The 121,896-nt window shown below is 40.6% G+C and overlaps 1 protein-coding gene across 1 annotated transcript; it reads left to right on the top strand.

Moving 5' to 3' along the window:
* The first annotated feature begins 17,283 nt into the window (after window positions 1-17,283).
* Window positions 17,284-87,525, top strand: LOC149450202 (zona pellucida-like domain-containing protein 1). The gene is made up of 11 exons (XM_089692250.1): window positions 17,284-17,343; window positions 23,536-23,650; window positions 26,920-27,140; window positions 48,291-48,475; window positions 52,895-52,967; window positions 59,910-60,007; window positions 62,028-62,108; window positions 64,116-64,287; window positions 69,419-69,533; window positions 71,466-71,489; window positions 86,526-87,525. The coding sequence occupies exons 1-11, from the start codon at window positions 17,341-17,343 to the stop codon at window positions 86,687-86,689; spliced, it is 1,251 nt and encodes a 416-aa protein (XP_089548376.1). The 5' UTR covers window positions 17,284-17,340; the 3' UTR covers window positions 86,690-87,525.
* The last annotated feature ends 34,371 nt before the right edge of the window (window positions 87,526-121,896 follow it).

Genomic DNA, 121,896 nt, shown 5'->3' with positions numbered 1-121,896 from the left:
CTAGAGATGCATGTACACAAACCAACAATAAGATTCTACAGGAGAAAACTGCAGAATCGATTATGAGTTCTCACTGGACTATTTATAGCTAAGACAATGTACTGTATTCTCCTCCTTTTCATTGTTCATCTCTGAGAATAGATCCAACACTATGCGTCCTTCAATAGGCCATTCTGGTATAAAATTTTGGATAAAATTGTGTAATTTGAATAGCGGAACAAAGAGTGGCAAAAATTAACATTATCTAAGTCATTATGTTCAATAAATACAGCCCAGAGTAGCAGCATGGAGCATGACAAGACCTAACCTGAAACCAACCATTGGAACTTACGGAAAAAAAAGGTGTAGACTTGTTAATAATAATTACAACCTCAAATGGATAACTTTGAGTTTCATGGGTATTTGTATACTGATATGTGCCAAATTAAATATTTAGTTTTTTTAAAGTATTAAAAATAGGCACTCAATAGTTTCTTACTGCATGCAAAACCACCTAAAATAATAATTTGTATAATTAATAATAATTTTCATAAGGTGCATATACATAGCAATAATAAATTGACGACTGTGTGCAATTCTTTTAAAACCTCTTTTTTTATTTTGAGTACTTTTAACAGAAATATACAGTAATTTGATAAGTTTATGCCGGCATATATGAATAGCAATGGACTGTAACTATACAAATATCTATGCATATTTCAACCATCCCTAAAAGAACAATCCAGTAAAAAATGAAAATGCACAAAGGGAATTTCACTGAAAATTCACATAAGCCTTAGAATTCGCACAGGGAATACAGATATTTTTTTCATTTAGGCATTACTGTAATACACTAGTGCATTCTCTTCCATATTAGTAGTGATCTACTGATGACCCAAGAACCTATTTTTTATGTGCTTGTAATGCAGGTTTGGAGAGCAATTTGCAATGTACACCCTTTGTAAAACTCTTTGTTGTCATTCATACACAGGATGTACAATGTAACGAATGGGGGATTTACTAAAACTAGAGGACACAGAATGGAAGCTCTGCATGGAAACCAATCAGCTTCTGGGTTTTATTGCAAAGCTTAGTCAAACTAGCTGGAGTTAGAAGCTGATTGGTTACTATGCACATCTACAGTAGATTCTGTGCGCTCCAGTTTTAGTAAATCCCCCAATTTGTCAATATCAAAAAGATTCTCTTAGTCTAGTCTGAATCTGACACTTGTGGAGTCATGTTAGTGGTCAGTTAAATGATAAGTATACCACAGTATAGTACAGTTATCCTAACCAGCCTTTTGTGGATTACTGGGTTGTGCTGCAAGAGTAGAATATGCATTGAGATAAGATTGTGAAAGAGGAGAAAGGCAGGAGAAAGTGAAACTGGATTGTGAGAGAGATTTTCCAACACCAGATTGTGAAGGGGTTCACAATTATACTTTATTTTAGAGGTCAACAAAACTGAATTGTGCAAGAGGGGACAATCAGCAACTGTTGAGACCACACTATGGAGGAGGAGAGAGAGAAGGCAGAAAAAACAGGCTGCAGAGGAGGAGAAAGAGGAAGCAGCAAGAACAGACTGTAGTTGAGGTGGCGTGAAGAAGTAGAGTAGGAAGGAGATAAAAGAGGCAATGAGACAAGTTTGTGGAGAATGAGAAGAAGAGAGACAGCATGACAAGAACATGGAGATGGGAGAGAGAAGAGATAGAGATACTAGGTTGCAGAGGAGAGAAAAAGAAGAGGCAATAAAACCAAATTGTAGAGGAGTGGGAGAGGGAGCAATTAGATTGGATTGTGGAGGAGAAAGAAAAAGATAGGAAAAAGTGAGGCTGGATTAGGAAGGAAGTATAAAAAGTAGCCAGTGAGATCAGATTATGGAGGAGGTGGAGAGAGGAGGCAGCAAGACCAGATAGTGAAATAATCAGAGTGAGAGAAGAGCATGACCACATTATGATTGTGTTCTGAAGAAAAAGAGGCAGTAAAAATAGATTGTGGGGAATGTGGTGAATAGAGTCTGGGGAGCATCTGCCACAGGTTAGGTGGACATTTTGCCTCAGGCAGCATCCTGTTAGTGAGGTCCCTTGGCATGGGCAAGTTTTACAGGCTGACTGGAAAGTGTGGTGTAAAATCCTTTTGTTTGTTTATGATGTGCATTGCTCTTCCATGTGTACCTTGCTGCAAAGGCCAGTTAGGTTGGGGTGGTTGCCACTTTTTTTTCTAGCATCCTGTTGGTGCGCAGGATGCGGTGCACCAGCAGCTGAGTAACAACCATCTGGATTTTTTGCTTATGGTTCATAAAAACAACCCACACTTTTTCCCATCTGTAATTATCTGGCAGAATAATCTCCTGCCTGAGCAGTAAAGTATAATTCCAGCTCAGTCAGAGAGGCAGCAGAACAAGCACAGTTGTAAAGGATAGTAAAGAGGGGGTTTATTGCTGCACCCACTAAATACCAATGTTGGTGGTTTATTGCTGCCACTACTGAGACCAGTGCTGAGGGGTTATTGCTCCACCACTGAGCACCAATGCTGTAGGGGTATTACTTTATATACTGAGCACCAGTGCTGACGGTTTATTGCTGTACCCACTAAACATCAATTCTGGAGGCTTATTGCTGCATTCCAAGGAAACCAGTGTTGCTGGTTTATTGCTGCACCCATTGAACACCTGTATTGTGGTTATATTGCTGTACCCACTGAAGAGCAATACTGGGGGTTTAATGTCACACCCACTGAATACCAGTGCTGGGGGGTTTATTGCTGCATCCTCTGAACACCAATGCAGGGAATTTATTGCCACACCCACTGCAAATTAGTTCTGGGGGTTTATTGCTGCACCCACTGTACATCAATGCTGAGAATTTATTATTCCACCCAATGAACACCAATGCCAGGTTTTAAGGTCACACCCACTGAACACCAATGCACAAGCTTTATTGCTGAATCCACTGAACACCAATGCTGGGTTTATTGTTGCACCCATATTTTAGCCACTTGTTGAAAGTGGAGGTGCAGCTCTTTGCATCAGCTGTAACATATTGTAGAAAAGAGGGTGGTGCTTAGCCAAAATGGGCAGGAATTTCTATCAGCAGGACTCCTGGCAAACAGGCAGGAGGTGCTATAGTTAGGCACCTCTTACTTTCATGTGTCTTTGACAGGAGCATCCAAAAGATTTTTCTCTATGTTAGAAGACCCAACACCTTCACATAAGAGACTGATTATCTTCAAAGGATAACATCACCTTTGGATCATGTTACCTGTTCCACCTGTTTTTTAGGATGGACCATGTAACTTGTTCCAGCTTCTGCAGCTTCTCATCCTAATCCCCCCACCCATGACATCAGACAGGGGGGGTCCTCTCCCTGTACCCACTGTCACTATTTGAAAACAGTGTAGCAGTGTAAGGCTCCACCCACATGGCTGTGTCATTTATTGACAATTTCCTGTAATGAATAGGCTACAAGTAGTGTCAGCCAATGTGGTTGATGGATTTTAGTTCTCAGTGAACTACGAGGGCATTGGTTAGTGCTCTGGTAGTTCATCAATCTTCCTTCTCTCAGGTAACTGCTTGCCAGTGTGAGATATGGGTAGACAGCTATCTTTAGAGCCTTCAAGAGCCTGAGATTGCACTCTTGATCTGCTGATCATGGGTGCAATGTTTTGCAGGCTTCTTAGACAATAATAATAAACACACATTTTTTACCTAAAAATAAATGTGCATTTATTTTTTTTTAAGGTGAATTTAGTCTTTAATATTTTGACTTTATTAAACATCATAGCACATTTCAGGAGCCATGCATGAAAACAATCTCAAAATTTGCTAACAGTTAACCTTCTCACATCTATATGTGGCTTCTGACTAAACACCATGTCATTTTCTAATATCAGTGTTGCTGCAGCCTGATGATCAAAGTTGGGAACTCTCTAGATTTGGCTCAGAGATTGTGGTTAGGTTGAACAATTGGAGAATTGACACCTGCATTATTATCCAGGCATCCAGCAGCCAAGAAGTGAGCTGAATGGGGCTGAGAAGAGGTGTGGGGTATGTTCTCTTCTTTTGTCTTCTGTTTCTGGCTACTGGAACGATGTTTGCAGCCAGAAGAAGAAGTTAAATGCAGGTGGAGGCAGCTGGAGGTTCTTTCAGATATGCGTTACGCTTACCTCCCTCTGAAAAGGTATTTACAGCATGTGTACAAGAAAACACAAAGCAGCGCCAATCTAAGTGCAGTATGTATGAAAACGTTATTTGTAATATAGTCAAATAGCTACTCACAAGAGAAATAAGGTATACAGGGTTGGAACATGTCCCCGAGAGGGCCAGTACAGGGGCAGGTAGTGTCAGGTAATGTCCAGGTCCCAGGATGAGATGTGGAGTGAGCTGTCAGCAAGGGATGCCGTGACAAGCACTGTAACCAGCGCGGAACACATGGAAGTCCAGAACCAGAGAGCAACCAATGGGGATGAGAGGACAGATCAGGTGATGAGTCAGGTGACGCGTTTCAAAGCTTCCACATTTTCTTCAGACCTCTGAAGAAAAGTGTGAGAAGAGTAGGGTTATCAGTAAAGCAGTGCCTTGGCCTCCTGGCCACCCATGTGACAAAGCCCTAAAAGATAAGTGGAGGTTTGAGACAGACTGTGTTTCACCACCTGCCTGTCACTGCTTGTCTTTTGCTCTTTTTATTGTAAAGATTTTTGGCTTGTTGCATAGGTAATGTAGTGACTGCTGTTTGTTGCACATGTAATATAATGATTGTATGTTTGCTGCTTACATGTTCTAATGTGGTCCCAGCATATTGTAATGATTGTCTATTTATTGCTCTTGGAATTGCAACACAACAATCACTCTTAGGTCTACAATAAATTCCTAAAAGGTTCAAAAACTAAACCTAAAAATAGCAGCTGGCACAACATTACAGAATACAATATACACCTTGTAAATTCAGAAAAGGTGCAGCGCTAAATAATATAAACCCATATTTTAGTATAAAAAAATGGTCTCATCCTTAGATCAAATGGTGCATTTGTTACTTATGTTAATTGTTCCTTTGCAATCTATGTTTAATTGCAGTTTAGTGGCCTGGTGGTATGCGTGTGAGTATTTGTGCACTCTTTGTTTGGTGGAATATATTACTTTTATTAATTTGTGGGCCTGCCACTATTATTTTATGCCAATAAAAACTTAGATATATTGACCCTGCCCCAAGTTTACCTCTGATACATTATTAATAAATCCCACAATTTGCTGTTGCTCACTTTGCACTCTACTAGAGTCACCCCCTTATAGAATCTCATTCTCATGGAGTTCCAAATGTACCCTTGAATAATGGTAATACTAAACTCGTATTATAATCATCTCTTAATCTGGGACCTTTTGATGTAATTTATACTCCCTCTGTCAGATGAAAGGAGATTTACTGTATTATCAATCAATAGCTAGTGATTTCTTGTTGCTATTTTATGTATGTGAATACCTTCTGCCTGTGCTTTTTGTTATGATCCTTTAATGTAAAAAAAATATTATTAAATATGCAGCAAAGCTTGGATATTAAAAGAAAAACAAAAATACTTGAAAATGTTGACCAAAAATATTTTTTAAGCAAACTGCTAAAGTGTTTCATAAAGACATTTATGAGTTTTTTTTAACTTTCCTTTTCTGGAAACAGTTTTTAATAATAATGAGATTTACACTGCTAGTTTCCTAAAAAGCAAATGAAGACTGCAAGGTCTGTAAACAAAAAAAAGCTTCATTTGCTAGCATGATGTCTGTTTTAATGTACTGAATAAACTTTAGAGCAAATATTATTTTTTCTTGGTTGTTCCTACTTACAAACTTTTAATTTCATAGTAGTCGAGAGATACAAATTGAAATTCCAAGTGAAAACATTCTGTGCCCCAGTAATACTATCCACAAAGCACAACAATTGTGCCAAATATAGAAATATCACTCTTAATGGCAGTTATGGGTAATCCTCAGCAGAAAGCACCCATAGCCCCAGAGGGTCACACCTAGACAATACCTAGAGAGGTTAAATTTGATTGGTATCTGTAAGTAGAATATTTAATACTACAGGTGAAACTCAAAAAATTAGAATATCGTGCAAAAGTTCATTTATTTCAGTAATGCAACTTAAAAGGTGAAACTAATATATGAGATAGACTCATTACATGCAAAGCAAGATAGTTCAAGCCGTGATTTGTCATAATTGTGATGATTATGGCTTAAAGCTCATGAAAACCCCAAATCCACAATCTCAGAAAATTAGAATATTACATGCAATCAATAAAACAAGGATTGTACATAGAACAATATCGGACCTCTGAAAAGTATAAGCATGCATATGTACTCAGTACTTGGTTTGGGCCCCTTTTGTAGCAATTACTGCCTCAATGGGGCGTGGCATAGAAGCTATCAGCCTGTGGCACTGCTGAGGTGTTATGGAAGACCAGGATGCTTCAAATAGTGGCCTTCAGCTCTTCTGCATTGCTCGGTCTCATGTCTCTCATCTTTCACTTGGCAATGCCCCATAAATTCTCATCAGAAAAGAGGACTTTGGACCACTGAGCAACATACTAGGTCTGTTTTCCTTTAGCCCAGGTAAGACGCTTCTGATGTTGTTTGTTATTCAGGAGCGGCTTGACAAGAGGAATACGACTCTTGAAGCCAATGTCCAGGATCCGTCTGTGTGTGGTGGCTCTTGATGCACTGACTCCAGCCTCAGTCCACTCCTTGTGAAAGTCCCCAACACTTTTGAATGGCCTTTTCCTGACAATCCTTACCAGGCTGCGGTCATCCCTGCTGCTTGTGCACATTTTTCTTCCACATATTTCCCTCCCACATAACTTTCTATTAATTTGCTTTGATGCAACACTTTGGGAACATTCAACTTCTTTTGCAATTACCTTTTAAGGCTTTCCCTCCTTATGGAGGGTGTCAATGATGGTTTTCTGCACAACTGTCAGGTCAGCAGTCTTTCCCATGGTTGTGATTCCTACTGAACCAGACCGAGAGACCATTTAAAGGCTCAGGAACCCTTTGCAGGTGTTATGGCTTAATTAGCTGATTAGAGTGGGACACTTTGAACCTAGAATATTGCACCTTTTCACAATATTCTAATTTTCTAAATTGTGGATTTGGGGTTTTCATGAGCTGTAAGCCATAATCATCACAATTATGACAAATAACGGCTTGAACTATCTTGCTTTGCATGTAATGAGTCTATCTCATATATTAGTTTCACCTTTTAAGTTGCATTACTGAAATAAATGAACTTTTGCATGATATTCTAATTTTTCGAGTTTCACCCGTAGGCTATTGCTTGTGAGAGGCAGCAATAAGCACTATATTGCCAAAAGTATTAGGACGCCTGCCTTTACAAACACATGAACTTTAATGGCATCACAGTCTTAGTCTGTAGGGTTCAATATTGAGTTGGCCTACCCTTTGCACCTATAATAGTTTCAACTCTTCTGGGAAGGTTGAAAGTCCGTGTTGCCCAGCAACAGCCCCAAAACATCACTGCTCTAGAGGAGATCTGCATGGAGGAATGGGCTCCTGAGAGCGACCCATCTTTTACAAATGTTTGTAGAAGCAGTCTGCTAACCCCTCGCATCACCCCCTCAGTCTCCGCCTGAATCACAAACCTACTAAACGACATATCAGATTGGATGTCGCTCTACTTCCTTAAATTGAACCTCTCCAAAACCGAGCTCCTAGTCTTTCCCCAGCCCGCACACAACCCCCCATTGACTTCTCCATCATGTCCAACAATGCCACTATCAGGCCCGCCCCGCAGGCCAGAGTACTTGGTGTCATTCTGGACCCCAACCTATCCTTCCAGCCCCAAGTCCAATCACTAACAAACGCATGCAGACTCCACCTCCGCAACATCGCCAAAATCCGCAGGTTCCTAACCCCAGAAACCACTAAACAGCTCATCCACTCCCTCATCATATCACGACTGGACTACTGCAACTCCCTCCTCACTGGCCTGCCTCGCCATAGGCTATCCCCGCTTCAGTCGATCCTGAATACGGAAGCCAGACTTATTCACCTTACCAACTGCTCCGTTTCCGCCACCCCCCTCTGCCAATCCCTCCACTGGCTTCTGATTGCACAACGGATCAAATTCAAAATCCTAACACTGACGTACAAAGCTGTCCATCATACTGCCCCAAATTACATCACCGACCTAATATCCAAGTACCACTTAACACGCACACTCCGCTCCTCACAAGACCTCCTTCTCTCTAGTTCCCTGGTCTTCTCCTCCCATGCACGCCTCCAGGATTTCTCCAGGGCATCACCCATCCTCTGGAACTCCCTACCCCAATCCATAAGACTATCACCTACTCTCCTCTCCTTTAGGAACACCCTGAAAACCCACCCTTTCAGGAAAGCCTACCCCACCCCCTGCTAATTGCTGACCTCCTCCACTCCTCCTACCACCCCATCCCCCACAGCTATCGCCTCCTGTACCACTATCCCCTCCCTCCTAGATTGTAAGCTCGAAGGAGCAGGGCCCTCGAACCCCTCGTGTATCACATTGTATTGTTATTGTACTGTTGCATGTTCTGTCTCCCTTTGTAATGTACAGTGCTGAGCGAACTGTTGGCGCTTTATAAATACTGTATAATAATAATAATACCTAGGTGCTTGATTTTATACACCCGTGCACCATGAAGGTGGTTGGAACCCCTGAATCCAATGATTTTCAGGGGTGTCCCAATATTTGTGGCAATATAGTGTATGTGCCCCAACATTTGCAGCAGGTGTTTTAGGAAAATAGACAATAGGAAATTCATGGGAGGAGCAATGGGTCAAGGTTCAGGGCACAAGGCAAGGTTGTCATAAGAGATAGGGCAAGGAGCTGTCTGGCATCTCATGTGGCTCAGCAAGAAGAGAAATTACAGGACACAGCAGAGGTCACAAGTTCAGACACAGAAATACATTAAAAAATGGTGTGGGGTTCACCTTGTTATTGACATTTCGCTATCCATAGACTTAGTAGTCACTAATTAGCTGCAGGATTGCTTTTGCAAGCAGCGGGAGAAGATGCCCCCTTCCTCCCACTGCCTTCCATGGCCTTCTAGGGCAGTCCCGTGCCATTGGAGGAACCTGAGAATGCAATCAGTGTTTCTGCCAGTTGACCAAAAAGCTGATTGGAGTCCGAAATGACACCAATCATCTCTATAGTCTAAGAAATCGGAAGCTATGAGCATTTCGTCATTTCAGTTTCGCAGGATATAAACAGTGTCTGATCACACTGATCTTGGTGCCAGGGCAGAGGAGATATCTAGAGTCTAATAGATCCCAGATTTCTCAAAAAAAGAATACCTGTCAATGCCCATTGCAGTCACAGGGGATATTTACATTCCCTGTGATAGCAATAAAAGTGATGAATAAAATGAAAGAGACAGTGCAAAAATAATTAAAGAAATAATTAAAAAAAACACCCTTGCCCCTCGCGCGCGCACCTGCAGGCGTGAATGTTGATCCCGTACTGGTATGTAAACAGCGGTTGCACCATACATGTGAGGTATCGCAGTGAATGTCAGATCAAGGGAAGCAATTCTAGCACTAGACCTCCTAAATCTAAAATGGTAGCTTGTAAAGGCTTTTAAAGCGTCACATATATATAATAAAAATGTATGCAGTTTGTCGCCATTGCACGAGGCGTGCACAGTTTTATAGCATGTCATGCTTGGTATCTTTTTACTCGGCATACCATCATCTTTTATACGTTACCAAATAATTGGCCAATATATTGTGCTTTTGTGCATTAAAAGTAAAAAGGTGTATTTTTTTCACAACATTTGTGACATGAAAAAATTGCAGCACCCACCATTTTATTCACTATGGTGTCTGCTTTAAAAAAATATATAATGTTTAGGGATTCAAAGAAATTTCCTAGCAATTTCACTTTTCATGTGACTAAAAAGTGTCAGAAAAGGCTTGGTCTTCAGGTGGTTAGAAGACTGAGTGATGTGTGGCATAAACCTCTAATGCTGTGCATAAAATGCCCCCACCCCCCAAAATGACCCCTTTTTGTAAAGTAGACACTCCAAACTTAATATATAAAAAATAGTGAGCGCTCTCATAAATATCAGCAGCTAGAACACTTTAGGCAACCACAATGCCTCAAACATTAACAATATAATCCAAAAACAACAGAGTGCAGCGCTTAGTAAGATGAAGAGTCAATAGGTAATAATCAAGTATCCACAATGATTCATGATCACACATGCGCATAACCCATGCATTTCCGGTGAGTGTGCATTTCTGTTATTTTGACAGAGTGGAGGCCGTGGGAATTCGTATTTCTACAGTGAATCATTGTGGATACTTGATTATTACCTTATTGACTCTTCATCTTACTAAGCGCTGCACTCTGTTGTTTTTAGACACTCCAAACTATTTGTTGAGAGGCACGTTGAATCAACAGAAGAATTTATTATTTTACCACAAGTTTTTAGAAAATTACAAAAAAATTTTTTATTCCACACAAAATTGTCACTTAAATTAATTTTTGCTCACACATGCCATTGGTATATGTGGACTTACACCCCAAAATACATTCTGCTACTTCTCTCGAGTATGAGGATACTACATGTGAGAAACTTTTTGGCAGTCTAGCCAAGTACAGGACCCCAAAATCCAATAAGCACCTCAGGCTTTTAAAGGCCTTTATATCCTCATTACACTTCCTGACCAGGGGCGGACTGACCATTTTGGAAACTCAGGCACTGTTCGAGGGCCTGGGGTCAGTAGGGGGCCCCATGAGATGCCCCTGGTACCTTTTTCATAGACTTTTCTGAGTTTGGGCAAGGACACAGGGGCCCCATGATCCCCTATTGCCCGGGGGCCCCATGAGTTGTCAGTCCGCCCCTGTTCCTGACTACCTATCACAGTTTCAGAGGCCCTGAAATGCCAGGATAGCACCCCCCCCCCAAATGACCCCTTTTTGAAAAGTAGCAAAAGTGTTTCTACTGTCCTGGTATTTTAGCACCTCAAGAAATGTGGTAGGCAGTCAGAAAGTAACAGCTATGTAAATTCCATTATCTATACCATAGTTTGTAGATGCTATAGCTTTCACAAAAACCAATTAATATCCAGTTATTGGTATTTTTTTTACCAAAGACATGTAGCAAAATACATTTTGGCCTACATTTATGACGAAATTTGAGTTTTTGGATATTTTTTAATGATAGAAATGAGAAAATATCGTTTTGGTCTTTTTTTGTTTATAGCTCAATTTGTGTGAAGAAAAGGACATTCATTTCATTTATTTACAGTATTGCATGACCGCGCAATTGTCAGTTAAACTAGCGCAGCGCTGTATAGCAAAAAATGGTGTAAATTGCAGTATCTATACCATAGTTTGTAGATGCTATAAATTTCACACGAAGCAATCAATATACACTTATTGGGATTTTTTTTTACCAAAGACATGTAGCAAAATACAGGTGAAACCTGAAAAATTTGAATATCATGCAAAAGTTCATTTATTTCAGTAATGCAACTTAAAAGGTGAAACTAATATATGAGATAGACCAGGGGTGGGCAAACTTTTTGACTTGAGGGCCGCAATGGGTTCATATAATGGACCCGGGGGCCGGACCAAGAGTAGATGAATGATGTGTATGTGTCATCCATAGTAAGTATAGTAATATTCCCCCATAGTAAGCATAGTAATTAATCCCCCATATAGTAATTCATCCCCCATATAGTAATTCATCCCCCATAGTAATTCATCCCCCATATAGTAATTCATCCTCCATAGTAATTCATCCCCCATAGTAATTCATCCCCCATATAGTAATTCATCCCCCATAGTAATTCATCCCCCATATAGTAATTCATCCCCCATAGTAATTCATCCCCCCTATAGTAATTCATCCCCCATAGTAATTCATCCCCCATAGTAATTCATCCCCCATATAGTAATTCATCCCCCATAGTAATTCATCCCCCATAGTAATTCATCCCCCATATAGTAATTCATCCCCCATAGTAATTCATCCCCCATAGTAATTCATCCCCCATATAGTAATTCATCCCCCATAGTAATGCATCCCCCATAGTAATTCATCCCCCATATAGTAATTCATCCCCCATAGTAATTCATCCCCCATATAGTAATTCATCCCCCCTATAGTAATTCATCCCCCCTATAGTAATTCATCCCCCCTATAGTAATTCATCCCCCATAGTAATTCATCCCCCATATAGTAATTCATCCCCCATAGTAATTAATCCCCCATATAGTAATTCATCCCCCATAGTAATTCACCCCCCATATAGTAATTCATCCCCCATATAGTAATTCATCCCCCATATAGTAATTCACCCCCCCTATAGTAATTCATCCCCCATAGTAATTCATCCCCCATATAGTAATTCATCCCCCCTATAGTAATTCATCCCCCATATTAATTCATCCCCCATATTAAGTCCCCAAGTCCCCCCTGTGTCAATTCACTTACCTTTGCTCCGCGCGTTCCTCTCGCCGTGTTCCCGCGCCGTTCCGGTGTAGCATGAAAATCTGTCTCCTATGAGGATCTGTCCCCCTCGACGTATCTGCGCATGTGCCAGTTTCAGGCATTAGCAGCCGATCAGCGATCTCCGGCACATGCGCAGATACGTCGAGGGGAACAGATCCTCATAGGAGACAGATTTTCATGCTACACCGGTCTTCAGGGCGGACTGTGAGAGGAGCTTACGGGAGCCTAGCTCCGCGGGCCGGATTAAAAGGTCCGCCGGGCCGTATACGGCCCGCGGGCCGTAGTTTGCCCATTGCTGAGATAGACTCATTACATGCAAAGCAAGATAGTTCAAGCCGTGATTTGTCATAATGGTGATGATTATGGCTTACAGCTCATGAAAACCCCAAATCCACAATCTCAGAAAATGAGAATATTGTGAAAATGTGCAATATTCTAGGCTCAAAGTGTCCCATTCTAATCAGCTAATTAAGCCATTACACCTGCAAAGGGTTCCTGAGCCTTTAAATGGTCTTTCAGTCTGGTTTAGTAGGAATCACAATCATGGGAAAGATTGCTGACCTGACAGTTGAGCAGAAAACCATCATTGACACCCTCCATAAGGAGGGAAAGCCTCAAAAGGTAATTGCAAAAAAAGTTGGATGTTCCCAAAGTGCTGTATCAAAGCACAATAATAGAAAGTTATGTGGCAGGAAAAAGTGTGGAAGAAAAATGTGCATAAGCAGCAGGGATGACCGCAGCCTGGAAAGGATTGTCAGGAAAAGGCCATTCAAAAGTGTTGGGGACTTTCACAAGGAGTGGACTGAGGCTGGAGTCAGTGCATCAAGAGCCACCACACACAGACGGATCCTGGACATGGGCTTCAAATGTCGTATTCCTCTTGTCAAACCGCTCCTGAACAACAAACAACGTCAGAAGCGTCTTACCTGAGCTAAAGAAAAACAGACCTAGGATGTTGCTCAGTGGTCCAAAATCCTCTTTTCTGATGAGAGAAACTTTTGCATCTCATTTGGAAACAAAGGACCCAGAGTATGGAGGAAGAATGGAGAGGCACACACTGCAAGATGCTTGAAGTCCAGTGTGAAGTTTCCACAGTCTGTGTTGATTTGGGGAGCCATGTCATCTGCCGGTGTTGGTTCACTGTGCTTCATTAAGTCTAGGGTCAACGCAGCCGTCTACCAGGAGATTTTGGAGCACTTCATGCTTCCTTCTGCAGACGAGCTATATGGGGATGCTGACTTCATTTTCCAGCAGGACTTGGCACCTGCCCACACTGCCAAAAGCACCAAAACCTGGTTCAATGACCATAGGATTACTGTGCTTGATTGGCCAGCAAACTCACCTGACCTGAACCCCATATTGCCAAGAGAAAGATGAGAGACATGAGACCGAACAATGCAGAAGAGCTGAAGGCCGCTATTAAAGCATCCTGGTCTTCCATAACACCTCAGCAGTGCCACAGGCTGATAGCTTCCATGCCACGCCGCATTGAGGCAGTAATTGCTGCAAAAGGGGCCCAAACCAAGTACTGAGTACATATACATGCTTATATTTTCCGAGATCCGATATTGTTCTATGTACAATCCTTGTTTTATTGATTGCATGTAATATTCTAATTTTCTGAGATTGTGGATTTGGGGTTTTCATGAGCTGTAAGCCATAATCATCACAATTATCACAAATCACGGCTTGAACTCTCTTTCTTTGTATGTAATGAGTCTATCTCATATATTAGTTTCACCTTTTAAGTTGCATTACTGAAATAAATGAACTTTTGCACGATATTCTAATTTTTCGAGTTTCACCTGTACATTTTGGCCTAAATTTACGACTAACTTTGAGTTTACCATATATTTTTTATAGTCGAAAGTAACAAATATTGTATATTTTTCAAAATTGTTGGTCTTTTTTGTTTATAGTGCAAAAAAAACCCCCAAAGGTGATAAAATACTACCAAAAAAAGCTCTATTTGTGGACATAAAGGACATAAATTTTATTTGGGTACAGCATTGCAATTACCAGTTGCCTAATAGCCAAAAAAGGCCTGGTCAGGAAGGGGGGCAAATCCTCTGGCGGGCAAGTGGTTAATGAGGGTGAGAAAAATAAGAATGGTCTTGGGTGATAGGATGCATTTCATGCCAGGTGTCTAAGAAGCTGTATTTGTTCAATAGGGAGTGGAACTGTTTTGATGTTGGGCTTTGGGATACTGTAGAAATAGCAAAGGAGACCCTTTTATTATCAAAGTTAGGAATCAAGGTTAGATTACAGTCTCCACAGAGACCAGGGGTATCCTGCCAATAATTAAACACATTGTGCACACTCTTGTACTGGTTCCTCATTTTTTTTTCTCCTAATAGTTTGGTCAAACCTTTTGCACTTCGCACATAAAAAAATCACAGTTATTTCACAATTGTTGAAGATGTTGTGCACAATTACCCCATGGGCAGGGGCGGACTGACAACTCATGGGGCCCCCAGGCAATAGGGGATCATGGGGGCCCTGTGTCCTTGCCCAAACTCAAAGCACACCCAAAAAAGCCTATAAAAAAGGTACCAGGGGCATTTCGTGGGGCCCCCTACTGACCCTGGGCCCTCAGGCAGTGCTCAAGTGCTCAGTCCGCCCTTGCCCATGGTTTTAATTTACATTTTTAACAGTGGCTTGTTTTGCAAAGATACAAACTTCAAATGAATTTTTAGCTTAAGAGATACTGTCAGGAAAGCTCTGCTTATAGTACAAATAAAGTTCTAAGGTGTACACAGATGATCAGGTGGGCATGCACATGCGTCGCTGATACTGGCACCAAATGGACCATTTAGGATTTGCAGCTGCCCTAATCAGTTGCGTTCTGATCTACAGTGTTTCCTGTGTTCTTGTGCCAGTTCCTTGACTTCTGTGATTGAGCCAGCTTATCTTGACTATGCTTGAATTCTTCTAGCCCTGGCCTTGGCGTCTCTAGATCCTGCTCTGCCTCCTGCTCATCTGCCTGCTCTATGACGCTGACACTGTCCTGTACTTTGACCAGGGGCGGGCTGACAACTCATGGGGCCCCCGGGCAATAGGGGATCATGGAGCCCCTGTGTCCTCACCCACATTCAAACCACACCCAATAAAGCCTCTGAAAGGTACCAAGGGCATCTCATGGGGCCCCCTACTGACTCTGGGCCCTCGGGCAGTGCCCGAGTGCTTGAATGGTCAGTCCGCCCCTGACTTTGACCATTCTCCTGCCTGCTGCCCATGCTCAATCTGATTGCCTGTTACTGACCCAGCTTGCCTGACCTCGCATCCTGTCTTGTCCTGTCTGCCCAGCATCTCCTGACCAGCACGTTATTTCCCTGTCCCATGCCGGTCATCCACCAGCTGTGAGTCATCTGCCAGCCAAGCTAATGCAAGTCTGCAGTTAGTCAGCTTGGAGTCTGCTGCACTTGTGCCATCTGCTGTCATTGCCATCCGATTTGTTCCTGGCAAACTTACCTGCAGAGTTGACTGGACACCTTACAGGCACTCGACCCTCAACACGCTCTTTTGGCCACTGTCTCACTACCAGTGGTCCCTTAAATGAAGCTGTAAGAGAGGACTCCTTCTTCAGGCTCTACAACCATGTACTTAACAGATACTCAGGTATCTCTGTAGTAGGCATACAGTTTTAATAAGAATACAGCAATGAAGGTAAATTACTAGTTGTTATTAAGTATAAGCTGTGGTAGTACCTGCAAACCTAAATTGTAACTCCAATTTTATTTCGAAAACAAAATTCACCTCTGGGTGATCATGTACTTTGCAAGGATTTTAACAAACTTTGTTGCAAATTCCTACTTTTTGTTATTTTGAAGAAATAGCTGTTTGCTTGTTTGTATCCATGTGCAAAATGAATGTGAATAGAAGTTACTTTATAATAAACTATCAGCTGCTGACCTTGCAGGTCCTAATGAGGAACGTGTGAGAGCCTGAATCACTTCAGATGTGATTTCCTTTTGGGAGTATTTCCCCAGTTGCAAAACATGCCCAAAATCTGTCTTGTATCTTAGTGCAGACATCTGGGAAAATCAGTGGGCCAAGCACATTTCTGGGGGTGTTGTTCCATACCCCATCTGTGTACAGAATGCCTCCAGGTTGCCATATTGCATAGCATTTTACAGAAAATGACAGCCCTGCAGATTGAAAAGGAAAGGTAATCTTTGATAGTATCCAAGTAAATATGACTTTTAACTGCAGAAGGAGATAGAAAAGAAGGCTTATTATAGATAGACCCATACATTTATAGAACATTGTTATTTTTGTTTTCAGGCTGTGCATTCAGAAACAAAAATGCTGACCTTTTTAAGACTTTTTAATACGTGATACAATACAAATTAAAACAACATATTTCCATGAAATACTATCTATAAAGGTGGGAATGAACTCCACCTGCTTTACGTACTATATTTTTTGTCTAATTGTTTTCGGAAATACCTTAGTGAGAACTTCGTAAAGGAAATATGATATTTGTTGCATCCTGTCTGTTTCATCTCTGAATACAGAGAAACCTTAGGTTTGATGACTCCTTTTTTTTATCAAATTACAGGGTCAGGAAGTGTATTTACACTTTGCAATTATTTAAGCAATTGACATGACTGTCATTTTTGACACATATATTGTTACTCTACACAATTGCTTTGTTCTTGCATATCTATGACTGAAATTCATTAATTTCGATAACAAAAGAACTGTTAAATACAGTAGGTATTGATGTCAAGAATGAAATATGACGTGTATTTGATGCTTATATATACAGTATATATAAATATAAAAGGAGTTTCAGCACACAGATGATTCTTATTTTGATACACATCCACAGACAAGAATTTTCTCTTTTACAGCTATGGTAAGTGTATTCTTCGCTGTTTTGAAAATAAAATGCTGGCATGAAGAATGCATAAAGCTTAATTGATATATTGCATATAGGGGTCTTTTCAACAATGTTTTCATCAAAGATTCATTCACTTTGACATGAGATACAATAAGAAAAATATGCGAGCCTTGGGTTTCTGTGAATCTTTGGTGAAAACATTGATAAATAGACCCCATAATGCTGGTAGTTTATGATTTAAGATATATCTACAGTACATGATTATGTTAATGAGCTTACTTTATTTGTTTAGGTAGTGTTTAGAGCAATTATACAGTACAAAGTAAAATAATTCACAGCAGTCAACAAAATTTCAGCTTTTGACTATGTAGAACGATGAAATACAGTTGCTGTGTTGAATGGTCCTTATTGGTTGATATTATTACTTATAAAATGAGTATAGTTCAGCCCATTTGCCTTTTTAAAAACCATAAAGATCTATCTATCTATCTATCTATCTATCTATCTATCTATCTATCTATTTTCATAGTTTTTTATTTCAGTCAAGCAATAGTCAAAAGGTGCAAAGCACAATGGATATAAAAATGCAATACCATGTAGCAACCAATTACATTTCAACCAATATGATTACTGTAAAGGATTGTCTTATCGTCTAAGTCTTATAGCTTTTTTGTATATTACGTGTATTTGCTCTATATCCTGCACAGTGTGTGTGTGTGTATATATATATATATATATATATATATATATATATACACACACACACACTGTATTGCCAAAAGTATTGGGACACCTGCTTTTACACGTACATGAACTTTAATGGCATCCCAAACTTAGTCCATAGGGTTCAATATTGAGTTGGCCCACCATTTGCAGCTATGACAGCTTCAACTCTTCTGGGAAGGCTGTCCTCAAGGTTTAGGAATGTGTCTATGGGAACGTTTGACCATTCTTCTAGAAGGACATTTGTGATGTCAGGTACTGATGTCGGACAAGAAGGCCTGGCTCACAGTCTGCGCGCTAATTCATCCCAAAGGTATTCTATCGGGTTGAGGTCTAGACTCCACCCCAAACTCCTCATCTATGTCTTTATGGACCTTGCTTTGTGCACTGGTGCGCAGTCATGTTGGAATTATTATTATTATTAATTATTATACAGTATTTATAAAGCACCAATAGTTCGCTCAGCGCTGTACATTACAGAGGGGGACAGAACATGTGACAGAACAATACCAATACAATGCAAAACATGAGGGGATTGAGGGCCCTGCTCTTTGGAGCTTACAATCTAGGAGGGAGGGGATGGTGGCACAGGAGGAGATAGCTGTGGGGATGGAGTGGTAGGAAGAGTGGAGGAGGTCGGCAAGTTAGCAGGGGGTGGGGTAGGCTTCCCTGAAGAGATGGGTTTTCAGGGTGTGCCTAAAGGAGAGGAGAGTAGGTGATAATCTGATGGGTTGGGGCAGGGAGTTCCAGAGGATGGGTGACACCCTGGAGAAGTCCTGGAGGCGGGCATGGGAGGAGGAGACCAGGGAACTAGAGAGAAGGAGGTCTTGTGAGGAGCGGAGTGTGCGTGCTGGGCGGTACTTGGATATTAGGTCAGTGATGTAGTTCGGGGCAGTATGGTGGACGGCTTTGTACGTCAGCGTTAGGATTTTGAATTTGATCCGTTGCGCAATCGAAAGCCAGTGGAGGGATTGGCAGAGGGGGGTGGCGGAGACAGAGCGGTTGGAAAGGTGAATGAGTCTGGCAGCCGTATTCAGGATGGACTGAAGCGGGGATAGCCAGCGGTGAGGCAGGCCAGTGAGGAGGGAGTTGCAGTAGTCGAGTCGTGATATGATGAGGGAGTGGATGAGCTATTTAGTGGTTTCTGGAGTTAGGAACGTGCGTATTTTGGCGATGTTGCAGAGGTTGAGTCTGCACGAGTTTGTTAAAGATTGGACTTGAGGCTGGAAGGATAGGTTGGAGTCCAGAATGACACCAAGTACTCTGGCCTGCGGGGCGGGTTTGATGGTAGCGTTATTGGATGTGATAGAGAAGTCAATGGGGGGTGGTGTCCGGAATAGGAAGGGGACCATCCCCAAACTGATTCCACAAAGTTGGGAGTATGAAATTGTCCAAAATGTCTTGGTATGCTAACGCCTTAAGAGTTGCCTTCACTGGAACTAAGGGGCCAAGCCCAATCCCTGAAAAACAACCCCACAGCATAATTCCCCCTCCACCAAACTTTACAGTTGGCACAATGCAGACAGACAAGTACCATTTTCCTGGCAACCGCCGAACCCAGACACGTTCATTGGATTGCCAGGCAGAGAAGCGTCATTGGTCACTCCAGAGAACACATCTTCAATGCTCTAGAGTCCAGTGGCAATGTGCTTTATACCACTGCATCCGATGCTTTGCATTGCACTTGGTGATATAAAGCTTGGATGCAGCTGCTCACACATGGAAACCCATTCCATGAAGCTCTCTGCATACTGTTGTGCTAATCTGAAGGCAACACGAAGTTTGGAGGTCTTTAGCTATAGACTCTGCAGACAGTTGGCAACTTCTGCGCACTGTGCGCTTCAGAATGTGCTGACCCCATGCTGTCATTTTATATGGCCTTCCACTTTGTGGCTGAGTTGCTGTAGTTCCAAGTTGCTTCCACTTTGTTATAATACCACTAACAGTTGACCGTGGAATATTTAGTAGCAAGAAAATTTCATGGATGGACTTATTGCACAGGTGACAACCTATGACGGTACCACCCATTCTTTCACAAATGTTTGTAGAAGCAGTCTGCATGCCTAGGTGCTTGATTTTATACACCAGTGGCCATGGAGGTGATTGGAACACCTGAATCCAATGATTTGGAGGGGTGTCCCAATACATTTGGCAATGAAGTGTATACAGTGATATTGCTGGAGGGTCGTTCAGATGTAGCTCTTTTCAGAAGCACTAAGAGTTCAGAACAGCCAGGAAATACAATTTAGGGCTTGATGGCCCACATGTATATTAAATGAAAGTAAAAGTTAAATTCCAACACAACAAAAATGTTACCCTTGCAGGGGGGCTCAGCATTCTCCTCTTAATGCTATACAGCAACAGAAGGCCTTCCTTCAGCTTCCTTGCTCTCTCTGGTAATGCTGCTGCTGTGGCCTCATATTGTCGCCCTCCTTCTGGTCCTCCATATTGTCTCATCAAACTTTAGGCTCTGTCTCTCTCTCAGCTCTCCCACACCTCGCTGCTGTACTGACCCACACACTGGCCTCTGGGTAGGGGACCTCCTCCTGTCTCCCAGGTGGAATCCTGAACTACAGAGAGTCCCTTGAATATAAAGGTTGTGCATACCTGCACACTCAGCAAGCCAGTCTCTTGCAAGACATGGGCGAAGGGTTGAAAGCTCCACTCTCCCGATCTTGCCCAATCTGAGAGTTACCAATCCCAGAGAAAACTGAAGATATTATTTTCTCTGCTCAGAATAGACATTCTGGAGTCCTTCAACCTGCATCCATTAGAACCTGTATATATAGATGCCATTATAGAAGTGTTAAGTATACAAGTCATATTCATAAGGCATAATATTAATTAAGGACGAATATATTTTACTTGTCTAAAATCTGGTATAGTGTGTCTATCATGGAATAATACAAATAAGCAAATCTGAGAGTATGAATCTGGCATTGTAAGTAATAATATTATATCAATTTACAGATATGATCACAAGACCAATAGGTTATCATGCCAGCTATCTATGCAATCATAAATAATTTAATGTCATTTTTCACATAATCTTCAACATGCTTCAAAGAATCACTATCCAATATTTTGTGCTATATAATTAAAATGTCTTTTCTTTCTACTTACTTTGACAAACTAGCTTTGCTTCTTGGAAGCACAATATCATGCCACCTTTTTCAAAATCTATGTAATGATTACATTTTGATTTGATGCTATGGGTCTCATTAATGTAAAAAAAAATATGTCTGTTCAAAGGACCATTCAAATTCCTTGTTTCATTTTTTCTTAAAACAATAGTTGAAACATGATTGGTCACTATGGAATGTTTGTCCAATTAATTGTAAAAGAACAAGTGCAAACTATCTTCATTAAAAGTTAGAAAAGATTAATAGTTTCCATGGAAAATCATTTTTACATTATGTGACTCATAAGCATGACAGCATTCATGGAAAGCCTGTTAATGATAACTATTTACTCACTTAGAGCAAATGGCAGGATATAACATTTTCATTACTTTCATGTCACTGGGAAGCATTACTGTATGATATGATAAAATATATTGCAGGTTGCTGGATTCACACCTTTTTTTAACAAATTACTTTAACGCTATAAATAGTAGAACGCAGCAAGCACAGTTTTTTTGGCACTGGCAATATAAATGCTGCTGGACACTGATGAATATGATTAAACATTTAATGTGGAAGTATTAAAATTACTGGAAAAGTAAACTAGCCAAAAATAACTAAGGAACTAAATTGAAGGTAATTTCAATACAAAGCTAGGAACACATAAATAAAAGGTTCTCAGTTTCAGGCCATGCACATTGATTGATTAGATTTTCTGGAAAAGAATGTCCGATCAGAAAATGTTAAGCTGGTTAATCTTTTACAGCTGAAGGTTATGCTTTTTACATCCATAGTGACTGAACATTTGTTTTTTACAGTGTTCTGAGATCTGCTACAAACCAAAATTCTCTAATACTTTGCCAGTGTGCTTTTAGAGGGTCTCCAGATAAGAGGTTCCTTCCCACAGCAACAATGCTCTGTGGTGGTGGGTACAACCTACTTTTCCCCTTTCCTTAGTAAACTGGTAATAAAGTTCTTGGGCCACATAACATAAACTACATAATTTACTAAAACTGGTGCATGCAGGGTCTGGAGCAGCTGTACATAGTAACCAATCAGCTTCTTACCCCAGCTTGTTCAGTTAAGCTTTGGCAATGAAACCTAAAACCTAAAAGCTGATTGGTTATTGTGTACAGCTGCTCTAGATTCTGAGTGTACCTGTTTTAGTAAATCACCACCATTAACTGTCACTGTTGTATCAACACTGATTTAATAAGGCAGTTGAGAATCTTCACTCAAAAATTGAAAACTAACTTCAACTATCCAGTCATGTGAAATGCATCTGAAGATGACTAGGTATTCAGATCAGAATTTTTTTTTCTAATAGTGATCTAACAGCCAAACAACAGCAATAAAATCCTTTTTTTTAGTAGAGTGGGGGGAAATCCAAAATCCACAAACAGCAAAGAAATGCAACAGGTTTTTTTTTTCTCCCCAGTGGGAGATATTGGCAACAGTAAACATGAACTGATGTTCTAGCCTCTCCCCCCTCAATTTAGCAAGTAATAAAACACTACAAAGAGCATGGAATAGTTTTTTTTACAGATCATTTTGATATTTTTCAAAGGTATGTCAACTGCAATTCAAATACTGTAAAGCAAATGTATATATTTCTTATGTTAATGAAGTGAGATAGATCAAGTTTAAAATGGAGGTTTATTTGATAAAGGAATATAATTCTTACCGAGCAAAGTAGAATTGGAAAGTGTATGATATTTCAGAGAATAAAGTGAAGCTGTGATGATTGCAGTTTTCTGATTATGTACAATCCTTTTTCTAAATTCACACAAGTGACTTTATGCAGTAAAGAAGTTAAATTGCAGCTGGACTGGCAGGGAATACGTGAGGGAGTGAGTCTTTGGCCAGTAGAACTGTGACACAATATGGCGGCGTATCCCCAAACAGTAGATAGGTGACTGTCCCATTCAAGAAGAAGCAGCATAGGTCCAGTTTCAACATGGTGTGAACCGCCAACCAATAAGAGGGACCATTATAAATCTATTGAATAAAGATTCTCAGTTCCTTTAGTAAATCAGCTCAACATTCTTTATAAATAAATCAGCAGTAGACAGAGCTGTAGGGGTACCACAAAGTTTTGCAGTATGCACCTTTTTCTCATTGCTTGCATGTTGGGAGAAATGACAATGCAGTTTATTTATTACCAGGTTTGCTTATTTATTTAGAAATATTGAACTGGCAATATTCATTCTCATCAGGATGATTTTTCAAAAACACGTTATTTTTTGAAAATGAAACATGAAGATCAAAGTTTTCTGTGACAAAGTACAGTAAAAAAAGCAAATAAATGTTCTGCACATATTACAATTATTGATTTGTTTTTATATTTATTATTTCATTTAAGGCTTTTCCATCAAAGGGACTGAAACAGACACTCTTTCATATTGTGCTACTTTATCTTACTCATGAATATCAATGTCTTGACCTAATCAGTTGCGGTGATACCTTTAGAGCACCAGGTATGGTTAATAGTATATTTGTGTATTAAAATGTGAAATGTTTGTCAATTCCTATCCTACTACATGGTGAATTCAGTCTTAGGTGGTACTGGCAGTTTAGAGTTAATGCACCTTTATATTTACCGCTATAGAGATATTATTTGGATCAGCTGCTATTCAAGCTCTGTAAATATAAATTTCATTGTCCCTGTTCACTCAGCTGAGTTCAGTAGACTAATTCACTGCTTCAGTAGAGTAGCTAGGCTGTAGGAATTAACTCCAACTGACTAGAACAGCAGACTTTTTTTAAGGAAAAAAAAAATTGTTGTAAAAAATGACCAGGTTTGAGAAACTTATATGTTCTACTGTTAGCAATAGATTTGTGTCCTTGACTCTCATAAAGCACAGATAACTGTGCCACTGAGGGTGTCCGCCTATTATATGCAACATTTAAGCTTGTTTAACCACTTAAGCCTGCAAACAATCTGTTCCCTTACTTTTTGTTATAAACGTATCCAATGAAATGCTAGGTCACTACATACATCCATAAAAGGAAATCATTCTGGAATAAAACTAAAATAGAGTTTAAACCTTGTGCTAATTAAGTATAAGTATAAATACATTTCAGACTGCTGCACCCACACAAATCCTCAATACTGGATCCACAAATATTATATTACGAAAAAGATGCTCTGTCTGATCTCTCTGTCTCATAGAAGCCCTAGTGATTATAAAGCAATCAAAAAATGTTTAAATATGCTAATCACATGTTATGTACACTAACAAAATAATTACACTTACAGTCATCAGGAAATTATTAGCAGTAACACAAAGCCACAGCATGACTGTGGGACTCTCCAGCCAGCCTGGGTGTGATGATGTCACAGCTATAGCTCTGTCTGATGTGGATCCCCATCCCAGAGCATGGGGAAATACGACAGGCACAGCCAGAACTGTGACGTCATCACGCCCAGGCTGGCCGAAGAGTCCTGGGGCCATGTTGTAGCTTTGATTTACCATTGAAAATTTCTTGATGACTGTAAGGGCAGTGATTTTAGAATAAACTTATGGTTTTACATTATTGCACTACAAGCCTTCTTCTCTTTTATAAATAACAATGTACCATTGCCAGAGAGTGTTTGGTGAACTATAATTGACACTGTGGTAGAGTGATTACTTTGGGTTGGGAACATGGCTTAATCTTACAGATGGTGTCAATGATAACTCTGGCTATCCAGTGGAGAAGAGCATCTGCTTAGAGATCTGCAAAGTATCTAGTGCTTTTGACATCTTTTCATTTTGAGAACATTTTTGTCTGGTAAGTGGCTGTGTCACTTGAAAAGCACTTTAGAGCACTGGAGCACTTTCTGTGATAAGAGCACTTGGCACTTTAAGAAGAGCACCATAAATCATGTCTTCTTTAATTTATGAATTCATTCTTCATGAATTTTATTTGATGAACTTCATGCCCATTTTTTTTACTTTCTTGATTTGCACGTTTACATATGATGAAAGTTTTGCACATTGATTAATGAACTTTTTCGTTAAAGCTTTATAATCACTAGGGCTTCTATGAGACAGCACATCTTTTTTGTATTATAATAATTATAACAATGTAGATACCTAAAAGGTGATCTTATTTTTTGCCACAATCTTTTGAAAATGAACAAACTTGCTAGGATTGAGGTCAGTAAACAGTCACTCTAATCTAGACAAAATTTCAATTACAGGTGAAACTCGAAAAATTAGAATATCATGCAAAAGAGCATTTATTTCAGTAATGCAACTTAAAAGGTGAAACTAATATATGAGATAGACTCATTACATGCAAAGGAAGATAGTTTAAGCCGTGATTTGTCATAATTGTGATGATTATGGCTTACAGCTCATGAAAACCCCAAATCCACAATCTCAGAAAATTAGAATATTGTGAAAAGATGCAATATTCTAGGCTCAAAGTGTCCCACTCTAATCAGCTAATTAAGCCATAACACCTGCAAAGGGTTCCTGAGCCTTTAAATGGTCTCTCGGTCTGGTTCAGTAGGAATCACAATCATGGGAAAGATTGCTGACCTGACAATTGTGCAGGTGGGGTGCAAGTACTTGGAAAGACAGGACATGGAAGTAAAGAGGTATTAATGTTTAGCAGAAGACTGGTAAGGGTTCAAAAATAAGATGAAACACGGTGGTAAAATGATATAGACGAAGAAGATGCACAGGTCAGCTAAATGGAAAGAATCGGCCAGGACATGTGCAGCAGTCAAACTAGAAGCACAACACTGGAGGGAAAAGAGATCACACACAGAAATAACCTCATATACCAGGACCAGCTTCCTGATAATGTCAATGATAGATCATGTCTGGGCAATGTGCGTCAGCATGGCTGGCTGTAGCATCAACCAGAGGCACAGTATAGTGTTAGAACATAGCAAACTTAGGAGACAGCTGTCACCTTCAAACAGGAAGTGCCAGAACAAGGGTTATCAGTTATTATTTTAACAAAAGCTACATATTTGAAAAGATTGAAAGCATGTTAAAGCTTATATGAGATTTTAGTCACAGGATTTAAATCTACTTCAAGTGTAGCCCTTTAGTTGGGTATTTCCTCTGTGGGAAAAGATGGACTTCCTGATTGACTGTCACAGATCAGAGACTGGGAGCTGTGTATGATGCTCTCAGCACAGGAATCTTGAACACGTCATTGTTTGCCTTTTTTACAAAGTGTTGGGTTCCCATAAAAATGACTAAGAGATCCTTAGCCAGCAAGCTTGCACCCCTCCTTCCCCTGGAACCATGCCAGGCCACATGCCTTCAACATTGGAAAGCTACCTTGCAATTGGGGTGGCCAATCACCCACTTCCCCCTTGTAAGGCACCTTGTCCTCATATTATTGGGGACAAAAGTCTAATTCCTACAGCCTATGGTGGGAGGCTGTGAAGGGGGGGGCTTATCAGAATTTAGAAGGCTACTTTGGTTTATGGGGCCCTCAAGATATCTGAACCCCTCCCACGTAGTACAGTGATGTTGATCCTTGTTAACCACAATGAGCAATGTCTGACAGTATTGACCTACCGACCCACCACTCTGACAGTACTGCCCATCTGCTATTCCCTATGCAAATGACATCTTACAGCTTTTGAGATCAAGCTAGATGGATTTCAACCAGACTAACTATGTAACTACCTATTTTTTTTTTTTTTGCATGCATTAACTACAGCAAATGCATGTTTTGCATAACCTTTTTATGAAGTAGCACTTGATTTACCATTTGATGTAAATTTTTCTTGCAGATTTTAATGACATCTTTGTGACATGCGGGCCACAGGATATTGAACTGTCTATTTACGTGTGCCCTGTTTATTTCTCTGGTTATAATGAAACTCAGCTTTATATGAATGATATTTTTTCTAACACGGCTTGTCAAGGAAGAGTCGATACATCCGGCACAGTTCCTTTACTGAAATTTGTTTTTTCAATCAATGACAGTTCAACCTGTGGCAGTTCATTTCAGGTAAGCCTCAAATTTAACTTCAGAACATTTCATAGCAATATTAGCATCACTGCATGTTTTAAAGTTTTATTTACAAGAACATTGGAAGTGGAATTTGAAGAAAAACATTCTTTGTACTCTTTCAGTTGTTAAGCTATTTATTTTAAAAAGAAATGAGCTCTAAGATTCATAGTAATAAGGTCAACACAGAATAAGCTGGTTTGCCTAAAGAGAACCTCCTTTCCCCTTTGCTGCCTTTTTTTCTTGTGGTTCTCTCTTCAGGTAGCCTCTGTACAGCTGGTGTCCCTGCTCTCATGCCACCATTTTGAAAATGTATGTCCTCCAATATGTTCGCTAAATGGAGCGCATAGTGCTATGCGCTTCTTCTTGCACATGTGTTGTACAACATTACATCAATCTGTTTTAAAAATAAAAACATCTCAAGTTCTCGGGAGAACGTTTTTTTTCAACAACAAATGAGTTTAATACAGCACTGCACATGCACAAGATGATGCACAAGAAAACATACATTTCATTTCATGAATGCATAGTATATGAATACTGGATCTAGCAAGATCTTATAGCTTAAGCAAAGGATCTCCCTCAAGGCACTAGTGATGTTGCTTTCCCAGGGAACATCTCTGTGGTTGGGGCTAATGCTAGTCAAGGAAGTCGATGAAAATAGGTAAGTAAAGTGATCGTTTTAAATCAGTGTTAGATGATTTCACATCAGCATGCAGATTAGCTTATAACTGTTTGCCATTAATGCATGCAATGGCAAACAGTTAGAAGTTTGTTTCTAAAGGTTTGCAACATTTTCAGCCCCTAAAATACTGACACATTCTCCCAGGCTGCCTTGCATATGCACCCATTTTGAGGTGAGCTCAATATGTTCATGGTCCCAGCAACCTAATGCAAGATTTAATTTGCATAATTTATTTGTAACAATGATTCACTGCAAGGGCCTATCATTCTAGGTCACCTCGCTTAACAAAACCACTATTGTGGGCCTTTCTATGTGCCAACTTCCTCACTATAAAACAGATGGAGGGGGCACAGAGCAGCCATATTTTCAGTGTATTGGAAGTTGTTGCAAGGGAAGGATATGGAAAGCAGCTAGACTGTACTTTAATTCTGATTGCTAGCTTTTTTTTTTAGCAATCAACCCCATTGCTGCATTTTTGTTCCTGTTATGGGGGGGGGGTGATTATTTATATATTTATTTGTTTTTGTGAATAATGTGAGACCTCCGGTCACTAAAAACATGTCCTATCCTTAACAACCCTTTTTTTTAAAATTTGATCCAATGTTTAAAAAAATGGTCTTTTGTTTCAGTGGTGGTATTTTGTGGTTTCTTTTGGTCTTTCTGGATGTACATTTTATGTTGATAGGTCTTTTTTAAGTTTAAGCATCATTTGAAATAAAAATAAGAGGGAGAACATTGTGTACCTATATCACTTCCCATTTTACCAGTCAAATTGATTACAACCCCATCCCCAGGGATAAACCCATGTTTGGCCGAACCTGGAAGTAGCTTGCCGGTGGCTAGCCGATTGGCCACAGGCAAGGCATTCTCAACCCCACAACTGCACATAAACAATGGGGCAGGGATGCTCATGATATCAGTGAACTAATATTGCCACATGGCCATATTAGACAAAGACATTGACTGAATAGGTGTATGTGGCCATATTAGGTCAAGTATGTCACAAGCATTCTTGTCCTGTCCTGGAGTGATAGTGTTGAACATTGACCTATTTGCCCTGTAGGCAAACTGCAGGGAAACAATCAGCAGGCCTGTGATGTCCTTTAGATGGGTCAACACAAATCTCTCAGAGGACCTCATGACTACAGGCATCAGGGTAACAGGCCTATATGAATTTCATCCCGTAATGATGGGTTTCTTAGGAAAAAGAATCATTAGGGCATGTTTAAAGCATAAGGGGACTTTGCACTGCTCCAGTGATTTGTTAAAGGTCTGTGTGACAAGAGCACAATACCTAGGCAGCCATCTGTCCTGTCTGCTTGAATGCACCACATGTCTGGTGGCGGTACCTTGCATGTACATTAAGGCTCTTCCCCCTTGCAAAGTACCCTTGTCCTAATGTTGAAGGACAAAGGAATTGGCACTTGCTCTTCCCTTTCCTGGTCACCCCTGCTGCATGCCTAGATATAGGGCATATCTTGAATTTTAGGAGAATCCCCACACAGCATTTTCCCTTTTTAAAAAAAAAAAAACTACACTCAAAGGTCCAATGCATTAGATTCGATTGCTGCTGTATATACAGCAAACTTAAAAAAAAAAAATCAGATCCACAGCCAAATAGGTCTCGCCAGGGTATGTCGTCACTGAGACAGGGTTTGGGGATTTTTAAGGATGCACATAAAAAGACCCTCTCCCAGCACTTTTGTTTATATTGGTACATGTCCTCTATGGTAGTGCTCAGCTCCCCAAGCACTTTCTTTATCTTGCATGGTAAACTTTAAGCATAACTGCATTTGCTTCAAATAACCAATCATATGTAGGGACATTCCAATTTCCTAAAAATTCTGTGTTACCATATTTGGATTTTTGTAGTAAATGTAGTGGAAAAAAGAGCATGCTGGGACTTTCCAGGTGCTACATAGATGTATTCCTATACACATTATATAGAACTTTTACTAGTGAGCCTTTTATGGCTATAGTATATTCAAAAAGCTTGATGTAGCTCTCACCCCCAAGTGGGCTGCTGGAAAAAGACAGGTCTCCCTTACCTGTTCAGAGGCTGCCAGCCCAGGTACCAACTCCAGAGCCCACTGAAAAACATAGGCTCAATCTATCTGTTGCCTTTTTAAAGATTTATTGCAGTACTTGAACAGGAGCGAGGGATGAGAGTGTAAGATACTCCAAAACACATGCAGGCATTAGAGGAGAGATTCTTAAGCAAAGTCCTTCAGAAGTAGCCGAAAAAAGGTGCTTCAGTCAGCGGCTACAAATACTGTGGAGTTTATTTACTAAAACAGGTTCACTCAGAATCTGGTGCACTTCTGCACTGAAACCAATCAGCTTGCATGTTTTATTTCTAAAGCTTAAGTGAACAAGCTGAGGTTAGATTAGTGATTGGCTACCATGCACAGGTGCACGAGATTCTGAGTGAACCTGCTCTAGTAAATAAACCTCACAATCTACTTATTTTTAATAAAAAGATACTTACTAGCCCAGGGATCCAGTGTTGTCTTCACCCAAGCCAGTTCTGTGCCAGTCTTCAGATCCCCAGTGCCCCCATGTTGATCTGGTAAGCTGGTTGTGGCTTCCTGTGACTTCACAGTCGGTTCCTCACTATGCATGCATGAGCCGTGCTGCAATACCTGAATGGTCCCAAAGCCTTGTGGGCCAGGAAGTGAGGAGGCCTGAACTTCCATTCCAATCTTCTAGGAGATGTGGGTGAAAGTGAAAGTGTGAACAAGTACCTGTCAATACTAGGTACCCCCCCCTCAAAAAAAGTTTACAATATGGAGGGCAAAAGGAGGAGGAAAAGGGGAAATTTTCCATACATTTTAGGTGAAGTTCTGCTTTAATATTGCTAGAGGCAGAGGGACAGTCAACTAATCTGAGACTCTGTAAGAGCAACCACAGTCCATGTAGCAAAGGTTGGCATCAAACCCTCAAAGCACAGGCACCTTTGGAACTCTAGGCAAGGTCCAACTCACAATGCCCAGGGACAGCTCCGAACCAGCTTCCTGCCACACTCTTCAGTGAAAGGTTCTCAGCCAAGCACATGCTGAAAACCAAAAAGAACAATTGTGTGCTAAAACAAACTAGATAGAAAATTAAAAAGACTGTTGCAACCTTTTTGAATCAGCTTACCTGTTTCATCAGCAGCTGTGAAAAAGGCAACCGGAGAAGTCAAAAGAATACTTGGGTTGTACAATTCCACTATGCATCCCAGGAGAAAAAGCACCAGGGGATAAAAACATGGGAATCTTTGATCAGTAATTGGATCCTCAAGTGTAGCATGTCGGATTTTGCCTCTAGGTGAATACTGGTCATTAACCACTTGCTACTGGGCACTTATACCCCCTTCCTGCCCAGGCCAATTTTCAGCTTTCAGCGCTGTCACACTTTGAATGACAATTGCGTGGTCATGCAACACTGTACCCATATGAAATTTTTATCATTATTTTTAGAAAGATATAGCTTTCTTTTGGTGGTATTTAATGACCTCTGGGATTTTTAATTTTTTGCTAAACAAACCAAAAACAACTGAAAATTATGAAAAAAAAAGTTTTTTCTTAGTTTTTGTTATACAATTTTGTATATAAGTGATTTTTTTCCTCACTGATGTGCGCTAATGAGGTTGCAGTGATGGGCACTGATAGGCTGCACTGATGGGCACTGACAGGTGGCACTGATGGGCACTGATGAGGAGGCACTGGTAGGTGGCACTGAAAGGCAGCACTCATATATGGCACTGATAGGTAGCACTGACTGGCACTGATAGGCAGCACTGACTGGCACTGATAGGCAACACTGACTGGAACTGTTAGGTGGCACTGACTGGCACTGTTAGGCGACACTGATAGGCAGCACTGACGGGCACTGATAGGCTGCACTGATGCGCGCTGATAGGCGGCACTGACTGACACTGATAGGTGGCACTGATTGGCAGCGCAGATAGGTGGCACTGATTGGCATTGATAGGTGGCACTGACTGGCATTAATAGGTGACACTGAAAGGCAGCTCAGAAGGGCACTGATATGTGGCATTGATGTGCACTGGTAGGCACTGATGTGTGGCATTGATGTGGCACTGATGGGCTCTGGCAGGTGGCATTGATGAGCACTGACAGCTGGCATTGATGGACACTGACAGGTGGCACTGCTGGGGCTACACTGATCATCAGTGCCCTGATGATCAGTGTACATGTCCCCTCTGAGGAATGCTGATTACCGGTTCTCCCCTCCTCACGAGCTGTCAGCGTGACAGCTTGTGAGGAAAGAAATACAGATAATCGGCATTTCCCTATTTGTCTGCTCTGGGGGACACAGAGCACCACAGATCACCACACTGCGTGCCCCCGGAGCCGTGCATGCTAGGTTAGAGTGGGAGGAGGTCATATGATGTCTTTCCAGAACGAGAGAACCGTCTTGCGTCTGTCATTTCCTTATGTGGCGGGTGGGAGGCGTTTAAAATATCCTCCATTGTTTTACTTATAGTATATAATCCTGTTCATATTTCTTGTATTGGATCCCCCCTATTCAGTGCACTGATGTACTTGTGCCACACAGCTCAAATCTGTCTGAAGTGCTGCACAGAGAATTGCTAACCTTTAGATGCCTCTGTATTCAGCTCTGTCAACATCTTTTGAATTAAGATCTTCTTCTTCACCAAGCAGGAAGTTCACCCACCCAAACTCCCCAAAAAAGTGGAAGAGGAACCTTAAAACTAAGCATGTTACCAAGTTATTACACAATGTCAACTAGTGATGCATTGACCCAGTAGGCCAGCTTAAATGTTCATTTATTATAGTAGATGTAAGTTATCTCCCCTTAGCAACTAGCGTGAGACTTATAAGGGTTTATTTACTAAAGCTGGTTCAATCAGAATTTCATGCAGCTCTGCATAGAAACCAATCAGCTACCAGGTTTAATTGATAAAGCTTAATCAGGGGTGGACTGACAACTCATAGGGCCCCGGGGCAATAGGGGATCATGAGGCCCCTGTGTTCTTGCCCACACTCAAAGCACACCCAAAAAAGCCTATAAAAAGGTACCTGGGGCACTTCATGGGGCCCCCTACTGACCCTGGGCCCTCGGGCAGTGCCCGAGTGCTTGAATGGTCAGTCCGTCCCTGAGCTTAATTGAACAAGCTGAGGTTAGAAGCTGATTGGCTACCATGCACAGCTGCACCAGATTCTGAGTGAACCAGGTTTAGTAAATAAACCCCATAGTGTTTATAGTAGGACTTCTGTTTAGATAGCTGATCAACAAAACACATTGGGGTTTATTTACTAAAGCTGGAGAGTGCATAATTAGTGCACTTTAGCATAGAAACCAATCAGCTTCCAGGTTGTATTGCCAAAGCCTAATTGAACAAGCTGAGGTTAGAAGCTGATTGGCTACCATGCACAGCTGCACCAGATTCTGAGTGAACCAGTTTTTGTAAATATACCCCACTATATCACAGAAGATTGTCTATTATCTGTAGACATAAAGTTTATAAATGTTGATTTATAGTACCCAAATTTTGTTTTTATATATGGAATAAGTATGATGGAATTAAATGCATTTGTATATACAAATCATTAGGATTCAGCCGTCATCAAAATCAAAATGATTTTTTATAGCTGGATCAATTAATTTTTGAGGCGTAAAGTATACAAAGCAGCATTTCTAAATACATATTTTCCTTAAGGCAATGCTTTGCAAGGAGATCTTTGAGGGGTGTCTTACCAGGTCACAGTTTAATGGTATTCTGCTTGTATGACTGAGCTTCTGATTGATTTGTAAATGTTGAAGAAAAGTGACATACAAAGATCTGGGCTTTCAACAAAAGAGTTTCAATATATTTTTTTTTCCACTAATGCGAGTTATTTCTTTACTTAAAACCAGGGGCGGACTGACCATTTGTAAACTCCGGCACTGCCCGAGGGCCCGGGGTCAGTAGGGGGCCCCATGAGATGCCCCTGGTACCTTTTTCATAGGCTTTTTTGAGTTTGGGCAAGGACACAGGGGCCCCATGATCCCCTATTGCCCGGGGGCCCCATGAGTTGTCAGTCCGCCCCTGCTTAAAAAGATACCTATACTGAAAGAAACATGCAGGTTGCTTTTACTGGCCTCCTGAAAATGCTGGTTGCCCCTTGCCCTTGTCTTCAGTACTCTCTAAGTCACAGACACAGAACAAGCAACAAGAAAAGGCAGAGTGAAGTTAGAATTCCTTAACTGCATGCTTGTTTCTAGTCGCTATTTAAGTCATTAGATAATTATGACAGCAGGGCAAACAAGGAAAGTTCAGCAATGATAGCCTACATATTTCACTTAGTACATGTTTCCTTTAATGTCAGTATAAATATATTATACATCAATCTCAATTTAATCATTTAAAGAAATGGATTTTACTTTGTATGTTCTATTGTCCTTCCTCATGGCCACATTTGTAAACACTGGGACTTGCTATATATGCACAATACAATGTGTATATGCAATGTCTATATAAATACACACACACACACACACACACACATATATATATATATATATATATATATATATATATATATATATAATATACACATATATCACATATGTTATACTGAAGGACAAAGGAATTATTGTATTCTGACAGTCACCCCCCCCCCAGTTGTCTGAATACCTAAGCAGCCACTGTTCTGCCAAACATTTTCCATCCCACTGCTTCAAATTTTTATTTGAAGGATGTGGTCAGGGAGGTGGGCAACTGGGACACCCACTGAAAGAATTTCGTCCAATTCCTAGTGAAATTCACATTAATGGTTATCTTAAAGAAATAAAGGCAGTTCACTTAGCAAAGTGAATGTTCACTTTGCAAGCAACATTCTAGGAAATAAGGTGATGCTGTGTTCACCTTGATCCATATTCATATTATGTAAGAAAATCTTGTTTCTTCATTATTCCTGCAAATAGCTGGATATTCAGTATAGACACAGCTTTGATATGTCTTACATAGTTACATAGTAACTAAAAAAAGACAAAATTCCATCCAGTTCAACCATTAACCACTTGCTGCCCAGCCACCGCATATAAACGGCGGCAGGGCGGCGCTCGTAGGCAAAAGCACGTTTTAAAACGGCTGCCTTCAAAACAGGTAGGGTGCGCGTGCGAGGCGCGCGCCCGCCCTACCTGTCCCGCGGGTGTCAGCAGTGGGTCTCCACCACCGGGTAACGGCCGGTTTTTACCGGCCGTTTTCCCGCGATGAGCGGTAATCACTGACACAGAGCAGGGCTGCATTGTTTACACACAGCCCTGCTCTGTGACAGTTCGCCGACAAGCTGCAGAGGGAGAGAAGAGTTTCTCTCCCTCGATCAGCTCCCCCCTCCCTCCCCCCATCCAGTACACACCCCCGGCCCCTAGTAAAACACTCCCCTTACACAGCAAATTCTAAAAATGTTAACCCCTTCCTCCCCAGTGACATTAGTACAGTTTCAGTGTTTTTTTTTCACTGATCACTGTATTGGTGTCACTGGGGATGTCAGTGACCCCAAGTCAGTTCCCCCCCAGTGTAAAAATGTCCGCCGCAGTCCCGCAGTCCCGCCATAAGTCGCTGGTCGCCGCCATATGTTGCTGATTGCCGCCATATGTCGCTGATCAGTGCCATTATTAGTATAAATAAAAATTACAAATCCCAGTATCTTTCCCGCCATTTGTAAATGCTATAACTTTCACATAAACCAATTAATTTACACGTATTGGTTTTTTTTTTAGCAAAGACATGTTGCAGAATGCATTTTGGCAGAAATTTATGACTAAATTTGATATTTGCATTTTTTTTTTACTGGACATGTTTTATAGCAAAACGTCCAAAATATTGTTTTTTTTTCCTCAAAATTGTCAGCCTTTTTTTTTATAGCGCAAAAAATAAAAACCGCACAGGCGATCAAATACCACCGAAAGAAAGCTCAATTTGTGGGGAAAAAAAGGATGTAAATTTCATCTATATATCGTATTGCATAACCGCGCAATTGTCCGTTAAACTAGCGCAGTGCTGTATAGCAGAAAAATGGCGTAAATTGCAGTATTTATACCATAGATTGTAGACGCTATAACTTCCACAAAAAGCAATCAATATACACTTATTGGGATTTAATTTACCAAAAACATGTAGCAGAATACATTTTGGCCTAAATTTATAACCAACTTTGAGTTTACTATATATTTTTTATAGCTGAAAGTAAAAAATATTGTTTTTCTTCAAAATTTTTGGCCTTTTTTTATTTATAGCGTGAAAAATAAAAAGCGCACAGGTGATCAAATTACACCAAAAGAAAGCTCTATTTGTGTGAAAAAAAGGACGTAAATTTCGTTTGGGTGCAGCATTGCATGACCGCGCAATTATCAGTTGAATTAGTGCCACGCCGAGTAGCAAAAAGAGACCTGGTCATTAAGGGGGTAAATCCTCAGGAGCTCAAGTGGTTAAAAAAAAAGTAAGTTATAATCCTATACCTACAGTTGATCCAGAGGAAGGCCAAAAAAAGTCCAGCAAAGCATGATGCAATTTGCTCCTGCAGGGAAAAAAATTCCTTCCTGATCCCCCGAGAGGCATATGGATATTCCCTGGATCAACTTTACCTATAAATGTTAGTAACTAAGAAAGAATCCAGGCCTTTTTTAAAGCAATCCACTGAGCTGGCCAGAACCAACTCTTGATGGAGTCTATTCCACATTTTCACAGCTCTCACTGTGAAGAAACCTTTCCGTGTTTGGAGAATAAATGTATTTTCCTCCAGACGTAAAGAGTGCCCCCTTGTCCTCTGTGATGACCTCAGGGTGAATAACTCTACACCGAGTTCACTATATGAACCACTGATGTATTTATACATGTTGATCATATCCCCCCTTAATCTCCTGTTCTCAAGAGAGACTAAATTCACTTCCTCTAATCTTTCCTCATAGCTGAGCTTATCCTTGCCTCTTATCAGTTTGGTTGCCCTTCTCTGTACTGTCTCCAGTTTCTTTATCTCTCTCTCTGAAGTATATACCTCTTTTAATACAAGAGAGGATTTTGCTCACTTTAGAAACCGCAGCTTGGCATTGCATGCCATTATTAAGCTTGTGATCTACCAGAACTCCCAGATCCTACTCCACCATTGACCTCCCCCTAGTATGTATGATGCAGGGGCGGACTGACAACTCATGGGGCCCCCAGGCAATAGGGGATCATGGGGCTCCTGTGTCCAAACTCAAAAAAGCCTAGGAAAAGGTACCAGGGGCATCTCAGGGGCCCCCTACTGACCCCGGGCCCTAGGGCAGTGCCCGAGTTTCCAAATGGTCAGTCAGCCCCTGGTATGATGCATGCATATTCTTAGCCCCCAAGTGCATAACCTTACATTTATCAACATTAAACCTCATTTGCCTCATAGTTGCCCAATTAAACAGTGCATTGAGGTCGGCTTGTAAATTGAAGACATCCTGTAAGGACGTTATTCCACTGCACAACTTGGTGTCATCTGCAAAGACTGAAATGGGATTTTTAATCCCAGACCCTATATCATTTATAAATATATTAAAAAGAAAGGGTCCCAACACTGAACCTTGGGTTACTCCACTGACAACCCCAGACCATTCAGAGTATGATTAGTTAACCACTACTCTTCGAATACGATCTTTTAGCCAGTTTTCTATCCATTTACATACGGATTTTTCCAAGCCCATAGACTTTACCTTACATATTAGCCATGTGTGGGGAACTGTGTCAAACGTTTTTGCAAAATCCAAGTATACCACGTCCACTGCCACCCCTCTCTCCAAGGTTTTGCTCATCTCCTCATAAAAAGAAATCAGATTTGTTTGACAACTACTGTATTTCATGAATCCATGCTGTCTGTTGCTTAAAATATTTTTTTCCAGCAAGAACTCATCTATGTGGTCTTTTATTAAACTCTCCAGTATCTTCCCAACTATTGAAGATAACTAACAGGTCTATATTTACTTGGTAAAGATTTTGACTCCTTTTTAAATATTGGCACCACATTGGCCTTACTCCAATCCAGTGGTACTATGCCAGTCATTAAAGAGTCCCTAAAAATTAGAAACAATGGCTTTGAAATGACAGAGCTCAATTCTTTAAGGACCCGTGGGTGTATGCCATCCGGTCCAGGTGCTTTATTCACCCTTACTGTATTCTGTCTAAATATTTTTGGATCATATCAATTGTGAGCCAATGTGGATCATCTGGAACTGTGTTAATACCATGCCCATTATGGACAAGAGCTCCCCCATGCTTTTTTGTATACACAGAGCTGCCTTCTCTTTGTCCCCAGTCACCCACTCTAGATTATTTTGTAAAGGGCCTACATGCTCGGACCGGACTTTTTACTATTAACATATTTGAAGAATTTTTGGGGGTTGGTCTTGCTATCTTTTGCAATCTGCCATTCATTTTATTCCTTTTTGAATATTCTGTTATATTCTTTGTAATGAATAAATGATGACAGCGTTCCTTCATTTTTATATTTAATAAAAGCTCTTTTCTTACTATCTATAGTTGTTTTTTAACTTTGACCGTAAGCCACATAGGTTTGATTTTTAGCCTTTTAAACTTGTTGCCCATGGGAATATATTTTTCAGTGTGTTCACATACAGTCTTTTTGAAGAACTCCCATTTCTGTGTTATGTTCATCGATGCCAATATTTCCTCCTAGTCTAAGTCTTGGAGAGTAGCTCTCAATCTTGGAAAATTAGCTCTCAAAATTGAGCGTTTTTATTTTTCCCATATGTGCTTGCTGTTTACAGCTAACAATAAATAAAATCATGTTATGTACCCATAATGCTTCAGCCTCATCACACTCTCCATCAACTAGGTCCTCTTTCACACTCGTTCTGAGATCACTTCTCACATAGAGACAGAAACCACCACCTTTTCTATTTACCCTGCCTCTCCAAAAGAGAACATAGCCAGGAATATTATTGTCCCAGTCATGTGAAGAATGAAGCCAAGATTCAGCAACACAAATTAAATCATAGTTCTCTTCCTGCACCAAAGCTTCCACCTCAGACCCCTATACACTTCTCCCCCAGCGCAGCAGACCCCCTTCCATTTAGTTGCAAACCACCTCTAGCATATAGGTTGCACCGCAATGAAAAGTCAGCCCAGTGCTCTAGAAACCCAAATACTTCTTACACCGGGTCTCCAGCCATGCAGTTCTCTAATCTCCCCCTGTCTTTCCTGAGTTGCGCTTGGCACAGGTAATATTTCACAGAATATCACCTTGGAGGTCCTGCCCTTCAACTTGCAGCCTAGTTCTTTAAATTGATTCTTAACCTCCCTGGCGGTTTTCCCGAGTGTAGCTCGGGGTAAAATTTCTATACCACAAGCGGTAACCCCGAGCTTCACTCGGGCTTACCATGCGGCGCTACTCTGGGGGTCCCTGCAGCACTTACCTTGTCCTTCGTTCCCACGATGTGTCCCCTGCAGCGTCCCCGGCCATCTCCTCCGGCCGATGCCGGCATCCGGCTTCTGTGTTCCGGTCCCCGTGACGTCGGGACGTACCGGCGCCGCCGGAAGCGGGAAATTTAAAAAATTTAAAAAATTTCATTTTTTTTTTTTCAATTTTAAATAGTAAAACATTGCTGTTTCATCCCATTTCACATACATATTGTCCCTAGTGCTTTGTCCTGTGCCCTGCCTGCATTTTGTCTGTTCTTTCTGCCTGGAAACTTAGAAAAGTCCATGGCGTCCAAAAAGCGTCCCTTTACGTCAAAAGCGGTTTTAGACCAGCTAGAGAACAGTGATAATAAATCAGAACCACTTGCAGAATTGAGTGATAATGATTTGTGGGGAAATTTTCCTAAAAATTACAGCCTACAATAAAAAACTATTTCCATGCGAAAAAATGGTACCGCTTTCAGCACAAAAAATCAGAAGGAATCATACCGCCAAGGAGGTTAAGCCTCCACCTTTTATGTATTCTGTCATTGGTTCCAACATGGACCAAGACAGCTGGGTCATGCCCAGCACCCTCCTAGTAATTTATCAACCCAGTCCACCACTTGTCAAACCCCGGCACCAGGGAGGCAGCAAACCATTTGGTTGAGGCAATCCTGGTGACAAATTATTCTAGCAGTTCTTCTGATTATAGAATCCCCTACTACCACCAGCTGCCTAGGCCTTCCTGCACTACTCTCACCACCCCTTCCTGATGGTCTGCCCTCCTGGTTGTTAGGGATAGCAGTGACATCCAGGGCTGCCACCTCTGAGCTTGCCACCCCCACATCTTCAGCTAACTTGCAAATCTGTTTGGGTGCACAAACCCAGGGCTGGCCTTCCTTTTCTGTGAGCCCCTACCACTCCCTCTCATTACAGTAACCCATCTTCCTACCTGATAATCGTGATTAGATTAGAAATGGTTAGCACTTCTGCCTGGCAGTATTAGGGTTGTTGGTTCATATCCCAACCACGGCACCACCCGCCAGGAGTTTGCATGTTCTCCCTATGCTTGCATGGGTTTCCTCCAGGTACTCTGGTTTCCTCGCACACTTCAAAGACATGCTGGTAGGTGAATTGGCTCCTGTCTAAATTGGCCCTAGTATGTGTATGTATGATTGTAAGTTAGGGACCTTAGACTGTAAGCCCCTTGAGTGTAAGGGACTTATGTGAATGTACAATATATATGTAAAGCGCTTAGTAAATTGACAGCGCTATATAACTACCTGTAATAAAAAAATAAATAAATTAGCCCCTCCGCCCTCCACATCAATCCCATTAGCTGCCTGCTCAGAGAGCCGAAGACTCCTTTCAAGGTTGTCGGTTCTGCCCAGTGTTGCATCTTGCTCCTCCATCTCTAATGTGAGTTGCATAAGGGCAACCCGCTCACATCTGTTGCAGAGGTATCCATCCTGGAGCTGTTGCCCCATTGCTGCATACATGCGGCACACTGTGTACTGCACATAACACTGTGTGCTGCACCCTGCTAGTACACAATATTCCAGTTACAATATTAATAGGACATATCAGTTGTCACTTACAAGTTGGTAGACTCCTGTTAGACTCTGTTATAATCTCCTGTTTTCCACTCCGGTTTTTTAACTCCACTTATCAAATGTCCACTTACCCTAGGTTCACATCTGTGCGGGTGGTGACGCTGTGGATCTCCATGAAAATCCGTGCAGCCTCACCACCCGCACAGAGAATTGGGGACTCGCGGGTGGGTGCCATTACTTCTAATGGCACTACGCCCGCACTGGAAAACGCAATCATACGGGGAACCCAGGTTCCTATGTGGGCTGCGTTTTCCAAAGAAGTGCAGGGACGTCTTCTCTGCATGTCAGGGGAACGGGAGTCCATTCAAATAATGGGCTCTCGCTCCTGTGCAAAACACGGCCCGCATGGCCGCATATATGTGAACCGGAGGTTAGTCAAAGGTCCAGCAAGCAAAATACAGGCAAGCTCAAAAATTAGCAAGCTCAGAGTGAGCTCTATAGCAAGTTTTATAGGACCTGTATCACTTGTGCCCAATTAACCCCTCCCCTTAATTAGCAGACTGAAGGAAGACAAGGAAAGGAAGAAAACAAAATGCTATTTAAAAAGTGACAGAAAAAGTGATTTAAAAAAGTAAAAGCTTTTAGCAAGACCTAAAGAAGAAAATAAAACAACTACAAGCACCAGCAATCACCAGCAGTCAAAAGTAAAACTTTTTCACTCTCCTCTCAAATTTCCCACTCTTTTTAGCTATCAGCCAGCAAAAAAATGCCAGACGCTAGTTTTGCATATGCTTTCTAAGTGAATAGCCTCTACGCTTTAGTTGATCAATTAATAGTGAACAAGGGAGGTTAAATACACAAGTATATACAGAATATATATGTTTCTTATGATATTTGTGTGTGTGTTTAGTGATAGGACAAGGAGACGCATAGCCATGTCATTCATTCACAGAGTTTTGTAAATTAATAAACTAATAAAATAAATAAACTAACTGAAAGCCCATAAGGAGGTACTGTACATGCCGAAAGCTGGAGGACGTGCCTGATATTGCACCTGCAATCCACTGATCACATGTGCAATGCAAGAAATATAGGAAAAAGTAATCAATATGCATTTCTTTCCCTGCAAAAATCCATGCATTTATTTATTTTTTTCTTAAAGGTGAACCTAGCATTTAAGGTAAATTCCAGCAAAAAATTAAAGGTTTATTTAATATGTGTGTGAAACAAAAAAAAAATGCCCCTGTACACTAATGGTTAATCAATTGTAGTATTCTCTGCATGCTATGAAATTTGTATGCGTATATTCAGATATACAGTATATGCATTGAAAAATCCTCTTTTTGTCCAGTTTACTAACAGCTAGTTATTTCCTCTTGGGCAATAAGAGATTTGTGAGATCAGTCAATGTGGACATTGCCAATAATTGTTTCATATTAGCACAGTATCTTACAATTATTTGTACTGTAGTTTCAAAAGAGTAAAAAATTCACCAGGGTGCTTTCCAGGTTCATAAAATTCTCCATGTTTTGACAAAACAGACATGTTTTTATAGTCTACATTGCAAGGAAACTTGGGTATAAAAATTTATGATCTTGTTGTGGCCAGTAAAGATTTTATTTGCTCTCTTACAGTATTTGTGACATGCATTTCTCCATCCTTTTGACTAAGCTGTTTTTATGCTCTATGTATAATTCTATTTGTTGTGCTAAAAATGATACTTCAGGTGTACAATTTATCTGAAAAGATCAGCACTGACTTATAAAATGTTTCATAGTAACCTACATAATTAGCTAAGATGAAGAACCTTTGATGATGAGAATTAAAGGGGCCTCCAAAAAGGACAGGGCATGATTGAATAGTGATGATTACATTGTGATCAGTTTTGCAATCACCTGTATATTTGCATGGAGATAAGTTTGATCCAAATCAATTCTGTAAACTGAAAAAAACTGTATATTCCAGTGACTGATAACAATTGCAATTCACTAGTTTGACAACTCATCTAATTTTTCTAACCAATTCTGTCATCTCTATAGCCCAGGGGTCTCCAAACTTTCTAAACAAAGTGCTGGTTTACTGTCCTTCAAACTTTAGGGGGACCAGACTATGGCCAGTGGGAGAAGAAAATGTCCTGGCATCAGTGGGGGTAAACAATACCCCATCATTGGTATTAGGGGGAGGAATAGTGCCCAATCTTTGGTTTCAATAGGAGAAATAGTGCCCCATCATTTTTGTTAATAGAAGGAATAGTGCCCCATCATTGTTGTCAATAAGAGGAATAGTGCCCTATCATTGGTGTCAATGGGAGGAATAGTGCCCCATTGTTAGTATAAATGGGAGGAAAACTGCACCATCATTAGTATCAATAGAAGCAATAGTGCCCCATCATTAGTATTAATGGAATAAATAGTGTCCCATCAATAGTATCAATGGGATTAATAGTGCCCCATCATTGGTATCAATGGGAGGAAAAGTGCCCATCATTGGTGTCAGTGGAGAAATAGTGCCCCATCGTTGGTGTCAATTGGAGAAATTGTGCCCCATCATTGGTGTCAATGGGAGAAATAGTAACCCATCATTAGTATCAATGGGAGGAATAATGCCCCATCATTGGTATTAATGGGAGAAATAGCGCCCTATCGTTGATATCAATGGGGGAAATAGTGCCCCATCATTAGTATCAATGAAAGGAATAGTGCCCCATTGTTGGTTTCAGTAGGAGGAATAGTACCCCATCATTTATGTCAATAGGAAGAATCGTGCCCCATCTTTGGTGTTAATAGGAGGAATCGTGCCCCATCATTGGTGTCAATAAGAGGAATGGTGCCCCATTGTCAATGTCAGTGGGAGAAGCTATGCCATGCTGTGGCTTGCAGTGGGAGGAATAATACCTCGAGAGCTGGATAAAAGCAAGCAAAGGGCCGCATCTGGCCCCCGGGCCACAGTTTGGAGACCATTGCTATAACTGATTGCAATGCTTGCATCACATTAGTTTTAAAGAGAGTAGCTACACAAGAGATTTTTCATCAATAGTTTAAGCAGTTGATCACCCATGATTGTGAAAAGCTGAAATTTCTTCTTGTATTTTTTAGGGTCCATGCACACTTGCTTAAAAAAGCTGCTCCTAGAGTTATGCCTGTAGAAGCAACTAATGTACTCCTATGGGGTTGATTTACTAAAGGTAAATATACTGTGCACTGCAAGTGCAGTTGCTTTATATCCAAGGTGAAGCTCTGAAATGAGGTGGAGCTTTGCTGATTTCTTTCATCCAATCATGCAAGCAAAAATGCTGTTTTTTTTTATTTTCCTTGCATGCTCCCCTCAGATCTAGAGCAACTGAAACTGCAGGAAAATAAAAAAAAATGCATTTTTGTTTGGATGAATGAAATCAGCAAAGCTTCACTTCATTTCAGAGCTTAACCCTGGATATAAAGATACTGCACTTGCAGTGCACAGCCTATTTGCCTTTAGTAAATCAACCCTTATGTGTTCATGCACTTTAGGTCATTCAGAAGCATATTTTAGGCTCAGCATTTAGAGGCAGAAAAAACCTTCTGTTTTGTGTTTTTGAGAGCAGTTTTCTGGCAGAAAAAAAACCGCTAAACGCTCCTAAGCGCTACTAAAAGCTCCTTAATGCCCCTAAACGCTAGTACAAAAAAAACCACTTAAAAACAGCATTTTTTCTGCCAATAGCACTGGCATATTTTTAAGCCAGTGAGCATGGACCCTTAAAGTTTAGAATGGGAGGAAGTGATTATCTCTAAACAATTATTTATGAGATGTTTTCATATTCTAATTGCACCCACATAAAATTAGCATGATAAGACTAGTCTTTAACAGGCACACAAATATTCTCTGAATTACTTTTTTCCTAGGAATTTTATTCAGTCTGCGAGTTTAAGAATGTCACTCTGTGTGGAGCACTGTGGTTCCATTTATTTAGAATTGCATCCAATGCACAGTATAGGTGATGTTGATGGTCCAACATGTCAGTGCCCCACGACTCACATACAATATGCTCTTGTGCTCTATGTTAAAAAAAGGTGCAGATCCAGTTTTTGTTGAAGGGCTGCCTTAATGGAATGTAAATGTACAAAATATGGTTTGCTAACATGTGTGCGCTAAAATTTAAGTTATTTTATTTCTCTAATAGCTTCAACCAGCTGTTGTGAACTAATTAAAATTGTATTATTCATCATTTAATGACATTAAATGATGACCTTATTTTCCTAAAATAATGCATACACGTCCAATTCTTAATGGCCCTGTAATCTATTTTTCATATTGCTTTTTTCGTTAAATTGAATTAAATTGGGGTGGATTTACTAAAGGCAAAACGACTATGCACTTTGCAAGTGCAGTTTCACTAATTTTACCCAGAGCTTAGTAAATGTGGTAAAGCTCTGCTGATTTCCATCATTCCATCATATGCAAGCAGAAATGCCTTTTTTTAACGTTCCTTGCATCTGATTGGGTATTATTGACAAAATGAAGCTTTACCACATTACATTTACTAATAAAAATCTGTGCAACTGCACTTGCAAAGTGCACAGTCTATTTGCCATTTAGTAAAGCTACCCACTGTGTTTTTCTGCCTTCTTGTAATGCCCTCCTTGAGCTTGCGAACTTCTCCTTTTCATACTCACTTCCATTTATTTGGAACAAGCAGTGATTGATAGTTGTGGTCATGTTCATTCTTGTATGAAAAATACAAGTCCCATAGTCCAAAATCCATAGTCCATAGTCCCTAGTCCAACTCAGAAGTGAGCAAGAGAAAGTAACTACAATCTTACTTAGAGTGGGACCATGAAGAACAGGAAATCAGGAAATCAGGTCACAATCAGGGGCGGACTGACAACTCATGGGGCCCCCGGGCAATAGGGGATCATGGGGCCCCTGTGTCCTCACCCACACTCAAACCACACCCAAAAAAAGCCTATTAAAGGTACTAGGGGCATCTCATGGGGCCCCATACTGACCCTGGGCCCTCGGGCAGTGCCCGAGTGCACGAATGGTCAGTCCGCCCCTGGTCACAATAGCAAAAAAAATTAGGAAACTAGAGATGTGGAGGAGGCTGTGTTATGTACCTGATGGTGGAACCTGAGACGTAGAGGAGGGCCTCCCTTGTGGCTCTGGCTCAGGGGCCCTGGTAAAGTGACAGGGAGCGTCCGAGCACAAAGGTGCACAAGTGCCTGGTGGAATTCCCGTGGAACTAATGTGCATCAAGAATGGAGGAGCGGCTGGAGGATGGTGTACTGGCAGAAGTGCTGGGTTGGTTAGGTGGCTGGAGCTCAGGTAGATGTGCAGGTGCTGGATGCTGGCAGGGTGAGCCGGTATAGGCAGATTAAGGGTAAGCAAGGTCAGGCGGTCCAGTTCAGCAACAAGTGGGTAAGTCAGACAGAATGGACAGGCAGAAGAATAGTCCAAAGGGCAAGCAGAGGTTGAGGCAGGCGGAGTTATAGTGAGGTCAATGACAGATAGGATCAGCAGTAGCAAATCAGATAGCAGGATACACAGGAACACAGGGTAAAGTCGAAACGGCATTGACGCAAAGTCCCTTCTTAGTTTAAATAGCCCGCCTGGCGCCAAAGTGCCATCGCGCATGTGCAAGCGCCCCCCCCCCCGTGTCCCCTCGCGCGTGCCCTCACCCGTGCGACCATGCATGCGCCCCCGCCGCGAATGGGGCCGACAGGAGCCCTGCACCCACGCAAAACTGTGAGCCTTCTCTGACAGTCTGAAAACAATAGAAGGAAGTTTTTGAGTTAAGAGTACATACTTGAATAGGATTTTCATTAAATCAGAGTTTAGCTTCATTTTAAGTCTCATATCTTCTACTAGTTAGCCCAACACATTGCCTAAGGCTAGGTTCACACTTGTGTGGGTCTTTCATACCGCATTTGTGTGGACACAGCATTCCATTTATTTGAATAGGTTGCTGTACATGCGGGAAAAGTTCCAGATCCTTTTTACAAAATGTGGCTATCATGATGCAGCACCATGTGTTTTTGTACACCCAAAAATATATGGGGGTGCCGTGGCACACCTTGGGTCTGCTCAAGAAAACCTAGCCTTGGTTGTGAACTTGCTCTACTCTTACTTTACATATAATCACCTTAACACACAGACATCAGTTTTTTAACATCTTACTGCTTGAAATATGTTTATAAACATCGCACAGTACATTGTCCTATAGTAGGGATTAATTTATAAACATCCTCCCCTTTGAGAAGTCATAGCCCACACTTCACCCAGTTTTTGATTCTCAGTCCTGGCTATCACTAACAACTGGGATTTCTGCTAATGACCAGGAACCAATCAGAATTGTTTCTGATTGTGTGGTCCCTATGTTTTAGGTTCCAATGACAAAATAAGCCTTACATTGACATTAAACCTTTTTGTTTTTTTTGTTTTTTTTTACTAAAATAACAAACGTGTTGCACAGAGCAGCCTGGATCCTCCACTTCTAGGGCCCCCTGCTGGAACTCCTGTCTTCCCTTCTTTGTGTTCTGTGGGGGCACCCATGTGCTCTCGCTTCTGAGCCGCCCTGTCTGTATCCATTGGCTAGGCCTTAAACCCCACTGGCTCGGCACAGCATTTGCTTGACATCAGAGGGAGCCAAAGGCTCCCACCACTATCAATGTGCCCAGGGAAGAGGGAGACAGTGGCGAGAGCCACTTCTCTCGTGCACATCACTGGATCAGATCGGGCTCAGGCAAGTATAAGGGGGGAGCTGGGGGGGGGATCCTGCAGCACAAAAGGTTTTTCACTTTAATGCATAGAATGCTTTAGAATCAGTTTAAGCCTGCAGATGAACACAGGCTACAGGCTATCTTTGGTCAGATTCATTTTAGAGCATTAAGGTGTGTTTCCAGGGCATGCAAAATGAATGAGCTGCCTTGTTACATGATAACGCATTGGAAAAAAGCATTATGCATTGACCCACATAGTGTGAATAGGCATTAATAAAAGTCTTGTCTATGATAAAAATACTACTATTTTGTTATCTTGATATTGTACTGATGTTTCCTGGATAAGATAAGGTTATCATTTTAGTTCCAATATTTATAAGGCTGGGTTCCAAGCTGCAGCAGTAGGTGGATTGAGTCCATAGACATACAGAGCATGGCTCAGCCCCACCCCCTCTTCACAGGATTTGACTGACAGCAGCAGGGGCCAATGACTCCCGCTGTTGCCTTTCTCTTCTGTGAGAATAGGAAGAGGGGAAAGAAGAGCTGCAGCTGAGTACAGTACTGGATCAAGGTATGACTCAGGTAAGGGTTTAGGGAGGAGGGAGGCACAAATAGTGGTACATTTTTCCTTTATTATTTTAATGCAGGGAATGCATTATTATTAATGTAAAAATGTTTTAACTTTAGAATCACTTTAAGGCACTTAAATATGAGTATTTTATAAATACAAAATCAATAAAAAATGAATAAAATGGACTGTGAAAATTGTGTGGAAATAACATGTTTTATTTTTTCTCCTTTCCTTGTTATTGTACACTAAAACAGATCACGGATACTTTAGGGGAAGGAGTTTTTGACATTTTTTCAAACATCCAATTTGTTAACATCAGTGGAATAATCAAATCTAAAGATCCAACCATTGGTGTTATCACCCGGAGCCCTGAACTGAAGTATTTATATTCCTGTAGCTATCCTCTTGAATATCTTATGAACAACACTAAACTGGTTGTGTAAGTAGAAAAAGATAAATCAGTAATAATAATAAACTGCTCTGTACTTATTTTGTTTCCAGAAATTATATAATGTCAACACGTTATGCAGCACTTTAAATAGTTCAAAGATCCACTCTCATTGGTCTTGTTTTTCAAACACAATCCAATTTCCTTTCCAAACACATACACTTTATAGGAAGCATATGGAAAACAAAACAATGGGCCTACTAGTATGTCCTTGGATTGTGAAAGGAAACTACTAAATTATACAAAGGGAGCCCATGCAAACAGGGAGAGAACCATATTTTTGAAGAAAATGTGGGTAATTGATTAAAGGCCAATAGATTGTTCGCATTGCAAGTGAAGTTGCACTTTGCAAGGGAATTTGACACAGAGCTTAGTAAATGAGGTGAAGCTCTTAAAAATTCCATCATCCAGTCATATGCAAGCAAAAATGCAGGTTTATTTACTTGCATGGGATTGGTAATGCCTTGCATAGTAAACCGTCTTCACAGTCACTAAGCTCTGAGGGAAGCTTCCCTAGCAAAGTGCAACTTGCCTTACAAAACGAACAGCCCATTTATCTTTTATAAATGAATCCCAATGTCACTAGAGTGCAAAGAAGGCTATTGTGCTGCCACGTTAAATTTCTAATTAATTATGGATTTTTTTTCCCCCTCTAACCATGAGATTTGTATGCTTTCCATGATCATGGCTATACACATAAAGATCATGTCACTTGATGTCGCACTGGCCAAAAGTGGCATATATATGCAGTCACACTTATAACATCAGTTACATTTATGACAACCATCCAATAAAGCCAGCATAGGGTCTGAGAGTGGATGTTTATATAGTATATACATAGTCTAGTTTAATCATATTAGAAACAAAAACGCACTATTTGCCTCATTATCACAATGTCAACAGAAGTTAACAAAACACTAAAATTAGATCCAACTAAATACTACAGAATGTTGTATATCGATTTCATAATCATTCAATGTTTTATGGACATTTGTTGTATTGAGAGGTAGTTTAAATGATACTGCAGGCAAACAGCAAACCTATTAAGTTATCTTTTTGATTTTACCACCTCCAGCATATGGCCAAACAGATGACACATCTATGTCACCTCTCTGTTTCCAGCCTGTTCATTGGACAGTAAATCTTTATCACCAGCTCTGTTTAGTGAACTGATCCAGGAAGCTGTAAATTTGAACCAGGAACAGTAAAGTGAACTTCTTCTCTTTGCATTGTGGCAGGGCTGTACATTCCAAGACTGGCTGTCGTAAATTGAAAATCTGTTTGCAAGTAAAATAGTAGCCCTGTATGTATTTTAACCCTGCATTTAGCTGTTTGCCTGAAGTTTCACTTAAAATTCTGCAAAATTCATCAAGGATTTTAGAGACTATATACAGTAAGGCACAATTCTGAATTACTGTATATTTCAGTATCCTTTAATAATTTTCAATATTCTTTATAATGCACCAAACTAGTACAGAGTTTGATGAAACCACCAAATAATATTTTTTACATAGGTATGAGGCTTCTGCTGTGTAGATATATTTAAATTGTACAGATTTAACAACATTTTCAGCCTGGATCTAGAATGTGTGTACAGATATTATTCGCAGGAGGATCCAGATAAACCTATTAGAGGTAGGTTATGTCTTTTAAGCTGTTATGTTATGTACAATAATACCCTAAAATTACTTTCACTGGCAGACACTGACAAATGGACCCCAAGTATGATTAACCACTTCAATACCGGGCACTTTTACCCCCTTCTTCCCCAGGCCAATTTTCAGCTTTTAGTGTTGCACTTTGAATGACAATTGCACAGTCATGCAACACTGTACCTATATGAAATTTGTATCATCTTTTTCACAAAAATAGCAGTTTCTTTTGGTGGTATTTAATCAACACTGTTTTTTTTTTGCACTATAAACTAAAAAAGAAGGAACATTTAGAAAACAAAATGCGTTTCTCTTAGATTCTGTTATACAATGTTGCAAATAAATAGTCTTTCTACAAACATTTAAGTCAAAATGTATTCTGTTACATTTCTTTGGTGAAAATAACCCAAATCAGTGTTTATTATTTAGTCTGTAGAAAAGTTATAGAGTTCACAAACTATGGTATACAGTATATCGGAAAATAACTAAATCCTGATGTACTGAAGGCCAATTTCATTTCTTGAGGTCCAAAACATCAGGACAGTACAAATACCCTCAAATGACTGCTTTTCAGAAAGTAGACAGTTTGAGCTATTTAGTAAGAGGCATGTCGAGTTTTTAGAAGTTGTAATTTTTTTGTCATACTTTTCTGAAAAATGTCACAAATTTATTTACATATTGTCACCAATGCAATACAGCGTCAATATATAACTGATGTGGGGGTGATCAGGGACACTGACTGGTGACAGTATGTAAAAAAAAATAAATTTTTATTACATTGTTTTATTTTTTTTTTTTTACACCTGTGACCACAGCAATACTATTATATTCAGTACTGTTATAATTCAATACTGTTACTATAGTGACTTTGTAGTACTCTGGGCAAGTGATCAGGTTTTTTTTTGTACACATTATGATTGCTTATACCAGTGACTTTCACTAGTATAAATAACCGTTTTTACTGAATGAAACTGATTAATTCAGTAGTTATTGTTGTGGTCAGCTGTGATTGGCCACAGCTGATCACATGGTACAGATGGGCTGTGATTGGCCCTGTCACTGGGACCAATCACAGCTAGCAACACAGTTGTAATTAATGAATGACATGAAAGGAAACCATTCCTTGTTTAGAACTGTCATGTGATCTACTGCCATGACACTGGCAGCTGATGACAGACTGCACTGGAGCAGGGCTCATGAGGTGCGCATGAGGCACAATCCTGGGTGGACTCTTGTCCAATAAGAGAGCCCAGGAATGCTGTGACTGGTAGCAACAGCTGCACTACAGAGAAAGAGAGGAACTGACATTGTTCCTCTCCCTCTGTGACCCCAGAAACGAGGATTTTCTCACTTTGAGTTTGGCTCTTTGTTTACCTGGCCATTAGTGGCCAGGAAAGCAGCCTATTAGACCAGTCTGTGTCTGTTCAGCGGCATTCAGGACCAGAGGAGAGATATGGGGTCTAATACACCCCAGATCTCTCCATAAACGGAACTGTCACAGCCCATGCTATCATAAGGGATGTTGTTCATCGCTTGTGATAGCAATAAAGTTAATTTAAAAAAATAAGGAGACAGTGTACAATTTTTTAAAAAATAATATAAATAATAATGAAAAAAGTAAAGTGCCCTTGTCCCCTCGAATGCCCAAATGCGAACGCATACATCAGTCCTGAAAGCATATATAAATGGTGATTACGGTTGATCAAATGAGGAAACATCAGAGCTAGTGTGATAACTTAAGTTCCAGACCTCCTATATAACTCTAAACTGGTAACCTGTAAACCGTAGTTTGGCGCTGTTCCATGGGTGTTCGCAATTTTAAAGCATGACATGTTAGCTATCTGTTTACTCAGAGTAACATTATCTTTTATGTTTTACCCAACAATTAGGTAGTATATAGAGTTTGTGTGCAATAAAATTAATTTAAGTGTTTTTTTTCCCAATTACATTTGAAAAACTGCTGCGCATATACCATGTGACATAAATAATTGCAACCCCTACCATTTTTTTCTAGGGCCTCTGCTAAAAATATATATTTATAATGTTTGGGAGTTCTAAGTTGTTTTCTAGTATAAAGAACATTGATTTTTACATATATGTAAGAAGTGGCAGAATTGGCCTGGTCCTGAAATGGTCCTACACTGCCCTATAGTGTCTTTATAAACAGCTGGCTCCCACTAAATGTGTTTCTCGCATACAGCAAAATTATATACATATTTTAGTGCAGAGCTGTAAATAAAGTAAAAATATATATCTTTTCTGTATAAAAGGATACCAAAAAATCCAAACGGAAAAAAATAAAAAAACACAAAGTCCATATCTATGTTGCAAAATTTGTCCTTTGTGCTAGAAATCAATCATCACTCCACACTATTAAACAATAATCCACGACTTCCCACGTCAACCTTTGCCACGTGATCACATCTCCATCCAAAGTGTACTTTCACTTCTGGTCATAAAACGCCTTTTGCCCTTTGTTGGTGATAAGTAGTACTGACTGCTCTTTTCAACTCTTCTTCTCCTCCTCTTCTGTATCACTCAGGAAAAATTAAAAACATCCCTTTCCTCACCAAAACACATATTATTCTGCCTTTCAATACATATTAATATTACACAATCAGTACATACATACCTACATACATACTGTATATATTTTTCTATTGAATGAGCAGTGAATGCTGTATACAAATTCTTTTTTCCTGAATTTTGAGGCAGTTTTAATTGTTTATTACATGCTAAACATATTTCTTTTTTTTAGGGCTGGGAATAATATAGCTATGACTACTAATAACGGTAGCTTCATCAGTACACTCTATGTTAAGTTGTTTTTGGTAAGTCATTTAATTTAGGTACATTCGTCTTTATTCCATACCCTATTGTATTTATTTATATATTTAAAGATGAGTTAATATTTATGACTGCAGACCCACATTTTGCTATTGCATCATCCATAGATAGCTGTGTTTGATCAACTGTTGTGTTCCTTTTTTTTACTTTAATATTAATTATTCTCCCTCAACATCACAGTGAGCCAATGCTAGAAGACATAGAAGTAGAGTGCTTATACAGAAGAGCTAATAAGCAAATGAGTCCTCCTGACTCATACAAACAGGAGCTATAAAATATCCTACATGAGAATCAAACCCAGAACCCAGGCACTGCAAAAAACAAACAAAAAAAAAACATCAAAAAAACATCCTGGTCCCAAGATGGCAAAACAAGCTGGGCAGATTTGGCCAGTTCACCCATAAATGCAAACCTTCAGTTGGTAAAATCAGAAGTCTATAATTTAGAGGCCACATCACCACCGCCACTAAATGACCAAGGCAAATTCTAGGATCCTGGGTGAGATCTCTGACTAAATATGGCCATGAACATATTTGGTCATATTTGTTTACATTTAGCAGCTGGCCAGTGACTATAATTTCACTGGGAGTAGCAATGGGGCAGCATCATCATGGTGGTGAGCTATTATACCACTGGGTATGACTTATCTTGATTGATGGCAGAACTATCTATATATTGCTGGACAAATTGATTATTCAAATTTTTTCTGACTGTACTCATGTACGTGGGGAGGGGTATGATTCCTGGGGGCCCCTTTATTCTTAAGAGGGGCTCTCAGATTCTAATATGTCCCCACCATAGACCACCACATCCACAAGCCAAGGATCTGGTAAAGAGGGCTTTGTCTGCTTCAACATGGGGACAAGGTGTCTTGTCTGGGGAGTGGATGTTTATCTCCATGGCACAATATCCTTCCAATCTTCCGGGCATTTGATCTGTTATGGATCAGAAGGTGGATACGGCCAGGTTGCATGCCTGAATAGGGTCTGGTATGAATTTGGAGGGGGACCTCACTCTGTTTTCTTTCTAAACACTTGGAGGGTACCTTGTGAGGGGTGACGTTGCCACTAGCAAGTCAGCTTGTTCCCATGTTGATGCAAACAAGGACCCCATCCCACATCCCTGTCCCAACATATGTGGCTGTGGGGAATACTTATCATAATCTAGAATCCCCCTTATAATAAGGGTGGTCTCAGATATTCAACCTCCTCCCTATGTGAATGAGAATGGGGTACACAGGTATAATATTAATTCACAAAAAATGTTGAAAAAGTAAATAAAATAAATAATAAAAAAAGTCCTTTATTAAAAAGTTCCATGAGGTATATCCAGTGTCTTTCATGTTGCTCAGTGATGTAGATCCAGGGTCAGTGATGGTGAGTGATGCCTGATGACTGTCCAATACCACAACGAACTGCCACGATTCAAAGGTACCATCTAGTGAGAATTAAATAATTATGCTCTTTAACTTTGCATGAAATTGAGAAGAATGTGTAAGCGTGTACTGTATGTTGTATGACAATCATCATCAGTGATAGGAGTTTGGCAGTCTCTTTCCCAGGCATATTGGACTTGACCTGCAACCTCATAGAGATTGATATAGTTGAGATATGCTGTGGAGGTGAGATGCAGAGATTCTCAAACACAGCAAGCGAATGATGAAGGCAATATTGTGGTTTCAGGGTCTTGTAGAAAAATCTGTCCATGCAGGAACCAAATACTGTTCTTTCCAATACAATGGGATTGAGGTTCTGCAGGTGATGTTATAGATGTGGTTGCAAGTATGTGTCTTAATTGGGGCCAAAAGGTTCTGTCCTATATGCCAATTCTATATTTGTGAAAACCATAAATGTATTGGGAGATGTCCAAAATAGGAGTGAAATCCCTGGGATTGTGGAAAGACCATAACACGCATAAGATCTTAACCAACACAATACTTTGGCAGGCATCAGCATGGAGCCATGTTTTAAGTCTTGCCGGCTTGGTTTGTCAGACAACAGAAGGGCTTTAGAATAGTGAGAGGAAGTCAGAAATTCATTTGTGACCCACTATTTATTAGAATATTAGTGGAACCAGTCAAATCTTCATTCACGTTATGTGATAGAGATCAGAGTCTTGGAGTTCTGTTCCATCTTGATCTTTATGGAATGCTAGAATTGTATATTTAATTCTAGAGTGCTCCATACGGTGTGCCATACAAATTTATGCAGATATGCTCTTGGTAAAGATGTAGGAATTTGTATAGCAATTATGGCAAAGTGTCCATTTTGTGAAAATTTATTTTACAAAACCAAGATGGAGGGAGAGAAGACCAGGCCAGAAGAAGGACATATGCTGAAACAATATGTTTAAGAGTTTGTGTACTTTAAAATTACTAAAATTGCCAAATGTCTCAAAATCCTTCAGATTTATCTGTAAATGGATCTCAGAAGTGGAGACAGATAACAGTAGGTAACTGCAAAGAGTGAATGTTTGTATTCACTGAACCAAGCATAATGCCTCTAATAAATGGATTCTGATATAATGACTTGGTAAAATGTTCCATTTGAAATATGTAAAGAAGAGGGGAAAGGGGACAACCTTGTTAATCTACCTATGGGAAAACTAGGGAAGAGGGAGTCATTTTTTTCACTGTAGCAAAGGGTGTAATGTATAAGGTCATAATGTTAGATAAGAAGTGTTCCTCCAAACCAGCCGTTATCAGGGTTTGCGACAGAATATCCCAAGTCGACTCTATCAAAGAGATAATACCTAACTGAAATTTTTATAAAATGTATTCATAAATTCAGCAAATTCCAAGTCTTTCTCATTAGATGTGTTTGAGAACATGTGACAGCAACTCTTCTGAAAAAAGAGAATTGAGAGAGGCAATAGTTTTAGGGAGAGCCAAGGAAGTTTAGTATTTGAAAGATATGTAGAGCTCTTTAAAAACTTCTCATCCGTTGGTTGCTGGTTGTGTGTCATGTTATATTGTTTGGTGTAATAATCACAAAACCCCTTTAGTATGTACACATTTTTTATGGATTAAACCCTGAATAGGGGATTTTGGACAGAGTGTTGTCTTGTTGCTTACATGGATGTAGTACTCATGCTAGGGAGGAACTGCATTTGTTATTAAATTCATTGGTGGATTTCAAGTTTGGTCCTAAAGTTGCAGTAGTTTATGTCTAGTGTTGGATAGATTTACTTTTAACAAGTTAGAATAGGATCTATGATGTTGAAGATCCATATCCATGATTGATGCCATGCAATAGTTTGATCCATGACTGATGCCATGCAATAGTTTGTTGACTTCTATCAAATGTGCCATTTTTAGCAAAGTACAGTGAGTGATGAAAGTGGCTTACAGAACACATTTCAAGGCCTCCCATTTTACTGGGAGAGGTGTTGGGTAATTGGAATTATGTTTGCAGAGGTCTTCGATGGCCTTGGATGTCATAGAGCAAATGTTAATTTAAATGCCAAAGAAGGGAAGGAACCCCCAATTAGAGGCTTTAAGAGAATAGACAAAGAACAAAAGAAAAATAGAGGGGGGAATGTAAAGAACACTGATTGCCTAATCACTTTATAAGTGTTGCTGTCTGAACCATAGACCAATGCAAAAACAAAAAGGTTACACAGGTGGGAAAAGCCCACCCAATGAGACAAGTGGTTCATTTGACAGCAAACAAGGCTTGTATCAGACTTTGCAATTTTACCAAAAAAAATGTATTATTCATAGCAAAAAGAATTTTGCTGTCAGTAAGGGTATAGGAAGTTAAATTAATACAGTCTAAGAACAATATCCATAAATGGGCTGACAAAGAAATAAGTACAGGCAATTTAAGGGCAAGAGATGTGGAGTGGAGAAAATAACTTGTATAAAGACAGTAGTAGTTGAAAGGCAGACTGGTAGAGATGAGGGATCTTTAAGAGAATATATTGGCGTTCTTCACCATTAGGAGTAGTTGAAGCTGTTGACTGTATGTGTCATGTGGTGGTTCAGTATAGAGCTCTACAGTGCAAAGACTGAGTAACTTGATCCAGAATATCACAGTTGTAAACCAAATAAAACAGGTAAATGCTGGGTAAAGGGTGATATGTTCCAGGTGCTTGGAGTAATAAGGAAGAACAACAGTGTTAGGTATCGTAGTGGTAGTAGGAGGCACACTTAACCATATGTAGCGGGAGACTACTCTATATGAAAGAACCGATAGCTACAATGCAATCTGCTCAGAAGATCAAAGGGGAAAAGCTGAGGGGTATATAGACATATCAGGTTTCTTCCCAGTGCCTATGAGTTCCCTTGATTTAGCCCAACGGAACTGCTTTCCAGGTCTCTCTTGTATTAAAGCTTGGGAGGGTGGGAGTAAGAGGCCGCAGTTAATAGAGGGGAAGCTGAACGTTTTCTGAGAAGGTTTGGCAGATTCCTCAAAGATCTGAATGTGACTAGCTTTGAATCCTTGAATGCTGTCATTTGAAATGGTTATCCCCACCCATATTTAATTTGATGTCTGCATAAGAGATCTAAAAATGCTTTGGGAATCTGCATAGCTGTAGGGTCTTTTTTGGCTTGTCATAAAGTAACTGTATGATAGTGCATTTGAAATTAATTTCATCAGAGGATAAAAGGGGCTTTCATGATGGCCTCATTATACTCAATATTAAGTATGTGGCAGAATAATCCCTTACCTTACCTGGATCTGTGTTTTTGGCCCAATGAATGGTAAGCTCTATCGAGTTCCAATGGGTCATCCTTCAGTTTCTCCAGTAACTGGTTGAAAGAGAAGTAGAGCATACTAGGTATGACTTCAAGTTCTATTGAGTCAGGGACACCCAGCATATGAATGCTGTTCTGCGCATTCTGTTTTCTTGATTGTCCATCAGACGAATTAGGTCTTGAGTCTGTATTGAGTGTTGAGAGAGGGTAGTCTGTTGTTCCTAAAGTCTAGTTTAAATGTCCTCTCTTTTTATACATCCTTCAGTCTATGACCAATCTCTATGTGTCCACACATCTGAAAACATAGCTTTACATGTTCACTCTAGGAGTTAGGGAGCAGATATAGGAGTGTAGATCTATGTCAGTAACAGTGGCCTTGAGAATTTTGGGGAGGCTCCCAGGAGGCTACTGACAGGGAAGCAGTGAGGGCTGGAGAAGCTAGTTTCTTAGCTGGAGAGGAATCTTTGTGTACACAGGGCTGCTTGACTATAGACAGCATATTAGAGCATGTCTTGGATATCTGCAATGGTTAGGACTAATGTATAAATTCCTGTAGTTGCACATCCTGCTCTTGATTGATGCCAAGGTAAGTTTCAGGAGTTCCTTATTATCCATTCTGAGCAATTGCAGAGCTGGACTAGCTGAAAATAAGCTGAAAGCCTGAGTCCAGGATAGAGCAGCTTGTCAAAGATCTTCATTCAACCATGGAAAAAGTCACACCCTCCAAGCATGTTATGTAGAGGATTTGGGTGTTATTAATGTTGCCATTTAAGCTGTATTTTTACATCATTTTCTTTTAATTGGTGTGTATCCCCTATGACAGTACTCAAGTACCCTGCCTTTTAAAAAAAAAAGGTTGCAAATCAGCCTTAAAAAAGACCATGGAAAAATTTTTCAAGATTCAGCTCCCATAGACTTCAGTGGAGTTTGCTGCTGTGTTCATCATTTGCAGATGTCAGGCTGTGTTTGTGGATCCTCATGCAAACCAATCCCAGACCAATTCAATTATCCATACTGAACAGCACTGCCTTTCCTTACTTTTGTATAGGGGTGTAAAAACACAAAAGGAGCCTCTGAAGCCAGCCATACATGGATTGAAATTTGGCCTGTTCAGGAGAGACTGGTAGAATTTTCGATCCATGTATGGCCACTGTGGTTGTACAGAACTCTTCTCTGTCAGATTTTCCCTGCTCGATCAGCACCACAGGCTATAGCCTGCAACACTGATCAGTGTATTCTAATGGTGGGGAAATCTGTTGTCAGAATACAATAGCTTAGTGGGAGGATTCCCCCATCTACCTTGAACATGTGAATGAGGGGATCCTGCTGGTTGAACAAAAAAAGGCTGCGTAGGACTCCCTCCTGCAGAAGATCAGTGGGCCAACAAATCATATAATAATGGAAGGTGTTAACTTCTTTGATTGGCTGGTAAAGCACAATGTTTTGTACCATGGCAATCAGGCTTACCAAATTGCTTTCATATATTGAGGATGATTGTTTCTCCAAAATGAATTGCAATAAATAAGGGTTGTTTTTTGAATGGAACAAAATGTATTCTAAGTGGATAGATTGCTCTCTCTTCAAATGTAGAAATCATTGCTACTATGTGAAAGCAATGTATGTATGCCTGCTTGCTGTGATGCACAAAACTGTGTCTTCCCAGCCAATTTAATAGATGAACACCTTTCATTAATGTTGTATCAGTTGTTGACCTACTGACCTCTTTTGTGCTTTTGCAGTGTTTTAAACCCCTTGGGGGAATGATCTTGTGCCTTCCCAGGAGTAGAATTTTCGATGTTTTGATTCCTAAATGATTTACATTCTCCCCCTGCTATGTAGGGGTGCTTGGGTGGACTTTTATAAAGCTGTGGGAAGTAACTAACCAGGTGTTCCAATTAACTAACCAGGTGTTCCAAGTTGCCCATGCTTGGTTTGGGTAAAATAGTACAAGGTTATTATAAATCCTTTCACAAAATGTACAATAGATAATAAAAATCACCCACAATAATGTATAAAAATTAAAAAATAAAAATTAAATGAATAAAAATAAAGATATTATAAAATTATCATACAATGTTAAACTCAGTGATAACCAGCTTAGTAAATAAAACAATCCTTTACCCAAATAGTTAATTTTGCATTTACATAAGTCTCATTTTATTAAAAAAGGTTGTTAATATCGCAAAAGAAAAGTTGAATATTCAGTGACATATACTTTTTATTTTAGGATGCAAATTATAGAAGACCTCTTATTATCCCAACAACTGGAGTCAAGTTAAACAGTACAGTATATGTTGAAGTGGGAGCAACCAACTTGACTGAAAAGTAAGCTCATACAGCACTACAGCATGTTTGCAATGAAACAGATTTAAAATAGATACCACAAATACAGGCAACAACTAAAGGTATAATGATTGAAAAATTGATTATTCTCAGTGGCCCAAATATATGGGTTGTGTAGAGATATAACAACAACTAGTACACACGACATAGAAATAAACAGGTTGCTCAATATGTGGTTATTGATCTAAATGAAGAATTAAAGATACAAATATGAGCCATATGCTGTCAGAAAATCAAATGTAGGTGGCCCTTTGTCTGGTGTGATCAAATCATTAACAACACAAAGGGATCTTACATTTTATTGAGGACACACAAACACAGATAACATGAAGCATAGAGCAACATCACAACAAAGAAACTAGTGCAAATGGGTGCAGAGTGGAACAAGCTAACAAACTAACTATATATAAGTAACAACTGCAGGGGGAAAGGTAAACTGAAAGAAGGGCAGGGCAAGGTCAGCAAGGAAGACAGGATAGCAGGTCAGAAGCAATTCAGGATGGGTACAGGATACAAAGCAGGTTCATACACACAGTCACATTGTTGAGACACAGAATAAACATTGAGGTAGGGCTAAAAAGCCCTGCAGCAGCCAACAGTAGGCTCTGTTGGTTGCTGGAAGACACCTGCTGGTAGACACTGATATTTTACCATTGAGGTCCAGAAACCACAGGGCCACTAGCAGGTATTCTAGCAAATATGCACGTTTCTAGCAAATGACTGTATTGCAGGTTTGACTGGAAATAATGACAATTCCCATGTAGAGTTTTCCAATCCCAAGAGTGGGCCTCTTTCTGTTGTAAAATAAACCTCATGTACATAGTAAATAATTGCAGTTGTTGAGATGTCATGGACCTCATTCCATAAGCTGTTTTTCCAACTTTTGGAGAATGGCAATTGATAATGGGGTCGAGAATTGGCATCAGATGCACCCATTTGATTGTACAGAGCATGCTATTTCTGTAGTATCATGCTCTATATATGCTGGTTAAAGAAAAGTGTCTATGCTGGGAAATAAAAGAGACTGATTACTACAGAATAGTATGACACTTGCCTCTCTAGGATAAATTTAATTATTTAGACGTAGGTGTTGTCCATTCCACAACAAACATTTGTTTGCATTTTTTGGGCCTCAGAATTTTCTTACTGTAAGAGCTTGTAAAAATGAAATGGTAATCTGCTATGAAGCAAAACAAATGTAGCCAAAGATTCTGGTGAAAGCTGCCTATTGTTCCATGACAGATGTCTTGTAAATATCATGGTGAGTACCTAAAGAAGACATGAATATGTTGGTAAGCAGAATTAAATGTGACAAATAGACATGTGCTTTTCATTTCGCAACAAATTGTTTTGGAGATGCAGATGTATACGAATCTCTGAATGGATATAGTAACAAATGTCAACAATTCTGAAAAAAGTTATAAGGAAATTAACTAATGCATTAGTTTCATTTGGATAATGTCACATGATGCGATAGTATAGGGAAATTAATTCAATTTTCAAATTTGTTTGTTAATTTAGATTTGCGTAATTTTGTGATTTAAATTGAATTTGTAATTGTCACAGTCAAACAGTTACGTTCCACAGTCTAATGCAATTCTTAGGTTTGAAAAATTCTGGGCCACCAAATTTTATTTTGCTGAATCCAAAAATATTGAAATAGTTTCATAATATTAATAATAAATCCAACCAAAATATCGAAACCAAATACTAATATATAGCAATCTTTTGAAAAAACTGCAAACTTTTTGAATTCACCTGGGTTGACAAATATATGAAATGAATGATGAAGATACGAAATGAATCACAAAAACAAATTGGTTCAACATAAATGAATGTGGCAAAACAAAATTCTTTAATGAACTAATACATCCTAACCTCAATGAAACAAAAATTACCAGTATGCACATGTCTAATGAAAATGTATATTGTATATGTTTTTGATTTAGCAATGCTAATGACAGAATTTTTCACATGTAAAACAAATGCCTTATTTCTGCAGATTCAATGTGTTACTGGATAGATGCTATGCTTCAACCTCCCCATACCCAACAAATTCAACCTACTATGACCTGTTTGTAGGGTAAGTTACCAAATAAATATTTTGTTACATGGCATTGCAAATAAAATGACTATTTAAAGAATCATAGTTTGATAGCCTTGTCATGTTTCTGCAGATACCAGACTTTCCAACTTTGTTTATCAGCCTTCCCTACAATAGATTTAAGGGCATTTTTTTCTCCTATTTTCTTAATAATCTGATAATTATAATGTGATTGAATGCTAAAAACAATATGCTTATTACCTTTCCCATCTATTGAAGGGGAAGCAACTGTATTTTCAGGCTAAAATGAAAGTATATACGCATCACTATACAATTTTTACAATATTAACACATTTTATGGCACTTTTTATAAAATGGAAAGTGTGTTCAGCTGTTTTTTTTTCCATGATGAAATTTTTATTGATTAGCTATCAGAAGAAAATGATGAAAAGAAACTTAGTTCATTTAAAACATGTATTTTTAAAAATTTCTGAACGAGGTGCTCTGAGCTAGGGATAAGATTTGGGTTTGGGTTGGACATGAGTTTGAGGGGTATACAGGCCTTTTGCAATTCAAGGTATCGGTGAACTAATGCATCAATTCACTCATAATAATACATTGTAATAATAATTCAATGCTTTTAAATTTGGTCATATGACTTAGAAGGGCCTATGATGATGATGACTTTGTTATGTGCCAGCCCCTTCACTATAAAAGAGTGAACATGGAGCAGTCATAGTGCCAGTGTATTGGTAGCTATTGCAGGAAAAGGATAGGGAAAGCAATGACATTGAACAGGGGATGATTCAGGTCATTTTGAAAACTACTAATTTGCTAGTGCTTTGTGCATGCCGCCCCTCAATAGCATGTTTTTTGTGCTGCAATGCTTACCTGTAAAAAAAAAAAAATGTTGTGTTTGTATTCATTTTGGGGGTTTCTTTCTTTTTTTTTGCTAGTGCCTTTTCTTAATTTTGGGGTGTTTGAAGCACAGTATTCCGTTGTTTCAGACCCTCTTGTTTGCAGTAAACAGCTGCATCATTTAGGTTAAACTTGAGTTTAGGATTAGCATTTTGTGGGGGATTTATTTGTATTGCATGTTTATAGGCTCTTTTTAGGTTTGGGGTGCTTGAAGTGGAGCATTAACTTGTTACTTGCCATCTGTTCTTGTTCTTCTGCATTTTTTTCACAGGGAGTCGGAAAAATAAAACTAATTATAAGAACAGTGTGCACCTAAAATATCGTATATCACTCAGATTCAACTCACTCCCCTATCCCCATAGATAAAATAAAAGTTAGACATACACCAGTTAGGCCTATTATCCCTAATCAAGATTGACATGTGGCTGGGCAATGTTCAACAGTTGTTTCCCCTGTATTTCTTAAATTGTTTTTTTTAGCAAATCCTCTACCTGTGATCTTTGTCTCTGGTAAATTTGGGACTAAAATTGCTATTCAAAATTGCCCTGTTTCTGACCAATTTTACACTGTTGTAACCACTGCAGTCTTCTCATTCTTGTAGTAAAACTCCTACCTTTGCTCTTTGTCTCTAATAACTTTGAGCCTAAAATGGCTATTTAAAATAATTCTATTGCTTGCTAATTTTACATTGCTATGTCATCTCTGATCTGTTATTTAAAACACCTGCCTGTACTTTGTCACTAGCACCTTTTAATCAATTCTCCCACATTAAAAAGGCCACTTGCCTTTCAACCCTGCAAGGGGATGAAGCAAAGCCATTCCCCCTTGCAAAACATCCTTGTCCCAATGTTGAGGTACAAGGCTCCCTTCCCTACCTCTGATGTTCCAAGAAGGACGTAAGGACGTATGACAGTGAAATCAGGAAGCCCCCTTTATAAAAAGTGGTTCACTGAACCTCTCACAAACTGAAACAATTAAGAATCACTCATTCCTATTCAGAACTTCAGATCATAATTTTTTTTTAGTTTGTAGTAAATTTTCTTTATCTGTAAATCAATTTGTGCCTTAAACAACCTGAATTACAATTAAGGTGTAAAATGACTATAATCTTTTTATCTAATTTTATAGATGCCAAAAGGATCAATATACTTTTATAAAAACAAACGGAGACAAACAGGTTGCCCAGTTTTACTTTTCAGCCTTCAGATTTCTTGAACAGTATAATGAGCCTGTGTCAACGTTTTATCTGCATTGTGTTACCAGACTCTGTGAAGTGTCTGCATGTCCAACCTTTAAACCAGTAAGTATTGCAGACATACCTGAGTGTGATTCAGCAAGTTGTATATCATTGTAGATAAAGCCATCATTTTTTTATTTTGACATATATTTTACACTTTACACTTTAGTAAACCTACAATAATTTTTTATAAAAGGGGGCATAGGAATTTCAAAATACATTAAGACTGGCCAAGGATAGTGATTGAATATGTATATCAAATGGAAACTGATCTTTTAAAGAATTATAATGCAGAAATGTGAAATCTTTCACTGTATTTTCAAACCAATTGTATTGTGGGTGTGTGGGACTTTAATGGCACCAAATATAATCCACAGACATGAAATTTGACAATGTATTACATCTTTATTTCAACAGATAAAACCATAAGTAAAATATCAAATGTAGGCTTAAGCACTTCCCAACTGACATACATATATATCTATTCGTTCTTGGGAAATGGTGGTGATATCGTGGATGTGCCCTTTTCTGTCAAAGTCATCTGAGCAGCTAAACAGGAACTTATCACTTTTATAAGCAGCAGAAGGCCTCTCCACCTTAACCCCACTGTGTATTGTTGTTTCCAGGCTCTCCCATTTTACTGGGGAGCCTGGGGCCACTGTGGACGATTGTGCCAGCTGATCATAGAGAAAAAGAAGGAACTTCTATTCCCAATCATCTCTATGGTGTATGAAAATGGAAGCGACAAGGATTTTGTCACTTCTGGTTTTCATGTTTTGTTTACTCCCCATTACCAGATAGTAAAGCAGACAATCAAAACTATCTCAGTTTGATTGGCTGCTTTGGAGAACAGAGGAGAGAGCTGGGGTCTAATAGACCCCAGATATCTCAGTAAAGAGTACCTGTCTCCAGGGGCGGACTGACAACTCATGGGGCCCCCGGGCAATAGGGGATCATGGGGCCCCTGTGTCCTTGCCCAAACTCAAAAAAGCCTATGAAAAAGGTACCAGGGGCATCTCATGGGGCCCCCTACTGACCCCAGGCCCTCGGGCAGTACCCGGGTTTCCAAATGGTCAGTCCGCCCCTGCTTGTCACTGTCCATGCTAACATAAATAATAAAATAAAAACATTTAAAGTGTTCCTGTCCCCCCATGCAAACACAGATGTGGACGTAGATCCTGCACTCATATGTAAACGTTGATCCCACCACAGTTATTGTTATTGTCACGAATGTCAGAATGAGAGCAATAATTTTAGCACTACACCTCATGTGTAACTCTAAACTGGTAATTTGCAAAGGTTTTTAAAACATCTCCTATGAAGATTTTTAGGTACTTTAGTTTGTTGTTGATCAACAGGTGTGCACAATTTTAAAGAGTGACATGTTAGGTATCTATTTACTCTATGTAATGTCATCTTTTATATTTTACCAAAACATTGGGTATTATATTGTATTTGTGTGCACTACAATTCAGTAAAGTTTATTTTTTCCTTGCGTTTCATAAACTGCTGCGCAAATAATGTGACATTAAATTGCAACACCACTATCTACCCAGTGATTGCTTTCATTAAAAAAAATTATATATATATATATATATATATATATATATATATATATATATACACATACATACATACATACATACACACACACACAGTTAGGTCCATATATATTTAGACACAGGCACAATTTTCATACTTTTGGCCCTGTATGTCACCAGAATAAATTAAAATGAAACAATCCAAATGAATCTGAAGTGCAGACTTCCAGCTTTAAGATATATATATATATCAAGTACAAATTTTAGGAACTGCAACCATTTTTATACACAGTCCCTCCATTTTCAGGAGCTCAAATGTATTTGGACAAATGAATGTAATCATAAATAAAATGTTAATTTTTAATATTTTATTGAGAATCCTTTACTGACAATGACTGCCTGAAGTCTGGAACCCATGGACATCACCAAAGAATGGGTTTCCTCCTTTCTGATGCTTTGCCAGGCTCTAACCGCAACTGCCTTCAGTTGCTCTTTGTTTGTGGGTCTTTCTGCCTTTAGTTTTGCCTTCAGCAAGTGAAATGCATGCTCAATTGCATTGAGATCAGGTGGTTGACTCGGCCATTGCAGAATATTCCACTTCTTTTCCTTCAAAAAGCTCCTGGGTTGCTTTTGCAGTGTGTTTTGAATCATTGTCCATCTGTACTGTGAAGCACCATCCAATCAACTTTGCTGCATTTGGTGGAATCTGGGCTGACGGTATATCTCTAAACACTGCAGAATTCATCTGGCTGCTTCTGTCTTCTGTCACATCATCAATAAACACCAATGACCCAGTGCCATTGGAAGCCATGCATGCCCATGCCATCACACTGCCTCCACCATGTTTTACAGATGACATTGTGTGCTTTGGATCATGAGCCATTCCAAGCTTTCTCCAAACTATTTTCTTCCTGTCATTATGGTACAGATTAATCTTAGTTTCATCCGTCCAAAGAATGCTTTTCCATAATTTGTCTGGCTTTTTTAGATGTTTTTTGACAAAGTCTAATCTTGCTTTTCTATTCTTCAGGCTTATGAATGGTTTGCACCTTGTGGTGAACCCTCTGTATTTGCTCTCGTAAAGTCTTCTCGTGATTGTAGACTTTGACAATGATACGCCCACCTCCTGGAGAGTGTCCTTCACTTGTCTGGATGTTGTGAATGTGAAATAATATCTACCTGGGAAATGGGGAATCTTGGCTCTTTGGGGGAAATGGTGAGGCCCTGCCATCATATATGTCCAGGATTTTATCCTGGTACAGATATATTGATGATGTCCTTGTCCTTTGGACAGGTACAGCAGAACAGGCCCAACAATTTGTGGATAAACTTACTCCTAACCCATACCAGTGAATGCAATCCCCAGATAGTGACGTTCCTGGACTTAGAAATTGAACTTATTGAGAATGGGGGCATCAAGACCAAGCTATTTTAGGAAACCCACAGCAACAAACAATCTATTGGATGCAAGCAGTTTCCATCCTCGCTCTTTAATCCAGGGTATCCCAGTCGGACAGTACTCGAGAGCTCGGAGGAATTGCTCTGACCCCCTTGATTTTGAGGAGAAAGCTTTAGACCTGTGGTAACAGTTCACTATATGAGGTTATAATAAGAAATACCTCGTAAAAGAGTATCATAGAGTGAAAGAATCTGACCGTGAGAAACTAATTTTGAACCAGGGGGAAACCCACAGATAAACAGGAGACAAAATCAATATACAATACACAGAATTACCAGCAAGTGTTAGGGATATCTGTGCCAACCATTGGCACATTCTCCAGGAGGATTCTTCGGTGGAGAAGTATGTCAATAACCGTCCGAACCTAATTTATAGAAAGGCCAAATCCTTGACAGATCTCCTGATTCAGTGATATCAACTGGTCTCCCCCTAGATTATGTTTATTGTCCAGTATGATCAGGTGTGGATGTTGTGATGTCTGTTCCTCCATGATTGAGGGTGATAGCCTGACTTTGCCAACTGGCAGAGTCTTCAAATATAGACAAAGACCAAATTGTGGCACATCTGGAGTTGTATATATTATTCTCTGCACCTGCGAATCTTTCTATGTTGATAAAACTATACGCACTATCTGTAAGAGATTTCAAGATCATCTTTACGAGATCTCCACCTACCATCTTAAATTTACGTTAGCCAGACATGTTTGTCTCAAACACAATAGTAACCCCCAGTGCCTGTGTTGTTGGGTACAGGAGGTTGTTCCCCATGACACTAGAGGAGGGGATTTTGATAAAGTTGTGCTCCAACATGAAAGGAGGTGGATATGGGAATTGGAGGCTTCCAAACCTCCAGGCGTGAATGAGAGGTCAAGCTTTGCCCCCTTCTTGCCCACTTAGATTTATTCTCCCCCTCCTCTGGCTCAGATCCCCCCCTTTCTCCCTTTTTCCCCTTTTTTTTCTTATTGTTATGTACAATTAGGGTTTTTTGTAATTTGTATGTTTCTGTCTACAGGATAGGACTGGATGATCTTTGGCGCAGGATTGCGATTTGAACAATAAATGTTTTTAAATTATACATTCTATTGTTGCTGACGTAGGGCTTTTCTTGACTGGTTACTTTTTTTTTTTGGTCTACTGCAGGCCATCCCCCTCGGGGTTACTTCCCCCGGGGGGGAGAGGGGTCTTGTGGACAGATGGGAATCTTTATATTATGATTTAATGTTTATGTTCCTGTGCCACCTCTGTGCTGCATGGGAGATACTTGTTATTCATCAGAGTTCTAGCATTATGGATAATGTCCAGAAAATGAAGCAGAGAGTGCTCTGTACCTCCAGGTGTTGAGGAACTGCAAGATTTATAGCTGGATCCCTACAGATGCTCCAAGGTGGTATGGTCCCAAGGGGGAAAGAGACAACTATAAATTTAGAGATCCCAAGGGCAGCTTAAAGATCTTAGACATGGCCCAGAGTAGATCCATCCAGAGGCATGGCCGGTGTAACAATCCACACCAGGGACGGCACTTATTAATAATATTGATATAATTTTTGGAGGACAAACAGTTAAAGCTACTAAGACAAAAAAGACTTTCACCGATTTTCAAAAATGGAATCCCACTGGCACACCCCTTCATACATTGCATTAAGGATAAAAATGAACATATGCATCTATTTGTTCTTTGATAATGTGCATTATACAATTTTAGTGGCATATTCACACTTGGCATTGTATTAACACTTGCTAAAATGCACAGTAATGAGCTTTACAAGTCACAGCAATGAAACTGTTCTTTGATTCTGTTCTATTTGTTCTTTGATAATGTGCATTATAAAATTTTAGGGGCATATTCACACTTGGCATTGTATTAACACTTTCTAAAATGCACAGTAATGAGATTTACAAGTCACAGCAATGAAACTGCTCTATGAATGCTGCACTGAGGTGAGATTCATTGTGAATAGCACTCCAACACACTATAAAGTTGACATTAAGGTCATATGCCTTGTTTCATCTGTTGGGATGCATTGGCAGTTCATTTAGAATAAAAAGACTGCCGTAACACACTGCACATTAACATGGATTCAGTAATGCACTATAAAAGAAAGTTTACGTTTTAATTTTTCATAGTGTGCAGTTGTGTTTTAAACTGAATTTATTCCCATCTTGAATCCTAAGACTGCACAAATATTTGTTTACAGGTCTGCTCAAAACGAAGAAGGAGTATTAGAGCAGCTTCAGGTTCTTCAGAGTCTTCTTCGCTTTCTGATCCAGCAACAGTATCCTCACCTGGGATCATTACCAGCGCTGACACTAGTAAGTACATATTTACATAACACTATACACTAATTAGAAAGTGGTACGGGAGATATTAAAGTGAAACCTTGCCCTTAAATAAATGTGATGCTGCCTTGCCTCCTCCTCCCTCACTCACAATCAGATATCAATGGTATTTTATTTATTTGTGCTGCAAAGTAGCACTTCATCATTCCTCACCTAGGCGAGACAGGTGTGTGTTTTCTCCATCCCTTGCACATGTGCAGATGTGCTGCAGGGCTTAAGGTCCTAAGTGAGCCCTGTGGCACACTTGCACAAGCACAGGTCTTGCTTACTATCTGCGCATGCATGGGATTCTCCTGGTCTTGTGCAAAGATTGAAATTGTGGAAGTCCTAAACTTTGCCATCTTTGCACATCCTTGGGAATTCTTACATGTGCAGATCTGCCAAAGGGCAATGCCAGGAGTTGAAGGCCAGGCACAGCGACTTACAGCGGGACTGCGGTAGGCATTCTGACACTGGGGGGAACTTACTAACTGCTACTGAAATCCCCAGTGACACTAATACAGTGATCAATGTTAATAAAAATCACTGACACTGTACTAATGACACGCAGAGCAATACCTAGCAGCATGCTGGTGCTGACAGGGGAGAGATCTATGTTGTTTGCATACAGACCTCTCCCCTGTCAGTGTTCCTCGGCCGGTTCCTCGGGTGCAGGTGGGGAATCACCGGCCGGGACCCAGTGATCGACAGCTGTAGCCGCCAATGGCGGTGCTGTTAGGGTGGCACGCTCACACATCTACCCTACCAGGATATGCAAAATCACGTATATACGTGATTTTTCAGCTCTGCTGCCCTGTAGCAGTAGTTCTGCTATAGGGTGGCGGGGAAGCGATTAAATGATCAACATTTTTTATAATTTTACCAGTGATGGTTTTAAAACAACTAGTGTTAGAGAAGATAAAAGTGCAATTGTCATACTATAATTGGTCCCATTATAATGACCCTAAATTTATGTTTGAAACATAGATCATGGTGAATTAATAAAGAAGTAAAACAAATAAATAAAGCTTAATACACACATGAGGTTAATGCCATCTTGGAATCCCAGGAGGCACAGGTACCTGTCAAAATCTTTGACACTGGGGGTTTATTTGCCAAAGTTGAAGTGTGCAAAATCAGGCTCACTAATCCATAGAAACCAATCAGCTTTCAGGTTTATTGCCAAAGCTTCATTGAACAAGCTAAAGTTAGAAGCTGATTGGTGTCTATGCAGAAGGGAGCCTGATTTTACACTCTCTAGCGTTAGTAAATAAGGGTTTTATTCTGTACAGGGATAACCACCCATGTACATGTGACCTAAAACAACCAAAAACAAAACATAATTTTAAGTGTCTGTAAAGCTCTGAAATGTGAAAATGAACAAAGCATGTCCCTATAACGTGTACTAGCTTCAATCCAAAGAACCTAGTGTGGTTCCTCTCTTCATGAATCACTGCTAACAGTCTAACTTGACATCTCAGAATCCCAGGCGCCAGCCCCGCCTCCCTCCAGCACACAAGGTGATTAATCGCCTGTGCTGTACATGTTTCCCTTTTATACTGTGTAGTGGGAAGTGTCTTCTTTCCCTCCGCTTAGGTCTCAGGGTACACTGATCTCTCCTCTGTAGTCTGTGCAGTGTGTGGCATTAGATCCCCATTTTTACTAAAATTATACACAATCTAATTATTATCATGACTTCTCAGGTAAGACATATTTTATGAAGCAATAAAATGGAATGTTTTTCTCAGTGTATGTGACACACACAGTGTAGCTTTGGACCAAGATGTTTTCTAAAACTATCAATATCAATAATAATGCAAAGTATAGTATTTATAGCTACTGAGATATAATACGTTAGTGCTTTAGAGTCTAAATCATTGATCTTCAATATTGTAACACAACAATCATTTTCCATTTTCACCATAGATGATCCAACCAGTTCATCCTCCGGTAAGTAGATATTATTATTTTTTTTTTATTTAGATGAATGCTATATTGTATTATAATAGGTTACACAGTACTCAATAAACATGAGTAAGTAGATGTATTTTAAAAGAATAGCATGTGCTACAGTGGAACTAAATGCATATTTACATGACAAATAGCAAAGTTTTATAAATGTATAGAAATAAACATTTAAATGATAGCCATCACAGCTATCTCTACTTTGCTATAATATAGCATGCTCAACTAGTGTTTGCAAAGAACACTTTGGGTCTCTTTGTTCATACTGTAACTGCTCATTAATGTTTAAGGCTCCATCTTCCCTACTAGCAATAGTACATATATGTCCTGGTAGGGAAGCTGTTATACTGGGATCATGGTTGAGTCTACAACCATGATCCTGGTGTCATTATTTCAAGTTGGCAAATCTCTTTCAAGTAAAGGTAATCAGAGCGGCAAAGCAGCTTCTGGATTACTTTTACAGGTGGCGGGAAGGGGGGGGGTCTGCACTGTTATCACCCTTGGGATGCGATTCACCACTGCTGCCAAGTTATCAAAGAGATGACCGAGGACCAGATCGTCCCTGGCCATTTCTAAAACCTTGGGAGGCCGGAAGCGACATGACCTCACTTTCGGTTCTGGCAGATGTAAACACTGCCATTTTTTTTTTTTGCTGGAAAGCCTAAGATCAATTTTTTTTTAATCTCATGCTTTCCAACATAGAGAAGATAGACCCAAGATCCCTTCATAAAGAGGACCTGTCATGCCTTATTTCTTTCACATGGGATGTTTCCATTCCTTGTGTACAGTGGCAAGAGCATATGTAGGTCTTGCCCGCAAATATAAATGGTGTTTAAACCAACCCGTTGAGGTATCAACGGGAATGTTATAGCGAGAGCAATAATTCTAGTGCTAGACCTTCTCTGTAACTCTAAACTGGTAACCTGTAAAAAATGTTATAGCATCACCTCTGGAGATTTTTAAGTACTGTAGTTTGGTGCTATTCGACAAGTGTGGCAATTTTAAAGCCGGACATGTTAGGTATCTATTTACTCGACGTAACATCTTCTTTAATAGTTTGCAAAAACATTAGATTAGCATCTAAAGTATATTTCTTACAAAAAAATGCATTCGAAAAATTGCTGCACAAATACCGCGTGGCATAAAAATTGCAACAACCACCATTTTATTCTCAAGGGTATCTGCTAAAAAATATATGTATAATGTTTGTGGGTTCTGTGTAATGTTCTGAGGATGATTTTTAAAGATGCACTTTCAAAGATGCAAACATGTGTGTCCAGTCCTGTAAAGCTGGGAAAACTAACTGGGTTTTTTTTTTGTTCCACCCAGTGGGCTGAACAAAAAAACCCTTGACAGATCAGCTTCTAACACAGGCAATGTTGGTGCAGAGATCTCCTCCGCTGTGCCTTTGTGTTCTAACAGGGGGACTCCCCCCGCCAGAACATACTGATCAGCACTCGCAGCCTTTGTCTGCAAGAGCTGATCTTTGCTGGCCTTATGAACAAGTTGGACTTACGAATGAGTTGTCGTAATGGAACTCATTTGTAAGTAGGGGACTTACTGTAGTAGTAAATAAAGTAAATTTTTATGCCCTGGATTTCTTTTCAATGTGTATGGTGGAGAGCTTTGGGCATATATTGTGCATTTCCATGGGCAAATATCAAGGTACACATTGACACAAAATTCAAAAATATATTTAGAGAGAAAATTGTTTTTACAATGCCTTGTTACTGCCTGGTTCACACTACTGCAGCTCTGCAAGTGGTGTTTTGCATGAGCATGGCAGCCCATTCATTTGATGCTGCTGTGCTCCTGAAAATGCAGGGGAAAGGTCCCTGCTCCATTTTTTAATTCACAACCGGCATGGAAACAGCTCCCAGCTACCTTTTTCTACTTATAAAAAGAGCAACCAATGATTTCCTTTACCTATATCAGATTTGTATCTTAGATTACATGGCCTGGAATAAATAGTCAGCAAATGAATGGGGCCAGTTGATGCCACTGGTTGCCAAGGACAGGAAAGTTGCTAGAATCTGCTGCTTCTTTAACAACCATTGACAGATGGTGCTGCTAAGGACATGACAAGTGCTGGCACCAACTGCTACCTTAAGAATTATTGACAGGAATCTGTCACATATATTAGCAGAAGAAAAATGCTTCTTTACAGTTGCAAGAAAAAGTATGTGAACCCCTTGGGATTACGTGGAGTTTTGCATGAATTGGGCATAAAATGTGCTCTGAACGTCATCTAAGTCACAACAATAGAAGAACACAGTCTGCTGAACATAATACTACACAAACATTAAATGTTGCCATGGTTTAATTGCATATAACATGTAAACATTCACAAAATGAATTCCAGAGTTTATCAAGACATTTTGCAGGAAAACGTACGACCATCTGTCCGCCAACTGAAGCTCCGCAGAGGATGGGTGATGCAACAGGACAATGACCCAAAGCATACAAGTAATTCAACAAAACAATGTCTGCAACAGCACAGAATACGCCTTCTGGATTGGCCCAGTCAGAGTCCTGATCTCAACCCGTTTGAAATGCTGTGGCATGACCTTAAGAGAGCGATTCACACCAGACATCCCAAGAATATTGCTACACTGAAACAGTTTTGTGAAGAGGAGTGGTCCAGAATTACTCCAGATCGTTGTGCAGGTATGATCTGCAACTACAGGAAACGTTTGGTTGAGGTTAGTGCTGCCAAAGGAGGGTCAACCAGTTATTAAGTCCAAAGGTTCACATACTTTTTCCTCCCTGCACTGTGAATGTTTACATGTTATGTGCAATTAAACCATGGCAACATCTAATGTTTGTGTAGTATTATGTTCAGCAGATTGTGTTCTTCTATTGTTGTGACTTAGATGACGTTCAGAGCACATTTTATGACCAATTCATGCAAAACTCCACGTAATTCCAAGGGGTTCACATACTTTTTCTTGCAACTGTATATGATGTTTGGTTCTCACTGAACAAGCAAAAAGTCAGAAGTTTGGATGAATGCCTGAAAAGGCAAAGTTTGGTCCAAACCTGTGTTCAGACAGAATCGAAAGCTTGTCTTTACTTATTACTATCACAGGTAATGCATCTCTTCATTGTTAGGGTTCATTATTACTGGTTGACAGTAATTGTTACTACTTACTTCAACTCAGCAATGCAATTTTTAGGGTTTCGTAGCCACTGAGGGTCAGATTTATCTATGGAATGGACGTTTAAAGGGCTCAATAGAGTAATGACTAGGCTGCTGATTGTTCTGTGTGTTGACAAGAACCCAAAGCACTAAAGATTCAAGTAGATACATTTTCCAAAAATGCTGACTTTTTATTTTTATTTGCAATTGCTGTAGCAAATAAATACTTGCTGTGATTCCTGTTCTAAAGCAGAACCAAGCGTCTTATTTCACATGCACGTGATGTGACTTGCAGGCTGTTACTATTTTGGTCCTGTGTTAATATGCTTCAGTCTCTCTTCCATTCAAATTCTCAATTTGCTGCTGGCCAACACAAATCATCTCTGCCAGTTTCTAAGCATTTTGTTTAAACAATTCCAAACCATGATAGAAAAAAATCAGTCAAGCATACACTCAATTTCTCATGAATGCTACTAAGGAAACAACAAAAAAAAGGTGCTGTGTGCTTTAAGAGTAATACATTTTGAACTGGTCGCACATTGTCAGTGATAAGTTTAAATGCATGCTTTAGTCAGACATTCACTCTCCCACATGTGTAATAAAAATTGGGGAGAAGTAAGCCACTTATTTTTTATTTTTTATCAACTAAAAAGCATTGGTAGTGGCTCTGATAAATCATGTTCAGCTTCCACCGTCTCCAACATGAAAAGTAAGTAAATAAGGGTCCATTCACATTTCTACAGTGCAATGGAACCCCAATCCACAAACTCAATGTACCTCTAAAACATATGCATTGAAGCACACCACAACAACCATTAATGTGGTTGTCAAGGTTGTCATTCTATGCATGAAGGTAAAAAACCTTCTGTGCAGCAGCCCCCCAGCCCCCCTGATACTCACCTAAGCCCCCCTCTCGATCTAAAGATGTGCACTGTAGTCTCAGCTATCCCCGGACTCCCTCTTCTCATTGGTTGAGACAGCAGCAGGAGCCAATGTTTGTCAGTCACAGCCAGTAAGCCAATGAGAAGAGAGAAGGGGCAGGGCCGAGCCACGGCTCCGTGTGAAGATGGACAAAAGAAGCAACAGCTGGGGAGTGAACATGCTGGGGTGCCCCCATAGCAAGATGCTTGCTGTGGGTGCACCCGACGCGGGGGAGTGTCCAGGAGTGCTGGCGGGAGACCCAAGAAGAGCAGGATTCGGGCTGCTCTGTGCAAAACCATTGCACAAAGCAGGTAAGTATAACACGTTTGTTATTTTTTTTAACCACTTGCCTTCCAGAGTGTTTACCCCCCCCAACTGACCAGGCCATTTTTTGCAACACGGTGCTGCTTTACTCTAACTGGAAATTATGCGGTCATGCAATCCTGCACTCAAATTAAATGTATTTCCTTTTTTCCCACAAACAGAGCTTTCTTTCAGGGTATTTGATCACCTGTGCATTTTTTATTTTTTTGCGCTATAAACAAAAAAGAATGACAATTTTGAAAAGAAAAATAATATTTTAAAAATTTTAAAAAATCAAATTTCTTCATAACTTTAGGCCAAAATGTATTCTGCTACATGTCTTTGCTGAAAAAAATACCAATACATATAAATTAATTGGCTTACGTGAGAGTTATAGTGTCTACAAATGGCGGTATACATACTGGAATTTTTCATTTCTATATTAGTAATGGTGGTGATCAGCGACTTATAGCTGGACTGCGGCGGGCATTTTTACACTTTGTGGGAGCTGAGTAACTGCCACTGACATCCCAATGACACTAATACAGTGATCAGTGCTTTTTAAAAGCACTGACACTGCACTAATGACACCGGGCAGGAAGGGGTTAACATCTGGGGCGATCAAATGGTTAACTGTGTGCTGTTTTACTGAGTGTGCTGTGTGTGTTTTACTAGGGAAACATACTGCTGTGGATTTCTCTGCTGTGCAGAGAAATACACAGCAGCATGTTATTGCTGGCAGGAGAGAGGCCTGTGTTGTTTACACACAGATCTCTCCCCTGTGAGTGGTACTTGGTGATCTCCAGGTGCCGGCAGAGAATCTCTGGCCAGGACCCAGTGATTGAAATCTGCAGCCGCCAATGGCAGTGCGTGTGCGTGCACCCCTACCCGGAAATGCAAATCACGTATCATATTATTCCTGTACAAATCATTAGTAAGACCTCATCTGGAATATGCAGTTCAGTTTTGGGCACCAATTCACAAAAAGAATATTGGGGAACTGGAGAAAGTACAGAGAAGGGCAACCAAACTGATAAGAGGCATGGAGGAGATCAGCTATGAGGAAAGATTAGAGGAACTGAATTTATTCTCTCTTGAGAAGTGGAGATTAAGGGGGGATATGATCAACATGTATAAATACATCAGTGGTTCATATAGTGAACACGGTATAGAGTTATTCACCCTGAGGTCATCACAGAGGACAAGGGGGCACTCTTTACGTCTGGAGGAAAATAAATTTAATCTCCAAACATGGAAAGGTTTCTTCACAGTAAAAGCTGTGAAAATGTGGAATAGACTCCCTCAAGAGTTGATTCTGGCCAGGTCAGTGGATTGCTTTAAAAAAGGCCTGGATTCTTTCTTAGATACACAGAATATAACTGGATACTAACATTTATAGGTAAAGTTGATTAAGGGAATATCCTATTGCCTCTTGGGGGATCAGGAAGGGATTTTTTCCCTGCAGGAGCAAATTGCATCATGCTTTGCTGGGTTTTTCTTTGTCTTCCTCTGGATCAACTGTTGGTATAGGATTACAACTTTTTTTTTAATGGTTGAACTGGATGGACTTTTGTCTTTTTTCAACCAGACTAACTATGTAACCATATATATATTTATATATATACACACACACACACACACACACACACATGACTTTGCACAGTCCTGCCACCCTGTAGCAGTATTTCTGCTATAGGACGGGGGCAAGTGGTTAATTTAAGCCTTTAAAATCACTTTTAGTTACAAATTACCATGCATTTTCATGTGCCCCATTGAAAATGATGGTGCCTGTTTGATTTTTTACCATTTTGGTGCAATACCCTTACTCAACTCATATTAACACTTTCCAGGACACTTGCTGTCAGGGGCGGACTGACAACTCATGGGGCCCCCTGGGCAATAGGGGATCATGGGGCCCCTGTGTCCTTGCCCAAACTCAAAAAGCCTATGAAAAAGGTACCAGGGGCATCTCATGGGGCCCCCTACTGACCTCGGGCCCTCGGGCGGTGCCCGAGTTTCTAAATGGTCAGTCCACTACTGTCAGTGTACCTGTCACCACAGTCATCACTGCAGCTTTAATCAGTGTACCTGTCACCACAGTCATCAGTGCAACCCTAGTCAGTGCACACGTCATGGCAGTCATCAGTACAGCCCTAATCAGTGTACCTGTCACCACAGTCATCACTGCAGCTTTAATCAGTGTACCTGTCACCGCAGTCATCAGTGCAGTCCTAGTCAGTGCACACATAATCGCAGTCATCAGTACAGCCCTAATCAGTGTATCTGTCACCACTCATCACTGCAGCTTTAATCAGTGTACCTGTCAATGCAGTCATCAGTGCAGCCCTAGTCAGTGCACACGTCATCGCAGTCGTCAGTACAGCCCTAATAAGTGTATCTGTCACCACAGTCATCACTGCAGCTTTAATCAGTGTACCTGTCATAACAGCCCACCAGTGTAGCCCTAATCAGTGTACCTGTCATAGCAGCCATCAGTGCAACCCTAATCAGTGTACCTGTCATAGCAGCCCAGCAGTGTAGCCCTAATCAGTGTACCTGTCATAGCAGCCATCAGTGCAACCCTAATCAGTGTACCTGTCATAACAGCCCAGCAGTGCAGCCCTATACAGTGTACTTTTCACTGCAGTCATCAGTGCAGTTCTAATCAGTGTACCCATCTGCGCAGTCATCAGTGCAGCCTTAATCAATGTACCCGTCATCACAGTCATCAGTGCTGCCTTATCAGTGTAGCTGTCACCACAGCCATCGGTGCAGATCTAATCAGTGTACCTGTAACCGCAGTCATCAGTACAGTCCTAATCAGTGTATCTGTCAATGCAGCCATGACCAGGGGACTAAAGATGGCTTGTAAGTCCCACTCAAACGATACCTACCCCCCATCTTTAACCTAAGTAACCACACTGACAACAAATGGAGTTAATGGCCTTCAAAACTGTCAGTTTATTATAACCATCAATAAAAAACATTTTAAATAACAGAAACGCACAGTATAAACATACGTTCCTGCAAGGTCCCAATAGGCATCAAGAAAAACGATTACCTGCGTCCTGCTTAACTAGGCCTCCAGACGCAACATCATCAACTCGGAGACACCACCGCAGATACGCCCACTAGCACAACTGGAAGCCGTACATCAGATGGGTTCCTACAAAGTGCCTTTTCTTGTACCCACCTTAACCAACGAGGACCTTGCACCCCACCAACGTCCCCCAGCACCAATATGGCACAACCACCACCCAGACAGACCATAAATCAACGAGCGGGTGGGAGGGAAGTTTGCTCTGTGAAAACTCTCTCCAGACTGAAAAAAACCCCTGCCACACCCTGTAAGACCACCCCTCGTAGCTTCCCCCACTCCTTCCTTAACTATCTTGTCTCCCCCTTATGCTAATAGGACTCTGCCTCTCCCAACCCCCTTTAACCCCTGTCATGCCGGCACTTCGTTCAGGTCTTCTTTTTTCTTACTCAGGGCCTTCCTTCAGTGCATCCTTTGGGTGTACCTATCACCACAGACATCAGTGCAGTCCTAATCAGTGTACCTGTCACTGCAGTCCATCAGTGCAGCCCTAATCAGTGTACCTGTCACCACAGTCATCAATGCAGCTTATTAATGTACCTGTCACCGCAGTCATCAGTGCAGTCTATCATGCCCCTAGAACTCCTGAAGATGCTTCTTGGATGTTGGGCCTCTCTATGCAGCTAGGCTATAAACAATCCACACACATGTGGTATCCTGATACTCAGGAAGAGTAGCAGAGTGAATTTTGGGGTGTAATTCTTGGTATATACATGCTGTGTGTTAAAAATATCTTATAAATTGACAACTTTGTGAAAAAAAGTAATTTTTCTTTTTTTTTCCACATTTCAAAAACTTATGCCTCATAAAATATATGTTGGGGTGTTTACTTTTCAAAATGGGGTCATTTTTTGAGTGTATCCTTTGTCCTGATGCTCCATGGCCTTCTAAGGTGTGATAGGCAGTCAGGAAATTAGATGTGTGATTTCTGTCCCTAGAACGCCTGAAGGTGCTCCTTGGATGTTGGGCCTCTCTATATGACTACTCTGTGGAAAAGTCTCACACATGTGGTATCCCCATACTCAGGAGGAGTAGCAAATTGTTTTTTGGAGTGTGCCTATGCAGCACGTAAAATTTTTTTTTAAAAAAAGCTACATTTTTTAATTTCTTCTTTTTCCAAAGAAATGTGGAAACTCACCATGCTTCTTAATAAATACCTTGGACTGTCTAACTTCCAAAAAGGGGTCATTTGTGGGTATTTCTACTGTCCTGGCATTTTAGGACCTCAAGAAATGAGATGCTGTCTACATCAGGATTGATCAATTTTTACTGATACGTACCATAGCTTGTAGACTCTAAAACTTTCACCCAGACTAAATAATATACCCTGATTTGGGTTATTTAACCAATGAAATGTAGCAGTATAAATATTGGCCTGCATTTATGAAGAAAAAAACTACTTATTTGCAAAATTTTAAAGTAGAAACTAACAAAAAAAAGCAATTTTTAAAAAATCTTCTGTATTTTTTCCAGTAGCTTATAATAGATTAAATGCTACCAAAAGAAAGCTCTATCTGTCTAAAACCCCCCCCCAAAAAACAACATTTTAGTTTAGGTACAGTATTGCATGACTGAGTAATTGTCAGTCAAAGTGTGAGAGTACTGAAAGCTGAAAATTGGCCTGAGCAGGAAGGGGGTAAAAGTGTCCTGTATGGAAGTGGTGAAAGCTAAACTTTCATCTGAAATAAACAACAGTATACAGTTGTTCTCTTTTTAATCCCTTTAATCCTTGTATGTCCAGTATCTACCTCAATTCCGACAGATTAAAGATGCCAGTAATGTCATTTTTAACCAATTGCCTCCCGACCCATGGTGAAATGGCAGCCAAGCAGACACTTCATCCCTCCGGGAGGGCACCATATGGCATCCTTCCTGATTCACGCTTTGGGCCATGCAGGGCCACGCTATGGTGAGATCTGTCACCAACCGTCACCAACCGTGTACCTTGGACACGGCCGATGACAGATCTGTGTACCGACCCCATTGCCAGCACCATGTGACTTGCTGTGACCAATCACAGCAGGTCATATGACAGTTGTATACAATGGATGGTCTCCTGTCATGCCATCCATTGTATACAAGTGTGTGCAGCTGTGAATGGTCACAACGATCACATGCAGAGGCAGGGTCAATCACAGTCCATCTGTATCATGTGATTAGCTATGGCCAATCACAGCTAATTACAACAAAAAAAACCTGAATGAATCAATTTAATTCAGTTAAATTTTATTTATTTCAGGTACTTATATTGCGCCGTCAATTTACGCTGCGCTTTACATATATATATTGTACATTCACATCAGTCCCTAACCCTCAAGGGGCTTACAATCTAAGGTCCCTAACTCACATTCATAAATACATATACTAGGGCCAATTTAGACAGGATCCAATTAACCTAACAGCATGTCTTTGGAGTGTGGGAGGAAACCGGAGTACCCAGAGTAAACCCACGCAGACACAGGGAGAAAATGCAAACTCCAGGCAGGTGGTGCCGTGGTTGGGATTTGAACCAACGACCCTAGTGCTGCCAGGTGGAAGTGCTAACCATTTAGTCACTGTGCTGCCCCATAGAATAGGATTGAGTCACATGCTCTTCATACCCATTTTTTCAAAACTTTTGCATTAAATAAGCCTTGTTATCCAAAAAAGATACAATGATTGCTTATAGCAAATAAATTCTTTGCTATAATCAAACTGTGTAAAAAAAAATACTGATCACTTCCCCAAAGTAGTACAATGTTACTATGGTAACATTATACTACTTTGGTCATAGTGCAATATGAAAAACAAATCTTAAAAAAGAGAACATTTTTTATAAAAAAAAATAAAACTTTTTTTCTTTCTGTCACCAGTCAGTGTCCCTGATCACTGCCACACCAGTTATATGCTGATGCTGTACTGCACTGGTGACAGTATATTAAAAAAAATTGTGAAAATAATTTTTTCATTTCTTCATTTTCCGAAAAATTATGACAAAAAAATTACAACTTCAAAAAACTTGCCATGCCTCTTATGAAATATGCCAGACTGTCTACTTTGCAAAAAGGGGTCATTTGGGGGATATCTGTACTGTTCTGACATTTTTGGGCCTCAAGAAATTAGATTGGTTGTCAGTACTTCAGGATTGATCAATTTTCAGATCTATACCATAGTTTGTGAACTCTATAACTTTCCTACAGACTAAATAATACATCCTAATTTCGGTTATTTTCACCAAAGACATGTAGTAGAATACATCTTGGCTTAAATTTATGAAGAACAATTATTTATTTGCAAACTTTATAACAGAAACAAAGAAAAACATGTTTTTTTTTTCAAAATGTTCAGTCTTTTTTTGTTAATTTAGCTATTAATAAAAACCCCAGTGGCTTCAACACACCTTAAAGCACCTACCACTTCAACGTGCTTTTTGATGTGTTTTTGATGCTTCTGTGATGCTTTGATGATACTTTGGTGGTGCTTCCATGGAGGCATCGAAGATGATCTGAAGCAAAGCAAACGCAACGTGTGAACAGAATTCTAACCTAACCAGTTTATTTAGAGACAGGTGCTTTGATTGGCATTCAGAGTGCTTTAAAAAATCGTGTGCAACACAGTGTTCTATAGAGTTTCTTTTTGGCTTGATGGTAGATGTTACCATGGTAGCAGTAAACCATGTGTAATGATATAAAAAGATATAATGTATTAATTTAAAAAATGAATGTCATGTTTGGGCCATCATCTAATCCAGGAAGCAGGTGTCAGATGAAAAACAGATATAGGAACCTTATTTTTACAAAGTGAAAGTAGAGTTAATAGCGCAATGCTGAAAAAACCAAAAAAACTGAGAGGTTAATATAAAACATCACAACACAGTCTGCACTGGTATAAGTCTTTATAACTGCTTGCAAAAAGAACAATGTATATAATTCTTATTCCGATGTCAAGCATGAGACTATGACAGGGTACAAAAAAAAAAAAAACAGTCTTCTGTGATGTTTCAATTGCTACTTTTATGTATGATCCCAGAAAATGCACCCAGAAATACATTTCCCAGGCATTCCTCTTGACAGCATGCTACAGGTCAGTTCTAGTCCTTGTCCTCTATAGCAGGGGTCTCCAAACTTTCTAAACAAAAGGCCAGTTTACTGTCCTTCGATTTTTAGGTAGGCAGGACTGTGGCCAACGGGAGTAGAAAAAGTCCTGGTGTCAGTGGCAGTAAACATTGCCTCATGATTGGTGGCAGTGGGAGGAACAGTATCAGTGGGAGGAATAGTGCTCCATCATTGGTGTCAGTGGCAGGAACTATGCCCCACTGTTGTTGACAGTGAGGGATAAATGCCCCACAGTGTGGAGACCACTGCTCTATAGAACCACAGAACAAAATTATAAAAATCGACAGGCAACCCTTATCCAGTGTTTAGGTTTTCCTAATTTTAGGATCTCCTAGTTTAATACCCTTACCACATTCCACCCTGGTTCAGCCTCTCCAAGGTAGAGAGACTCCATGTTGTTTGATAAATCAAGCAAGTTTACATCTGAAAAGGGGTCGTTTTATATTGTAGTGGCATAATCTGTACATTTTATGCATATGCACTCATGCTCTTTATTCTTTTCATTGTTTCTTTAACTCTTTCTTGCTTTACTTACTTGCTGGCTATAGTTGCTTTCCTTTAGTTATGTGTAGCTGCTCTGGTGATGATTTGGGGTCTGCAGTGGTAGATTCCTGGTTCCTGATGATAAGGGAGATAAGGAGGTATAAACCCCTTCAGAGTGTCTGTGGCATGTACTTTGAGTCAGGTACACGGGGCACATGCCCTGCATCTTTTGCCTGGTGCCTTGGGTTTTGACATGCCACATTTTTTCTATACAGGTATAAGGAGGGTGGCCTTAAACAGTGCACTGCCTGTTATGCTACTCTTTCTCATTACCACCACCACTATGCTTTCCTAACAACTAGCAGGGGCAGCCAGCCATGTCACCAGAGGGGTAAGTGATTGTGTGTGTATTATATGTATGTGTATGTAGCACCCCTCTAGTTAGCTAGGGGGAGCTAGATAGTTATTTTTAGAAATAAAGGCTGAGCAATAGCCTGGGTGTGAGTCAGCCTGGGTGTGAGTCAGCCAGCTCACCTTGGGTCAGGGCTCTGCAGGTCAGTTCCCTGATACCTCCCCCCAAGCTAGAGGCTTGGAGAAGTCTCTACAAGTCAGTGGGTGGGGGTGAGGAGGGGCAGATCTGCAGATTTAAGGGACTCTGGACAATCCCCAAGCAGGAGGCTTGGAATGGGGCCAGGGCAGCCCTTAAGTGTGATTGAGCCTGCTCAACAGCAGGAGAGTTTGGGTGGAATATGGAGTGAGAGGCTGGGATGCAGGAGCCTGGGAGGGGGCCCAGAGGGGAGGGGAAAGGATGATTGCTTAACCTCATCGGTCAACAGAGAGACGACCACCTGTAGAGCCAGGGAAGGAGCCAGCCCAGCAGAAGGCCTGAAGGCAGCCACCTACCCAACAAGCCTGTAGGAGAGGAACAGTGAGTAATCCTACACCTGGTGGGCCAGAAAAAGAGAGAGGGCATTCTGATGGGAAACCTGACTAGCCCCCATCTTGAACTGTATATTTAAAACAAAAGATTCCGGGACCCCTTGCCAAAGGATTCCCTCAGTACAGCTAGATGAGAAGAGGATTTATCTGAGGTCTGGGTTGGTACATCAGGAGGACTGGAGAGTCCTTCAAGAAGAGATTTTGCTGTTATGGACTTGTACATAGTTGTTAAGGAGTTGTCTTCAGTTGCAGTTCCTTTGGACATCCCATACATTCCCTCAACCCCACCCAAGTTCAAGACCCCCTAATAAAAAAAAACAAGCTCTGGAGTGCAAGGTCTGAAGAAAAATGTGTGTTGCCTGGCTGTGCAGGACTATAGGAGAAACCAAAACTCAGTTATTCTTAAGGGAGTAGTGCTACACGTATACGTCTGTATATGGACATGCAGTGTGTGCATGTATGTATTCAGTGTGTGTATATGCATGTGTACACACTCTGTGTATATTTGTGTATAGTATGTATATATTGTAAAGTTCAGGGGTGTTAGCAACTATGGTATGTGCTCCAGAGCTCACGCAAAAGCCGTAGAAACAAACACAAGTCTTTTTATTCCTCCAAAAGGTAAAACGCAGTGCTTTCAGCAGCAAATAGAGTGGCTTAACTTCAGCAAACAACAAAATAAAGTCTGTTTGTCTTCAGCACACTAACATGACACAGTGGCTCAACAACTCAAGGCTTTACCTGCAGGAAGGGTGGCACAGTTCCAGAATATTTAGGCCTCTCTCAGAATAGTTCAGTAGTTTTCCAGCCACTTGTTTCACTCTCAACTCCCACTACCCAACACACCTGCTTTCTGACTTTTAAGGGCCTCATCCTACATGTAGGTTAACTCCCTGTTGCCCGTTAAAGGGACCAAAACCAAAATATGGGAGATCCTTACCATACTGTACAATGTGTATACAGCGTGTTCATAGGTGGTACTGCTCTGCTATGCTTAAGGCATTGATGATGATGCATACTATCATATTAAGGAGGCCTTGGATGAAATGCTTTCTAACAAATGATAATCAGATAAGGGAATACTATGATATACACACATAACTCTAATTGTAGTGAAACATACTTTTCAGGGATCCAGACTTGAATGTATGATTGTCTGCAGACTGGAAAAATCTATATGCATATTTTCAAAGTTATAAGAGAATCACTGATTTTTTAATGTTTCTATTTAAATTTTTAATATATCTCATATATATATATATATATTTCTGATTTGTGCAGGCACTTACATTTCCAGAATCTTGATTTATGAATTACATACTTTACACCTTTGCAGATTGTACAAATCATACATTATAGTTACTGCTTGTGTTTTAATTATTATATGTGCTTAATAATTGTGGTTTATTCATAATTGCATCTGTGTTCACCTTGTTCCTATGTAGCTTCATGCCTGATTATGCTTGACATTGTCAGCTTAGCCATAGAGCTCTTTCATTTCATTTTGCCAATTCAATTTCCCTTGTTATAAGTTAGTCTTTATTTTGTTCTGGACATTAATACTAACAATGTTATAGATAGGCAACTCCTATCCTCATATTGATGAGTGGTTCCAAATTAATATTAATTACTGCAGTAGGGAACAGACACAAAAAGATACACTCAGCGTCTTTCCAAATCACGGTTCTGTTTATTCGATGCATTTGAAGTTTTTTTATATACATTATTACATAGGTATCATATTAATATTACAATTGTACTTTTGTGGTAACAAGGAGCATTACATAGGCAGGCTTATTTCTAATCAGGACTTGAAAGAATGCAAACGTAATGAAAACATTATTATTGCCATGTGCACAAAGAGTGCAGTGTACAATACATAGGCAAAGCATACAAAATAGAATGCAATTTTGTACAGAATTTACAAATTTCCTTTACAATTTCCTTGCCCTGTCTTTTCCCATGGTTTTACCCATGTTATTCAGTTTTTTTACTCTGAATTACAATTTTTTCTTAATCTTGATAACATATATTTAACTTTACAGGTTCTTCCAGTGTGGACTCCCAAGAAATTGTGAGCACTGCTGTTGGCTTGGGAATAACAGTTGGCTTCTTGGCTTTACTCTGTACCCTTATGGGTGGCCTTGCATACCTTATGCACAGACGACTTCAGAAAAATAGATATCTAGAGAAGAACAACTTTCATTAGAAAAAATTACCAAGTTTAAAAAACTATAGACTCATTATTATGGGCTTATACTTTAAATATCTTCATTTGTTTGATGACTGACATTTTAGGTGAATGCATAGTTTTAATAATTCAAATGTAAATTGGATTTAAAGTGGTATTAAACCCAAAAGCAAACATTTATTATATTGCAGCTTATCAATTCTTAGATGTAGTGTCTGCATTTGTTTTTTTAGGCTTTCTTTCTTTTTTTCTCACCTAGAGATTTGGCCATTAAATCGTTTGTTTTTAAACAGTACGCACTCTTCTGCAAATGTATCAGTTCAGAGGGTTAAGACAAACCATTTATTACTGACAGGGGTGCTTACAATGATCAAATTGTATGTATTCATGTAAAACCTTTATTCTAAAAGAAGAAAAACTGTTTGCTTGTGTAACTGCAGTGTGAGCTAGAGTTTGGCTTCAGTTTGTTAGTGTATCTAAATCTGCTATTGCATCTAACACTCCCTCCCCCAGACCGACAATGCTGCTATCTGCTCTGCCCCTGTGCTCTTTCATCCAGAATCGAGTCACTCTAATACAGGGGGTGTTCATCAGGTAAAAACAGAAATGCATAAAAAAGGATACCAATCTAAGGATAGATAAGCTGCAATATATTAAATGTTTGCTTTTGGGTTTAATACCACTTTAACTATGATTAAGATATTATAATAATTTTGTATTACTATTTGATTTTTTTGGCAATAAAAAATAAATCAATAGAAAAATTTGCATGAAATGTACAATGTATTCTTCTATGAATAGTGTTTTAAAATTATAACAGCAAAATAAAAGCAAATGACAAAAAAACATAACAATATGTACATGGCTGAGAGGTTTTTACACCTGGCAACACAATAGAAATCCAGAAAACTTCAGATACCCTGAGAAAAAGATGCTGCTCTACTATTTATAATTAGGATTGTATGGCAAATTGAATGGCACTACAATGCATCAATGCACATATGGTGCTTTACTGTGCATTTTGATAATGTGCTAATTTTAACATAGGTTACTGTAAAGTGCAGTACATAAAACAACAGTACATATTTCATACTTGCCAGGATTTCACCCATTCTACCCAGTGGAAGACTTAAAAGCTTTAGCTTTAAGTGTACAGTCCATATAAACTTTTATCACCAGCTTCAGTAATGAGAGCAACCCATTACTGAAGCTGATGATAAAACTCAGTTTTTTACCTGTTGATCATGCCAGTAGATCCATTATTTTTTTCTCTTTCTTTAACAGAGTGACAAAGCCGCAGCGTTGTGTAGTTGTGTAGTTTTGGATAGAGCTGTAGTTTAAAAGGAATTGAAGCAAGCAAAAGGGTTTAAAAAAAAAAAAGCCTTTTTAAATGGCAGTATATTTCTAGCATATTAGTGTCTTTCTAATATGGCAGTGCCTCCCTAATATGTTAATGTTTCCAATGGCTCTTTATCTTCCACATAACAAATATACTTTCTAGAGTGGCGTTCATACAGAGAAATCATTTTTGACTCATATCACATTCCAATTGTGAGATTAAACATTGAAAATATATACTTATTCCTTGTAATGGCATGTTGCATATTTAGTTAGGCCATCTCAGACTGTCCTGCTAAAATTAGGGTTAAAGCAAGCAATGATGCATTTGACTTTCTTTTGACAATTTATAAAGTTAGACTTCTTTTCAATAGTGAAGCTCAAAACCTTTCTCTGTTATTTATAATATTCGCTGTTAATGCTATGAATTTGAGAATAAAAATAAATGCTCTGGGACTAGTGAGGACACAGTCTCCTTATCAAATAAATGGAAACATTGCAATTTGAATTGAATATAACAAATGCTTGCATGGCAAATACTGGCATTAGCTTGTCTTGAACTATGAACACTACAGGATCATAAATACATTACGGATTAAGTAGATTAAAAACACCTTCAGTCTAAAGCAAATTTGTAGCCACTTCTACATTAGAGTAAGGCCACTCTTCTAAATATGAAAAATCGTGTACAATTTGTAACTATGCAGTGCTTAGCAACAGTCTTTCTTCAGATTTATTTTAGCTGTTATGCATAGAAGTCTGTATAGGTTTCTGTTTTATAAATTCATTGAATATGAATAATTGCATATAAAGTAATCTCCTGGCTGCAGTTTTCAGGACATCAAAAGCTTAACTTAGCTTCAAATTCTAGATCAAAACCTTCTTGAAAAAAACTATGACAGTAGACTTTTTTTTCCAAGTAGACAAAGGAGTGTCGTTGCTGACCTTCTCTTAAAAATGTTGGTGGTCAGACTGCTTTGGAGATACTTTGGCTTCGATACTTTGCAGCACTTTAGCAAACATGCAAAACAGGAAATTCAGAAAACACCAGAAATCCTGGCTACATCCTTGTTCCAGGTAAAAGGTTGACTCACAGGGGGCTATTTAACTACCTGCCGACCGCAGATAGCCGAATGACGGCTGCACTGCGGCCAGCCAGTTCTGAGTGGACGTCATATGACGTCCTCCCAGAACGCGCTCTCCTGTGTGCCCCAGGGGGCGCGCACCCGGCGATCTCCGTGATCGCTGTGTCCTACGGACACAGCTGATCACGTGATGTGGTAAAAGGCCAATCACAGCGGCCTTTTACCACGTGATCAGCGGTGTCCAATGACACGCTGATCACAGGGAAATGCAAGTGCCGGTTCTCGGCTGCACTTTCCTCACGCTGTCAGATCGTGAGGAAAGTACTGCCGAGAACCGGCAGTTGTCAGAGCGGGGATCGGCACCAATCATCAGGGCACTGATGATCAGTGCCCTGATGATCGGTGCCCTGCAGTGCCACCCGCAAGTTCCGCCCACCTGTGCCCAGCAGTGCGCCCACTAGCTCCACCCACCTGTGCCCAGCAGATCACCCACCTGTGCCCAGCAGTGCACCCACCTGTGCCCAGCAGTGCACCCACCTGTGCCACTCTGCAGTGTCACACACCTGTGCCCAGAAGTGCCACCTACCTGTGCCCAGCAGTGCCACCCACCTGTGCCCACCCACCTGTGCCCACCAGTGCCACCCACCTGTGCCCACCCACCAGTGCTGCCCACCAGTGCCACCCACCAGTGCAGCCCAGCAGTGATGCCAGTCAGTGCCGTCTATCAGTACCCATCATCAGTGTCACCTATCAGTGCCGCCTATCAGTGCTGCATATTAGTGCCGCCTATCCGTGACACCTCATTAGTGCTGCCTATCAGTGCCCTTTAGTGCTGCCTATCAGTGCCTATCAGTGCCCATCAGTGCTGCCTCATCAACGCACATCAGTGAAGGAGAAAAAATGCCTGTTTGAAAAATTTTATAATAGACACAAACTTTTTTTTTTTTTTTTCAAATTTTTTGCACTTTTTTTATTTATAGCGCAAAAAGTAAAGCACCCAGCGGTGATTAAATACCACCAAAAGAAAGCTCTATTTGTGAGAAAAAAATGATCAAAATTTCATATGGGTACAATGACCGCGCAATTGTCAAAGTGCGGCAGCGCTGAAAGCTGAAAATTGGCCTGTAAATAAGGGGGTATAAGTGCCTGGTAGGCAAGTGGTTAATAAAACCAGAGACTGCAAAATCCGGTGCACCTCTGGATAGAATCCCATCAGCTTCCAGGTTTTATTGTCAAAGCTTTATTGAACAAGCTGAAGTTAGAAGCTGATTGGCTACCATGCACAGCTGAACCAGATTTTGCACTCTCCAGTTTTCGTAAATCAACCTACATGGGTACATCTCTAGATATCAAATACATAATTCTGAAAAATGCTTGATTAAATGATGTGTATGATTTTCAGTTTTGTTGTGGAGTCCAGTGTCAGGGATTAAATTAAAATCTTCATCTACCAATAAATTACCTTGCTTGCAAACAGTTTTAGGCAGTCTGCATAAGATATAGATCTGATTCTGTAACCAGAGTATAAAAAGCATTATTAATATCACACTGGAATGTTCAGAAGGAGAGGTCTGAAGTTATCTTTCCACATGTAACCACAATTAAGCAATAGTAAATAACTCATTAAAGCGGGATTAAACATCTCAAAAAAAATTTTTTTGTACTTGGCTCCATGAGATTTTAGCCATAATAATGTTCTAGTATGCACAGCATATTAGCAAATTATGGCATACTAGCCAGGTTAGGAATTCCCTTCTAGTGCTGCCCTGTTAGAGCTAACATAGGTCACAGACGCTGTCTTCCCCCGGTGTTCCTTCAACTATTCACCTCTTCAGCTGCTTGATTGGCTGGACTGCGATTACATCACTATTGAGCATGCACACAGGAGTGACATCATCAGAGTGCAGTGCTATGCCTTAAGTGCATGCTCAACTTCATACACTGTACGGTGTTCACAAATGCTGACAGGCAGGCAGAAGGATTAATGACAGAAAAGAACAATGGGTTCTCTCCTGTCATATAAATCCCACCTGTCAGCATTTTCTTGTAGGTTTAATTCCACTTTAACTCTGAAATTGAAGCAGGATCTTCTTCAGAACCCATAGCACAGACATCATCTAATCAGTAAATTATTTCATAGGCTTGATTTACTAAAGGCAAGTATGCCATTCACTTTGCAAGGGAAGTTGCACCAGAGATTAATGAATATGAGAAATATTCAGTTATCAAAGAATACGCAATCATTGCAAAGAAAATAAAAAGCTGCATTTCTGCTTGCATATGATTGGATGATGGAAGTCAGCAGATTTTCACCTCATTCACTAAGTTGCTGGGCTTTTTTTTAGAGAGAACGCGGGGGAACTCAGTTACGGCACCTTCAGCACTATATTTATGTAATGGCAAGGGGTGGAATGTGCTGGAGGGTCTATTGATACTGGCTGCTGGGGGATCTATTGTTGCTGGCAGGGGGACTATTATTGTCTGATGGATTTATTGTTGCTGGGGGCTTTTTGTTGCAGGAAATCCATTGTTGCTGGGGGAAACTATTGTTTCTGGGGTCTGTTGTTGATGGAGGGGGTCTTATATTCCTTGGGGGATCAATTGTTGCTGGGAGTGATCTACTATTGAGAGAGGGGTCTATTATTGCTGGCTGCAGGGAAATCCATTGTTGCTGGCAAGGATCTATTGTTGCTGGGGTAGATCTATAGTTGATGGGGGTTTTTTTTGCAAGGAATACATTGTTGCTCTGTGGATCTATTGTTGCTGGGGTTGTGGATCTATCGTTGCTGGCGATATATTATTGCTGGCTGCAGGGGATCTATTTTACTTCTTTTCTTGTTATCATTAACCAGTTTCATACAAAGTACTTAGCACCACAAATGGATACTTGGTTCTGCATACTCTAAACGGAGCGCTACTAGGAGGTAGGTAGGGGGTGGAACCAAGGGATGGTGCTCAGAGGTGGGTAGAGGGTGGAAACAAGGGGTGACCTGAAAAGGGGGAACTACCTGCACCTATTCTCTGAGAAAAAATCCCTAAGTTGTGGGGCAAATTCACTTGCAAAGTGCAACTTCTTTTGCAAAGTGAACAGACTATTTGCTCATAGTAAGCCATAGTAGTCAACTCCAATCCCTCCCATGAAATGTGTCATTTGATAAACATAACCAACATAAATGAGGTGGAGTGTTTTATAGACGGGTGATTTGAAACAAGATGACAATACTTACCAGTTGTCCCAGGAAATGTGTTTGGTCATAATCCTGACAATGTGTCTCTCTGCTAGCATTCCTAGCATTGTGTGTCTTGCTTATATTCTGTAAATTTCTTCTAATATCCTTGATAATGTATGTCGTTACTTATATGCCTGGCATTATGTACCTAGTAATAATTTATATCCCTGTAATTTTCCTTGCTTAAAAGTCTTTTCTAACCGTTAGTCCAGGACAGACCTTTGACTGACCAAAATGCCCATAGGACATACAATATACATTATTAAAATTTGATAAAGTAACACAAACATCAATAAAGCTGTTACAATAACCAAAATTAGGAGGGTCAGTGGAAACTTATCAGGAGACTACAAGAAAATCAAGGTCAGTAAATCCCACCCTTTCTCACTGTAAATAGGTATTCCCAATCCCCACATTTTAGACAAAGATGACCAAGACATACTTCCTTTATATATATCTTTTTCCACGTTAACAAGTCAATCCTATATTCTCATCCATTATCGAGGGGCTCCCTTTTCGTGAAGACTTAAGAAACCCTTCAAAGCAAAGAAATGAAAATGGACATTGTACCAGAATACTGAAGTAACTCTTATCATGTTATGTGTTTCCAAGTGGGCAATAAATTATCACAAGCACCCACTTTGAGTTCAGAGATTTTTTTAACCCTTTGCTGATACTTCCTGGCAGCACTTTAAGTGAATTAGGTGGAATTCCTAATTATGCAATCACTGCGATTGGCTGTCGCAGCACTCACGTGATCAGGACCACATCCCATGAGCTCCTAGCTCCTAATCGTCAAAAAGTGACTGGGAGCTGTAAGTGACTTGGAACTGGGAGCATGTGGTGAGCATCCACTCAGTGAGCATGCGCTCAGCACAGAACAGCAGAGCCCCATGAATGTATCAATGTGGCAGTCTGGCTTTAGGATATTCCATCTTGCTGCTGTATACATGTGTTACTACTGTGGGACCAGGTTAAATCTTTAGAGCTGAAAGGACTTACACAAGACTGAAAACAGGTTAAAGCCTGTATAAGCAAATTAAACTTCTCTTTTTTTATATTGGGATAATGCATTCTTAATGCAGAGCTTGGCTGTTTAATATCTTCAATACGTCATGATAGCACGTAGTGCCTTACTCAGACATGCATTCAAATTTAAATCCATTACAGAATATGATTTTCTTTCCCTGATTCAAATAAACTATTAGTATGCACAGAGAGATCTGGAAACAAATAATATATCAATATTTTTCTTTATAAATGCTGCATGATATGTGCTGCTAATGTGTCAGTGCTGCTTTTTTTTCTAAATTTTACCTGGTGATCTTGCCAGCCACACAATTTATGTCCCAGAGTGTCTATGCTTACTTTTCAACACTATCTATGGAAGGAGCTAAAGTTGTCACCCAAGCTGGGCTTTAAACATGTCTGTTTTTGGTAATCTCCATTAAATGGTTGCTAGGAAGACTATTAGCTTACAGAAGAGTGATAACATTGTTTTAATCTTTCAGTTCAGCTCACATGAATTTGCAACACTGCATTTATGGCATTTTTTGGCAAAATCAACAGGTATTTTCTATATTCACTGAAGATGTTCTTAAGTGTTCTAGAGTTTAGTTATCCTTTAGCACAGCACATGGCTAACATGCTCATTATTTTCTTGGGGATATAAACCTGTACATCTTGTGTGTGCCTTTACACACAGTGGCACATACCAACTTGCAGTGAATTGGACCCACTACTAACACTACCACTGCCACTACCAATACTAACCACTTGAGCTCCAGAGGATTTACCCCCCTTAATGACCAGGCCTCTTTTTGCTACTTGGCGCTGCACTAATTCAACTGATAATTGTGCGGTCATGCAATGCTGCACCTAAACAAAATTTACGTCCTTTTTTTCACACAAATAGAGCTTTCTTTCGGTGGTATTTGACCACCTGTGCGCTTTTTATTTTTTACGCTATAAACGAAAAAAGACCAAATATTTTGAAGAAAAACAATATTTTTTACTTTCAGCTATAAAAAATATATAGTAAACTCAAAGTTGGTTATAAATTTAGGCCAAAATGTATTCTGCTACATGTTTTTGGTAAAAAAAATCCCAATAAGTGTATATTGATTGCTTTGTGTGAAAGTTATAGCGTCTACAAACTATGGTATAGATACTGCAATTTACGACATTTTTTTGCTATACAGCGATGCGCTAGTTTAACGGACAATTGCGCGGTCATGCAATATTGTACATAAATTAAATTTATGTCATTTTTTTAACACAAATAGAGCATTCTTTTGGTGGTATTTGATCACCTGTGCACTTTTTATTTTTGGCGCTATAACCAGAAAAAGTTTTGAAGAAAAATTTTTTTTTTGAAAAAAACAATATTTTCTCATTTTGATCATAAAAAATATCTAAAAAAACTAAAATATCGTTATATATTTAGGCCAAAATGTATTCTGCTACATGTTTTTGGTTAAAAAAATCCCAATAAGTGTATATTGATTGCTTTTTGTGAAAGTTATAGCGTATGCAAACTATGGTATAGATAATGGAATTTACACAGCTTTTACTTTCTGACTGCCCATCACATTTCTTGAGGTGCTAAAATACCCGAATAGTACAAACACCCTCAAATGACCCCTTTTCGGAAATTAGACACCCTAAGCTATCTGCTGAGAGGCATATTGAGTCCATGGAAGATTTATTTTTTTCCACAAGTTTCTGGAAAATGACAAAAACTTTTTTTTTCTTTTTTTTTTACACAAAGTTGTCATTTAAATGATTTCTTTCTCGCACAAGCCATGGGTATATGAGGAATTACACCCCAAAATACATTCTGCTACTTCTACTGAGTATGGGGATACCACATGTGTGAGACTTTTTGGGAGCCTAGCCACATACAGGAGCCTGAAATCCAATGACCACTTTGAAAGCCTGAAGGTGCGTAACTTCCTCATTACACTTCCTCACTACCTATCACAGTTTCGAAGGCCCTGACATGCCAGGATAGCCCCAAACCCCCCCCCCCCCCCCCAAATGACCCCTTTCTGGAAAGTAGACACCCCAAGGAATTTAAAAAGAGGCATGGTGAGTATTTTGCAGATCTCATTTTTTCTCACAAGGTTTTGAAATATAAAAAAAAACAGAAAAAATATGTTTTTGTTTTTTTTCTTCATTTTCCAAAAACTTGTGGCAACAAATGAGATCTGCAAAATACTTACCATGCCTCTTATCAAATTCCTTGGGGTGTCTACTTTCCAAAAAGGGGTAATTTGGGGGGGTTAGGTGCTATCCTGGCATTTCAGGGCCTCCGAAACTGTGATAGGTAGTCTGGAAGTGTAATGAGGAAATAAAGCCCTTTAAAAGCCTGAAGGTGCTTATTGGATTTTGGGGTCCTGTACTTGGCTAGACTGCCAAAACGTCTCTCACATGTGGTACCCCCATACTCAGAAGAAGTAGCAAAATGTATTTTGGGGAGTAATTCCACATATAACCATGGCATGTGTGAGCAGTAAATAATTTAAGTGACAATTTTGTGTAAAAAAAACAAAAAAAATTATTTTTGTCATTTTCCAAAAACTTGTGGTAAAAAAATAAATTCTTCTATTGATTCAACATTCCTCTTAGCAAATAGTTTGGGGTGACTACTTTCCAAAAAGGGGTCATTTTGGGGGGTGGGGGCGTTTTATGCCCAGTATTAGAAGTTTATGCCACACTTCATTCACTCTTCTAACCACCTGAAGACCAAGCCTTTTTGTTCACATGAAAACAATCAGTATTTTTTGCTAGGAAATTAATTTAAACCCCCAAACATTATATATTTTTTTAAAGCAGGCACCCTAGTGAATAAAATGGTGGGTACTACAATTTTTTATGGCACATAGTACTCGCGCAACGATTTTTCAAATGCAATTTTTTTAAAAAAATACACTTTTTTTACTTTTAATGCACAAAAACACAATATATTGGCCAATTATTTGTTAAAATATAAAAGATAATGGTATGCCGAGTAAATAGATACCAAACATGACATGCTTTAAAACTGCGCATGCCACATTCAATGGCGACAAACTGCAAACATTTTTAATATCCATAGGCAGCGCTTTAATAGCCTTTAAAAGCCCCCATTTTAGATTTACAGAGGAGGTCTACTGTTAGAATTACTGCCCTTGATCTGACGTTCACGGCAATACCTCACATCCATGGTTCAACCTCTGTTTACATAACGGCACAGAGTCAAGGCTTGTGCACACAGGTGTGCGCACATGGGAGGGGCAATTTTTTTTTTTTTTTTTTTTTTTATAGTTATTTTGATTTTTTTTAAATTATTTTTACATTGTACCATTCATTTTTTTTTTTTAATCACTTTTAATGCTATAACAGGGAATGTAAATAACCCCTATAACTTCAATGGGCATTGTCACATATTCTTTTTTGAGAAATCTGGGGTCTATCAGACTCTAGATATCTCCTCTGCTCTTACATTATCTAATCAAACCAAAATCGGTGTGATCAGATGCTTTCCCAATTTACAAATGGCGCTGTTTATATCCTGCGAAACTGAAGTGATGAAATGCTTGTAGCTTCCGAATTCTTAGACTATAGAGATGATTGGCATCATTCTGGTGTCCAATCAGCTCTATGGTCAGCTGGCAGAAACACCGGCTGCATTCTCAGGTTCCCCCGATGGCACGAAACTGCCCGAGAAGGCCGTGGAAGGCAGCGGGGGAGGGGGGACATAATCTTCCACTGCTTGTAAAAGCAATCTTGCAGCTAATTAGCCACTAGGATTGCTTTTACATGAAAGTCGGTCACCGGCTGAAAAAAACGATACCAGGATGATGCCTGCAGCTGTAGGCATCATCCTGGTATAACCATTCAAATCCAGTGATGTACCAGTACGTCGCTGGTCCTTGTTGGGTATATATGCTATGTTCTTTTTTTTTTGCATGCAGGCTGTGGGTTGAATGAAAAAATGAGAAGAAATATCTGCCAGAAAAAGTGTGTGGTATGCCCACCATTAGAATATACCGCCCTGCATCCACCCACTTCTAATGGTGGGCACACATTAGGTCACACTTTGCCACAAGTGCCAGTTCCAAGATTGTACAAATGTCTAAATAGTGGCACGCTTGAATAAAAATTGTCCACGTATAAGTGGTACCCCGTATGGAGAAATGATGACACCAAGTCCCAAACTGCTCCCCATGTAGTCTGGGCATCCGGGGGGCTCCACGTGACTATCTTTTCCCTCGTAAATCCAAAACTTATAAGTATAGCCTGTTGTCCTCTCACAGGTCTTCTACATCTTGACCCCATATCTGGCACGCTTGCAGGGGAGAAATTGTTTGAATGCAAGGCGGCCAGAAAAAATAATAAGGGACTCATCAACGCAGATGTTTTGCTGGGGAGTATAGACATCTGCAAACTTTAGGGTAAGGTGATTTGCGAGGGGCTGAATTTTGTGGAGCCGGTCAAATTCAGGGTCACCCCGAGGATGACAGAGTGTATTGTCGCTGAAATGCATAAAACACATTATACTCTCATATCTATGCCTGGCCATGGCAGCAGAGAACACGGCATATGATGAATCGGGTCTGCGGACCAATACAACCGCAATACATTTCTTTTAGTAATGCCCATGTTGAGGGTTAGGCCCAAAAAAAATTTAAATTTGAAAACCGTAATGGGTTTCCATGTGAATGGTCTGGCAAGGTTTGAATTTGGGTTGGCGGCGATAAATTGTTGTGCATATAGACTGCTTTGATCCACAATCAACGCATACAGATATTCCGTGAAAAACAGCTCCAAAAATCAAGGAGGTTTGTGAAAGACCATGATGTACTAGACCGCTGGTACCCGCCAGTTCACCAAAAGGTAGTGTGGCACTAGTACTGGCACTCTGCTGCATATGAGAGTCATCAAAATTTACCGACAAGTGCTAACAGAGATCAGGCCTGATTCTGGGAACACTGCGGTTTTGTGTGCAATGAATCAAGTGACAGTGATCTACTGACACTGCACTTGCTGGGGGAGAAGGGGGGGGTAAGCGTAGAGGCTTAACGCAGGTGTTGGCAGGTGCAGGGGCTGATCCCGCTAACGCTGCATTTTTGCGGACGCTATACTAATGTGAACGCTGGTATAGTGCTGACCTGATCAAAGATATTGACCCATTCAGACACTATACTAGCAATGGAGGTTTATTGTACATGGGCGTGCTCCTGGCAATCAAGGGGTTAAATGTGATGACTGGTGTACTGGTGTAGGATAGACCTTACATTTCCGTTCAGTTTTGGAACTGTGAACAGGTTCGAGTAGAAGCCTTTGAACCTCGCTTAACAGTGCCTCCACAATTACTCCCTGAGACAACAACTGATCGAGTAATTGAAACAAGGAAGTCCTTTTTTACTGATTTGCTAGGTATGTTGGATTTGACCCACTTGTCTTGGACCACCTCTCTCCAGGCACTTGAAAAAAAATAGAGTGGGGGTACCCCTTCAAAGGAAGATTTAGCGCCTGCCTTAGAGGGCTTTTGAACCCAGGGTTTCTGTTGCCGCTGGTCTTGCAACTTGCCTCTAGTACTAAATACTTGTTGGCACTGAAAGTGTCTGGAAGACGAAGCACTAGTCGCCGAAGTTCCAGACCTGGTAAGAGACAGATGCTTAGTCTTTCTTTTCACTGGCAGAAGGCCACTCTTTCCCCCTGAGATTTTATAGATATACTTGTCCAAATCCTCCCCAAACAGGCGTTTACCATAAAAAGAAAACCTGGTTAGCAATTTTTTGCAAGGCAATTCAGCTGACCAGCTTTTCAACCACAAGATTCTGCGCATTTGTACAGACAAATCTCCAGTCGTGAAACCTGCTGTATTTAATCTTTCAAGGCATCCACCGCATAACATAAAACACGGGGAAAATCCACCATATCCTCAACAGACTCTACTCCCTGACCAGGAGGATTCCCAATCAACTGTTTAACAAAGTCTTTCAGGGACTGACAGACTCATGTGCAGCAGACCTGGTGAGAGCAAAGGAAGCTTTTAGCAAAAATTCATACTTCTTATCAGCCAGGTCTTTAAACACTTGAGCATTGTCCACAGCACAAGTCAATCTTCTATTCAGGGAAGAAAAATCAGCAGTGTCCACCATCAGCATGCTTCATTGCTTGACAAATTTCTACTCCATAGAATACAGGAGTAAAAATCTTTTAGGAAGTTAAAAAAAAACTATATCCGGGTGCACCCTGTCTGCATAGATCACCTGCTCCAACAATGGGTTCAGAAGAAATGCCTGGGAACTCTGCGGAGGCTGTAGTGACCCCAGAGAGGAGTAAGAAACCTCAAAGGCCTCCACTGGAGGTAACTTGAACCCAGACCAGACCATTCCTGTAACAGACTGAACCAACAACCTTTATACTGAGAGTCCTCTGCTTGGCCCGCCTCTAATTCATCCATAGCCGCTTCCTCAGCCTCCTCTACCCATTCTTGCTCCAACACAGGAGGCTCAGGGGAAGGGGATTGTTCATCAATCTTATTCTCTAAACCAGCCAAGTAGATGCTCCAGTCATTGTCATAATCCCAGGCAAATGTAATGTCTCAGATTGGTCTGTGCTTTCTGATCTTTCAGGGGAAGCTGCCACAGTGGGACATCAACTAGGTTCCTCAGGACCTGGAGGCAGAGCACATAAGACCCTTCCTGCTGAATTCCCCCCACTTCGCTTTCTGGAAGACATTACTCACTCCAAGTGAAATGCTAATACTGCTAAGGCTTGTGACAAATTACACTTGCTCTCCTAGCAGATTACGCACATTAGGCTAGGCTATAATCTAACTAACTTCAGCTCTTACAGCCCAACAACCAGAGGCACACTAATCAAGCTCCCAGTCTGGCCTGGCCACCAGTACCATGCACCCGAAACTCACGTGCATAGCAGAATAACCTGCTCTGTGTTTCTCTCCTGTAGCTGACCGGAGTTCACATGTATGCACACAACCTCTAAGAAACATGGCCACTCGCCAATTCCGGCTGCCCCGTGCCCCCAGTGGCCAGTTGGAACTCCCCTCATCCACTTACTAATAGCAAAGGTCAGCAAGAGAGGTGGTCAAATCAAGCAGGCATTACCGAATAATGGATGCAGTGCAACAAGAAGCTGCCACCTTTTCATTTAATTCATTCCACCTAGAAACACAGAGCCTTAGTTGTATATGAGAGCTGTATGCTACACGTTTGCCCCTACAACACGTAATAAACTATATATGTACTCTCTTTTGTTTCTTATCTCTCTTTTTCTTTTTTAAGAAAAAAGAAGAGGGAGCAAACTCACCAACCTCACCACAGGATTTTGTCCATGGACAAAAATCCAAACTCCACCCATCATGTTGGGCTTTTGTCATAAAAGACCCTCAAGGACTCAGTTCCTCTATCTTTTCCTGGGGTCCCTGCCTTGGACCTGTAAAGCACCCTGCCAGAAACACCTTGGTCAGATAACAACTGCACACGGGTCCATTAGGCAGGATCCAACGTCATTAGGCTGCATTACAGGAGATCCCTGCATCTTCCATCTTCTCAACAAGGTCAGGTACCATGCATTTTATCATCCAAAGGGATCCGATTATACAGTCCCTTGATTCCTTATTAGAACTTTTTTGACAATGGTAGTACTCTTACATAGAGCTGATCTTCAATGACCTTCACCTACAAGACACTGGCAAAAATACTGAGGGACTTTCTGTGTAGGAGGGGTTATATAGGGGAGGACTTCCTGTCTGTTTTTGTCTCCTAGTGTACAGTCAACTATAGGTGGCACATAACCCAGATAGTTATATTTATATCCTGCTCTGTATCCTGTGATGTACGTTATAGAAAATAAATTTATCCCACTTTCAGCTCTGATACTATGGAATTGCCACTCACCCCAGTATCCTGGTAGAATTTCCAGCAAGCACTGTACATAATTACTTATATAAAAATGTAAACACTTTAAAATCAAGCCTTCATGTTAAACATTAAAATTAAGGAATTTAAAAGGCACTGAAAGCATTTAAATAGAAAAGATGTTAAACTGTTTATGTGATTTGGAAAAAGGTTCAAGTCCATGATTTGCTCCTTAGTAAATGAATCATGCTTGTGGGGCACTGAATTTATATTTCATCTTTGCTGGCTCAATCTATTTATGATGTATACTTAAGAATATAGATGATGGCAGAGACTAGCACCAAGAATAGCAATAAGTACTCATTTTATCATTTGTTTTATAAGTGCACTACATATAAACAAAAGAAAAACATGGATAATACTATACATTAAATATAATTATCCTATATAGTACATACAGTAGATATATTTTAAAGTGATCCTATGTGCAGATTATGCACACTGCTCCAATATTCTGATTAAGCAGAAAAGACACTTTAAAAAAAAACCCTTTCACCTTTGTAGCTATAGGTATTGTGGAGAAATTCATATTTAAAATGTACAACAGAGGCACTGACACTTTAGTCTTTTCCCTGTTTCTTATCATTGCTACAGAATTTTGATCACATGTCTGCAAGTGTTTCCAAGCTGTTAGAATCCAACTTAAACCTAACTTTAGACTCTCTGTTGTGATCTCAGTTCCAGAAGCCAGAGAGGTCAAATATGATTTACTTTAAAACTTTTCAATTACTATGTTAATATTTTAATGCCCATAGTCTGGACACAGGTGACTAAGTATACTTACATGTAGTGTCACCCGCTTGGTAAAATGGATCCTCTGTTCTCTGTCTCAACCTGGCTATTCACACTTCTGTAACTTAAGCACTAATATCCTATCCCTCTGTGATAGTACACAGAAAATAGACCACTAGAAACTTCAGAATTAATAAAATTAATGTATTATTGAAGGATAAGCAAATGCAAGGCATAGAACAAAAAAGCAAGACACGTTCCACAGACTGATGGGCAGGTGAGCCTCACCTGTGGTCATTAACTAGTAGCCATACATAGTGTAGCTCCACTACACTAATCCACACAGTGTCAATAAAAATAGCATCAATCCTGAAAGCATAAATGGCATAAAGAAACCTTGCTGTAATACATAGCAAGCGATACTCAAAAAATATCCCTGGGTGTAGTCTGCACATACAGGCCTTTAGTGGGTGGGTGTACATGTTACTAACAAAGGGGTTCACCTGTTGGTGTCTAAAATACCTGGTGCTTAATTGTTAAAGCTAGATAGCTGCTGTTGGGGCCCTTCTGTAAAGTGGTGAATGTTAAACTTTTGTTTTAGGGCTAATGGGTTTTTAGGTAAGGATCAGTTTCTATGGTATCAACTGTGGGCAGTAAAAAAATAAGCTCTGTAGTTCTGCTCACCACTCCGGGGATACAATGGATCAGGTCCAGTATGCTTGGCAATCAGTGGTACCAGAAGTCTCAGTCCTCACAATCAGATCCTCTCTGATGTGCTAGCACAACAGGTCTCCCCAGTTGGGTTCTAAGGCACAGCAACTCTCTGTAGCTCAGTCTCTCCCTTGGGACCTCTCTGTCCTTGTTGTAGGCAAGCATAGCACAGGTTTGCTCACTCTGTCCGCTCTGGTCTCCCTGAACTCTGATATTTTTTGCCTGGGAAAACACTGTATTTTTCTGTATCTAGGAACTTGTGGGCCTCTAGTTCTGCAGCCATTAGTCTTCCTCCACTGCTTTTAAGCACCACTCCTTAAAAGACTACATAAACCATGATCCTTAGCAACCTCTCCAATCTTGCCCCTTATTGGATGTGAACCAAAGTTGTCAGAAAGGGAGGGGAGCTAGGAATCTACCAGATCCACTCTATCAGCAGCTGCCCGTACACAGCTAGCAGCAGGGTGGGTGGTGAGTGGGGGACTGAGAGCACACCTACAGAAGTGCTCAGCCCACTCCATGTAGCATATAAAAATGAGAGAGAAGAGCCAGCTGAAGTGCTCTTCTCAGCAATAACTTGGTAGCAAGGGGGGGAACAGGCGTTCGGAGGTTCAAAACACAGAGCTGGCAGGCATCTGGCTACATACATATTTGCAATCACAAATGTAGCAGATTTTGAACACTAAAAAAACTAGGTTTACACAAAGTGCATAATTTATCATTTATAAGAACAGAATGATAAACAAGATTGTATGTGGCAGTAAACATCTGAATAAACTTACATAAAAGCAGGCACTTCCAGCAGGTCCACTGTTTAAGACTCACATGGTTCTCGGGAAGTAAAGAAAATAATGTGCTAATATCTGCAGGTGCCTGTTCAGCAGAGTAAAATGGCATTGATTTAGGTACTTAATGCCTGAGGTTTGCTTCATATAAAATGCCAGTATTTTAAATGGACTGTAAATACATATTTCTGGTACCAAAATAAACTTTAGTGCAACAGACATATTTAGGTAAAAATTAGTATAGGATGACTGAGAACTTAACAAGAAAGTGCAACACATCCAATAAATACATATACTGTACAGCAATTCTGAAATTAACTAAACAATTAATTCTATAAACATAATTTTCAGTTCCAGAAATTTTGCTTGCTTGCTACTGTGAGCATATTCTTTTAAATAGGCAGTTCCAATGATTGGTATGTGTGTTTTACCTTAGTAAGTTTTGTGTGTGCATGTTCCTCTGCTAAATATGAACAAAATTCTCCTATTAATATGTGAGTGCAAAGTGATTGGTATGAATATGGGTATACATGCTGCCATCTCCCTTAGATTTACCAACCACTATTTAGGGCAAGGTCCCTCTGGATGAATATACCTTAAGATAAATGTAACAAAGTTAATATATGCACACGGCTGTAGCACATTTGTTGGCAAAATGGGGTTAAAACATCACCTCCTCACCCTCTGTCAATTGCATCAGAAAAGCAATCCAAACATGTATTGCTCTTCAAAGGAGTTGTGGATTTAGACTCCTTTGAAGAGCAATCCTTAGTGTGTATCTTCCTGCACACTCTACTATACAAATTTAAAAACTCCCAAGGGAAATAAAATGTAGAAATACAGCATGCAATTAGCATGTACACTCACCTGAATGGAGACACATGTACAGTTGCAAGAAAAAGTATGTGAACCCCTTGGTTTCTGTCCGCCAGCTGAAGCTCCGCAGAGGATGGGTGATGCAACAGGACAATGACCCAAAGCATAGAAGTAATTCAAAAAAACAATGGCTGCAACAGCACAGAATACGCCTTCTGGAGTGGCCCAGTCAGAGTCCTGACCTCAACCCGATTGAAATGCTGTGGCATGACCTTAAGAGAGCGATTCACACCAGACATCCCAAGAATATTGCTACACTGAAACAGTTTTGTGAAGAGGAGTGGTCCAAAATTACTCCAGATCGTTGTGCAGGTCTGATCTGCAACTACAGGAAACGTTTGGTTGAGGTTATTGCTGCCAAAGGAGCGTCAGCCAGTTATTAAGTCCAAAGGTTCACATACTTTTTCCTCCCTGCACTGTGAATGTTTACATGTTATGTGCAATTAAACCATAGAAACATCTAATGTTTGTGTAGTATTATGTTCAGCAGACTGTGTTCTTCTATTGTTGTGACTTAGATGACATTCAGAGCACATTTTATGCCCAATTCATGCAAAACTCCACGTAATCCCAAGGGGTTCACATACTTTTTTTTGCAACTGTACATGGAATTCATCATTCGGACATACCCGTATGAGTGCTTTCTTCAATACCAGAATTAGGTTTTGTCACTGGATACCCAGTCAGCAGATCTAAAAGTGTCCCATGCCATTTCTCTTGCTATATCATCTAACATGGGGCCATCACAATAGCAAAATTAGGGAGTGCACACCATATAGATCAACCACATCAGCTGGTACGCTAACAGAAACTTCAGCTACAGTCCCTGACTTTAGAGGGGCACAGACTAAAGATAAGATTTCCTAATGTCAAGTTGGTTCCTAGACAGAGTTTTCATGGCTGCTATCTAAGGAGTGGTATACACTTCAACTTTTTTTCCTTCAGCAAAACTCACAGATCCCAACATCCATACAAGGGATGTGGATGCAGGAATCTCCCCTGCTGCACTATTACATTATGATTCATGAATGATATAGAGCTTAGTATAAATAGCTCAATCTCAGTGTTTGCTGAAGATACAAAGCTAAGTAGGACAAAAACTTCACAGTAGGATATAGAAAATTTACAAGACGACCTCCATAAAATAAAGGAGTGAGCAACTACATGGCAAAATAAGTTTAATTTTGAAAAATGTAAATACATTGGGGGCTAAAAATATGAGCAATAGTTACTTGCTAGGGGAAGAACCTCTGGGGGAAAAAGATCTAGGGGTCCTAGTGGATGACAGACTCAGCAACAGCATGCAATGCCAAACTGCAGCAAACAAAGCTGGCAGAATATTAGCATGCATAAAAATGGAATTTACTCGAGATAAAACAATAATCCTGTCACTTTTCAAAACTCTGGTTCGGCCACATTTAGAGTATGCCATCCAGTTCTGGTCACCAATCCTTAGGAAGGATGTGCTGGAAATGGAGAGAGTCCAGAGAAGGTAAATAAAGTTAATAAGGGTGCTGGAGGACCTCAGTTACAAGGAACGACTACAAACATTAAACTTATACTCCCTGGAGAAAGACACTTGAGAGGAGATAAGATAGCAATATACAAATACCTCAGTGGTCATTATAACATAGAGAAAAAACTATTAAGTCATAGAGTGTAAAAAGACACAGGGCCATTCAATGAAAATGGAGGAGAAGCAGTTTAGCTTTCAACTACATAGGGGTTTTTTTCACTGTCAGGGCAGTAAGGAATTGGCACTCACTTCCACAATCGGTGATGTCAGTGGGAAGTATTGATAGCTTAATTAAAAATTTGTATATGGGCATTTTATGAACACAATATACAGAGATGTGGGATATGAGTTTTTGACATGAGCACACACACACCCACACAGGTTAAACTGGATGGACTGGTGTCTTTATTCAGCCTCACCAACTATGTAACTATGTCAGTGGGGACTGCTGCAAGAACATACAGATCAGCCCTGCTCCTATTGGCTGCAAGTGCTGATCAAATTCTGGTTTTCCAGCAGGACTGTTTGACAGAAAATGATCATCGGACAGGTTTATGTTAAACGGACAGGGGAGCACACAGAGCAAACCTTTTGCTTAACTGGCCAGTTTTTGGTCCATTTATACCCTGCTTTAGAATTACTAAAATCTGTAACATGAAAACAATAAAGATCTTGCATAAGTGTCAGTAGTTAAACCTTTATTTAAGGTTCATGAAAGCAGAGACTGAAAAGATTATAATTTCTTTAATAATGTAAATAAAAAGAGACTTTTAACATGAAAATAGGGCAACATCCCAGTAAATATTGTTTAGGACTAAAATAGCACAGAAAACTTATAAAATAAACAGACAGTGCACCGGCATCATGTAAAACCCTCAATACAGCTTTATTAAAATTGATCTCTTATATTTACAAAGAAACCTGGTGTAAGATGGTGTTACAAAAATACAAACAGAAACTCTCTTAAACCAATAAGCACAGCTGTCCAACTGTTGAACCCTTACAGCAAATGTAGATGATGCGTCAAATGTGAATAACAGCTTACACGTTTCAAGGAGTATGCCCTCTTTTTTAGAGTCACATTCATAACACCAAAGTACCTTTATATAGAGTAGCCCTTCCCTGACCCTGCATGACTCTGTAAACCATCCCCTTCCAATATACGTAAAATCATGTTCATCAAATTAAAGACATGTATAATTTTATTTACAATAACAGATGGTACATTATTAGGAATAACAAGAATAACATTTTCAGAATGTTACCTTCATATAATTTGTTTACCCTACAAAAAGATGTTTTCACAAATGGTTGCTCCATTAATCCATATATTACCAACAATATGATGTGGCCCATTACTATTTTATTGCTAGAGGTAGAATATAGCTGCCCCATTTAGTGTTTTATTCCTAAAGTCAGCAAGGGGCTGGCCCATTAATCATTCAGTCAACAGAAAGAGAAGCTGAATGACTTATTAATGACTTCATTACAAGTGCGATGAGCTGGCTAACCTATTAACTCCCTGATCAAATTCTAAATGAAATGTTTTCACACTGACCCATTTAAAGTTAAAATATCAAATTTCCATTCTAATGACCTATTATACACCTTACCTTTTACTTCTGTGTCTTCCACAAACTATTGTAGTTATTACCATACTGTGAGAAGTACAGTAATGGCAAGAATTGCTATATTAACATTACACTTCCTGTAGCTATAGCACATATTTCTTGGTATCATTTGTTTTCAACCGTAATTATTTTATTGTAAGGTAATTTTTTATTGTTAGAGATTTCTGGAAATCAGATGACAATCACTAATGGATCCTCTCACTGGACTGGTAAAGGGGTTGTATAGACTAGGGCCAGTCTTAGAAACTGTTCTAAATAGTATACAGAGAATAGTGCAGCGCTGTATAGAAAAGTAATAATATAAACACAAAAATGTTATGAATAAAAAATGAGTACAGACAATGGTATGTTACCACATGTGAGTGGTTAAAGTCACTGAATTTCAGGTTGTAAACTCTGAATCCTATCAGATCAAAATTCAAGGACTGTAGTTCCTTCTATTTGGTGGTATGAAAAAATCGTAGAAATAAATGAATGAATTGTGCACTCACCAGAAGTGCGTTATCAAAACTCATTTGAGATCATAACCGTCTCATCAGGTCAGTCAGGATAATTACTTCCAGGCGTAGTCAGGTTCCTGCGCTTGTGTCTTTGAGGACCCCTCCAATGGTATCACATTCTCAGGACACCTCTAAACTGGTCTCTGCAAGTGATGAGACTCGCAGGCAACCAAAGAATGATGCCACATAGCGTGATACTGCATTCAATGGGGTAATTTTATTCCAACAAAGATTAAAATCATACAAGGAAAGGATAAACCAAGAAACTGACCATGTGTATAAAGTTTCTTCAACTTTTATTGTCTGCATGTAGGCAGGTACAGTCTGTTTTATCCACTGTAGGTGGCGCTTGAACCGAGTGGTATCACAGTCCAAGGAAAACATGATTTCTCTATGGTTTCCTGGGTCACTGGAGCAACGTTCTGGTTGACTACACTGTGGCCATGTAACCCTTGATGGCCATCTTGGGACAGCAAAGTCTATTTAAGTCCCTGCCCCAGGTTTAGGTATTTATTTTGCGAGTGGCTAGTGTAGGGAGAGAGACCAAGCTAGTTAGAGAAAGTAACTAGTGGTAGGGAAAGGTTCCATATGAGAAGGGATAGGCTAGGGACTCACTATCCTGGAAAGGAGCCTCCCCTCTTGGCACTGGACTGGCCAGGTTGCATTTCACCCTCTGAAACAGACACTGTCAGCATCTCTCCTCAGCTACATCTTTGACTGCATTGAACTTATTTCCCTAAGCGGCACTCTCCCACTGGGGTGTTTGTATTGTTGGCATTCTGCTTAATACGAGTTTCAAGGTTTCCTGCAACCAGACTCTGTGTGTTCACTACCACAGCACCATGCTGCACCTACCAGCTTACATACCTGTTCCAGGTCCCCCTGGGTAATCTATGTACATTGTAGGGATTTTAACAAACTTTGTTGCAGATTCATACCTTTTGTTAGTCTGAAGAAATAGCTGTTTGTTTGTGTCCATGTGAATCTGTGTGGTAGTGGTTTTACAATTATCTGTCAGCTGCTGCACCTGCAGGGCTGTAATGAGGAAATTGGCAAGGTCTGCATCCCTTTAGGGGTGATTTCCTTTTGGGAGTATCTCACCAAAAATTACATTTTTGTTGCAGAGGATGCTAAAAATCTGACTTGTAAGTTAGTGCAGGCTTCTGGGAAAATCAGCAAGGCAATCACTCAAGCAGGAAATTATATTTTCAGGAGATGTTCTGTACACCATCTGAGCATCACTGAGCTCCTGGACAGTCAGAGGTGCAACCTGGTGGCGTGGGATGGACCAAAACATGATATCCCCAAGGTGTTCTATTGGATTTAGGTCAGGCGAGCCTGAGGGCCATTTAACGGTATCAATTCCTCCATCCTCCAGGAATTGCCTGCATACTCTCGCCACATAAGGCCGGGCATTGTTGTGCACCAGGAGGAACCCAGGACCCACTGCACCAGTGTAGGGTCTGACAATGGGTCCAAGGATTTCATCCTGATACCTAATTGCAGTCAGGGTGCCATTGTTTAGCCTGTAGAGGTCTGTGCATCCCTCCGTGGATATGCCTCCCCAGACCATCACTGACCCACCACCAAAACGGTCATGCTGAACAATGTTACAGGCAGCAGAACATTCTCCACGGCTTGTCCAGACCCTTTCAGGTCTCTCACATGTGCTCAGGGTGAACCCGCTCTCATCTGTGAAAAGCACAGGGCTCCAGTGTCAGACCTGCCAATTCTGGTGTTCAATGGCAAATGCCAATCGAGCTCTATGGTGCTGGGCAGTGAGCACAGGGCCTACTAGAAGACGTCGGGCCCTCAGGCCACCCTCATGAAGTCTGTTTCTGATTGTTTGGTCAGAGACATTCACACCACTGGCCTGCTGGAGGTCATTTTGTAGAGCTCTAGCGGTGCTCATCCTGTTCCTCCTTGCACAAAGGAGCAGATGCCAGTCCTGCTGATGGGTCAAGGACCTTCTACAGCCCTGTCCTGCTCTCTTGGAGTAACTGCCTGGATCCTGGAATCCCCTTCGTGTGCTTGAGACTGTGCTGGGAGACACATAAAACGTTATATACATATTGATGTGCCATCCTAGAGGAGTTAGACTGTCTGTGCAACCTCTGTAGGGTCCAGGTATCGCCTCATGCTACCAGTAGTGACACTGACCCTAGCCAAATGCAAAACTAGTGAAAAACAGTCAGAAAAGATGAGTAGGGAAAAAAATGTCATTGGCCTCCACCTGTAAAACCATTCCTGTTTTGGGGGTCATCTAATTTTTGCCCATCTAGTGCACCTGTTGTTAATTTCATTAATACCAAAGCAGCTGAAACTGATTAACAACCCCCTCTGCTACTTAACTGACCAGATCAATATCACAGGAGTTTAATTGACTTGATGCTATACTCCGATTAAAAAGTGTTCCTTTAATTTTTTTGAGCAGTGTAAATATAAGCAGAGACCCTGGAGAAAAAAATGGTTGTTGTTGCAATTTTGTATGTCATATGATATATGTGCAGCCATTTATCAAACACAAATTTTCGTGAAAAAATACACTTTAATGAATGTTTTAGAGAACATGCACACACACAATATAATACCCATATTTTTGGGTAAAATATAAAAGATGATGTTATACCGAGTAAACAGATACCTAACATGTCATGCTTTAAAATTGCATATACCTGTGGAAAGGTGCCAAGCTATAGTACTTAAAAATCTCCGCAGGTGATGATTAAAAAAAACCTTTACAGGTTAAAAGTTTTGAGTTACACAAGAGGTGGTTGCATCTCCAGTGGTACTGAGGAGTAATTGACGGAGGTCCCCTATGTTTTGGCTATAGGTTATTGACCGTTTGGCCTTCTAATGAGTGTATGATGGTTGAGTACCCTGAACTGTAGATGAGCACTTTTGGAGTGAGCACTTTACTGGAATGATCACTGGAAATCTCTACAGGACTCTTTTCATCTATAGGACTTTTGCTACATTATAACACTTGGGACTTTACGAGCATTATTTATTTATACATTAGTAATTATTTTTATTTTATTTTTTATGCTCATTAATTTTATTTTCTGGACATTTGGTAGACCACGCAGACTTTTTTGGGTTTTTGTCTCATATTTACATAATTGATGTATATTTCATGTGCTGCACTGTTTAATGACATTAAAAACTATGACAAACAATATTTAAACAGTATAAACACAACATGGAAACACTGACAATACCCATGACAAGAAATTTGACTTGTTTACACTTACAAAAGACAACACAACACAACATAACAAATGATCAGCTCCTGATATTTACAGACAATTGTGAAAATCACAAATTTGAACAAACTATCAATACATTTACTGACGACTGGCAACCCTGTTGTGGCTGCAGTCATGATCCTGGTATAACCATTTCAATCTGAGGCTGTTTATAAAAGGTCTATGGACAGGAAGTAGTTAATGTAGTATGTAACTGTTTAGCAATCAGTAACTGTTATACAAGATAAAAAGTGTAGTGGTCAAAAGTATGTAATATACATTGCACTGTCAAGAGTATGAAGTGGATGAAGAACTGCTTAATACAAAGATCTCAGGGTCAGGGAACATTAACGCTTGGTTAAGAAACATGTGCAAAGACAGTAAAATGAATAACTGGTTGTCGAGTATGTACCACTGGCAGGAGGTGGCTGAATATATATGCTAGCCTGCCCTTCTGCATATGTCATGTCATAGAGGGTCTTAAGTGCAGTGGTGGGGGGGTGTATTTGTAACTGAGAAAATGGCTTTTAATCAAACTAATTAGACCCGTGTCATGGAGAAAAATCAAATGCCCACTGCAGATGTTACTGACAAAATCAATCCTTTTGTTTTATATACATTATCTTGCTGCTTCTGCAGCCAGCATTTCAACCTCCTGAAACCACTCGTTCTTCCTCTCCTTTGCCAAAAACCATTCAGCCCCCCCAAATCGAAAAAAGAGCTGAAAACCGCCCCATTTCCTTTTTTCTGAATACAGCTGATAGTGCCGGGGGGTGTCTCAGTTGTGGAGGCTACCCAGAACAAATTGCTAATTATGTCTATTTTACCATTCAGGTTTAACTGTGTACCTGTACAGGTGCATCTAGCTTGGTTTCATAGAGTTTTGTTGCACTTTTCATCGTCACTCACCAGACTGAGGCTTCCACCATTGTCTCTACTCCCTTTGCTTTAGCCTGTGAGTAACTGGATGGGTATGAGATTATGGGTGGAAGGAAAGAAAATTGTTTGATTCCCCCATGAACACAATTAATGTTGATGGGGGAATGCCTCCCGCAGCACTATTGTGTTCTGCTGATGGCAGGGCAAGGATGGCAGAACACAATGATTACTGCTAGCAGCTATAGCAGTAGGCAATGATTACTGCCTACTGCTATAGCTGATAGCAGCAATCATTGCGATTGCATGCTAAAAATCTGACAGGATGGTTTTACCCAAGTCGACCTATGGCCAGCCTAACTGTTAAAAAAGAAGTTGCAGCTCTAAACACAAAAATGTTGAATAATGTCAATAGATAAATACCATCAAGTGCGAAAAAATAAAATTCACATAAAACAAAAAATTATATACATAAGTCCAATGGTGTTCAAATCAATGATTGTGGACTATGATAAACTGAATAGAATAATCCCAATGTCCACTGTATAATAAATCTTCACCCAGTGATCCAGGAACAACAGACGCGTCACCTCCACCAATGGCTAGAATGAAAACTCACCAGAAGATGTTGTTGTTTAGAAAAACAGCAATAGTGTTTGTATGATAATAAATTCCCAAGGAACGATCCTTCAGTGTATCAGGAAACTTGATAGTCCTCCTCTATCCCGCTCCACTAGATGTCAGTACATGCAATTTCATCCTCCAAAAACCAATAACAAATCTCTCATAGTGTAGTAGTATTAATAAAGTGCATATGTACCGGTAAAATAGCCAATTAAAAACAAAGAAACCACTGTCTATTCACTTACATAAAGGGCCACCAGACACTCGGAATGGCGGCATGACCTCCAGCAATAACACCTAACAACCCAATGTCGTTTTGCGCGACATCACTTCCTCAGGGGTTCATAAACTAACAAATAACAGTGGCCATCAATATGTAGCCCATCTATACAGATGGTGAGATGTCACTTCTTGTCTCGGATCCATTCTCCTGTGGTCTAAAGGAAGTGTAATTACATCACATCCAGTATTGGCGCCATTTTCTTATAGTCTCAAAAGACCAAAACATGGCTGCTATCATGTTGAAGATCAACTCACAGGATCTAACAGATCACAAAAACCGGACCCATACTATTAATCCAGAAAGCATAAAAATCAAAATACTTAGATGAGCTACATATTTTGATAAAACTAAAATCACAATAATAAATACATACTGACATAAAAAAAATTTCTGGTGGAGGGAAATCTCAAACTAAACAAAATATATATAATAATAAAAATAGAAAAAAAAATCAAATAAATAATTCAATAATATATTAAAATAAATAAATTAAATAAATAATATTAATTAGCTGGTATCAATAAAACAATTAATATCCCAATCTACATTTAAACTTAATGGGGCATAAGATTTTAAGTCATACAGCCATTTCATTTCAAGTTTAGAAATTTCTCTTCTACAGTGGCATCCTCTTCAATGAGGTTGTAATTTAGTAATTGCCATAAATTTGAGGCCCCTATTGTGATGTTGCCAAAAATGTGCTCACAAACTATGTTTTTTTAAACAGTTTTTTATATTGTTAACATGTTCCCTAAGGTGATCTCTTAGCCTTCTAGTAGTCCTACCAAAACATTGTTTCTGACATGGACACTCCAACAAATACACTATATATTTAGATTCACATGTCATACATGTATCAATGGAGTATTGTTTGCCAGTAACCGTTGAGGCAAAAGTTACTACTTTTTTCTTCCTAGTATAATTAACCGTACAAATCATGCATCTATTACAATATTAAAATCCTTTAGGATGCATGAAAAAAGAGGGTGAAGGTTTAGGAGGGTCAATTACATTTGTGGCCAGTTTATCCGACAAGATGGCTGCTGTTCCTTCAGAGCGAGATGACATCACACGACGAGGCTCCATCCAACGCATTTCATCATCAAAAAGATGTCGTTAGAGTTGTTGATGACAAAACATGTTGGGTGGAGCCTCGCCGTGTGACATCATCGTGCTCTGGAGGGACGGTGTGTTAAGCCGCCTGGCAGAGCCTCTAGCAGCCCACCGCACGGACGCTCCCAGGGCGCGGGGTCTAAGTCCCAGCCTGCTGTTCACCAGGGCCCCTGATGGTGAGGATGGACTTGGTGCAGACTGAAACCAGGTCGCGACCCCCGAGTGCGTCCTGCGGTGGTAGAGAATACTGACAGGGGAGTGCAGGAACGGAATCTACTTTGGAAGAGGCAGACAGATACACAGGTCTGATCCAAACCGGATGGATGGATGGATGGATACGGTATGCGTGGTCAGACAGGCCGGGTCGGTATTATGCGGGCAGCGAGGTACAGAGGAGCGAGCTAAGAATGGTCAGGTCACAAGCCAGGTTCAGCAGGATGCGGGCAAATACAGTACCAGGGATCAGACAGAAGAGTAGTCAGGCAAGCCAGGGGTCAAACAGGAGAGAGCAGGATCAGGAACAAGCAGAGGTCGGCAACGGAGTATACAGCAACACAGGAACAGGATACAGGACACAGGATACAAGACCAAACGGCAACTAACATACCTGTTCCTACGTTTAAATAGCCCGCCTCCCGCTGTCATTGGTGCCAGGCGCGCGTCCGTGATCCCGAGTGCGCATGCGCGAACCCCGCCGCTGCCATGTGCGGCCAGGTCCTACCGCCCGCCGGGTAGAGAGAGTTGGTGTTCTGCGCATGCGCCGCCCGACGCGATGCCGCAGAACACCTGGATCCTGACATTGCCCCCCCCTACGGGCAGCCGCCGGATGCCCAACAGTTCTCTCTTGCGTGGGTGGTTGTCAAAAAAATCCCGAATCAATCTAGAGGCATGAATGTTCTGGGAGGGTTCCCATGAGTTCTCCTCTGGACCATACCCTTTCCACTTTCGAATTCCTCCTCCCCATCAACGTTTATGGCGTCAGGAGGCCTAGATCTCCGGTTCGGGAATGGGTCCGGTGCCGCGGGTTTCAACAGAGATACATGAAATACCGGGTGTATTCTAAAGGATTCCGGGAGTACGAGCTCGTACGCCACTTCGTTAACCTTCCTCTTTACCTGGAATGGGCCCATAAATCTCGGTCCCAATTTCCGTGATGGGCATGTCATCTTAAGGTTTGTTGTGGCTAACCAGACCTGGTCCCCTGAGTGTAACATAAGCTCCCCTCTTCTCCTTTTGTCAAAGGCTTTCTTACTGCCCTCCTGGGCCTTCAGGATCGCCTCTTGTAAGACCCTATTGTTTGCAGAAAGGAAGTGCAACATGTCCTGTGTAGCTGGCACCGAACTCTCAGGAATTGTGTCAGGTAAAAAGGTCGGGTGGAAGCCGTAATTGGCAAAAAATGGGGATTGCTGAGTAGTCGAGTGGCTAGCATTGTTGTAAGCAAATTCGGCCAGTGGTAAAAGAGTTAGCCAATCGTCCTGAAGAAATTATGTGTAACATCGGAGATATTGTTCCAAGGTCTGGTTGGTACGTTCGGTCTGTCCATTGGTCTGTGGATGATATGCCGAGGAGAGAGATAACTTGATTTCCAAGGTCTCGCATAGTGCCTTCCAAAATTTGGAGGTGAACTGGGCACCCCTATCCGAAACTATATCCTTAGGAATTCCATGGAGTCTCACCACCTCTCTCACAAAGATTTGCGCTGTCTCCGCAGCGGATGGTGTGTCTTTGAGAGGCAAGAAGTTGGCCATCTTGGATAGGCGGTCCACAATCACGAAAATGGTGGTATGGTCTTGAGATGGAGGAAGTTCCACAATGAAGTCCATTGAAATCATTTCCCACGGTCTGTTAGGTATGGGTAAGGGTCGCAGGAGCCCCCAAGCCTTGTTCCTGGAAGGCTTATTCCTTTGACAGACCGCGCAGGTCTTTACGTAAGCCTCGCAATCTTTGGACATGCTGGGCCACCAGAACATACGTTGTAGAAGTTCCAACGTCTTCCGGGTCCCGAAGTGCCCAGCCAGGGGATGGTCATGGCAATGACCCAAGACCGTGGTGCGAGATTCGTCAGGTACCAAGATTCGTTCTCCTTTCCACCATAATCCGTCTCTATTCTGTAGTGGCACCCCTGGAACATTTGGAGCCCCTATGGATGCTGCCTGTAGTTGGGAACGTAGCTCAGTCTGTAATGCCAAAAAATTACCAGACGACAGGATGGTGTCAGGTTTGTGGGCCTCCTTTGGGTCTTCGAACATCCGCGAAAGAGCATCTGGTTTTGTGTTCTTTGATCCAGGCCTATAAGTAATATGAAACACAAACCGAGAGAAAAAAAGTGCCCACCTAGCCTGTCTTGGTCTCAAGCGCTTTGCCGTTCTTAAATATTCAAGGTTCTTGTGATCCGTAAAAATCAATATCGGGTGCACGGCTCCTTCCAGCAAGTACCTCCATTCCTCCAACGCTGCCTTGATGGCCAGGAGTTCTCGGTCCCCTATGTCATAGTTCTTTTCGGCCGAAGACAGTTTCCTGGAGAAAAATGCCACGGGATGCATCAGTTCCTTGATGCCCTTCCTTTGGGAAAGCACAGCCCCAACCGCGTTTTCGGATGCATCCACCTCCAAGATGTAGGGTAGTGAAGAATCAGGATGGCTCAATACTGGGGCCTCGGTGAATAACCTCTTTAGGGACTCAAAGGCTTCCTGCGCCTCAGATGTCCACTTGAAACGCACTCCCTGCTTGGTAAGTTGCGTGATGGGGGATACTAGGCCTGAAAAGTTCCTAATGAATTTCCGGTAAAAATTGGCAAAGCCAATGAACCGCTGAACCCCTTTTATATCTAACGGCACCGGCCATTCCAGAACTGCGGAGATCTTCTGTGGATCCATCGCTATTCCAGTAGTAGAAATAATTAAGCCTAAGAAGGGGATACTGTGCTGCTCAAAACTGCATTTATCTGCCTTTGCGTATAACCCATGCAAACGGAGCCTTTCCAACACTACCCTGACGTGACCCCTATGCTCCTCCAGAGATGCAGAAAAAATTAAGATATCATCAAGATAGATGACCACAAAAATATCCAAGAAGTCCCTGAACACATCGTTAATGAAGTGCTGGAAGGTGGCGGGGGCGTTACACAGACCGAAGGGCATTACCAGGTACTCGAAGTGCCCGAACCTAGTACGGAAGGCAGTCTTCCACTCATCTCCCTCCCGAATACGGACCAGATTGTAAGCCCCCCTCAAATCCAACTTTGTAAAAACAGATGCAGTCCTGAGTCGCTGAAACAGTTCTGGTACTAAAGGAAGTGGGTAACGGTTCTTTACCGTGATCTTGTTAAGCTCCCTATAGTCCACACAGGGCCTTAAGGATTTATCCTTCTTCTCAACAAAGAACATACCCGCCCCGGCCGGGGACGTGGAGGGGCGTATGAACCCCTTCTGAAGATTTTCCTCAATATATTCCTTTAGTACCCCCAGTTCCTTTTCTGACAGAGGAAAGATCCGCCCGAAAGGTACCTCAGATCCCCGGAGCAGATCGATTGGACAGTCGTAGGCCCTATGCGGAGGAAGATTGTCAGCTCCCCGCTTACTAAATACGTCAAGGTATTGATGGTAAACTGAAGGGACGAGTTGTGTCAGCTCCATGTCAGTATCTCCGGCTCATGTGGACAACAATGCTCTTGGCAGTATGGAGAGCCGAACCGGAGGGTACCGGCTTTCCAATTAATCTGGGGGTCGTGGGCTCGCAGCCACGGAAGCCCCAGAATAATTGGAAACAGAGGGGAGGAGATAGCATTCAAACACAGGAATTCCCGGTGAGTCTCGGATATAGTCACACAGAGAGGCGGGGTCTCCCGATCCACCACCCCAGACTTGATCCGAGATCCATCGGCTAGGAAAATATTAAACCCACATTCTTTAACCTGTAAGGGAATCTGGAATCGAGCCGCGAAGTCCAGATCCACAAAACAGCTACAGGCCCCGGAATCAATGATCGCTGTTGCCGTCACGACCCTTCCGGGGAGCTGGAATGAAATGGGTACCGCTAAATAATTGACATTGTGACTGGCTGTGGTAGGTGTGGCAGAGTAAACAGAAGTGCACTTACCAGCCTTCACCGGACAGGAACGTACCATGTGGCCAGCTTCCCCACAGTAGAGGCACAGGTTGTTGCGGCGGCGTCTTTGACGCTCTTCAGGTGTTAGGGAGGGACGAGCTAGCCCAACTTGCATTGGTTCCGGCGTATCCAGGGGTTCTGGATTGCGATTCCCAGTGGGGCTACTGACTGGTCCTGGAGCATGGGGAAACATCCAAGCAGGCCTCAGGCCCTGGCCTGACCTCTCCATCCTGCGTTCCCGCAAGCGTCGGTCGATCTGAATAGCCAGGGTCATGAGATTTTCTAGTGTGGCTGGTATGCCTACCCTGGCTAGTTCATCTTTCAGGGACTCAGACAGGCCTATGCGGAACTGGTTGCGCAAGGCAGCGTCGTTCCATTGCGTGTCTCCCATCCACCGCCTGAACTCACCCGCATACTCCTCTGCAGGCCTACGACCTTGCCTGAGAGACTGAAGGGCCGATTCAGCTGATGCTGCTCGTTCGGGATCGTCGTAAAGGAGGCCCATCGCTTCAAAAAATGCTGCCACAGATTCCAGCTGAGGTGGTTGCTGGATCTCTAATAGTCGATGCGCCCATTCTTGGGGTTCATCCAGTAGCAAAGAAATAATAAACCCCACCTTCACGGTTTCTGTCGCGAATGTACGTGGCTGGAGCCTAAAGTACAACAGGCAGGCATTACGAAATGCTCTGAACTTGGTGCGATTCCCACTGAATCATTCTGGGACAGGAACATGAGGTTCTGGCATAAGTGTAGGTGTAGGTGCTGCTGGTCCGGCCAGGGTTTCAGGGGTACCACTGGCCGGAGCTGAGGGACTATGATCTTGGGGGGCCGAAATAGTGGTGGTTAGGGTCTGGATCCGACCATCCAGGTGATTATAGCCCTCCTCCAGCGCCCTTACCGCCTGAGTAAGAGCCGCCAGATGCTGGCACATATTTTCCAGGGGGGATGGTCCTCTTCCAGGTTCCGTCATTTTTGGCCGTTTGGTACTGTTAAGCCGCCTGGCAGAGTCTCTAGCAGCCCACCGCACGGACGCTCCCAGGGCGCGGGGTCTAAGTCCCAGCCTGCTGTTCACCAGGGCCCCTGATGGTGGGGATGGACTTGGTGCAGACTGAAACCAGGTCGCGACCCCCGAGTGCGTCCTGCGGTGGTAGAGAATACTGACAGGGGAGTGCAGGAACGGAATCTACTTTGGAAGAGGCAGACAGATACACAGGTCTGATCCAAACCGGATGGATGGATGGATGGATGGATACGGTATGCGTGGTCAGACAGGCCGGGTCGGTATTATGCGGGCAGCGAGGTACAGAGGAGCGAGCTAAGAATGGTCAGGTCACAAGCCAGGTTCAGCAGGATGCGGGCAAATACAGTACCAGGGATCAGACAGAAGAGTAGTCAGGCAAGCCAGGGGTCAAACAGGAGAGAGCAGGATCAGGAACAAGCAGAGGTCGGCAACGGAGTATACAGCAACACAGGAACAGGATACAGGACACAGGATACAAGACCAAACGGCAACTAACATACCTGTTCCTACGTTTAAATAGCCCGCCTCCCGCTGTCATTGGTACCAGGCGCGCGTCCGTGATCCCGAGTGCGCATGCGCGAACCCCGCCGCTGCCATGCGCGGCCAGGTCCTACCGCCCGCCGGGTAGAGAGAGTTGGTGTTCTGCGCATGCGCCGCCCGACGCGATGTCGCAGAACACCTGGATCCTGACACGGTGGCCATCTTGTCAGTTAGAAACATTTTGTTTTACCATGCTGGTTATCTTATATTCTGATGTATGTGGAACCTAAATAAATTTACCAAATTAGATTTTAATTACTGCACTGTGAGTTGCCTTTTCTTCTTTTTCTTTCCCTGACCATCGGATGGGAGTTTCTACCATTTGGAGATCATTGAAGGTGGAGAAGTTACTTTTCATTCTGGAGGGGATCTTTATTGAGGATCGATTGCTGTATTGATGTTATATCACACTGCGTTGACCCACTTTGTACGGTCAAATTGTCTGGTAAGAGGCCAATTTGTTTCAGGTGTATGGTGACAGGTTTTGGATTGAACTTTTCCCTTTATGCACCTGCTTCCATTCATTGCGGACTTATATGGACTTTATTTAAAGTAACATAAGATTATTGTATAACTAGCGCTGCATTTTCCTTATTGAGTATTAACTCTTCCTCTGAACGTAAAGATGTAGAACTATGATTAAAGATGCCCTGTGATTGTCTTCATAGTTTTTTTACTCTATTAACTCTTCTTCCTCCTCTTCTCCATTTTCTTGGCATATGCTTCTTTTCCTGTTGTGATTCACTCCTAAAAAACGGTTGTAATATTGTTGGCCCTGTATTCCCCAGGAGGTGGAGGATTGAGACTGGTAATGATTACCCAAATCCACCCCTTAAGGGTGAGGAATTATCCTTATGGACAAAGATAAATATGTAGGAGAGATATCTTGAGTGATACGGAGACATATACATCTTTGAATAGAGACCCTACTATAGAGTTCAAAAATCATCAATGAAAAAGTCATCATTGGATTTGCAAATAAAGATAAAGGAACTTGAAAATAGGTTCATGACCTTCTGATCAGACTGAAAATCTCACCTTTGAATTTGTTCTGTCCAAATACAAAATGCATTTGTATCTGAAATATTTGTCATCTGTAATTTTGCTAATTAATTTCGTAAAATGTACACTTTTTAATAGACAGTATAGGTGATTATGGGACTCATTTACTAAAACCGGAGAGTGCAAAATCTGGTGCAGCTCTGCATGGAAACCAATCAGCTTTCAGGGTTTTGTCAAAGCTTAACTGAACAAGCTGAATTTAGAAACTGATTGGCTACTATGCACAGCTGCACTAGATTTTGTATTCTCCAGTTTTAGTAAATCAAACTAAAAAAGTCATTTCTTTCCCCTAAAGACTTAATTGAATAGAAAAAACATAGGTGATGCATACATAAATCAAAAATTTACTTTTACAATGGTAAAGATGCCCGAAAGGGTCCTCAGCTGAAAGGTACAAAGGAAACAATAGCAAAGTAATTGTCCAGACTATTGTGCTAATTAACATTGTAATAGTAGTTGTATATTAGTGATGTAAATTCATCTCAGTAATGATATAGCAGGAGGCCTATGCAAGGTAGAAAATTAGAGTATCAAAGCTTACGACAGGTGTATCATTTCAGACAGCCTGAATGTCAGGGGTCTCATTTCCAGGGGTTTAAAGAGTTGGCTGAAGATGTAAAAAGGCAAGAGTAAATTGTGAGTTGAGGACGGAGACCCAAAATACTCACTAAGAGGGGGCCAGGCATGATTAGTATTTGTCTGTGGTCACGTGACAATATCAGGATGAAAGAAAATTAAGAAGAAAAGCGTGATAAGTGGGAGAGGGGGAATGCAAGGGGAAAGAGGGGGAAGTAGAGAAAAAAAGGAGGGGAGAAAAAAAGAAGTCCCCCAAAATGTTAACTTGGTGAGGAAGGGATAGGGGTGGAGAGGTAGGGGTACAGGAGGGGAAGTGATTAGGTGGGGACACCAAGTCACCACCCTGGCATATATCCTAAAAGCCTAATCTTCATTCAGAAAATGGAACATAGAAGGTTGGTTAAGTACAGGTCAAAGAGGTCAGTCACGACCACT

The sequence above is a fragment of the Staurois parvus genome, unplaced genomic scaffold (assembly GCF_062004578.1).
Source record: "Staurois parvus isolate SC_StPar_1 unplaced genomic scaffold, SC_StPar_1.0 ptg000580l, whole genome shotgun sequence".
In the NCBI taxonomy this organism is placed as follows: domain Eukaryota; kingdom Metazoa; phylum Chordata; class Amphibia; order Anura; family Ranidae; genus Staurois; species Staurois parvus.
Note: the sequence above shows the minus strand (reverse complement) of the source record. Positions and strands in the feature narration are given on the sequence as shown.

What these genes read in the sequence shown, in the direction of transcription:
- LOC149450202 (XM_089692250.1), top strand. An exon ending in CCTGTGGCAGTTCATTTCAG is followed by an intron (nt 27,141 to 48,290) that starts GTAAGCCTCAAA and finishes ACACTAAAACAG; the next exon opens with ATCACGGATACTTTAGGGGA. An exon ending in CATGTCCAACCTTTAAACCA is followed by an intron (nt 64,288 to 69,418) that starts GTAAGTATTGCA and finishes ATTTGTTTACAG; the next exon opens with GTCTGCTCAAAACGAAGAAG.